Here is a 144,179-nt window from a genome sequence, read left to right on the forward strand (position 1 = left end):
CAAGCTCAAAGCAAGGCTTAATTAAAAAAGGCAATGCAATGGGATGTGCAAGGAGAGGAGGAAAGGGGGTGGTGGTTTCATCAACACATGCAGAAATGTCATTTGGAAGAGAGCCTGATGTTTCTCTTGCTTATCTTGTTGTGTTCGTAAGCTTCATTGCCAGCACGGCACCCCTAGAAGCATTCTGACACAGTAAAACTGCTGACCCCTGGACATTTCGTAAGTCATCTTGGCTTTGTATTAGATTATTCTACTCATTCCCTTCAGTTCTCTTCCTAGTGCAGAGGGATGCTTATTGCTCCTGGAAGATGTAGTGAGAATAACAGACCGATGTTGGTCTGCATGTCACTTCTCTGCCTCGTATTGCTCGGAGGACTCTTCTACTCTGGTGGACTTGTTCAGCTGTAGCTTTGGAAATCTTCTGGTCTACGGGAGTATTCGAAAGCTCAAGTTTGGCAAACTTTAGGCATAGGGTTTAGTGGCTTTAAAGGATTTAGAGTTACTTCCTCTTTAGTCGAACTCAAAACACATTCACATCTCTAAGGAATAGCCAAATGAAATTGTGACTCTCCACTTCTTGAGGCATGTCTGAAGTCAACAAAGCAAAGTACAATATAGGTTGCCCACCAAGTACATGTTCAGAGTGATACTTTAGTGAGGTACATTCATGAGATAAAGATGAACGACAAAGTCCAAGTAGGCTAGGTCTCTACTTGTCTTCTGTTATGATGTGTGGGTCATTCATGAGATAAAGATGTTCCAAAATGTCTTGCTACGGTCTGTAAAATGAGTGTGAGGCATAGAGATGAGATCTGGAGATATTTTATGTAGGCCTAGCTCTTCCTACAAATGTCAACAAGCCACATTCAGAGTAGCACAGTCTACCAATAGATGACGTCGTCGTCGTTGTTGTTGTGCATGGGAGCACTTCGTCTCAGCGTCCATGTGTATTAGAAGATGCCCTAGGCCAGTTGGAGACTAGCTGACCACACCACTGCTGATGTCTCCCTGGGGACTGCTACTGCTGCCTCCCTGTCTCTCCCTCTGTGTCAGCACCATTACTGCCACTAGGTCACCCAAAGGTCATACAGCCTGAGCCCGCTCCAGACCCTGCTCCTGGTTCGTAATCTATGTCCAGAAGTTTGCATAATCAATTCACTCACTCTCCACAGTAATCCCGAGTAACCACTCTTCACTCAATTGCCGTTAGAGTCAAAAGTGGCAGGGCATGACACCACTCCCCCTCCCCCACGTATCACACGGTCTGTTTGGGCTATAAACAGCACTGCAGAATTCAGCACTGTCGGCACAGTTTCTCCTCAGGCCAGAGACTGTGCTTTTCCAGGCTAACTCTGTCCTTCCTCCTGTCTACAAGGTTTTACAGAGATGGATGTTTGACAGAGAGCCTCGTGAAACCTTAACCCCTGACCCCCAACCCTGACCCACCCTTAATAGCCTGGACTCCAAACTGAATATTGCTCTCTTTCAGCATGGATTCCAGCGATATTCAGTGTGAGTTCGTACAGATTCCAGGCTACCTGCCGAAACCATTCTATAACACTCCAGAATTTGGATGCTTCTCAGGACCAGACTGGGACTGGAGGCGGGCGATAGCTACAGATCCTATTCCATCAAGAGCTGAATTAAATACTGGGCTTCCAACCAGAGTGGTGTTATAATGTAATTTGCGTTTAGAGCAGCATAGCTCTCCTGTGCATCTCCTAGCTTGAAGGCTTTTCATTTTGGGCCTCCCTGGCTGACTGTTGCAGTGCTGATGATGAGGTGGAAGGAATGCAGTGTAGACCTTCCTCTTGTTGAGTGATCCGCAGTGGACAGAGGCTCATGGGAGTAATGGGATGTACCGGTGTGGAGGACGACAGAGGCCTCTGTCTCTGTTTCACTGATTTTAACGAGGGCCTAATATGCAGAGAAGCGCGCACACACACACACACACACCTTGGTGCAGACTTACAGTATTTGGGTATGTGGATGAGAGGACCGGAGCTCAGGCCGCTGAACAGGGAATGTGAGTCATCGGGTTATGATTGCCATGTTTGGTACCACAGAGACTCTCACACCTCCTGAGATAAATTACCTCCAAGAGAGGAGGAGAGGATTAGACTAACATCCCAGACAGTAAAACATCCCTCCTTAACCTGGACGAGAGAGGAGGAGAGGATTAGACTAACATCCCAGACAGTAAAACATCCCTCCTTAACCTGGATGAGAGAGGAGGAGAGGAATAGACTAACATCCCAGACAGTAAAACACCCCTCCTTAACCTGGACGAGAGAGGAGGAGAGGATTAGACTAACATCCCAGACAGTAAAACATCCCTCATTAACCTGGACGAGAGAGGAGGAGAGGATTAGACTAACATCCCAGACAGTAAAACATCCCTCCTTAACCTGAACGAGAGAGGAGGAGAGGAATAGACTAACATCCCAGACAGTAAAACACCCCTCCTTAACCTGGACGAGAGAGGAGGAGAGGATTAGACTAACATCCACGACAGTAAAACACCCCTCCTTAACCTGGATGAGAGAGGAGTACATTATACTTATTCAAGAACTTTTACTTGTTAATCGTTCTGTTAACTTTATGTTGGTACTGTAGTGCTCATTATAGAGAACGTTCTAGCAGTGATACTGACAGATCAGATGGTGGGATCTTTTAGGTGCAATTTCCTCACGATCCACTTTGTATACAGGAAATTCTGAATTTACAGCACAGCAAGCGGTCATCTCGTTACATTTGCATTGCGGAATTCTGCCCGTATCCACTTCAGAGGTTGAAATGTGAAACTCCTCTTATCCCAAACAAGCAGACAGATTTATGCTGTGAAGGTTTACTTCCTGACCAGTCTTTGTTATTTTAATCAGAAGCAGATTACTTGTTTGTTTAGCACCTCTGGAGCTGGCTTTATGCTGACTGTGGAATTCCACTCACTCACTCAATTCCACTCATGTGGGAGTTCTCACTGAGATTCATGGCTTCCTTCCATCAATATATGTTTGTACTTTATAGCTGGTGTTGAGTCTAATACAAGTACAGCCCTAACTTGTTTTAGTATACTGTAGATCACAGGAAGTTGGTGGCACCTTAATTGGAGAGAACGGGCTCGTGGTAATGGCTGGAGCGGAATCAGTGGAATGGTATCAAATACATCAAACACATGGTTTCCATGTGTTTGCCATTCCATTAGCTCCATTCCGGACATTATTTTGAGCCGTCCTCCCCTCAGCAGCATCCACTGCTGTAGATCCACATTGGTGGGTAGCACTGAGCATTGATGCTATCAATTATCAGACCAACTGCTCATAAACTGAGTCAATTTGCTAAGTGGATGTTTTTAAGGTCAATTCCTCAATATATAGACTTTTTCACTGACTCTACATATTACCCATATACTGTAAGCAATTTATCATGCTTTGCTTCTGCCTCTTCTCTCTATAAGGTGTCTTTGGAGGTTACAGGGATAAGTTAAGGCCCAATTTATAGTTGACTACAGAAGCATAGGCCTTGAGGTTTGCCGTGTGTATGAGTGCTACATGTTCGAGGGTTGTCAGATTCAGCCCAACCCCAGAGTCCAACCTCACCGTTGCTGTGAAACTTGATCTTTGTCCATCATGGCATTTCTGTCCATACGGCAGAGCATTTTCAACATGATATTAAAAGATTTAGGGATTATGGTCTCAGCGTTGCAGTGGGCCAGATCTAGCTTGTGACCAGGCTGGGAAGTCTGCTGACAGGCTGACTGATAGAACCCACAAGGCAGACTGCTGCTTCTGTTGACCTGTCACTCAGGGGGCCTCAAAGGAGCATTTATCAACTAGGCCGAGAGTCCCAGGGGTGCCTGTCTGTGATGCCAGGGAAAAGACCCAGAAGACCTTCCCACCTATCCATTGTTACAGTGAGAGAAAAAAGTATTTGATCCCCTGCTGATTTTGTATGTTCGCCCACTGACAAAGAAATGATCAGTCTATAATTTTAATGGTAGGTTTATTTGAACAGTGAGAGACAGAATAACAACAAAAAAATCCAGAGAAACGCATGTCAAACATTTTATAAATTGATTTGCATTTTAATGAGGGAAATAAGTATTTGACCCCCTCTCAATCGGAAAGATTTCTGGCTCCCAGGTGTCTTTTATACAGGTAACGAGCTGAGATTTAAAGGGAGTGATCCTAATCTCAGCTTGTTACCTGTATAAAAGACACCTGTCCACAGAAACAATCAATCAATCAGATTCCAAACTCTCCACCATGGCCAAGACCAAAGAGCTCTCCAAGGATGTCAGGGACAAGATTGTAGACCTACACAAGGCTGGAATGGGTTACAAGACCATCGCCAAGCAGCTTGGTGAGAAGGTGACAACAGTTGGTGCGATTATTCGCAAATGGAAGAAACACAAAAGAACTGTCAATCTCCCTCGGCCTGGGGCTCCATGCAAGATCTCACCTCGTGGAGTTGCAATGATCATGAGAATGGTGAGGAATCAGCCCAGAACTACACGGGAGGATCTTGTCAATGATCTCAAGGCAGCTGGGACCATAGTCACCAAGAAAACAATTGGTAACACACTACGCCGTGAAGGACTGAAATCCTGCAGCGCCCGCAAGGTCCCCCTGCTCAAGAAAGCACATATACATGCCCGTCTGAAGTTTGCCAATGAACATCTGAATGATTCAGAGGACAACTGGGTGAAGTGTTGTGGTCAGATGAGACCAAAATGGAGCTCTTTGGCATCAACTCAACTCGCCGTGTTTGGAGGAGGAGGAATGCTGCCTATGACCCCAAGAACACCATCCCCACCGTCAAACATGGGGGTGGAAACATTATGCTTTGGGGTGTTTTTCTGCTAAGGGGACAGGACAACTTCACCGCATCAAAGGGACGATGGACGGGGCCATGTACCGTCAAATCTTGGGTGAGAACCTCCTTCCCTCAGCCAGGGCATTGAAAATGGATCGTGGATGGGTATTCCAGCTTGACAATGACCCAAAACACACGGCCAAGGCAACAAAGGAGTGGCTCAAGAAGAAGGACATTAACCTCTTGGGGCTAGGTGGGACGCTAGCGTGCCACCTGTGGTGCACTCCATCAACAGCAGGTGCATTTCAAGAGCGGCAAATTTGAATCCAAATAAATGTCAAAATTCAAATTTTTCAAAAATACAACTATGTTACACCATTTGAAAGATAAACATCTCCTTAATCTAACCACGTTTTACGATTTCAAAAAGGTTTTACGGCGAAAGCATAAATTTAGAGTATGTTAGGACAGTACATTTACAAGAGTTGTGTGTAATGTTTTGTCAAGTCAAAGACAGGGTCACCAAAACCATAAAACCAGCTAAAATGATACACTAACCTTTTACAATCTCCATCAGATGACACTCCTAGGACATTATGTTAGACAATGCATGCATTTTTAGTTCTATCAAGTTCATATTTATATACAAAAACAGCGTTTTACTATGGCATTGATGTTGAGGAAATCGTTTCCCTCCAATAACCGGCAGTCAAGTCAGCGTCAGAAATTAAATAATTAAAATTAGAAAACATTGTTAAAATATTATATTGTCATTTAAAGAATTATAGATTTACATCTTTTGAACGCAATCAACTTGCCAGATTTAAAAATAACCTTACTGGGAAATCACACTTTGCAATAATCTGAGCACTGTGCCCAGAAAAATACGGCGTTGCGATACAGACTAGACGTCATGTTGGGGAGATCTAAAATCGAAAATACTATGTAAATAATCCATTACCTTTGATTCTCTTCATCAGATGTCACTTCCAGGTATCACAGGTCCATAACGAATGTAGTTTTGTTCAAAAAAGCTCATCATTTATGTCCAAAAATCTCCGTCTCGTTAGCACATGATGTAAGCCAGCCGGACTTCTCGTCATGAACGAGGGGAAAAAAATATTTCCGTTCGTTCAAACATGTCAAACGTTGTATAGCATAAATCATTAGGGCCTTTTTTAACCAGAACATGAATAATATTCAAGGTGGACGAATGCATAGCCTTTTATAACGTATTGGAACGAGGGTACCCAACATGAAGTAGCGCGCCAGGTGTCTAATGGGACATCACCGTTCCATGGCTCTTGTTCGGTCAGATCTCCCTCCAGAAGACTCAAAACACTTTGTAAAGGCTGGTGACATCTAGTGGAAGCAATAGGAAGTGCCAAAATATTCCTAAACCCCTGTGTCTTTCAATGGGATAGCTTTAAAGTCAATACAACACATCAGGTATCCACTTCCTGTCAGAAAATGTCTCAGGGTTTTGCCTGCCAAATGAGTTCTGTTATACTCACAGACACCATTCAAACAGTTTTGGAAACTTTAGAGTGTTTTCTATCCATATATAATAAGTATATGCATATTCTAGTTACTGGGTAGGATTAGTAACCAGATTAAATCGGGTACATTTTTTTTATCCAGACGTGCAAATGCTGCCCCCTAGACCCAACAGGTTAAGTTCCTGGAGTGGCCTAGCCAGTCTCCAGACCTTAATCCCATAGGAAATCTGTGGAGGGAGCTGAAGGTTCGAGTTGCCAAACGTCAGCCTCGAAACCTTAATGACTTGGAGAAGATCTGCAAAGAGGAGTGGGACAAAATCCCTCCTGAGATGTGTGCAAACCTGGTGGCCAACTACAAGAAACGTCTGACCTCTGTGATTGCCAACAAGGGTTTTGCCACCAAGTACTAAGTCATGTTTTGCAGAGGGGTCAAATACTTATTTCCCTCATTAAAATGCAAATCAATTTATAACATTTTTGACATGCGTTTTTCTGGATTTTTTTGTTGTTATTCTGTCTCTCACTGTTCAAATAAACCTACCATTAAAATTATAGACTGATCATTTCTTTGTCAGTGGGCAAACGTACAAAATCAGCAGGGGATCAAATACTTTTTTCCCTCACTGTATATTTGATTAATTTAGCAGACACTCTTATCTAGAACGACTTACAGTTAGTGCATTCTCGTCTTAAGATGGCTGGCTTTCCCGTCATGTAAGTCTTCTATCGATTAGGGCAAATGTAGAGAAGTAATCACTGTTGCGATTTAGTCCCTCATCAGATACATTTGATATGCTTGTTGGGTGCAATGACACAACAGCATGGTGTCTTGAACATCTCTAAGAGATGCTTGTGTTGTAGTTCAGGAGAAAATGTCCCTGTGGTGGATTTACCTCTACATCTCTCACACTAAGATGGTCTCTCAACCCAGTCCCCTCCGCTTTAGACAGACACTAACAGTCTCTGCTGGATTCCCAAGCATACGTACGTCTGAAATGAAAGCAGTGACTGTGTTTGGCCACAGAGATCAGTGCCATAGAGGAACAACCAGGACCAGCCCTCATCACTCAGATCTTTACTGCTCAGAACAAAAAGCTCTTTGGCAGTTAGTTACACAGACCAGACCAGGGCCCATATCCACAAAGAGTCTGAGTGCATATCTAGGTTTGAACCCAAAAAAGTACTGGTTTATATCGTTCCTTTCTGTTCCTTTTTTAACATGTGAAATAACGTTTTTTACATTTATCTCATTACATTACATTACATCGGTCAGACTACTCACAGTATTAAGATAGAGTCTGACTTCAAGCTCATTGTGCGTGTTAGTAATAGCATGCAGACGCACAATTCCATGAGTGTCCTCAGATTCCCCCCAGCTCTCTGCTGTGCATCAGTGAATATTCACAACCACAGACTACAGAAGACTGCACAAGGCTGCTTCTACCAGTTTCAAGGTTATTGTAGCAACGGCTGGTTGCTAACAAATAATACAAGCTTCTCCCCAGCCACCCAGCTTGCTCAGCAGGCCTCTGATTTATGTGCGGATTCAGACACCACTGTGATTCCCTCCATGGGACAATTTCCTCTCCGGCATCTCACAGATGCAACTCCACTTACTGCTGCATTTTTAACAGGTGTTGTAACTTTTTATCTTTTTTTTTAACTGTGAAATCATTTTTTTTTTTTTTACTTTTAGCAAATTAAATTACGCCTCCAATCAGTGCTGATAGAGCAGGTAAGCTAGTTGTTTACGTGCTTGATGGACAAGTGTAGCCTATGGCGCAAGATGCAATTGACGTTTTGCACGTTGGAATAGAGCGAGAGATGTTTGAGGAGGAGGCGTGAAGGCTGGGCATCTTATGACCTGCATCATCTGAATTAGGTCCACAGAATTATACATAGGAGGAGCGGCTTCTTTGGAGGAACTTCGAATGTCCTTTGAGCTAGCTGGCTAACTAGGCCTATAGTATCCTTTACTAGCTCTGAAAAAGTGAATCCATTCTTCTCTAGCTAATAAAATAAATCTCTCCCTATCTTCTGAATTATGCTTGTAGCATCAGTACAGTAGCCTGTGGTTCGGAGGGGGGAGTGGCAGGTAGCGTAAACATGCCCGCGCACACACTGGAATATGTTTCTGAGTGTCAGAGTGAGGGCTTTGCATGGGTGCGTTGTTGCGGGTTTTTTGGGGGGGGGGGGGGGGCACTAGAAAGAAAAGCCTGGAACATAAAATAACGTTATTAACCGGTTCCCATGCTTTTAAAATAAGTAATTTTACAGAACACTAAAGATCACTTTCATTCACGATTCTGTTCCTTGGAAGAAATGTCGTTATTTTCTGGTTTTCGGTTCTGTTCCCTGAACTGGTTCCAACCCCAAATTGTGTGTGTGTATATATATATGTATTTTTTTTCATCCTGGTGATATGCAAGGCCCTGTGCCCTCCCTCCCTCTGCAAGGTTAGGAGACTTAGCCTACAGTGAGCCGTGTTTAGTACCAATCCACCAGACTACTGACCTGGGCTGAACCGGGTCTTCATTCTGTGTTTTTAGCAGAGCAGGATGTTTTTAACCCAGGACAAAAGAAGGACACACACACAATGCATCTGTCTCCCTAATCCTGAAAATCCACTGGCCCATTTCCCTGTGTTGGAATGAAAGAGCCACGTCACCATAGAAACAGGATCAATGGTCCATAAGGATAAAATGTTAACTGGGGAGGGAGAGAGCTCTTTTCTATAAAGAAGTGATTTGATCGCTGTCTTAACACAGTGACTTGTTTATTGTTCGTTTTTTTGTTTCAGTCACAGTTGCCAGTTTCTCCTCCTCTTGTTCTCTTCAGTACACTCTCATTGTGGTGTCATCTTCCCCATGGATACAGGAAAGTCCCAGAGAGCGGGCAAGGGCACTTTGGCTTGGGGGGGAGGGGGTGGTACGGTCGGACTCAAAATCTACCCTAAGATCACTGTCTATGGGCAACTTCATCCTACTCTGGCAAGGATGCCACAATCTCTTCAGCTCCTGAAGTCTGAGGGTCAGCAAATGACATAGTATTAATGAATCCTGTTAGAATAGTTGTGAAGGTTTAGGATGGGGGGGCCAGTGGCCTGCTCTGCTTAGAGTTCAGTGAGTATGGATTCTAATTGGGTGCTGATTTAGGACCCCGGTGTTCCTGTGAACTCCACCTAGCCCTGGCGGTCTGGAACGGGACCTTGTGACCTTTTGATCCTTGACATATTCCACACTAAAGTCTTGACCCACATTTCCTATTTGAATTAGGTTGACTTTTCAGAATTGACAGAATGTTGTTCTCTTCATTACCGAATCATAGTTTGATGGAAAAGACTAGATGTTGTTTTAAAACACCTCAGAATGGAGTCTGATGAATCAATACGATGAGGCAGTGCTTCACACGCTGTATGATAAGACCTATACCATATCTCTCTGTGAAGTCAAGGGTCTATCATTATATCACATGGTTCCATTGATTTAGCTAGAGACTTGGACTGAGTTGGGTGCTACTGTCTTGCCAAACTGATACTCTATGGTGATACAGCTTTACAGACAAATATACATTGGCTTGTCCATCAGTCATATCTAAAATGTCCCCCTTGCTCACCGGACCAACATATCAGAGCGCTGTACTGCGAGTGCTAAAGGGTTGTTGGGCAGGGGGTAGGAATGGGTTTGGAGCCAGGGAGGAGCCCGGAGAGGTGAGAGGTGAGGTGGTGGGGTGCTCGCTCTCAGAAAAGCCCCTGGACAAAACCGTCCCATGACGCCTTTCAGTCAGCATGTTTATTCCTGGGGTAAGGGATTCATTCTGTGGGGGGCTGCCTGAGCGCCCGATTTAGCCCCCGGGAGGAGGGGTCATAGTGGCAGCAGGCCTGTTGGAGCCTCTAGTCTACACAGTCGCCTCACTGTGCTGTCGGGCAGCTCTTTGGACACCTCTCTGGACCTCGCAGGACACAGACGAAGGCAGACCCTCTCAGACAGACAGACATTTCTCAGTTGTTGGTGCTGGATACACCTGTTGCTGCCTCCACCGCCATGACACGTGACTCGTAAGTCCTTGCTGTGGCGATTCTGTCGAGCAGGGGAAGAGTGGGAAGGGAACGTAGTGGGTTTGTAATGTTAGCAAACAGTTTCCTTTGAGTCCTCTTCCTCCATATGTCTCTGTTTTAAGAAGGCTCTAGAGTTGACCCAGTCAGTGACTACTTTATTCCCAGTTTGGATTAGAGCGGAGTCTGTCTGTGCTGATTTCATAGCTGCTGTCTGGTGAGCCTCTCTACTCTCCATCCCAGTACTGATTCATTAATAGAGCCTAGTCTAATAGGGGTTTCTTTCTACCAGCAGAATACCTCATATTAATAGACCATGTCCTCTTAGAATCCATTCAGATATAGTTCATGTCCAGTTACAGGATAGTATTTCTCCTGTGATGAAGTGACTGGAGCATTCAGCTGCTTGCTGCTGTGGGTTTATATTTATTGATGCACACTCAGTACGAGTTCATAAAAAGCCTTTTAGCTAAGTCCTACCCTGGGGTGTGTATGAGTGTTCATGTATGTACTGTAAATATGTATGTACACTACTGTTCAAAAGTTTGGGGTCACTTGTCCTTTAAAATAACATCAGATTGATCAGAAATACAGTGTAGACATTGTTAATGTTGTAAATGACTATTGTAGCTGGAAACGGCTGATTATTAATGGAATATCTATATAGGTGTACAGAGGGCCATTATCAGCAACCATCGCTCCTGTGTTCCAATGGCACGTTGTGTTAGCTAATCCAAGTTTATCATTTTAAAAGGCCAATTGATCATTAGAAAACCCTTTTGAAATTATGTTAGCACAGCTGAAAACTGATGTTCTGATTAAAGAATAATAAAATTGGCCTTTAGGCTAGTTGAGTATAGGGAGCATCAGCATTTGTGGGTTCGATTACAGGCTTAAAATGGCCAGAAACAAAGACCTTTCTTCTGAAACTCGTCAGTCTATTCTTGTTCTGAGAAATGAAGGCTATTCCATGCGAGAAATTTCTAAGAAACTGAAGATCCCGTACAACGCTGTGTACTACTCCCTTCACAGAACAGCGAAAACTGGCTCTAACCAGAATAGAAAGAGGAGTGGGAGGCCCCGGTGCACAACTGAGCAAGAGGACAAGTACATTAGAATGTCTAGTTTGAGAAACAGATGCCTCCCAAGTCCTCAACTGGAAGCTTCATTAAATGGTACCCGCAAAACACCAGTCTCAACGTCAACAGTGGAGAGGCGACTCCGGGATGCTCGGACAAATTCAAGTGTATTTATCCCTGTTTCGTCCCGTTCGCTTCCATTTAAGACATTCTTTTTTCAACAGAATCGCCGGAATGAATACACCCCTGATCACACACAAATACAGTTTACTTTCATAGCAGCCACATACAAACAGTAAGATAATTTTGCTTGTTGTGGAATTCCTTCTCACATGTACACTCTTTCCTCTTCTCACCTTTTCCCTTCACTTGTGGATAGTTGTAGCCAGTTAGGTAACATAGCATCCCTCTCTGTTTGAGCCATATGTTTCAGTAGGCCAAACTAACTAGCTGCATTGGCTAGCTAAGTAAGTGAAAGTGAAGAGGACTGAAGCTAGCTGTCCTCCGGCTACACCATGGTGCTACCCTGCAGAGTTCTATTGAGGCAACTGTAGACCTTCATTGGAAAACAGTGTGTTTTAATACATTATTTGGTGATGTTAGTATACCTAGTACAGTTTTATCTAAAAAGGATAACTTTTTTAAATGTTTCACTATTTATATTTTTATGATACTCTTCCTCTGAGAAGCCTCCACTGATGTATATGTACTGTATGTTCAGCCATGTGTTCTATATGTAGGTGTTTTACATTAGTGTACAGGACAATGGGACGTGGTGTAATGTGTATAGTGTCTTTCGTTGTGTGCTGTTCTACAGAACACGTTTATCAGCTGCTGAAGTGTGGCTGTAGCCTCCCCCGGGATTGTGGAATCAATTTGACTTAATTGCCGTAGCTGTGTGTTTTGTCTCTCTCCCCCCGATGGTCATTTTCCTAACCAGCTGCACTTTAGAGAACCCTCCCCGGCGCCTCTGAGGAGATACAGCTACACGTTGGACACGTTGCCATCTGTTAAAGGCATGAACAGATGGCGTTAGGGTGGTAGTCCGTTTCATCAAGAGTTGGTATATAGATCACCATAGTTTTATGGAACCGGTGTGACAGTCAACTTCTTGTTATTGAGTGACTGGTTGAGCCAGTTTTTCAAGACATGTTTTTATTGGGTGTTTTATTCCTGGTTGAGTTGGTTATGAACTTGTTCGGCATGGTCGTTTTTCTTCTTGCATCTCTATAATTGTTTATCTCTTCATGGCCACACCGTAGTGAGAACTTTGGGTTTTTTCCCCCCACAGGCACTTGTTTCAAAGCAGCCTCTGGCTTATGACAACAGTACCTAGCAACAATGACATCATCGATCAGACTGGAGCTGGCGAGGATTCCAATAGAACAACAACAACAGGAGTTAGATATTGAGCTAAACATTAGCACTGGAGATGTGGGGTAAGGTTGTAGTCCTCTCCACCAGCCAGCTCTCTAGCAATTAGTCTGGGGACAAGGTTATGTAGCCAGGGCATTAAAACTGAGCCTTCTCTTCACATCAGATGAAGTTTCCTCACCACCATCATCATTCTGACAGTTCCCATACACAGGTAGCAGAGCTAGCCCGTTGGCAATAGCGGGTTCTGTTGGGTGACACACCTGTGTACATAGCTGTCACCTTGCATCAATGTTGGCAAGAGACGAGAGTCGAGACGTACCCGTTAGGTTACATCACTCTGGACTGGCCTAGCTCGGAGATGCTCACACCAAAGTCGCTGCGTTAACAAGCTTTGGCTGAAGAAAAATAAAGTTGAATGAATAAACAACGTTTATATAGCACACCACGCCCGCTATTCAACAGATTTGTGCAATTTCTTTGTACTTTTTCCGCATTTGTTGTCATGTAAATTGATCCAGAGAATATTATTTGTCTCAAATGTCCCTGGGGGAAATGTGTGAAAGGACAAATACTGCTTCCTGTTCCTTTAGGTCAAGGGCTGGGACTCAGTCTGCATAATCAACTATATGTGCCCAGGCTATGACAGATGTCCTGTTGTCTGTCTGAATGCTGTCCTAATTTTGTCATTAAAGCAGATTGATGACAGAGTGTAAATGATGTACACCTACAGAACCAGTCAATAGTTTGGACACACCTAATCATTCCAGAGTTTTTCTTTATTTTTACTATTTCCTAAATAGTGAAGACATCAAAACTATAGTGTATCTACCGATTGTCACAGTCCAGTTCTGCTGCTGGTGAATAACCTACCCTTTTTGTGTGCAGTCCCATCTGCATCCTCCATCTTTTTGATTGATATAAGAAAATGTGTTATTGATTTTTGTCTTGTTAGGACTTTTGGTATTTATCCTCATGTTTAGTATCTGTCAGTGTTTGTGGGAGTTGCCCCTCATGCTGATCCAAGTTGAGTTTTACTCATGTCATATCCCTCATGGTGACTTGTTATGATCCTGTCTCTCTACTGAGCTGGATGCCAGAAACATGTCACCTTCTCATTTAGGTGTTTGGACACAGAGCAGCCCACCAAGGAAAGTATTTGCATACTGTAAAACTACGCTATATACCCCCAAAAAACACACCATCTGTGATGAGGATCCTAAACCATTTGATAACACCATAGCTCATCAAAATGCAGCACTTGCAGCTTTCGAATTCCACCAGTCGCCCAAGACGTAGCCACCAGACACATTTTTGGAAAACATACTTCCCACATACCTCTGTTTGACATATAAACGTAAAACCGTTGCAGCACAACTGTCTGCAGAGCTGTTAAAGGCATCTGGTGGAGCAGGGAGTCTTTTCCATGTGTTGGTTATCCATTACCTCTGTCTGGGCCTGTGACAGCCCTAATACTTTGAACGGTGTCGCTAACGCAGCTTGGCGAGCTCCTTTTAAATCCTTGGCAGAACTTCTACCTCAACTCTCTCTCTTACTCTCACCAATAGCACTCTATCTTGATCTATCTTTCTCTTTACCTCTCAACTCCTTCTCTCTTTCACCTTCCCCACCTTGCTCTTTCTGATCACTCTTGACATCATGAATTTTCTCATGCTTACTGTCATCCTTCCTAACTTCTCTCCTTTTTTTTGCTCCTGTCTCCGGACTCTCTCTTCTTCTCTCCCTCCCTTCCTGTCTCACTCTGGTTATGATGTCCTGTAGTGAGGTGACAGTGTAGGCGTCAGGCTCTAGCCTTCATAGTGATTTACTCTGCTGATTCCATTGATGTTGAAGCTCAATATAGTCTCCTCCATATAGTCTCTTCTCAGTGTCCGGGAGGCCTAGGCTTCAGGGGAGCTTCAGGGGGGCCTGGGATCTGATGTTACACTGCAGCAGGGCTACGTTCGCCACCAGCATGCCCACTAACCCAGTAATGTTTAACAGCTGTCTGTACTGTAACACAAGACCCCCTTCTCCTCCTTCCCTTGCCCCCTCCTTCCCTCCATCTTTTCCTCATCTAAATGTATCTTCCTCTTGGTCGTGACTTCTTAAAGTGCAGCGGAGATGTTGATCTGATCTCCTAAGGCCCCTGTACACCTGGCGCATCTCATCTGATATATAATTAATAGTTCCCGGCGCTTTGAAGTCAGTGATGCCATGATGCAGTGCATTGCGTTGCCTGGCGAAGTGGCAAAGTTAAAGGCAAACGACTGGAGAATTGCCTAACACTTTCCTGATTCACTCTTTTTATCACCCTTTTTCTCCACAATCTGTTTTCTTATTCAGGCCGGGGTCCCACAACGCTCGGTAGCACTGCCACACATGACTGTTTTTGCCAGTGTGATCTGAACAGCGACTGACTTGGCTTGTCTGTGCAGAGAAAACACAAGTGAACGAGAAGAGCATTTGGGCAACTGGGTGTCGTCCTTAGTTTAGCAACAAAAGACACATTTATTCAGCACTCTGTAGTTTCCCTGCCTTTCCGTCTCTGTTGTACATTTCCTTGTGAACTGCCTCGGTTGCCTGTCACTGGTCAAACTCAGCCGTGACCCTTTTCCCACCCCGTGGGCAGAAGAGTGCTGACTTACTGCTTGATTACTCATTCTACTCTTAGTTTCTCAGCTTTCATCCAGACATGCTCAGATGCTGGACAGATAGTGGGGAAGACGGAGGGGATACTGGTATATCAGTCCTGATGTATATCCCTTCAGGGGGATAGGGTTGAAGGGCTCCTTTAAAGGGGTATTGAATTCCGGCCATTCAGATATCATGGAGCGCAGCTGGAAAGGGTGGAGGGGATCTAAGCATGGTGTCGGTGGTCCTGTGCAGTTGAGTGATGAATGGCTCCTCGTCAAGCCTCTCCCACAAAGTGGTAACGCTGAAGTAGATCATGTGATCATCTGCCGCCTGCATGGTATTGGTGCTTCTGGGAATAAGAGCCTCCTCAAAGTCCCTTCAGGATTCTTTACTTAAGATCCAGGAAGATCTATGATGTTGTCGTCCTCAGCTGCCTGCGCCATTCATTTTACTGAACAATTGGTTCCTGTCAGTGATGTCGTGCTTGTCTGAATGTGTTTAGCTATGCCTTCCCCCTATCTGTGAGGTACTGGAGCCTAAATGGCTGACATTATTACGAACATGACCAATGGAAAAACACTCATTTGTTTGCGCTTTTAGTAAGGACAACCATCTTCTTCGTGACTCTTGTAATGTCAAGGAAGGAGGAAAATCTTAATAGTCCATCACTGTTTCAGGCCCTGAATCCCAAGGTGAATATGATGTTCAATTTCAGCTCTTCTGACTGTCTGGCATTGTGGCTGAGTCTTAGCTGCAGGCTGTAGAAGTGAAAAACGGAATCATTCATGCCTCCTTGATAGTGGTCTTATCGCTCTCTACACTTTTTTTTGCCTCTCTTTTTTTCACTCTTTCTCTCTCTTCCTTTCTCTTCCTGTTCTCGTTCGCTTCTCTCTCTCTCTCACACCTCTCTCTCACCTCAGTCTCTCGCCTCTTTCTTTATTTCTTTCTTTCGCTCTCTCTCTCTCTCGGTCTGGCATCTTAGCTTCAGGCTGTAGAAGTGAAGAACTGAATCATTCATGCCTCGAGTGGTCATCTCTCTCTACATCTCCCTCCTTTTTTTCCCCCTTTCTCTTACTATCTCTCTCTATTCCTATTCGTCACTATCTCTTCTCTCTCTCGCTCTCTCTTTCTTTCTCGGCTGTAGAGAGATAGATGGCTTTGACTGAGTCACCTGCCAAGCATGCCCCAGCCACCTGTTGTGGCATTAAACTCAAAATACCATCACATACCCAGGAGGTTGGCACAGAGGAGTCTCACACCCCCCTCCCTCGCACCATGTGTGCTCCCGAGAGGCGGTGGGGGAGTGAGGGGAGGCAGGGGTGGGAGAAGGCAGAACTCCTTCTCACATATGGTCGGCCTGGCTTGCCTAGCTTTAGGGGCTTGGCATTACACAGGTGAATACCACTTCCTGCTGTCAGTTTATGGCTGTGGTGGTTGGGGTACCAAACATATGTGTGTTGCGGTTCATTTATGGATCATCTGCGCTCTGTTTTTTTTGGGGGCATTCTGTGACAGTAAAAGTGTCTGTTGTCAGTACATGTTTGGTACTCCTTTGTGAGTGCAGGCCCTAATTGAATCGTACAGCTCTTAATGTGAGACCAGTGTTTTGACAGTTCTTGACTTTGCAGGTTGCTGAACGTGTGACGAATAGCTCTCATGTAAGTGCTTTTATCCATCTTTGAAATGAATTCCCAGGGCAGATGTATTTCTTCTCAGCCAGAGTTTTATACTGTCCCCATGAGGAAACAGAAACCGAGGTGGACATATTGTCACAATTCACTGTCATTTTCTGTTTAGCATGTAAACACACACTGTGCTGCTCAGGGATTTAGTCATCTATAGATCAGTGGTTCTCAACCCTGGTCCCGGGGACCCAAAGGGGTGCGCATTTTCAACTCATCATTAGGCTTTGATCATTTGAATCAGGTGTGTAGTGCTAGGGCAAAAACCAAAACGTGCACCCCTTTGGGTCCCCGGGACCAGGATTGAGAACCGCTGATCTACAGTGAGATGAGTCTCATAGACGAGGTATGGAAATGTTTCTGGAAATGGAAATGCCCAATCAACACCCAGATTAACAGCAGTGTTTATGGGGGCAAGGGTGACTGGGGTCCTGATTAATGACTGTGCATCTGCTGGGACAGCCCTGCTCTGTCCTGTGACCGACTGGGTCCTTATCCTGCAGCTGACTTATCACTCACTCCCGTTCCCATGGTGAACCAACAGCCGCTTCACATGCGGTGAGGTCTGGAATCCCTCCTCTCTCTGCCGCCCACCCTCGCCTCATGCCATGACCAGAATGCATCTGTTCTGTCAGACCTGCTGGGGCCTTATGGACGGGGGAAGTAGAATCTTTGGAGTTGGTAGACGTTGTCTCAAACCACTGACACAGGGCGAGATATTTTTCACCCCTCTAATGCTTAGACTAAGATTAGGGTTATGGGTCTGGTAATCTGATCCTAAATCTGTGGTTAAAGACAACTTTGACCTCAAGCTGTTAAGGTGACGGTGAGCGAGTGGTAGGGTTCTATGGTTTTCTCAGCCAGGGTTAAAAATATCCCCCCTGTTGTAGGGGCTATGACATCTCTCACCGTGCTGACAGACTGCTTATAACAAACATGGAGTAGCCAGTATGTAACCTTTATTTAACTAGGCAAGTCAGTTAAGAACAAATTCTTATTTACAATGATGGCCTACAGGAGGAGACGTGTGTGTGTGTGTGTGTGTGTGTGTGTGTGTGTGTGTGTGTGTGTGTGTGTGTGTGTGTGTGTGTGTCCAGATGAATGTTGTTGGCTAAAAGTTGTGTGTGGGAGAATGTTTGCTCAATGGTGTGTGTTGACGTACAGAGAAAGGCCAGTTTGCCGACCCCAGGAGCAATGCCTTACCCTTAGTGTTGTTTCTGTACTGTAGCCTACATGCAGACATGTTACATAAATTAACACCGATGATTCTGCTCATGTCCATTCATTTTCAGACAACGGCTCCTCCTTAGCTTTGTAGTTTTATAATCACTATCACCTGCAGGAAGGGAGAATTCCTCCTGTCAAACGTGTCAAGACAACGCGTGGCTCATGCTCGTGAAGACGCTACGAAACACAGCTAATTCTGCCTGGTTATTATGATGAGGATATTCTGGAGGGAGACGCAGATGAGAGAGGAAAGACTGGGTTGGGATAGAGAGAGAGAGAGAGAGAGGGGGGAGGAGAAGAAAGCTCTGCTGAACTGCGCCCCAGTGTGTGTGTGTGTGTGTGTGTGTGTGTGTATAGTGATTTCATCTTCTCCAAACGTGATCTTCCCTTAACAACTGGCTGCCTGCGAGGGATGGAGAGGAGAGCGCCTGTTGCCAGGTTACCCCTCTACCACTGTGAAAAGCCGGATTCAGCATCAGCAGCCGTTCACATCAGAACGCTAGGCTAGCATGGAGCAGCATCACTGACTGGCTTGTTGACTGGCTGACTTGCAGCACCCATCCATCGCTTCATCATGACTCACTGATGCCTTTTTAAGAAAAGTGGGCATCAACATGAATCAGAGAGGGTGGTAGAGCGGAAGGTGGACGGAGGGACGGACTGCACCACAGAGCGTCTGGCAGCAGTAACGACCGTTGGGCACTGAGTCTTGGGGAGCGTCGAGGGGGGGTGGAGGGGGGCCTGGGGGAGAACCATGCAGCTCCACACCTCCACACACTGCAAGGCTTCCAGCTTCATCCTCAATGAAAGAGCATGTGTTTTGTCTTCCAAAATGGACATATACCGGTACGTACTGCTGCCTGCCTGCCTGCCTGCCTGCCTGCCTGCCTGCCTGCCTGCCTGGCTGCCTGCCTGGCTGCCTGCCTGCCTGCCTGCCTGCCTGCCTGCCTGCCTGTCAGTCTTGTCTTCCTCATCAAAGCAACTGTTGCATATTCATGCCAAACAGAGCCTCTTGGCTTTTGGTGTCTTGAACACATCTTGATGGGTTAGACAGGAGTGGCTTCACATGAAGCCTTGATGTATGACAGAGATATAGGTGAAGAAAGAGTTTGGGCCGTTAATGTCTGTTGTGGCATTATTCCCCTGGTGTGACGTTAGATATCTTTTTTGACGCGGATGTTGTTACTGTTACAATGAGTGGTTCTCAGATGCTGGTGTTTCTATGTTCATTGGATCATTCTGCTGCATAGCTCCCTAAGGAGCAGTGGACATGTAGTCTACTTCATGTGGCCGACCGGAACATTAAGCAAGCCGTATACATCATGTTAAGCAAAGGAGGATCCTCATCAAATATTTATATCAGTTTATTCACATATCAGTCCAATGTGCACTGACACAAAATCCTCGTTTTTAACTAGGCATATACATTTGGGAATGTCACTTGAGGCATGTTTTCAAGTAACATTTTTCAGGCCTCACCAGTGTTCTCTCCCTTTAATTTGAAAGTTCCACTGTGGATTGATGTATTAGGAAAGAGTCTAGCTTTCTAAATCCCATGTTTAGTAGCAACAACAACAACAAACAACTTGGCCAGTCAACCCTGAGCCTAATGAAAACCAGTAGTTCCCAGCCAGTTTCCATGCAGCCCAACAGGGCCTGCTCTGTTAATATGAATCCCTCTCTGTGACAGGCTGAATGGCAGCTCACAGTGCTCCATAGGACTCATCCAGTAAAAAACTCCAGAAGAGGAACTGGTCCCAGTTAGCACTCACCTGCTACTTTCTCACCGCCCCGCCAGCCACCCTGTAAAGACCTGATGCGGTTGGCGTGATCACAAACGCAGTGCTGCTGCTGTCACTCACACAAGCTAGCGGTGTGCTCACAAGGTCAAAGCTTCCGGAGGGTTGTGGCAGCATGCAAACTAAGTTTCCCCTCAAACGGCCTTCTGTATGACGACATGTTTTAATTTCGGTTGCATTGTCTCTGTCATCGTTTTGTAGTCTCATTCCGTTGATGTGGAACCTGTTTGGGTTGTTTTTTGCTTTGTGATTTGACTTATGATTCCTCCACACCTGGTGAACGCAGGGAGGAGGACAGTTTTGGTATGACAACAATGGATTATGATGTCTCTCCCACGCCTCACCACTAGTCCCTTTCTGGTATTTAGAACCCCAGAACTACACAGTGTTTCCTCCGCCACTCCCCAGGGGGTCTTTCTGTTGCTCGTTAGCATGGTGCTGTCGAAGGTCAGACCAATTACAGCCATCTACCTGTTGATCACACCAGGGAAGGACCCCAGTAATCTAGTGCTCCTCTGGGTCCTATGGTGAATGACTTCATTAGGGTGGAACTGAATCCACAGGGATGTTTTCCCTGTTCTTCACATGATGTTTACTTCCCTGAAAAGGTCCATTTGAATTTGACTAGCTTCCTTGGACCTTACGCAGTTACTTGAATCCAGTGTTACTCTGTGTTGTAAGTGTTGAGGTACCGCTCAACAGGCTTGCTCAGATGAACAAGAGAAGGTACTGACTCTGGTCATCTGGCCAGGAGATTCCATCACATGCACTGAGAATATCACATGTTCAGAACGAGGCTTCACAGAAGAGAGTAAAGTTGAGTCCCACTAATCTCCTGAAAGCAAGCGAAGGCCTCCTGTTTTCCAGCTGAGCTACATTTCACATGTTAATTGTGCCCAAGTACTTTGCGCTCGCCTCTACTGGATGAGCCCTAGTGTGAACAGCCCACAAAGTCATCGTTATAAAGGTGTTAGCGCTCAGTCAGTCGCCTCCCAACTGTCCCTTTTTTAGAGTGTGTTCCTGTCTGTGTGCCAGTCGACTAAGAGCTGCCTCCCCTGGCTCGTCAACACAGCCCATCTACTGGAGCTGTGGCCCCTGTATGCCAGCTAGAAGAGATCACCTAAGGGGCCAGCCCGCCTGTTTTTACAGTGATCATGCCTCACATTGTCCTGCCTAGTGAGCGGCATGAATGAACACTGGCTCTCGCTATCTCTCCCTTTCCATCTTTGTCTATCCTTCTCTTCCCACCAAATCTGCTGGTGTTATGGGTGACTCATGGCAGTGAGTGGTGTGTATTTTTAAGCCGTCAGCTCACTCTGTGCTGTACTGGGTTGGGTAGGGTTGGTGGTGGGGAGGAGTGGGCTGCCTGTGTATGGCTGTCGTGGAGGATAATCAGACTGCAATGTGTAATGACAGAGTCCAGGCTGTGGCCATAAGTCTTACTCACTTCGCGTAGTAACAGTTGTTTTTACATTCTCTCGATTCTTCACTCTCCCTCCCCACCCGTGGACATAGTGACACACACGCACCGTCACACACACAAAGGCAATAGGTCAGTCCCTCCTGTCTGATATTTACCAGGTGTGTGTGTGTGTGTGTGTGTGTGTGTGTGTGTGTGTGTGTGTGTGTGTGTGTGTGTGTGTGTGTGTGTGTGTGTGAGTGAGTGAAATAATGAGAGATTAATGGTTTAGTCCAGGAGTGTCTCACTCTCACAGCTATGCGGAAGCAGCCAGAGATCCACATTAAAAACCCACCCACATACACACATTGTTGCTAAGGCGATGGCTGTAGTTTCTCTCAGCCTATTAAAAGACTGGAGGAAATGTCAATGAAGGATTGTGACTAGTGTAGCAGGGCTGAGGGAGGGGACTCACTACATATTTCTACAACATGCAATTAGACGATGAGGAACTGACATTTATCACGCATAGTCTACCCCCCTCACTCTTCCTCGTTACTGGTTTCACATGGTGAGATTGAGGGGCGTGCAGTGAAAACTCAGAGGGGGATATTATGGGAATGAAAAGGAATTTATTTTCTGCTCTCTCTTTCCACTGGGAATGTTCCCCCTGCACTCTGACATGTTGTGGAGGGGATGGAGAGCAAACACACACACACACACACACACACACACACACACACACACACACACACACACACACACAACCTTGTCTTTTAGGGACCAGTCAAAGTTGTCAGTACAAATTTGAACCATTTTAAGGGAACAGCTTGGACTTAAACTCCAGAATCTATTGTTGAGTAATGCTACTCCTGATGACCAAGGCTTCTCTTTCTATTTCTGTTACATTATTTAGTCAGTTCAAAAAAAAATGTAGTGTATTCATGGTATTTCTTTCTTACACTGGGACCGACAGTGCATACACGGCTAACAAGACCACAAAGTGCTCCAATGCTCCTGCTAGAAACGATCCTGGCTACAGATCGCTATGTTGTCTAGCCAACTCTTATAACGATCTGCCACTGACTGTTGTCATGCCAGACATGCTTGCTAGAGCACATACAGATGGGACCAGACTATCGTGAAACCGTTTCACGAAGCAAATGAATTCCTTATCGATGACATCGTCACTCGGGTGTCTTAGGTTGTGTACACGCCGAAGTGGAGGGAGAGGGCACGATGTTTCCGTGATTAGGGAGAGGGCACGATGTTTCCGTGATTAGCCTTCAGCAGGGGCCATGTGCTGTTGGTCCTACTTCTAGCCGAGTGGAACACCTCCACTTGACTGGGACTTTACTGAGACTTACCCCACACCTGTGTGTCACCACTGGTTTATGTCAATGTGAGCTGTAGTGTTGTTGTGTTTCCATCAGGAGTGGGACTCTAAAGACTGGGGTGAGCAGAAATAACAACCTCTGCATCAAGACTGTTGCTTTGTGAGAAGGTGTTGAAGTTCACAGACATTGTTATGTAAATGCCACTGAAAATCACCAGTGGCCCGGCATTGGCCCAAGTCAGAGCAGGTCCACCCGGAGCCATGGTCCAGTGAGACAGGCGTGCTGGCCCGCGTAGATGGAAAAATACAAGTCTGAGCCTTTTGGGTTAAACACTGGGGTACATCTCAGATAGAAACCTAACATTATGTTAAGGCTCTGAAACCCAACACCTCCACCTACAATGGGCCTCTAACAGTTTGAGGACCAGCAGGCTTCTGGCACCTCAATCATCACTGAGTTTTCAGCAGTGGCATTTCTCACCGCTTCCCTTCTGCTCTTCTACTATAGCTGATAGGAATCTAAAGTATTGTGTGCTCCAGGTTTGTAGCCGTCCTGGGCTTCGGAGAAAGTGGTGAAACGGAGGAGTGTATTAACTACCTCTGTGGATGTTTGCTGAGCAAACAATCACGCCACATTCTGTGATCTGTTGAAGAGCTCTAGAAATGGAACAGTCCACTATCTGCGCACATGATGAATTGTAAGGCTAACATTTTGTCCCATCTCTAGCCAGCAGTACTCTGGTGTCAGGCTAGCCCTGAGCTTCTGCTCCTCCTCACTCCTGTGTGATTGACACTAGCCGGTGGCCACCTGAGAGGGGCTGGTTGTAAGGCAGTGGGGACTAGTACTGTACTGGCATTCTAACTCTGCTGGACTGAATGCCCATGAGGTGTGCTGTGCTGCTGCACACTCCAGCTGCAGTGTGTATGCGTTTGCACTTTCTGGGTTTGAGAAATATCTTTGGCAACCAGCCGTTGGTGGATCAAAGCGTTCTAGGCTAGCCTCAGTGGTGTTTGTCTACTATCTACAGTGCATTGGGAAAGTGTTCAGACTTTTTCCACATTTTGTTACATTACAGCCTTATTCTAAAATGGATTTAAATTAAATTCCCTCATCAATCTACACACAATACTCCCATAATGGCAACGCAAAAACAGGTTTAGATTTTTTTTTCAAATGTATAAAAAAATGGAATAAATTAAATATCACATTTAGATAAGTATTCAGACCCTTTACTCAATACTTTGTTGAAGCACCTTTGGCAGCAATTACTGCCTCGAGTCTTCTTGGGTATGACGCTACAAGCTTGGCACACCTGTATTTGGGGAGTTTCTCCCATTCTTCTCTGCAGATCCTCTCAAGCTATGTCAGGTTGGATGGGAAGCATTGCTGCACAGCTATTTTCAGGTCTTTCCAGAGATGTTCGATTGGCTTCAAGTCCGGGCTCTGGCTGGGCCACTCAAGGACATTCAGAGACTTGTCCGGAAGCCACTCTTGCTTTGTTTTGGCTGTTTGCTTAGGGTTGTTGTCCTGTTGGAAGGTGAACATTTTCCCAAGTCTGAGGTCCTGAGCGCTCTGGAGCAGGTTTTCATTAAGGATCTCTCTGTACTTTTTGTTCCGTTCATCTTTGCCGCAATCCTGACTAGTCTCCCAGTCCCTGCCACTGAAAAACATCCCCACAGCATGATGCTGCCACCACCATGCTTCACTGTAGGGATGGTGTCAGGTTTCCTCAGACCAGAGAATCTTGTTTCTCAGTAAAAGGCTGTCGTGCCTTTTACTGAGGAGTGGCTTCCGTCTGGCCACTCTACCATAAAGGCCGGATTTGGTGGAGTGCTGCAGAGATGGTTGTCCTTCTGGAAAGTTCTCCCATCTCAACAGAGGAAATCTGGAGCTCTGTCAGAGTGACCATTGGGTTCTTGGTCACCTCCCTGACCAAGGCCCTTGTTCCCCGTTTGCAGGACAGCCAGCTCTAGGAAGAGTGTTGGTGGTTCCAAACTTCTTCAATTTTAACATGATCGAGGCCACTGTGTTCTTGGGGACCATCAATGCCGCAGACATTTTTTGGTACCCTTCCCCAGATCTGTGCCTCGACACAATCCTGTCTCGGAGCTCTATGGACAATTCCTTCGAACTCATGACTTGGTTTTTGCTCTGACATGAACTGTCAACTGTGGGACCTTATATAGACAGGTGTGTGCCTTTCCAAATCATGTCCAATCAATTGAATTTACCACAGGTAAAAACATCTCAAGGATGATCAATGGAAACAGGATGCACCTGAGCTCAATTTCGAGTCTCATAGCAAAGGGTCTGAATACTTATGCAAATAAGGTATTTCTGTTTTTATTTGTAATAAATTTGCAAACAATTCTAAAAACGTGTTTTCGCTTTGTCATTACAGTGTGTAGACTGAAGAGGATTTAAAAAATTTTTTTAATCAATTTTAGAATAAGGCTGTAACGTAACAAAACGTGGAAAAAGGGAAGGAGTGTGAATACTTTCAGAATGCACTGTATGCGTTGGTGTGTCCCGTAGGAGTCCTCACTCAGACTACTGGACTTTCTGCGTCCAGTTGAAGTCTTCAGCCCTAACTTTCAACCAGACCCTCAATATGTCTACGACTGCCTGTCGGCCTCCCCTCCATCCTCTTCCCTCCCCTAATGCCTTACAGATGGACTGGCTGGCTGGAAGAAGGCTCTTGTTTACTCCTCACTGACATGTGGTTTACATGTAATCCCGTCAGGCAGAATGCTGAACTGACACATCAATATTGCGTTGGTTCACTGTGGAGATGATAAATCCCCCTGGTGTGTTTCATTAGACCCTCTCCAGGTAAATGAGCCCTCATTAGATGACTGAGGTACTGTGACTACTTATCTGACTGTTTCTAGTTAGTGGCTAGTAGGGTTGAACAGCCTCCCTGTGTTCATGCCTGGAGGCTTCTACGCCCTTGCTATCTCTGTCTGCAGTGGGCAGTAAATCTGCCCCAGTGTTGAGTGTTCTGTGGATTGGTTGGAGCCGGACGTGCCTGTCTCCCATCACTGCTCTATGAACAGCCACCCAGCCCTCAACCCTGGTCCTCTCATCCAGCCACAGGAGCCACATAGATGTGGTCCCCAGCATCCTCTGTGAGTCAGAGCAGACACCATGGAAAATTCCATTCTCTTCTGTCTTAGGGCCTCAGAGCTGAGTCAAAGCCCAAAACAAACATGTTCTATCGAAATCTACTCAGAGCCTCAACATTAGTTGTGGGGAAAAAACACTGTCCTTCGTGTTTCTTTGTTTCTGTCTTACTTTGTTTTGTTTAGATTTTACAGGGTTTGTCCTCTTTTTCAGCTTGGAAACTGGCCTCTGCCCAGACTATGAGTGTAGAGCCTAGTTCAGCCTCTTATTAAAGCCAACAATAGCCATGGCATTAAAACTGCGGACAGATACCTATGCCAACAGTCCTGTTTGTTAAATCCTAACCACTGCATGCAAGTACACAATTTAGAGATCAGGATTTCCTCTGCTCTCTCTGTGGCCATATGGAAAATACACAGCTGTCGACCAAGGCCTCCCTTCGGTGTTGCGCCTACAGGGGACAGAGGAAGCGGTGGAGGGAAGTGATGTCTGTCTGCCCCTGGGAAGACTGACTGACTGAAGAGTCTGTCTGAAGGTAATCCAGAAAAACTCTTCTCTGCAGTTTAATTGTAAGAATTGGACATTCTGACGAACCTCCATGGGGTCTGTTCATTCGACTGTGTTGCAGAAAATAATGATTTGGACCCTTTTACAAACCTAAATATTGGAGTGTTCCTTCAAAAAGGATTTGCCTTCCTGTTCTTAGCAATAACAATCAGAGCGGTGATCCATTTGCCATCTATTCCTTGGTAGGGATATAGAAGGCAGGCGCTGTATTACATAAGCAGGCCTAGCTAGTCCCTGGAGCGCTTCTCACAGCTCTGCTGGCTCTGACGTCAAGAGGCGCTAGCTGCCTGCTCTCTCACAGCCAAGCCCTTTGATGTTATATTTTGATAGAGAGACATTAGCATTAATGAAGGGATAGAAACCCTCTGCTATACCTGTTCCAATTCCACCAGCTCAACGTTACAGCTTCATGTGTATGTTTATACCTGTCTAAATGTGGTGTGTGTGTCTCCTGTACTGCACTGTACTGTACTGTTGTGTGTGTGTATTTACTATGTATAAGGGGATGGTGTTAGTGGTACTCAGAGTGGAGTACTCTTACTACCTTCTCCTTCAGAGAGCTTGAAGAGAGCCCAGAGGCAGCTGTATAGGTGTACTGAGAGGAACTAATGGGGAGAAGAGAGGCTCTGAATGGGATCAGGACTATAATGAGAGAGTCTGGGTCTACTCAACTTAGCATTAAGGCAACACGATACGAGAGAGAGAGAGAGAGAGGCCACTGTCCTTTCGCTTTGTTTTCCTACCCACCTAGCTACACATCTAGGTAGGCAGGACTCCACAACAACCTCCATTGAGAAGCTAGCTTCTTTACTTTACATTTGCTTGGCTTTACATCCATTCTTCTGATTCCCATTAGCTTCACAGTCATGCGAAGAGCCTTTTGGTGTCTCTCAGTCTCTGTGTTATGACAATAGTAAGCCATGGTACACTAACACGCATTACTCAACCCATATGTGTTTGGGAGGGTGGTCAGCCAATGGCAGCCATTGCTTAGATGACTGTGCAGATTTTGGGGTGAAAGAAGTGAAAATTAAGGGGTAATGAGCGACCTCTGATCCGACCGCTGATTTTTATGGGGAAGGGCAGTCCACCACCAATGCCATGTTGCTACCTCAAGCCCAGTCGGAGGGCTGAGAATGCACTAGAAGGCATGTTCCCCTGCCTTGGACACTTGGTTTGGGGTTGGATTCCTCTGGGTTTCAGTTGCCTGTGGTTGGAAAGTGGTGGCGGAACAGAGCCAAAGGCCTTAGTTAGGTTCCAGATTCTCTCTGGTGGTTTAGACAAGAGCACTATAGTTCATTACACTTCTACTACAAGAGTCCCGTGAAACAAGGAAACCGGTGGAAATGTGGAACAAGGAAACTGGTGGAAATGTGGAACAAGGAAACTGGTGGAAATGTGGAACAAGGAAACTGGTGGAAATGTGGAAACAAGGAAACTGGTGGAAATGTGAAACAAGGAAACTGGTGGAAATGTGAAACAAGGAAACTGGTGGAAATGTGGAACAAGGAAACCGGTGGAAATGTGGAACAAGGAAACCGGTGGAAATGTGGAACAAGGAAACCGGTGGAAATGTGAAACAAGGAAACCGGTGGAAATGTGAAACAAGGAAACCGGTGGAAATGTGAAACAAGGAAACCGGTGGAAATGTGGAGCAAGGAAACCGGTGGAAATGTGGAACAAGGAAACCGGTGGAAATGTGGAACAAGGAAACCGGTGGAAATGTGGAACAAGGAAACCGGTGGAAATGTGAAACAAGGAAACCGGTGGAAATGTGAAACAAGGAAACCGGTGGAAATGTGGAGCAAGGAAACCGGTGGAAATGTGGAACAAGGAAACCGGTGGAAATGTGGAACAAGGAAACCGGTGGAAATGTGGAACAAGGAAACCGGTGGAAATGTGAAACAAGGAAACTGGTGGAAATGTGAAACAAGGAAACTGGTGGAAATGTGAAACAAGGAAACCGGTGGAAATGTGGAACAAGGAAACCGGTGGAAATGTGGAACAAGGAAACCGGTGGAAATGTGGAACAAGGAAACCGGTGGAAATGTGGAACAAGGAAACCGGTGGAAATGTGAAACAAGGAAACTGGTGGAAATGTGGAACAAGGAAACCGGTGGAAATGTGAAACAAGGAAACCGGTGGAAATGTGAAGCAAGGAAACCGGTGGAAATGTGGAACAAGGGAATCTTGTAATAAGAGCTTGGTTATCAAATCTATTTGAATACTGAGTAGAGCAGTAGCCCATGAATAAATTAGTGTTTTATTTCCATTGTGCTTCTCCATTCATTTGCATTGTATATTATGCCCTAGTTCATGGTCGACATGAGAAAATAAGTGATTTGGACCATGTCCTTTACTATTCCATGTCTCCATTATGTGTAATTCCCCAGTTCTTTTCTACTGAAGACTGTAGGGTTTCTATTGTTGTCAATTAGGAGCATATTAAGGTGCGCTGCAGTGTCAGGTGTGTTCACACTGGGAAGATGACTGTCTTATGTGTGTGTGTGAGACTAGGAAGCTAGCTGTGTATTGGGATAAGTGGGTTCAGGTCTCTTGGCTGGTTATTAGTGCTCTGTCACTACAGACAGACTACAGCAGGCAGGCAGATATAGAACTGCCTCTGCCTGGCTAAAGCAATTCAGGTCTGAAGATAGTCATACGGTAGCTAATGGAAAGCAAAAATGGAATGATGATTTTCTCGGATGAAAGAGCATAGATCATCTGCTAGCGCCGCCACGAATAAAATGCACTTTAGTTACAATACTGTTTTTTTCGATAAAAATAAAAAATCTGTGAGTGGTCTTAAAGAGTCATTTGTGCTGAGACTCAGGTTCCCTGTTGTTGACAAAGCAATTTGCTTGTTGCAATTACCTTTTTAATGTACAGCCAGTAACCATAGCTGTTATTATGTCTGTGCCTACCCTGCTTTCATGGGTCATCATGTCGTAGATGGAGTAATGCTTGTCTCAGTGAGCAAGAGGTTGCTTTGTGTTTATGGTTGTTTTCCTTTGAAGAGAGAGGCTGGTGACCTTCATGTCTGTTTGGCAGGGCATAGTTAATTTGTTATACTGCTGTATGCTGATGGGTGCTGACAGTGAGGCGTGGGTTGGGTTCTCCCTTGCAGAGGGAGTGAGATGACAAAGGTACTGCTGAGTAAGAGACCCTCCACTGTTCTTCCATTCCAAAGCATCCGCGTTCCACATCAAGGCTGGGAGCTCTGCGCCTCCCTCCAGGCCTAGGGCCTGTTCGTGTTTAGCCAGCTTTGCAATTCCCGGTCTTATTCTCTTGTTTTCTACCTTCGAGAGCAATTCCACAAAAGTCTCAGGTTTCTCTGCCATCCCCGGTCTGACTAGAGATCAATAATCAGGAAACGACCGGCAGATGAAATTGAGTCTGATGTATCAAGCTGTGGAGAGGAGATGCATGTTTCAAGCCTCTTTCATAGAAGAAAGAGGAAAACAGGCTTTCCCCTGCGTGGTTTAATGTTGTTGAACAACACTCCCTTCTCCCCTGCTGACACCTGAGAGAGGTTATGTGGCGGTTCACACACACACACACACACACACACACACACACACACACACACACACACACACACACACACACACACACACACACACACACCTCTCTCTCAATATCCCATGGCTCTCTTTTATTCCCTTCCCCAGGGCCTCTACCCTCTCTCTTTTTCACTCTCTCTTTCTCACAATTTTTCTCCTCCGTCTTTCTTTCTCTTTGCCTCTCTCTCTACACATTCTGCCCCTCTCTCTCCTGTCTTACTCCTCCTGTTGGAGTAGTTGCTATGGAGTGGGAGGGAGGGTGAAGGATGTTGGTGAATAATTTACTGCCTGACAGGGCCTTGGCCTAATTGTTTTGTTCTGCTGGTCGGTAACAGAGTTGGCCAAGTCTCAAACGACACCCACTACTATAGCCTATATAGTGCATTAGTTGTGACCAGAGCCCTTGTGGTGATGCAGGAGTGTGGTGGTGTGTGTAGTTACCAAGACTCTGTTAAATACTAGGCCTAGGCTGAATGGTTTCCCTTCTGCAGGTGAACTGTCCATGTATATTGCACACTCACCCTGATATGCTCTATATATATACAAAAGTATGTGGACACCCCTTCAAATTAGTGGATTCGGCTATTTCAGCCACAGCCGTTGCTGACGGGTGTATAAAATCGAGCACATAGCCATGCAATCTCCATAGACAAACACTGGCAGTAGAATGGTCTTAGAGAAGAGCTCAGGGACTTAAAACGTGGCACCATCATAGGATGTCACCTTTCCAAATTCCTGCTCTGCTAGAGCTTCCCCGGTCAACTGTAAGTGCTGTTGTTATTGTGAAGTGAAAACGTCTAGGAGCAACAGCGGCTCAGGGGAGAAGTGGTAGGCCACACAAGCTCACAGAACGTGACTACTGAAATGCGTAAAAATTGACTGTCCTCGGTTGCAACACTCACTACTAAACTACCTTTGGAAGCAATGTCTGCACAGGAACTGTTTTAAGATCACCATGCGCAATGCCAAGTGTCGACTGCGAGCCAGGCCTAATCGCCCAACATCAGTGCCCGACCTTACTAATGCTCTTGTGGCTGAATGGAAGCAAGTCCCCGAAGGAATGTTCCAACTTCTAGTGGAAAGCCTTCCCAGAAGAGTGGAGGCTGTAATAGCAGCAAAGGGGAGACCAAATCCATATTAATGCCCATGATTTTGGAATGAGATGTTTGACGAGCAGGTGTCCACATACCTTTGGTCATGTAGTGTATGTTAATGGATGGTTGACACCCCCTTAGACCATTCTCCTTTTAATCATGTCAGATCCCATCACGTAAACGACTCCTCCAATACCATTATCCTCTCAGACAGCCACTCTTCCAGTTCCTGACTTTCAGGAGACCACAAATGTTGCTGTACTGGCCAGGCTTGATTAGCTCTGATCAACTGTTTGGGGTAGAAACCAATGTCCCCTTGTGTACTGCTGTTTAACGTGTGTCCCCCTGTTTCTCTCTCCTCTCTGCAGTGAACAGAGTATCTGTCAGGCGCGGGCCGCTGTCATGGTGTATGACGATGCCAATAAGAAATGGGTTCCAGCCGGCGGCTCCACGGGCTTCAGCAGAGTGCACATATACCACCACACGGGCAACAACGCCTTCCGGGTGGTGGGACGCAAAATACAGGACCATCAGGTGAGTCAGAGGGACAGCACGGGACTGGAGGATTTGAGAAGTATGTAGCGCTTGAGAAGACTTTCTGAATGCAATAGAAATACTTTAGAAGTTGTCGTTTGTTTGAAGTGGGACCAGGATTTCACGTGGCTGAACACTGCACTGATCGGATGGCTCTAGAGTTCTTTACGTTATTCCGTCTCTGACGTGTTTTATTTGGAGAGTAGCCTGGCAGCCATCTTGCTTATCTCAGTGTCTCTCAGGAATGATCCAGCTCTGTAATTGGAAACAGATCGGAGAGCTCTGCTGCTCCACTAGTCACCGTCACATCAGGGCCGTGACTGGACTGCTAGAGCCAAGCTCTCAAAAACATAAATCTGTCAGTGTGTTTGTCCAAGAGTAAAGCCCATGGTTAGCTATGGAGTCAACAGACAACAACAACAATATAGATCCATGCCAGAGAGGAAATGTAACAGTCTCCTGTATTCCTCTCCTCTCTCTGACTGGCTTACTGCTTTTACTCTGCACGATATGATCTGGCCAGGCAGCCAGAGATGCACATCTGTATTTAATGAAGGGAACATTTATGTGGAAAATGAGTGGATGGCCTGTTCTTAGGAAAAATAGGATACATATTTAGAGAAACAAGACACCAGGTGCTGCTGAATTGTTCTCCAACGGTACCAGACTACACCTTTCCGATTGGATTAGTGTTGGCGCTGATTGTTGTCTGTTTGGTGTTTGTTTGGTATTTGGTAGCCCTCTGTGTGTGTTTCTAGCATACACAATGCAGCTGACCCTTGCCCATTGCAGCTGACCCTCTCATTACAAACATATGGGTTTCCCTTAGAGTGGTTTCCCTGAAATAGACTTAAAGGAAGCCATGATGGGCTGTTTTCAGCATTGAGGGTGAATAGTTTTTAGTAGAGGTATATTATACTGCCTGGGCTGGGACTGAACAGATGGTTAGCTTGGTCTGATTGATCCTGTGTGTGTCCTATAAGAGTTAACTCTACATGTCTGGGAGTATCTCTCTCTCAGTGCATCAGACTGTTAGGATTTAGTAGATTTCACTGCAATGGTGTTAGTGGATAAACTTGCACACAGAGCACTTCTGCCAGTCCATTAGTTAGGGGAGGATCACTATAGGATCCAGTCTGCTGCATCCCAGAACATCAGTGCTGTCTCTCAGGGCCTCATTGCCATGCAGGAAGAGTGTTTGTGGAGATGGCTGAGTGCAGTACTAGTGTAGTCCACTGAGGCATTGTCTACATCCAGCGGCACTGTGGACCAGGGGCCCTTTCTGCAGTGGCAGATCCTGTTATATACTCCTGTCTCAGGAGAGGCCAATGGAGAGATGGAGCAGCGTAGGACAGGTCAGACGAGTGGAGAATAAAGGCATTGTTGGTTGGCCGGTTAACTCTAAAAGCATATTTCTGTTCTGGGTCTAGTATCTCTGTTTATTGGGATTATTTTACTATCCCAGAAGCATTATGAACTCAGCAAAAAAAGAAACGTCCTCTCACTGTCAACTGTGTTTATTTTCAGCAAACTTAACATGTGTAAATATTTGTATGAACATAACAAGATTCAACAACTGAGACATAAACTGAACAAGTTCCACAGACATGTGACTAAGAGAAATGGAATAATGTGTCCCTGAACAAAGAGGGGGTCAAAATCAAAAGTAACAGTCATTATCTGGTGTGGCCACCAGCTGCATTAAGTACTGCAGTGCATCTCCTCCTCATGGACTGCACCAGATTTGCCAGTTCTTGCTGTCAGATGGTACCCCACTCTTCCACCAAGGCACCTGCAAGTTCCTGGACATTTCTGGGGGGAATGGCCCTAGCCCTCACCCAGGTCCCAGACGTGCTCAATGGGATTGAGATCCAGGCTCTTCGCTGGCCATGGCAGAACACTGACATTCCTGTCTTGCAGGAAATCATGCACAGAATGAGCAGTATGGCTGGTGGCATTGTCATGTCAGGGTCATGTCAGGATGGGCCTGTAGGAAGAGTACCACATTAGGGAGGAGGATGTCTTCCCTGTAACGCACAGCGTTGAGATTGCCTGCAAAGACAACAAGCTCAGTCCGATGATGCTGTGACACACCGCCCCAGACCATGACGGACCCTCCACCTCCAAATCGATCCCGCTCCAGAGTACAGGCCTCGGTGTAACGCTCATTCCTTACGTCGATAAACGCGAATCCGACCATCACCCCTGGTGAGAAAAAACTGCGACTCGTCAGCGAAGAGCACTTTTTGCCAGTCCTGTCTGGTCCAGTGACAGTGGGTTTGTGACCATAGGCGACATTGTTGCCGGTGATGTCTGGTGAGGACCTGCCTTACAACAGGCTTACAAGCCTTCAGTCCCAGCCTCTCTCAGCCTATTGCAGACAGTCTGAGCACTGATGGAGGGATTGTGCGTTCCTGCTGTAACTCGGGCAGTTGTTGCCATCCCGTACCTGTCCCGCAGGTGTGATGTGTGAAGTTATTTGGATTTCTACAAATTATCTTTGAAAGTCAGGGTCCTGAAAAAGGGACGTTTATTTTTTTGCTGAGTTAGATAGTTACTGGACTCAGCCTTTTAGTCCCTCTGTTACGTGTTTCTGGTCTGGACCATGCAGTGATTGAGACAGAGCTGTGGAGCATGGTGGTCAGGCATAAACACGCAGGCCACAGTGGGCCCCTTGGTGTGCAGAACCTCCAACAGGACCTCCATCCTGCGGGACTTGCGGGCCCTGACAGAGATCATTATGGTGCAGTCTGCATTTTTCGTGCTGCGGACGGTCAGACGACTTTAGGATGAAAATAGTTTTTTTGTCCCGCAGATTGTTTGGAAACGGTTTTCTTTCTGCTTAGGCTAGTATGTGTTATCCTAGGAATACCTATTGTATTAAAAGCACCTCTTTTCCATGTTATTCACACACTTAGTAGCCTACCTCCTCTCCTAGTTGGGCGTGATCAACATCAAGTTGATCACGCCCCAATGGTGGAACAAGCTCCCTCACGACGCCAGGACAGCGGAGTCAATCACCACCTTCCGGAGACACCTGAAACCCCACCTCTTTAAGGAATACCTGGGATAGGATAAAGTAATCCTTCTAACGCCCCCTTAAAAGATTTAGATGCACTATTGTAAAGTGGTTGTTCCACTGGATATCATAAGGTGAATGCACCAATTTGTAAGTCGCTCTGGATAAGAGCGTCTGCTAAATGACTTAAATGTAAATGTAAGTGTGCCTATACAGTATTTGTGGTCTCAATGAAATGGAGTAGGCTGCCTATGCATGGGCGGAGAGCCAGGTGGCAGTTGTCTTTCCAAGGAAATTAACTTCCTAAATATGATTTAGGCTAAAGTTTACTAAATTGCCTGGAAATAAATATTGATCACCTATATTTGTCTTCGTCTGAAAATCGCCCCACTCCTAAAAGGTAGGCTACAGTGGGGGGAAAAAGTATTTGATCCCCTGCTGATTTTGTACGTTTGCCCACTTACAAAGAAATGATCAGTCTATAATTTTAATGGTAGGTTTATTTGAACAGTGAGAGACAGAATAACAACAAAATATCCAGAAAAACGCATGTCAAAAATGTTATAAAATGATTTGCATTTTAATGAGGGAAATAAGTATTTGACCCCTCTGCAAAACATGACTTAGTACTTGGTGGCAAAACCCTTGTTGGCAATCACAGAGGTCAGACGTTTGTTGTAGTTGGCCACCAGGTTTGCACACATCTCAGGAGGGATTTTGTCCCACTCCTCTTTGCAGATCTTCTCCAAGTCATTAAGGTTTCGAGGCTGACGTTTGGCAACTCGAACCTTCAGCTCCCTCCACAGATTTCCTATGGGATTAAGGTCTGGAAACTGGCTAGGCCACTCCAGGAACTTAATGTGCTTCTTCTTGAGCCACTCCTTTGTTGCCTTGGCCGTGTGTTTTGGGTCATTGTCATGCTGGAATACCCATCCTCGACCCATTTTCAATGCCCTGGCTGAGGGAAGGAGGTTCTCACCCAAGATTTGACGGTACATGGCCCCGTCCATCGTCCCTTTGATGCGGGGAAGTTGTCCTGTCCTCTTAGCAGAAAAACACCCCCAAAACATTATGTTTCCACCTCCATGTTTGACGGTGGAGATGGTGTTCTTGGGGTCATAGGCAGCATTCCTCCTCCTCCAAATACGGCGAGTTGAGTTGATGTCAAAGAGCTCCATTTTGGGCGCATCTGACCACAACACTTTCACCAGTTGTTGTCTGAGTCATTCAGATGTTCATTGGAAAACTTCAGACGGGCATGTATATGTGCTTTTTTGAGCAGGGGGACCTTGAGGGCGCTGCAGGATTTCAGTCCTTCACGGCGTAGTGTGTTACCAATTGTTTTCTTGGTGACTATGGTCCCAGCTGCCTTGAGATCATTGACAAGATCCTCCCGTGTAGTTCTGGGCTGATTCCTCACCGTTCTCATGATCATTGCAACTCCACGAGGTGAGATCTTGCATGGAGCCCCAGGCCGAGGGAGATTGACAGTTCTTTTGTGTTTCTTCCATTTGCGAATAATCTCACCAAATGTTGTCACCTTCTCACCAAGCTGCTTGGCGATGGTCTTGTAGCCCATTCCAGCCTTGTGTAGGTCTACAATCTTGTCCCTGACATCCTTGGAGAGCTCTTTGGTTTAGGCCATGGTGGAGGTTTTGGAATCTGATTGATTGATTGCTTCTGTGGACAGGTGTCTTTTTTACAGGTAACAAGCTGTGGTTAGGAGCACTCCCTTTAAGAGTGTGCTCCTAATCTCAGCTCGTTACCTGTATAAAAGACACCTGGGAGCCAGAAATCTTTCTGATTGAGAGGGGGTCAAATACTTATTTCCCTCATTAAAATGGAAATCAATTTATAACATTTCTGACATGCGTGTTTCTGGATATTTTTGTTGTTATTCTGTCTCACTGTTCAAATAAACCTACCATTAAAATTATAGACTGATCCTTTCTTTGTCAGTGGGCAAATGTACAAAATCAGCAGGGGATCAAATACTTTTTCCCCCCACTGTATATGCTAAATGTAGCTTGAGAGAAAGTGTCCGCTGTCTCACCCAGTCTGCGCTCTTCAAACTACGCCTATCCTATTGGCTGATGTATCCCAGTAATGCCGATAGCCTAATATAATGGGCCATGTGAGAATTGCTGGTAATTTAACAACTCTTGATATTGCCTATAGGGTTCAAAATTGCTGGGACCATGGCTGGGAAGTGAGCTTCGTTACGTATGCCTAAGATAACATTGTGGGACTGCGGTTGGGTTCGGGACCAGTTCTTCCGGGAGCTGGTGGGAGTCGGACAGAAAGCCAGCGGGAGCGGGCTGGTGCGGTATGAAAAGCTGAGGGATGGGATGAAGAAATCAGTCCCGTGCAGACCACTTCGAGTGGCGCAGCGCTCTAAGGCTCTGCATCTCAGTGCTAGAGGCGTCACTACAGACCTTGGTTCGATTCCAGGCTGTATCACAACCGGCCGTGATTGGGAGTCCCATAGGGTGGCGCACAATTGGCCCAGCATCGTTAGGGTTTGGCAGGAGTAGGCTGTCATTGTAAATAAGAATTTGTTCTTAACTGACTTGCCTAGTTAAATAATTTTTTTAAATTAAGTACTTTCTACCATAATGAGGGCCAGTAAATCCAGGAAGTTTGGAATCCCAGTGCAGCACCTCGCTCCCCTCAGAGAACTTACACCACAGAGGCCAGTTATGGATGACATCAAACCCAGCCCTGATGCAGGGTGTCAAGTAATATTTCACTCTTGATGTTTTTCTTTCTTTGAAGACTTTATTAAAAAACACTCAGTAGTCACTATTTGTTCCCCCTGAAGCAATAAACCCTGACCACTTTTTAAGAATCTAATTTAGAGTTCCTACCCCCCATTAACTTTGAAGGCCTTATTTGTGGAATGCCTGACCCTGTTCTGCCTGTCTATTACTTAATGTAGAGCAGCAAACTGGAGCAGAAGGATTTAACGCAGTGGAAAAACCTCAATGTTATTGGTTTAATTTTACCAATCCAATAAAAAGCTATTGCTGGCCCTCTCCTTCTCTTGGTCTCACACTTGTCCTTACAATTGCTGTAGACCTATACTGTGTGTGAAGGACAATTTGATGTAGATATATAAAAACAGACGTCACTAAGTATTGATCCAATAGTCTCATTCCTGTGATGAGTGAAGTGTCTATAGTGTCTATAGTGTCTATAGTGTCTATAGTGTCTATAGTGCAGTGTCTCCAGAGTAGGAAGGTCTTGCTGTTGTTTCTACAGCCGCTAAGCGTCACAGAATCCATACCCTCAAGGCCCTGCAATGTCTTGTGATGGATGAGTACTGCACGTAGACCCCAGGAGTGTGTGTGTGTGTGTGTGTGTGTGTGTGCGTGTGTGTGTGCGCACAGTCACGGGAGGCTGTTTGTCCGCTGACCCTGTATGACGGCGAGGCGTGACTGAGAATCCATCTAACACACAGCGTTCCTCCTGTAGGAGAGGGCGAGGGAGTGCCCGCCGGTCGGCATGTGCTTCATCAGCAATCCCAGAACCCTCTCTGTCTTCTCCCTGACGTCTCCCATCCCGTGGGAAGAGAGGAGGATAGGTCATTACGAGGCCTTGCTCTCCTGCTGTTGTTATTAGTTTCAACACAATGGGAAAGGTCCTTCACGCCACCCCTATAGACACTCACAGCGACCTCAGCATGTAGGAGGGACTTGACTGTTCTTAGAACTGGGTTCAGATGATCCTTGGACTCCATGGAAAGGTCACGTTGACACCCTGTTGTGGGTTCATAGCAGCAAACTGGTTAGTAGCCCAAGGACCACTAAAGGCTTAACGAACACGGACCTGATGTAGGATTTCTGTTGTCACAGATGTAGTCTTCACTCTCTACTTAGTGAGTCAATAAGCTGATCATGAATGGAGATGTTTTTATATTGCTTCATAACTCTTTTAGTAAGACTTTAATCCGACAGCAATCCTGATGCATGTTAATTAGGCCCTCTGATGGTTTTCTGGTTTCTAATTATTATGAGCAGAGATTTGCAACAGTACACACACTGCAGTGTGTGATTAATATTGATGTGATTATTGACTTATCTAAAATGAGACGGTATGGAGGCAAGACGTGTGAAGATTTGATGCTGCTTATTATTATTCGACTGATACAGCCACCTGTCTGCATCTGTTTAGTGCAGAGAATCGATCACAGGAAGATAGACTATCTATCTGGGGTGTTGAGGCTTTGGCTTGTCGTGGTCATTTCCAACTAATCTATATGAAACACACTTATGATGGCTGAAGTTGAAACTAGTTGGTTTAAAATAATAAATCAAAAAAATCAAAAGATGATGAATAGGCGCAATATACTTTGCACATTTCAGATTCTTCTTCAATTTATGCATCTTTATTAGACTGTAAGGTAGCAATATACTGTGGCATACTTTCCCCTTTGCACTGACTCTTTCATCTGGTGACTGCAGCAGTGAAATCTGTAGCCTAGGCCTTGAATACTGCTCAGAGCCTGACTAGGCTGAAAACTAACGGAGTTCCCGAGTGATTCTTGGCTGGGGTACAGTACTGCTGATTTCTGATAGGGGCCAGATTAACTATATGTGTTATGCGCCGTTCCTCTACTGTTCCTCTGTCTCTAACTGGAGTTGAACCGACAGCCTGTTTGTTTTCTCTGCTCCGTTGGGTGCCTCACTGTGCTCATCAACAAGAAATGAGAGAACAGATTATGTAAATCTCTGGCCTGGCCGCCCAGAGGAAAAATAAAGCTAGTAACCAACACATCTTCACTTTCAAGAGCCAAAGGAATGTTCGATTCAATTCTAGATATTTCAAATAAACGTGGTGCGGATATTCTAGGTATTTTTTCCACAGCTTTCGCCAACCCTAACATTCTAGAATTGAATAACTATCTTGATCCTCAAGCTGGGAATGATTGCTTGGGAGCTAAACGCAGCTCATTTGATTCCCTCCATTTATTTATGAAAGGTGTGCTCATGTTTCTCTAACCTGAAAACTGACACAGCGTTTCTTCTTGGTCATATGCCAAGTGATTAAATAACCACATATTTAACATTTCAAGGTGGCTTGTACTTTACTGTAGTGAGTGTGGCGGTTCTTAAGTGCTTTTAGACGGACTGAGGTGTATTAGCTGTACTGTGACTCACTTTATAGAGTAGACCTATTATGTGCTCTAGAAAGCTGCATTTCCTGTTATCATGATAAACGTGTTCTGAGCAACACAGTTCTTTCTGTGCTTCAGAAAAGTTGTCTCAAAACCATCTCACCTCTCCTTCTCCCTATAAGGGCGATAAACTTGTTTTGAGCAACACAAATAGTCCTTTCAGTACTTCAGAATAAACCATCTCACCTCTCCCCCCCTCTCCTTCTCCAGGTGGTAATAAACTGTGCCATTCCCAAGGGGCTCAAGTACAACCAGGCCACGCAGACCTTCCACCAGTGGCGCGATGCCAGGCAGGTCTACGGCCTCAACTTTGGCAGCAAGGAGGATGCCAACGTATTCGCCAGTGCCATGATGCATGCCCTGGAGGTGCTCAACTCTCAGGACACAGGTGCAGGTAAGCTACACTGACTGACAGGAAGACTGCTGTAAAGACCTGAGAGGTCCATCCAGCTGTCTGTGGGATTTTAACAATGAGAGGTGGTCTTGCCTGTTGCCATCCTGTTGCCTCACTCACTGCAGTGGTTGGAGTGAGAGGTGTCCTGCATGTAAAGTAGGCAGGCATGCAAACCTTATGGCTGATGTAGGAGATGGGTATGGGTTAGGCTAGGAGGGCTTTGCTCAGACACACAGTTGGTTAACCCCTTACGCTTGTGGAAAGTGGCTTATATGGACGGGGCCAAATTGAAATGATTCTAACAGAAGAAGTATAAAAAGCATATGCATGACCATGGTAGCAAATTAAAGAGAACACTTTGGAGTTCATGGGGAAATGATCAGGCCGAAGGTGAGGACAAAACAGTTAATCTGGCACAAGACTGAATCCAAACACTAAACCATTGATTTCATGTGCCTTTTTAAGTTTACTGTAATTTTCACAGCGTTTGTCAATAATGAAATCTGCAAATACTCTGGATACATTCAGTAACATAATTTGAATATTCATTGACGTTTTGGAGTAGGTGCAAGATAAGAAAAAATGATTACAAGGGTTTGAGTGAGAGGTCACCTCTCCCCACCCTCACACAATTGCTGCTTACGCAATCCAAAAATGTTCCATTATAAATCTGGGTCAGGTGGGCTTCATTTGAAAGCTTATTCTATTGCCAACATGGCTAGCTAAGTTATAAAATATTATCTTGCCTTGTTAGGCTTTCGAAAGGCACTTCAGACAAACCGAATGTAATTTTGGTGCACATAGAATGGAGTCATGAGTGCATTCAAGTGCGTGTTGCAGCTAATTTTCTTCACAATACGACAAACACTCATTCTGTTCAGGAAAACCCAGAGTATAACACTTGTCCTTGTAACTGTGGATCAAACATAAATGTTGATAACAAATTACATGAGTTTTCAAATATAGAAATGTGAAGTGCACATTTGGACTCATGGATGTGTGGTTTGCTTGTTTGACATCAAAGCAGTATTAATTATAATACTCAACGTCTTATCTTTCAGAACACATCAACTCCTCTCGATTTACAGCATTTCCCACTCGGTCAACAACTATGTGCAAAAGTAGCCCAATCAGTGGGAGGGATGGGGGCATCTTGTTGCGCGGTGCTCAACTTTATAACGACTGTCGGTTAGAACCCATACAGTGCTGTCAACCGGAGACCCTGGCTGCATTTCAAACACGTAAAAGACACACCCTCCTCCACTTACCCTCGCCTTATGCCCTTGGGGGAATCCCTGTGGCCACCTTTGCCGTCGGTCCAAACAATTAGCCAAGCAAGGGAAGTTGGCAACGTAAGCCCCTCAGCCATCGTTTGTGATAGTGTGCGAGTGTACAATTCTGTTCACTCCAGGGCCTGAAACTCCCCGTAATTAAATTGGCGATGATTCTACATCTGCTAAGAAAAGGCCGCCAGAACTTAAAGCCAACATAAATATGGAGAAGTCAACATACAAGTATAAGTAAAAACGAATGTAAATAAGTTTGAAATTGTGCTACTAATCCACATGACTGCACAAACCCGTCTCGTAAAAGTAATTATGTTTTTGTTTGGTTAGCTTTTGGAAACGTTAGCTAGCTCATACAACTTTCCCTGACGTCACACTTATACATTATAATTTTTTGGATTTACCAGATATCGTCGGATAGCTAGTTTTCGATGTCTGCGGATGCATTTTCTTCTAGCCAAGATATGAAATGCAATCATAATTGACTGTAGCGCATATAAAGCACACAAAACAGCTATTGGTGGTTCCATGATGACTGAAAACACAACCCTGGGACGAACGAGTGACGAATTTCCGGGCATGAGCGGTCCATTTAAAATTCATTCATTCCTCCCTCGCCCTGCAAGTGTCAACTGATCATACGTCATGATATGTGATCAGAGGTGTCCACTTAATTTGAGGGCTGAGGGGAGAGGGTGTGTCTTGCATGTTTGGAATACAGCCCCTGAGCTCTAACCAATGTTCCCTCTAAACTGCGCACGGGCGCTCAGTAGACCCGAGACTGCCTCGCAGCTCCCATTGGACTGCTGTGCAGAATAAATACTGTGTCAGCCCAAGGAGAGAAGCACGAGGTTGAACTTCACTCAACTTTCTTGAGTTTTCCCTGTTAACATGATCAACGTTTCCCTTTACTGTGGCAATTGTGATCGAATCAACGCAATATTGGCCACTTTCAAATCAAATTTATTTATAAAGCCCTTCTTACATCAGCTGATATCTCAAAGTGCTGTACAGAAACCCAGTCTAAAACCCCAAACGGCAAGCAATGCAGGTGTAGAAGCACGGTGGCAAGACAAAACTCCCTAGAATGGCCAGAACCTAGGAAGTAACCTAGAGAGGAACCAGGCTATGAGGGGTGGCCAGTCCTCTTCTGGCTGTGCCGGGTGGAGATTATAACAGAACATGGCCAAGATGTTCAAATTTTCATAGATGACCAGCAGGGTCAAATAATAATAATCACAGTGGTTGTTGAGGGTGCAACAGGTCAGCACCTCAGGAGTAAATGTCAGTTGGCTTTTCATAGCCGATCATTCAGAGTATCTCTACCGCTCCTGCTGTAGAGAGTTGAAAACAGCAGGTCTGGGACAGGTAGCATATCTGGTGAACAGGTCAGGGTTCCATAGCCGCAGGCAGAACAATTGAAACTGGAGCAGCAACACGGCCAGTTGGACTGGGGACAGCAAGGAGTCATCAGGCCAGGTAGTCCTGAGGCATGGTCCTAGGGCTCAGGTCCTCAGAAAGAAAGAAAAAAAGAAAGAATTAGAGAGAGCATACTTAAATTCACACAGGACACCAGATAAGACAGGAGAAATACTCCAGATATAACAGACTGACCTTAGCCCCCCGACACATAAACTACTGCAGCATAAATACTGGAGGCTTAGACATCCGACGATAACCCCAGACAGGGCCAAACAGGCAGGATATAACCCCACCCACTTTGCCAAAGCACAGCCTCCACACCACCAGAGGGATATCTTCAACCACCAACTTACCATCCTGAGACAAGGCCGAGTATAGCCCACAAAGATCTCCATCACGGCACAACCCAAGGGGGGGTGCCAACCCAGACAGGAAGATCACGTCAGTGACTCAACCCACTCAAGTGACGCACCCCTCCTAGGGACGGCATGGAAGAGCACCAGTAAGCCAGTGACTCAGCCCCTGTAATAGAGTTAGAGGCAGAGAATCCCAGTGGAGAGAGGGGAACCGGCCAGGCAGAGACAGCAAGGGCGGTTCGTTTCTCCAGTAGCTTTCCGTTCACCTTCACACTCCTGGGCCAGACTACACTCAATCATAGGACCTACTGAAGAGATGAGTCTTCAATAAAGACTTAAAGGTTGAGACCAAGTCTGTGTCTCTCACATGGGTAGGCAGACCATTCCATAAAAATGGAGCTCTATAGGAGAAAGCCCTGCCTCCAGCTGTTTGCTTAGAATTTCTAGGGACAGTAAGGAGGCCTGCGTCTTGTGACCGTAGCGTACGTGTAGGTATGTACAGCAGGACCAAATCGGAAAGATAGGTAGGAGCAAGCCCATGTAATTTTTTAGGCTAGCAGTAAAACCTTGAAATCAGCCCTTGCCTTAACAGGAAGCCAGTGTAGAGAGGCTAGCACTGGAGTAATATGATCCATTTTTTTTGTTCTAGTCAAGATTCTAGCAGCCGTGTTTAGCACTAACTGAAGTTTATTTAGTGCTTTATCCGGGTAGCTGGAAAGTAGAGCATTGCAGTAGTCTAACCTAGAAGTGACAAAAGCATGGATACATTTTTCTGCATCATTTTTGGACAGAAAGTTTCTGATTTTTGCAATGTCCTTGAAACAGTCTTGATATGTTCGTCAAAAGAGAGATCAGGATCCAGGGTAACGCCGAGGTCCTTCACAGTTTTATTTGAGATGACTGTACAACCATGAAGATTAATTGTCAGATTCAACAGAAGATCTCTTTGTTTCTTGGGACCTAGAACAAGCATCTCTGATTTGTCCGAGTTTAAAAGTAGAACATTTGCAGCCATCCACTTCTTTATGTCTGAAACACAGGCTTCCAGCGAGGGCAATTTTGGGGCTTCACCATGTTTCATCGAAATGTACAGCTGTGTGTCAGCCGCATAGCAGTGAAAGTTAACATTATGTTTCCGAATGACATCACCAAAAGGTAAAATATATAGTGAAAACAATAGTGGTCCTAAAACGGAACCTTGAGGGACACCGATATTTACAGTTAATTTGTCAGAGGACAAACCATCCACAGAGACAAAGTGATATCTTTCCGACAGATAAGATCTAAACCATTCCAGAACTTGACCGTGTAGACCAATTTGGGTTTCCAATCTCTCCAAAAGAATGTGGAGATTTCAATGCAACATGCTGAAGAAAAAAAACATACAAGAGATTTTGTTGTAGAACGCATCAAAGTAAGAATATTTTGCACGCATGACTCAGCCTGTAATCTACACAGACTTGTGCGTTATAACTAATCAGAGCTGCAGTAGGCCTATATGCAAATCGACCATTGCCATATTTGGATCTGTGTCATTTACTTTGATCTGGACTGTGTTTACAGCATGAGCGGTCGTGAGTAGATGTGCTTGTTTTGAAATCAAAGCGAGAGCTGCATATAGCCACGTTTGGACATTTTGTTCATATCCTTTGCTAGTTATTAGCCCAGTTATAGATCATTTGTAGTCAGCAATTGGGGAGGGATTGCTTCCTACAAGAGCACATAATGTGTGCATTTCTAGACATCTATGAAGAGTTTTTTTATTTCTTAATGGGGTAGTGTTGTATTTTGGGGCAGTGTTGTATTTTGAGACAGTCTTGAATAAGCTAAGAAGCCAATAGGCAGAGGGCAGCATAATTTGTGAGAATAATGCATATTTTTTTGTGAAGTGGTTTCTTGCATCAAACACAGCACAATTTTCAGTCACCTCCTTCTCTGAAGGACAAGTGGATAAACAGGTTAATGTCAAGCCCTCATGATTTTGTTGAATTCTTTTCAAAAGTATCATGGAATGTAGGCCTACATTGAACACAACACATTGGCTAATAATGTAGGCTGAATGATAGAACAGCTATTTCCATGTTATAATGTTATGAGATGTATTCTCTCCATTGATTTTTATGGTAGGCCACTCTGATAGACCTACAATATGATCAAATAGCCACAGTAGCCTATTAGCCACTGTTAAAACTGTAACTTAAACAGGTACAGCCTCAGTGTTCACAGTAAACGCGCGTTGGAAGTTGCACAGAATCTTCACAACATTGAAGTTTGCATGCAGCAGACCTGAAATTTGCTCAATGCCGAGAAAAATTTGAGGGAACATTGGCTCTAATGTCATGTATAGCATGTTACTGTACAGCAACTGGGTTCCAATTTAGGTGTTTATCAATGACAATCTGCCATTTTCAACCTGTATATAGTGGAAAGGGTTAACGTGACTAGGTATTTGAGCAGGACCCAAGAGTTAGAGAGATGCCGAAACCCTCTGAGTGTGTTATCAAACACTGTTTATCATTCATATCACACTTGAGCATAACACTAAAACTGCAGTACTTGGCCAGACATTTTCCAAAGGCACTTTAATGTTTGAGCGTTTAAAGTCAACACAGATGACTCATCAAGGTTTTACCTGACTTTGCTGAATTTTTTGCTTCAGTAAGCTGAAAGAATTACATTTGCGTATATTTCTCTTTCAACCACTGTTTATATTGGTTTGGCAGAATAACTCTTTTGTCCTCAGTAGAGTGAGGTCATATGTTTAGTGAGGACCTGCTCCGCTTGCTCTTGTAAAACTTGATGTAATTAGTCGTTCTGATGTGTGTCTTGGCGGGTAGTGGTCAGAGTGTGTGTGATAGGGGAACTCTGGTATGCTTCAAGTTTTGTTATGTGCACAAGTACTAGGGCCGGGACGATACCAATATCACTACTGTGGCAAGGAAACAAGTCACGAAGCAGATTTAACTTCTTTAGGAAAACTGCCCAAATGTTGGAAACAAACATCATTATGTTGTCATCCAGAGTCACATTTATTTTCCAAGCTATAGAACGCAATATTTTACATACAGTAGGTTTTTAAAGTACCAAAGAGTTTAGTTTACTTGGTGTTTTTGGTTTTGCCAAGGAAAAAATATTGCGTCCTGGCTCTGACAAGTAAAGTGAAATGCCTTTCTTGCAAGTTCTTTCCCAACAATGCATTAATCAATATCAGTAGTACTATAAAATAAAGTAGAACAAAAACGCACGAGAAATAAGAATTGGACGAGTAAGTAAGCTATACTATATATACATAAGTATTTGGACACCCCTTCAAATGAGTGGAGTCGGCTATTTCAGCCACAGCCGTTGCTGACAGGTGTATCAAATCAAGCACAAAACCATGCAATCTCCACAGACAAACATTGGCAGTAGAATGGCCTTACTGAAGAGCTCAGTGACTTTTGACGTGACACCGTCATAGGATGCCACCTTTCCAACAAGTCAGTTCTTCATATTTCTGCCCTGCTAGAGCTGCCCCAGATAACTTAAGTGCTGTTATTGTGAAGTGGAAGTGTCTAGGAGCAACAATCTCACAGAACGGGACTGCTGATTCCATATGTTATTTCATAGTTTTGATGTCTTCACTATTATTGTACAATGTAGAAAATAGTAAAAATTAAGAAAAACCCTTGAATGAGTAGGTGTGTCCAAACTTTTGACTGGTACTGTAGATCCTCTCCACGTCACCTGGTAGAAGCGGCCTGCCAGATAGGATGCAATGCAAGAGTGTACAGAGCCTGAGACATCCAACCCTTAGAGGGTGGAGAGGAGGATCTAATGGTTCACGGTGTTTAAAGCGGAGAATAGATCAAGGACAGCCTCTGTGACAGAGGAGAGGAGTCTCAGTTGAGTGACCTGTCTTGAAGCCTGATTGGTTAGAGTTAAGAAGATGGTTCTGAAAGAGATGAGAGAGTTGGTCAGAGAACGCACGCTATAGGGCCTCCCATGCGGCGCAGCGGTCTAAGGCACTGCAGGGCTTGAGGCGTCACTACAGATCCGGGTTCGATCCCGGGCTTTGACGCAGCCGGCCGCAACCGGGAGACACATTTGGCCCAGCATCGTCCGGGTTAGGCGAGGGTTTGGACGGCCGGGATGTCCTTGTCCCATCTAGCGACTCCTGTGACAAGCCGGGTGCATGCATGCTGACGAGGTCGCCAGTTGTACGGGGTCTACTCCGACACATTGGTGCGGCTGGCTTCCAGGTTAAGCGAGCAGTATGTCAAGAAGCAGTGCGGCTTGGTGGGTCGTGTTTCGGAGGACGCATGGCTCTCGACATTAGCCTCCTCGTGTCCGTACAGGAGTTGCAGCGATGGGACAAGACTAGCTACCAATTGGGGAGAAAAAGGGGTAAAAAGTAAAACAAAAAAAGACTGCATGCTCAAGTGTTTTGGAAAGAAAAGAAAGAAGGGATACCGGTCTGTAGTTGACCTCAGAGGGGTCGATTGTTGGTTTTTTGAGGAGGGGAGCAACTCTGGCTATTTTGAAGTCAGAGTGGACGCAGCCAGTAGTCAGGAATGGGAGAAAGTCTCCAGAGATGGTCTGGATAAGGGGATGGGGTTGAGCGGGCAGGTTTGTCGGGCAGCTGGACAAGGTGTCAAGCCCATTGAGGAAGACTCTACCGTTATGGGTTTCATTCGGTCAAATTTAATATGAATAACCAGGCCTTGAATCTTGAGCCATGTTAGTCTATTGCCCTTAACGGGTTGGCTGAGATATAGTGTAACGGGTTGCAGTCTACCACCCATAAAGGGTTATCTGAGGTATTGTGCTTTGGACATGCTTTTATGATCATATGATCAAGGTCCTTGTGAATCAGATGTAAAATGAACTGGAATCAAATGCGAGTTTCACCTAAGGTCCTTGGCTCCCGCTGAGACTTTCACCTCAGCCGCCGTGATCGAAGTTAACAGACGTGAACGTGGCAACCTTGAATTGGGTGTAGTTTCTTCCCTCTAAAGTTTCAACTTAATGGTTTCCACCTCAGCAACTTATCTTACATTTCCATTTCCAGCAGTCTGTGCTGCGCCAAGCCCATAGAGTAACCTCAGACAGAGAGGCCTTAGAACAGACTGAGATTATGCTGCTTGTCTGCACTCCCTTAGATTCATTTGTGGACTATCCTGAGTAATATCCAACCAAGTGGATTTGGTGCTATTTCTCAATGAGGGCTGGCTGTTTTGGACGGAGGAAGGAGTGTTTTTGTTGTAGAGAGGCTTGGTAATATGGTTGCAGAGCAGGCTTGGTAATATGGTTGCAGAGCAGGCTTGGTAATATGGTTGCAGAGCAGGCTTGGTAATATGGTTGCAGAGCAGGCTTGGTAATATGGTTGCAGAGCAGGCTTGGTGATATGGTTGCAGAGCAGGCTTGGTAATATGGTTGCAGAGCAGGCTTGGTAATATGGTTGCAGAGCAGGCTTGGTGATATGTTTGCAGAGCAGGCTTGGTGATATGGTTGCAGAGCAGGCTTGGTGATATGGTTGCAGAGCAGGCTTGGTGATATGGTTGCAGAGCAGGCTTGGTGATATGGTTGCAGAGCAGGCTTGGTAATATGGTTGCAGAGCAGGCTTGGTAATATGGTTGCAGAGCAGGCTTGGTGATATGGTTGCAGAGCAGGCTTGGTGATATGGTTGCAGAGCAGGCTTGGTGATATGGTTGCAGAGCAGGCTTGGTAATATGGTTGCAGAGCAGGCTTGGTGATATGGTTGCAGAGCAGGCTTGGTAATATGGTTGCAGAGCAGGCTTGGTGATATGGTTGCAGAGCAGGCTTGGTAATATGGTTGCAGAGCAGGCTTGGTGATATGGTTGCAGAGCAGGCTTGGTAATATGGTTGCAGAGCAGGCTTGGTGATATGGTTGCAGAGCAGGCTTGGTGATATGGTTGCAGAGCAGGCTTGGTAATATGGTTGCAGAGCAGGCTTGGTAATATGGTTGCAGAGCAGGCTTGGTAATATGGTTGCAGAGCAGGCTTGGTAATATGGTTGCAGAGCAGGCTTGGTGATATGGTTGCAGAGCAGGCTTGGTGATATGGTTGCAGAGCAGGCTTGGTAATATGGTTGCAGAGCAGGCTTGGTGATATGGTTGCAGAGCAGGCTTGGTAATATGGTTGCAGAGCAGGCTTGGTGATATGGTTGCAGAGCAGGCTTGGTAATATGGTTGCAGAGCAGGCTTGGTAATATGGTTGCAGAGCAGGCTTGGTGATATGGTTGCAGAGCAGGCTTGGTAATATGGTTGCAGAGCAGGCTTGGTAATATGGTTGCAGAGCAGGCTTGGATCTTCTGCCATTTGAAAGGTTCCGACGGTGGTTGTGTTTCAAAGTGTGTTTTCAGTTCAGTGTCACTGTCATAAACGCATAGCAGCAGCCACAGCTCTGAGTGCGGTCACTCTATTTCAGTGTCCTTGTCAAGGTGTTTGGAACATGACTGACTGAAGGTCAGAAGATGGTTTGACCAACTGTGTATGAATTAATCCAGGTTTAACACAGTTGATAAGGGAACGCTGAACATTGAATAGCCTAGCTGCTGATAACATTATGTCCCCCTGCCTCTCTACCTGTTCTTCATCTCTTTGTCCCTGACTAGACCATTTCCTGTTTACCACAGTGACTTCTAGCCCCTATCTCTCTCTAAGGCTGGATGCTTGGTTCTCACTGCTCTCTAATAGCCTGTGTTAATAACCTGATAGTGATGTGCTATCACACTGTCAGAGCCTGGTGCAGCCTGCTGCTAACAGGAGGAGACCCTGGGGGCTGCTGGAACTTTGAAGGAGTCTATAAGGATATCCTCAATGTGTGTGAGAGAGTGGGGATGTTTCTGCCTTCTCCATTTCCCCTGTCTGTCTGTTTGCAACACTGTTTGTAATGTGAGCTGTCTTAACCAAGGACTTTTTGCCTCATCAGGCCCCCCCGGGCTAGGCTTTGGGATACAGAGCGTTTTAGCCTGGCCTTAACAAAGCCCTACCAGGCTGACAGAGGGGAGGCGAAGCCCGATTGGACACTTTAATTGGCCCTGCCTCAGTCAAAGTTCCATTGTGTTGAGTAAGCTGTTTACAGCAGCATACTCCAGCACGGGGCTGGGCCTGACTATATGGGGCTACAGCGACCACTGAGGGCTGGAACAGGTTACAGCTGAGGTACAGCAACCCTGTTTGTGAGCAACTTTATTTGAGGACTGTGGTTGAGATATGGATCTGATTCTCTGCTCTTCTCTACCCCCTGTTAGTCGTACATAGAACTGCACCCAGGAGCAGTGACTACTAGAGGGTTTAACACCCCAGTGTTTTCTACAGTATATTCTTATCATCCTAGGTGATGATACTCCTATTCTAATAGGTGTCCCTTTTAGACATGATAAGCGAGAATGTGAGAATGCTATTCATTGACTACAGCTCAGTGTTCAACACCATAGTACCCTCAAAGCTCATCAATAAGCTAAGGACCCTGGGACTAAACACCTCCCTCTGCAACTGGATCCTGGACTTCCTGACGAGCCGCCCCAGGTGGTAAGGGTAGGTAACAACACATCCACCACGCTGATCCTCAACACAGGGGCCCCCCAGGGGTGCGTGCTCTGTCCCCTCCTGTACTCCCTGCTCACTCATGACTACACGGCCAGGCATGACTCCAACACCACCATTAAGTTTGCCTGATCAACGACGAGACAGCCTATAGGGTGGAGGTCAGAGAACTGGCAGTGTTGTGCCAGGGCAACAACCTCTCCCTCAATGTGATCAAGACTAAGGAGATGATTGTGGACTACAGAAAAAGGAGGACTGAGCAAGCCCCCATTCTCATCGACGGAGCTGTAGTGGAGCAGGTTGAGAGCTTCCTTGGTGTCCACATCATCAACAAACTAATGGTCCAATCACACCAAGACAGTCGTGAAGAGGGCACGACAAAACCTATTCCCCCTCAGGAGACTGAAAAGATTTACCTCGACTAACCGGTGCCCCTGCACATTGACTCTGTACCGGTACCCCCTGTATATAGCCTCGTTATTGTTATTTTACTGCTGCTCTTTGATTACTTGTTATGTTACTTTTATTTCTTATTTGTATTTTTTAAACTGCATTGTTGGTTTCACTGTAAGGTCTACACCTGTTGTATTCGGCACATGTGACTAATACAATTTGATTTGATTAATCCTGCCGCTCCATTGTTCCTCCATATGCTTTTAAATAACATACCCATTAGGTCCCTCAGGTTCTCTGGAACTGGCCTTTTAACTCTCCCAAAGCCTAGGACCAGAAGGCATGGACAGGGAGCCTTTAGTGATTATGCTCCCAGCCTATGGAATAGCCTGCCGGAGAACCTGAGGGCCGAAACTGTGGACATATTTAAAACAGATCTTACAACACATATTTTTAGCTTTGCTTTTCCTTAGGGTGCTTTTTAGTAGTTCAGTTTGTGTCATTCTTTGGTTTTCTACCTTAGGTTTGTTGTGTAGTAAATATCTCAGCATTTATTTTCATTGTTTTTTATTTGTTTTTTCCTGTAAAGCACGTTGCGTTGCAATCTGAAATGAGCTGCATAAATAAAGCTTGATTTGATTAGGAACACTGTCACTGCTGCTTGGGAGGGAGGAGAGAAACAGAGGATGATGGTTGTGATATGAGAACTGAGGATAGATCAACAACATTGTAGTTACTCCATAATATTAACCTAAATGACAGAGTGAAAAGAAGGAAGCCTGTACAGAATAAAAATATTCCAAAACATGCATCCTGTTTGCAACAAGGCACTTAAGTAATACTGCAAAAAATGCTTTTTGTCCTGAATAGAAAGCGTTATGTTTGTGGCAAACACAACACATTACTGAGTACCACTCTTCATATTTTAAAGCATAGTGGTGGATGCATCATGTTATGGGTATGCTTGTCATCGGCTAGGATAAAAATAAACAGAATAGAGCTGAGCACAGGAAAAATCCTATAGGAAAACCTGGTTCACTCTGATTTCCAACACACTGGGTGATGTATTCACATTTCAGCAGCACAATAACCTAAAACACAAGGCCAAATCTACACTGGAGTTGCTTACCAAGATGACATGAAATGTTCCTGAGTGGCCTATTTAGTTTTGACTTACGAATCTATGTTAAGTCTTGAAAATGGACGTCTAGCAATGATCAACAATCAACTTGACAGAGCTTCAAGAATTTTTTAAATAGTAATGGGCAAGTAATGTACAATCCAGGTGTGCAAAGCCCTTAGAGACTTACCCAGAAAGACTCAGCTGTAATCACCTCCAAAGGAGCTTCTACAAAGCATTGACTCAGGAGTGTGAATACTAGTGTGAATGAGATATTTCTGTATTTCATTTTCAATACATTTGCTAAAATATCTAAAAACATGTTTTCACTTTGATTACGGGGTATTGTTTGTAGATGGGTGAGAAGAAAAATAATATTGAATCCATTTTTAATTCAGGCTGTGAAATAAGTCAAGAGGTAATGAATACTTCCTGAAGGCTCTGTATATCCTTGGAGTCTCTACGGTCTCTACAGTAGCTTGTCTAATTTTAGCAGAGTGAAATGTGTGCCTTGGAATCACATGGCAGGCAGTCGGCGCTAGGCTGGTTAGTGTGACGCTGACACAGGAGCTGTGTGCTCACCGTGCTGCTACTGTCTGAGACTCAGGCATGTGGGCTTTTCTAAAATGTCTGTTGCCGCCTTCCCTCCCAGTCAGATAACACACTGGACCACTGGGCAGAGAAGGGATGAACTGCTGGAGGTCAGGGTCAGGGAGGTCGGGGGTTAAATGAGATGTTTGCTCTGTATAGGGCCTGTGACAAGGTGGTGTAGCCTGCTGACAGACATGAGTGCATCATCTAACTATGAGCTGTCTGACTGTCTGTGTGGAAATGCTTAAAGACCCACTGCAGTCAAAAACGAGATTCTTCTGTGTATTTATATATATTTCCACACTGAGGTTGGAATAATACTGTGAAATTGTGAAAAGGATAATGCCATTTTAGTTTAAGAGCTGTTTGAAAAGACTGCCTGTAATGTCTGCCTGTTTTGGTTGGATGTAGACTTGGCCTGCCTGGTGAATTAGTTAATAGGTCAATAAGAAAGAGTTCCAAACCTCTCTGCCAATAACAGCTAGTTTTCAGTTTCCCCCTCCCCATTCAAACCACTCCCAGACAGTCCTAGAAAAAAATCTTGCTTGAACAATTGCTCTTTGCTAAGAAGCTATTTTTGTTTCTTTTTTACCATTTTAATTTAAAACTATTGCAGTAAGGTACTTAATTGTTAGCCAGAAATTATTTGATATCAAGTAAAAAATGGCCGTATTGGACATTTTTTAATGTGGGATTTGGTTTACACAGAAACCAGCTAGACCACACCTTGGCAGACCTCACCTATTCTGCTTCTCGAGTCCCAGGTGCTGTCAATTGAACCATTGTCAGAACAGGACAGCAACAGCATTGGTGTGTTTTTTTCTCTTCCTCGTTGCCAGGAAGGAATGTGTGTGTGTGCACCAGGACAAAGGAGCGATTGGTTACCATCGGAGACAAGGCGGTGTTTGTGGTCTGGTGAGGCCATGTGAAGTTTGGTAATACACGTCAGTCAGGTGACTGATGATGGGTTAAGTCTGATGGAGGTCTGTGACCCTCCTCCGGTCACACCAAAGCAACCGTCTTCTCCCCATGTTTAGGTCCAACATTAAACCCTAACCTCAAAGCTGGAATCCTTAGTGTGGGAACCACCATACTACTTCAAACAACATTATTTTCCCCCTCGAACATCACTGAACATCATTGAACATCATTGCACACATGATAGAACAGCAGACTATGTACCCCGATTTTCTTTTTTACCATGAAGCTCATCTCCTCGGTTTAAAAAACAAAACAATAACAAATGCACCTGGGGTAACCAGGGGTGCTGTTTCACCTTATGCAGATCTCAGCTTTAACATGCGTGATCATCCCAATGTATAAAGTCAGAGATGCAGTCTGCTGGTAAATGTTTTGGGCAGTAGCTGACCTTAGTTCTGGGCTGTGACCTGAGGTCACTCTGTGATTGGTCAGTCATGTCCAGTAACCAACCCATAGAAGCCCATACAGACAGACATACAGCCGTCCTCCGTCGGACTCCTCTCTGTTCTCCTAAAATGGGTAAAAGACGACTGGACTGAAGGGATGGTCAGGCCGCTGGATGCCTGTCGGTGTTGTGGTCTGGCTGTAATCCCCTCCTTTTCATCTGGTTGTGGACAGATTGATATATAGAGAGAAGAGAAAGGAGGCAGTGTGTGCGAGAAAGTGCCATGTAGGGCTAGAAAACACAAGTTAGAAGGTGGAGGGACAGTGTTTTTCAGATGTGTTTCAGTCAACTCCACAGCTTCTGTTTGGACCTTCATTTTGACAGACGCCCGTCTGTGCCCTGAGACAAACAGCTGAACACACACTGACTCTACACAGTGGGGTCCCTCTCTTTATGGGTCCCTGGCCCCCCTAAACCACCACCCTGTGCTGCCCCTGTTCTGCCCTCTACAGCCCTAGCAACACAACCCAGCATGGTGTCAGGGATCAGGGGTAGATTTATCGACGTGTATCTTTGGGGTATTAATACCGTGTTGTGATGGCCTGTTGACAGAGAAGAATACAGAGCGAGTATGCCTGTTACCATGACCTCATCAGTGTGTGAGAACAACACAGGAGCAGGGCTCACTGATAGTCTGTCACGTTGGTCCCGGGTCCCTGTTGTCTCCTTTTGTGTCTGGACCTTGGAGTTGTGTTTTCCTTGGACAGGGGCAAAATTTTAAGTTGTTTAGTATTTTGAACCTTTACAGCCCGTCTCGGTGGCATGTACAAGTAGTTGAATATTGGAATGTATTTGAAAATACTCAAATGCACTCAAACTCACATGCATTTAACCCAAGTATTTGAAAATAGTATTTGAAAATACTTTCATGTACAATTTGGTCAAATATTTGTTTTTTACAAATAACCATTCAAATACTCAAATACAAATAAAAGAAGATATAAATATCAAATACTCAAATACACGTATTTATACCCAGGTCTGGGAGTGTGTGTGTGTGTGTGTGTGTGTGTGTGTGTGTGTGTGTGTGTGTGTGTGTGTGTGTGTGTGTGTGTGTGTGTGTGTGTGGGTGTGGCCTACCCTTGCCAGGGACTCTGTCATAGAAACAAGCTGCATTCCTGAGCCAAAAGGAGTTTGTTTTTGCAGCTCCAGGGACTGGCTTTGAGGGTTGCAGACAGACAGAGAAGGGGGGGTGCCGACACCTACCACAGTGTCTCAGGATGTCTGCTGTGTTTGTTTCTTAACTCATACCACCATGTGATCCCCGTTGCATCATTCGGCCAGTAGATTTGGAGGTTGGTGTGACGTGACGCCCAACTGCCTGCCACACTTTTTATTGACGAGCTCATGCTCTTTGGCACCAGACTGCCATAGCCCATGCTGCTGTGAGGTTCTCCGCTAGCAGCCAGCTTGCTTCTACTACTACTACTAGTACTACTACTACTACTACTAAAACGGACAGAACAGCTGCCCAGCACAGCCCAGAGAGAGAAACCCCAGCACTGTGCCTACCAGAGACTACAACACTGTACTTATCAGGGAAGGAGACCAGAGAGGGAGAGACCAGACATCAGGAGCAGTGAGAACCAGAGAGCGAGGGCCCTTGGTGTGACCCAGCCAAGGGTTGCTACTGTGCTGTTTGGTGCTCTACTCCCTAAGACTGCTGCCTCCAGCTCTTCTGTGAGGGGGAGAGACTGCTGCTGCTTGGTGTAGGGCTGTAGAGACAGAGGAGGAGAAGGCCTCCCAGGCATCCACAGACATGCCTGCTCCCAGAGTGAGCCGCTTCCAGCCGCAGCAGAAGATCAGTCGCGCTCAGATCATCCTCAGCAGTGAGTAGAGCTGCACTGGTAGGGTGGTGGGTGAAGGGGTTGCAGATTTGATTGGGTATTGGTGCCATGAGGTGGGGAAGGGTGTTGTATAGTGGGACAGCTGATGGGCGTAATGCGTAGGCCAGTGATGGAGGGGGAGGCTACTAAACTGCCGACAGCATGCTCTAGATCATTGCAGTAGTTGAAGAGTGCCTCTCTTATCAAGTAGTGCTAACACAAGTCTTTATGTAAATTGTATAACATTAATTTGTTATGCTCTATCCGAGGTGTCAGTGAAAACGAGGTGTTAGTTGCCTGTAGTGTAATCTACTCTAAATGCACTGTCCCCATGGGTGATGAACACAGTTCCGCCGGAAGGAACACGAGTCCTCTAATGGTTGGTCACAGATCAGTTGCTCTTTCTCCTGATTGGCTAAGCTGTGTTCCATACTTTGGTGCTCTGTAGCAACAGTAAACCTCTGGCAGAAGGAGAAAGGGCAAGGAGAGAGAGGGCAGCCTTGACCTCTGCTTCTGTGCTTGGCTGATCTTTGAAAGAAAGAAAAATCACATCAAATTTGTCACTGAGTTTCCAAGCTGCAAAGTCAGAAATGGACAGGCTCTGTCGAGTCCACACAACCAGTACAACCCTCCAGTACTGACAGAACAGATACAGATAGGCATAGTTCTGAGTGCTAGAGTGAAATTCACACACCGTTTCAAAGACTGAATCAGCAGATTGACAAACACGGTGCCTGGCTGCTGCATCTTATACTCATCTCCTCAGCACCGGTGTTCAGTTAGCTCCGTTCAGCTAGCTCGGAGTGTTCAGTGCAAGCTGAGTGTTTTCGGTACAAGGCGTGCCCTCTGGAAAGCTTTGTCTCTAAATGCATGGTTACTAATCAAATTGGGAATGTCCTAACAATGCAAAACAGTCCCATGGGTGCTGGATCTTTTGGGCTGGGGTCTAGTGCTCTGTAGGGGCTGTTAGTTTCCGAGGCTAGGGTCTAGTGCTCTGTAGGGGCTGTTAGTTTCCGAGGCTAGGGTCTAGTGCTCTGTAGGGGCTGTTAGTTCCGAGGCTAGGGTCTAGTGCTCTGTAGAGGCTGTTAGTTCCGAGGCTAGGGTCTAGTGCTCTGTAGAGGCTGTTAGTTCCGAGGCTAGGGTCTAGTGCTCTGTAGAGGCTGTTAGTTCCGAGGCTAGGGTCTAGTGCTCTGTAGGGGCTGTTAGTTCCGAGGATGGGGTCTAGTGCTCCGTAGGGGCTGTTAGTTCCGAGGCTAGGGTCTAGTGCTCTGTAGAGGCTGTTTGTTCCGAGGATGGGGTCTAGTGCTCTGTAGCGGCTGTTTGTTCCGAGGCGTTGGCAGAGCTCCATGATGACCTCATCCACAGGTGCCAGCTGGCCTGGCCTGGTCTGGAGCTCTATAGCCCAGGTCGCCTCCCATAGCATTGCGGCTGAGCCAGAAATACAATGTTTACCTTCTCCTATGGAGGAAGGGGACCTGCGCTGCGTCCACTTATGGCCGTAGTGTTTCCAAGCAGAGCGTCTTTTATTAGGTGATGTTACGTCAGACCTGAGCTGAGGCATCCAGCCTGGTGTCGGGTGCTGCGTCTGTGTCAGTGGCCCTCCCTGGAGTAATGGAGATGGCAAGCTCTGCTGCTGACATCCCTGCTAAGGACAGGGGAGGGGGGGGGAGTAGAGGGGAGAGGTCACTGTCCTACCGTCACCTAGACCCCCTGTCTCCCCCTCTGCCCCAGAATAAGACCCCACCTTGGAAAGGTGCCAGGGTTTGTGGGTAGTGTATATTGCCTGTCCCGTCCTTACATTTGTCTACATGTCTGTACTGTGTGTCTGTCTTCCTATGGGAGACGGGAATGGTTGCACTGCAGTCATTAATATTCTATCACAGGCCGCCTGCCGTCGCAGACAGCTAGACTCCTCTAAAGCTGTTTTTGTAACCGTAAAGGAAGATGTTCTGACATGCAGCACCTAGCATCATCCATCACAACTGCTGAACCTGATTGGCACCCCAAACTACAGTGAAACTCTTATAGCCTAGGGATAGTGAGCCTGGGGAGTCAGGGGGGCCAATCATCTGTACCCTGATGACTCTTTGTTTTTCTCCCAGCTCCCACACACCATACATCTGTCACCCTGTTAACAGTAGCAGCACACCATTGCACAAATGGGGAAGCCATTGTTTAGACACTGCATGTTTGTGAGTGTTAAAGCTGCGAGACTCTCCTGACTCCTCTGGGGGGGATTCATTTGCGGGTTGCACGCAGTGTTACAGCAGTAGTGTTGGGGTTGAAGTAATGAGACAGGCAGCTAGAAGGTGTTAATGTCACTCTGGGAAAGTGATGGAACACTTGGGGATGCATTACCTCTCTGTTGTTGACACATATATTTGGCTTACATCTGTAAGGTGAGACTAAGAGAATCAGCTGATGTTTTGGTGGAGATGAAGACTTGTTTTGGTCCTCTTGTTGTTACTTAGATTATTGATTGGTGGAATTAGATTAATTGGAAATGAGCAGAAGCTTCTCAACACATTATACTATAATGACTTACTACTGGTCACTAGAGAAAAGGACTAATGCTTCAACATGTATTTGCCGCTCTGATACCAAAGCACACTGAACAGTAAACAATATTAACAGCCCACATTTCTAGCAGTATATTGGACCAGAAAATGCATGTGGAGTGGAATGATAATTGTTCGTTTTGCCAAGTCATGTGTAATTTCACTCTGAGTGCCTCCTGCCTTGGGCCTGTCAGCAGAATGTAGAGGACTGTGGGTAATTAGACTGGGCCTGTGGTCTCTCAGGTCAGTAGGGAGCCAGCCTCCCATCTCTCAACATGATTGATCAATAACCATTACCCGAGATGGCCTCCCAAAAAGTAATTTTGGCTCACCTTAAGTACATCTGTCATAATTTCCTCTCCAACTTTTTCCTGGTCCTCTTCATCAGTAGTATGTATAGGGCTCTACCTGGTCCTCTTCATTAACACTATGTATAGTGCTCTACCTGGTCCTCTTCATCAACACTATATATAGGGCTCTACCTGGTCCTTTTCATCAGCAGTACGTATGGGCTCTACCTGGTCCTCTTCATCAGCACTAAGAATAGGGCTCTACCTGGTCCTCTTCATCAGCAGTATGTATAGGGCTCTACCTGATCCTCTTCATCAGCACTATGTATGGGCTCTACCTGGTCCTCTTCATCAGCAGTATGTATAGGGCTCTACCTGGTCCTCTTCATCAGCACTAAGAATAGGACTCTACCTGGTCCTCTTCATCAGCACTATGTATAGGGCTCTACCTGATCCTCTTCATCAGCACTATGTATGGGCTCTACCTGGTCCTCTTCATCAGTAGTATGTATAGGGCTCTACCTGGTCCTCTTCATCAGTAGTATGTATAGGGCTCTACCTGGTCCTCTTCATCAGCAGTATGTATAGGGCTCTACCTGGTCCTCTTCATCAGCAGTATGTATAGGGCTCTACCTGGTCCTCTTCATCAGCAGTATGTATAGGGCTTTACCTGGTCCTCTTCATCAGTAGTATGTATAGGGCTCTACCTTGTCCTCTTCATCAGTAGTATGTATAGGGCTCTTCCTGGTCCTCTTCATCAGCACTATGTATCTACCTGGTCCTCTTCATCAGTAGTATGTATAGGGCTCTACCTTGTCCTCTTCATCAGTAGTATGTATAGGGCTCTTCCTGGTCCTCTTCATCAGCAGTATGTATAGGGCTCTACCTGGTCCTCTTCATCAGCAGTATGTATGGGCTCTACCTGGTCCTCTTCATCAGTAGTATGTATAGCGCTCTACCTGGTCCTCTTCATCAGCAGTATGACTGGGTCATGATGACTCATCCCCACAGAGCCCCATCACACAGGTCCCAGGTCAGCAGTCCAGGGAACAGACCGAGGCAGTGATTTACGTCTTCCTGACCCAGGAACAGTGAAGTAGGAATAGAGAGACACTACAGGGGCTGGAACACAACATGGCTGTTTCACAGAAAGAGGACAACCTCCGAGACCACCCTCATCTCCTCCTCTCTTCCTTTCATCTCCTCTGTAGATCTGTGTGATGTAACAGGGAGGACACCAACACATGTCATTAATTAGAAAAGAACACATTAGAAGAGAGCCCATCAGGCTGTTTGTACAATACCTTCATGGTCCGGTGGGGAAATGCACCAATGCAGTGTGATCAAAGGAAAGCTCTGGTTTCTTGTTTGTAGCTGTTTCTCTAGTATACATCACTCTTCTTACTTTGTGTGCCACTTTCTGTGTCTCTGTTTCCATTTCTTTATGTCTTCCCTCTGGGTTTTTGAGTTGGTTTGTGTCTAGAATTGATACACACACGCTGTGATGAGGTGAAGGGCGCAGGGGGGGACAGTTCTCTGCCCTTCGCCCATGAATAATTGATCAAGACCAGGAAGTGCGCCGCGCAGACCAACCGGAGCGTGGGACCACATCCTGTAAATACCTCCCTCTCTCTCTCTCCCCCTCTCTCGCTCTCTCTCTCTCTCTCTCTCTCCCCTGCCTGTCTGCTGTGTGTCTTATTGACCTGAGCATCCACGTAGCCCTGGCTCCAGGCGTGGCGTACTGTTAGTAGCAGCTCGGGGCGCTGTGTGTGTCCAGAAACATGGTGCTCTATCTGAGCTCCCAGGACTCTGCAGATGGGGTGGCTGCCGGCGGAGCCATGATGCCTGTGACTGAGTTTGGGACTGGATCTGGGGTTTTAGTTGGTACTGGGTCTATGGCTATGGTTAAGACTAGGTCCAGGGCTGTGGTCGGAGCACCTAAAGATTGCCTGGATGATGGACTGTGGCACTATATCTGCTGTCAGAAGAGACCTGCAGTCTCCCTGCCATCATGTAGGTGTGATGATGCTCTCTCTGCTCCCTGGCTCAATGGGACTTCTCCTACTGTTACACTGGATTTGTGTGTGTGTGTTTGTGTGCACGTTTGTTTTGTGAGGTATACCTCACTTTTTGTGGTCCTAGGCCTTTTGAAAAAGCGATCTTACCATTTGTAGGTTTCTCAGTCCAGTGACACATTCTCGGGCATTAATCAGAGATTCATGTATGGTCTGTATTTCTGTAACGGGGAAGTCTTGATTAAACATTGGTAATTTAACTGTGGATGCACTGTTGTCGGGCTTTATCCATAGACAATGCTGTTAGAATGGATTGTAAAGCCATGCAGCAGAAGTATTTCAGTCCCAGTATGGGATCTAATGATGTGAGAGGATTTAAAAGAGGAGGAAAACTCAGTGCCTATCTTTATAGAGACTAAGTGTTGTTGGGTGCCGGCCAACCGGGAGTGCTTTTGTCTTACCTGGCTCTGAATACTCTGAATACGGCTACAGAGGCATTTTAGGCACAGATCCACCCATGTCTTGGGGGGGGGGGGTTACATAGAGGGGTAGGAAGGTGGTGAAGCCTGTTGGTTCCATTTTGTGGAGTGAGTTGTTGACTGTAATGTACACAGACACACACACACACACACACACACACACACACACACAGACACCGTGGCTGTGTTGATGGAGGGTGCGGTCATCCTGGACTCATGGGCTGTGTCAACATATAAAAAGAAGCAGGACTGATGGTAATACAGTAATGCTGTGGACAGAGGATGGAGCAAACCTCACCCACACTACCCTGCCTGATGCTATCTGCTCCAGATGGCTAGCTACTAACCTAATACTGCTTGATTTAGTGGTTGGAAAAGGAAACTGCTTTATTATTAGGTTTGGGTGATTTGTTCCACAACATAAATCTAGACATTATAGATGAGAGCTGGAGTTTCTTTACTGTTCAGTGCTGGTGTACAGGAAGAAAACACATTTCCCCATGTAGCTACTTATTGTTTCTCATTACATAACGGGATTATCTGAATGCATTGCTCCTAGTCCCATGTCCAAAATTAATTTAGCTCAATTTCTAACTCTCTGCAAGGGGAGTGGCCCTTTCACAACACTGTTATTGTCCAGACAGACACCCCATCTCAGGCCTGCTGCGAGTCATGCTCTGGGTGACTGGTGTTGTTTACACTGGGATCTATGAGAAACTACTTTATCATCGGCCAGGAGACCGTTTCTCCTGTGTTTACAACTCTGTTTGGTGAGAGTGACCACAGCGCTGAGACTGTCCGTCACACATTTCATTTCCCCTCTCGTTATAACAGGCCTGGGATCAGGTTCTGACCATTTCCCTGCTCACACAGAGCACCACTGGCAGTCATTGTGCTGCAGCCATCATTACCCAGACACTGGAAAAGATTGTTATGGAGTGAGTGGTATCTCTCGCTGTCTTCAATCTCTTCCTCTCAAACCCATTGCCACTGTTTCCTGCTGTTTAGGTTGTGTAGGCGAAGAAAACGGACAGAAAATGTCAGCTCAGCTCAGCTCCGTCACATAATTGTCTATACTCTGTACCTCCATACCTGGTAAACAGGTCCCCTCTGGGCTCCAAGGGCCCCCCCATCACCTGTTGAATGCTGCATTGATCCAGAGGCCCATGCCAAAAGAGGCCAGGCTGGGTCTATATGAGCCTTTTAAAGGATCCATTTTCTTTTTGTATGACCAAATCTCTATTTTTGATGTAAATAGCATGTTATTGAAGGGTCCAGACACCTTTTTTGTGATTTCACTTGTTTTTGATCAACTTACCCCAAAACAGCGAATCACTTCCTCAGTATGGGAGCCCTGAAAAAAACACACCAACAAAGGCTCCACTTTATCCAGAACATTATATTCCATTTTGTAGCAGTTCATAGGTGGTATATGCTTGTTCAGCAGATCGGCTTGTTGCTGAGGAGTGTAGAGGCCTGTAGCTGGTGGTTGTGGTGGACTGTCACTAGCAGGTCTGGTGTAGGGACAGAAGGTTATATATGAGTCACTGCTGCCAAACCTTTCCAGATAAAATCCTTATTCTTCCCTCAGATCTGGAGCCCTCCCTCTACTCCTCGTTGTCCCTCTCTCCGTCTGTCTGGAACAGCATATCAATGTATCACTGCTCGACACAGACACTAGTCAGACAGAATACTGACAGCCTCTGAAGATTCTTCTCTTTTGGGCAGATCCAAGCCCACTTCCATCTATACTCTCTTAGTCTGGCCATCACCGTAGAGGCTTTTCACCTATCAAACGTAGGCTTCAGTGAATCACTTAAAACCCCTTTAGCATGTATACCTTTTGTCAACAACAATATATATTTGGTCCCTGACACGTGGAGCTCTCTCACTGATTGATTGTGTGTGTGTTTGTGTTTTCTTTCGATGGCCTTGTCTCTACAATCCCCAGATAATCAATGGTTTTGTCACTCCATGACCCTTTGGCAGCGGTCCAGTGCCGTCAGTGGATATGATTGGTGATTGGTTGGAGTACCTTTGAGAGAAGGCTGACGGACAGCTCTGGGAGTGGATCAGACATTAGGTCACAACCCAGCCGGCCGACAGTGAATTATGCTTAAAAGGATCGGTCTGGCCTGAAAAGGAGAAGGAAAGAGAGTTTAGGAGGAGGTCATTGAAGTGCGGTTTGGGTTTGATGTATCCTGATTTTGAAAGAAATGAAAGTCTCAAACTTTGAAAGAAATGCTGAGAAACGACTTGGTGGAATAGAAATCAGACTACATTGACGTCAATGTTTAAGAGTTGAGATTTGAGTCAAAAGCGACGAGTCCAGAGGTCGTTTTCTCCCAGCAGATGTATGACCATCTCTGTGTTCTCTCTACAGGCCCCACGTTGCCAAGACAGAGCCCCCAGGTTCAGAATGGACCTTCGCCAGAGGACCTGGAGATGCAGAGAAGGTAAGATCTAGGCCTACAACGCCACTGAACACAAGAACACTAAACAACGCTATTCCTTAGCCCAGTGACGTTACACACACACTTCTGAGTAGAATTCCCTGTTTGAGGTCAGTGTTTCAATCAAATATGAGCCAATCGGACAGTTGCCCTGCTCGACAGTGCCTGCTTGCCTAAATATACTTTAGAGTTGATATGGACGGTTTTGGTCTATTGATCGCAAAGCATGTCATCTCTCCAGCCTCGCCACTCCCTCAGTCCCCTCCCATATTAACCAGGCAGGCGGTGGAGACTTTGGTTGCCTGCAGGCGGTGTTCTCTAACATTTCTATTAAACGTTTTACCTTTTACTTAACTAGGCAAGTCAGTTAAGAACAAATTCTTATTTACAATGACGGCCTACACCGGCCAAACCCGGACGACGCTGGTCCAATTGTGCGCCGCCCTATGGAACTACCAATCACGGCCGGTTGTGATACAGCCTGGATTGTGTAGTGACACCTCTAGCACTGAGATGCAGTGTCTTAGACCGCTGCGCCACTCGGGAGCCCAACATTCTTGTACCGGGAGAGGCTGATGGTTGCCAGTTTGTGTTCAGGCACAGCGGCAGACAACCCTGGAGTAGAGTAAAGCAGGTCTGGGTGGGAGGATGACGAGGGGGGCTGTGACTAGCAGGCTGTAGCAAACAGGCACCACATCAGTGTGTCCGGTGGAATCACAAAACACTTATCCCCTGCTGAGTACAATGGTAAACTTACAGCACAAGGTTAGGAGCTGGCTTAACTCTGTGTGTGTGTGTGTGTGTGTGTGTGTGTGTGTGTGCGTGTGTGCGTGTGTGCGTGTGTGCGTGTGTGCGTGCGTGCGTGCGTGCGTGCGCGCGTGTGAGAGAGCGAGGATCTGAAATGGACTGATACTCAGAGGCCTTCTTAATGAAAAGCTATTCTACAGCGAGCCCCTATCACTCTTAGGAGACCTCGGCTAAGGCTTTCTCTCCACTAAAAACCCATTGCTCTAAATCCTCTGAGCCTCCCTCCTGCTACACGCATGCACACTCCCTGACAGGTAGTATAGGGGGAGAGTGTGTGTGTGTGACGGTTGTAGTGTAAGCGGCTGGTGGTGGTCAAGGTGCTGTACTGTACTGTGTTATGAATGATGAATAGAGTTCTAAATCCTGGTATGGCAGCAGGCAGCAGTATATATTGTCTGCATCTCAGACTGTAAAGGAATTTTGAAGTTAAGATGGAGAGACAAGGTTCTCATTATGGTAACTGGTTCTGTGTGAGTCAGGAACGTTTCAATCCCAGACACCCTGCCCATGGGATTTTTAATTTAACAGTTTTACAGTCAAAAGATAAATCATCCATGACATTTTTTTGTTAATCGGCCTAGATTTGGTTTCTTATGGACAATTAACTGTGAAGATTGTTCAGTGAGTAAGAAAGAATTTGAAGATTCTGTGTGTTTGCGTACGTCTGTTTGCGTGCGTGTGTCAGTCCGGTCGGTGTGCATCTGGCCTTTTTTTTGTCTCTTTGTGGTCCCTTCCTGTCCCCTAATGAAACCTGCCACCATCGTCCAATGATTTATGACTCCTCCAACACATACACTTTTAATGAAATGAATCATCTTGTTTCAGCAGGCTCACTGAGACACCAAGGCATGAGGCTCAAAGTGCTGTAAGGACACTTGGTCATTTAGTTGGCAACAGTTTATTGGTAGCGACTGCCTTGGGAATATGTCATTGTGGTATATTGTATGTTTGAAAAACCTCTCATCATTCATACCCATCCATGTTAGACTCAGATGAGGTGACATAGAGTATATCGATCTCTGGTTCATATCCTGTACTTTATCAGTTTAATGGCCTTGTTCTTAGTGTTACACAGGTGTGCGTGGGTGTGTGCGAGTTTGTACTGGAGAACAAATTCATGAAGTGATTTGTTTATGTTGGAGCCTTGTAAAGTCGACCTGGCCCGCTCTCTGCCATCTGAAAGTCGTGAACTTGTTTCCTGACATGGATTTGATATTAACCCTGTCATTAACAAGCTGGATTATTGCTCCATGCTAACATGGATTTGAAATTAACCCTGTCGTTAACAAGCTGGATTATTGCTCCATGCTAACATGGATTTGATATTAACCCTGTCATTAACAAGCTGGATTATTGCTCCATGCTAACATGGATTTGATATTAACCCTGTCATTAACAAGCTGGATTATTGCTCCATGCTAACATGGATTTGAAATTAACCCTGTCATTAACAAGCTGGATTATTGCTCCATGCTAACATGGATTTGATATTAACCCTGTCATTAACAAGCTGGATTATTGCTCCATGCTAACATGGATTTGATATTAACCCTGTCATTAACAAGCTGGATTATTGCTCCATGCTAACATGGATTTGATATTAACCCTGTCATTAACAAGCTGGATTATTGCTCCATGCTAACATGGATTTGATATTAACCCTGTCATTAACAAGCTGGATTATTGCTCCATGCTAACATGGATTTGATATTAACCCTGTCATTAACAAGCTGGATTATTGCTCCATGCTAACATGGATTTGATATTAACCCTGTCATTAACAAGCTGGATTATTGCTCCATGCTAACATGCGGCGCACACACACAGGGAGGGGGGTTTGAGAGGTGGGTGCCCTGGTCCTAATAGGCTTGTTGTATGATTACCTTGTCTAAAATACTTACAGTATACATTCAGACATATGCCTCAGGGGGAAAACATTTTCACCTTTTTCTCCCTGTAAAGAATGTCCCTGGACCGTTCTGAATGTTCCCTGGCTGGTGCATGACCTCATACAAAGACATACCCGACATAGCAATGTGTCCGTCTGTGCCATAGTGCCCTACTCTAGTGTTAGAGGAAGCATTCCTTTACTGTGAGTAGTAGGACGACTCCTTGTAAGGATATCTGACCTGGTCTTTGTTGCTCTTCCAGAAACACAGAAGGCCTGAATGTGTTCAAAGGAGTTCTTTTAGTGTGTGTAATGGATCTGGCCCTGAGCCTCCCCCTCATTCTGACTCTTCTGTTCTGTTCCGGCCCTCGTCTATATTTAGCTGTTGCAGTCAATGTAACTGGCCTGGGTGCTTAATGACTGATGTCATCCCTGTGACGCAAACTCACTACAATCCTGCCCGACCAACCCTGGAAAGATGGAGTGGAGGGGGATGGAGGGGGATGATTACTACACCCTCGCAGGCTCACACACTCATCCGTACTCTCTCAAAAACACGCACGTGCAGAAACACCTCCACACAAGGATGCAAGCACGCATTGGTGAACACGCGTGAGCACACACACACACACACACACGCAAACACTTACATTTCCATTGAGAGGTCTGTTTACTATCAGGGGACAGACTAGTACTTCCAGCCCGACCCTGAAAGTGTTTTATTTTTACTAACAATTTTGTTGGTCTATAATTCCGCCTTAGATTTATCCTGAAGGTCAGGCATGCCTAACTGTGAGCTCACACTCTAATCTTTAGTGATAGGTGTATTTTAAAGGTCACTGTTGTTTTCTTCCCTTTTATAAATAACCCCAATGATTAAATGACTGTCTGTTCATAGTAGCTTTCCATTACACCCGTCCATCATCGAGCCTTGTCGTGGAATAGCCTAACACCACCAGGGTTAAGAACTGTTCTGTGGTCAGTGCTGGTGACCCTTCAGTAATGCAGAGGTCCAGTTTGGTCGTGTTCCAGAGCTGATCTCTGCTCTGTGGGTCTCTGCTCTGTCTACAGTTGAAACTAGTACTGTCTGCAACACTACACCTGGCTGCTTCCTCTCTGCTTGGAATATCTTAATGAAATACTGATGGCCAAGGGAACAGACGTCAAATTAAAAGGAGGAAAGGAGTGAGAGAAGGATAGCGAGCAGAAGGCCCAGCTGTTGACTCATAGCTCCAGCTGGACAGACTAGTGGCGTGGACTCAGCCAAACGGCTCTCTCACTACTCAGCTATGGCCTCAGGGCAGCACAGGGTATCCCAGTGTGTGTGATTGAGTGTACAAAACATTAGGACCACTTTCCTAATACTAAGCTGCACCCCCTTTTGCCCTCAGAACATTCTCAATTTGTCAGGGCATGGACTCTACAAGATGTCGAAAGCGGTCCACAGGGGTGCTGGCCCATGTTGACTCCAATGTTTCGCACAGTTGTGTTAAGTTGGCTGGATGTCCTTTGGATGGTGGACCATTCTTGGGAAAACTGTTGAGCTTGAAAGCCCAGCAGCGTTACAGTTCATGACACACTCAAACCCTGTTCAAAGGCACTTAAATATTTTGTCTTGCCCGTTCACCCTCTGAATTGCACACATGCCCAATCCATGTCTCAATTGTCTCAAGGCTTAAAAATCCTTATTTAACCGGTCTCCTCCCCTTCATCTACGTCAATAAGGGATCATAGCTTTCACCTGGATTCACCTGGTCAGTCTGTGTCATGGAAAGAGCAAGTGTTCTTAATGTTTTGTACACAGTGTATGTGTGTGAGGGGAAAGAGCAATAATGTTGAAACCCTCGTTTACAGTACGTCCAACAATGACACACAATTCTTGAATGACCACATGAAATCAGCCCTGGTTGTTTGTATATCCATCTCTTCAATCCATTCTGTGCTCTGTCATGCATTGCTATGTCTACTCTGACTATTTCTGTCATTTGTTTTTTACCACACAATAAATAAATATTTAGTTTGCTCTCCTCGGTCAGAATGTCGCTGGTTGTGGTTTCCAGAGGATTACACAGGCAAAGACGTGGATTTTGTTGTTTTTCTCATTACCCCCAATCCTAAATCCTAGTCCCTCTGAAGACACCACAGACACCACAGCCATGGGAAGACTGTCAGACGCCTCTCTAAACGTACCCGAGATTCCCAGTATGAACCTACCGTTAGATAAAAAATACATGAGGTGGAATAATGGGGTATATAAATAACTGGTGTGAAGCAATAGCAGGTTGGCTGCAGCGCTGTAAGTGCTGAGACAAAAGGCTGATATCCTTCATACTGATGCAGGGAGATTGGAAATTGAGGAGCATTTCTTTGCTGCTTGACATTGAGATCACACAGTAATAGTGGTGGAGGGATAGCACCAAACACCTGCAGCGGTGGCAGACTAAACTCTGAGTGTACAAAACATTAGGAACACCGTCCTAATATTGAGTTGCACCCTCCTTTTTTGCCCTCAGAATAGCCTCAATTTGTCGGGGCATGGACTCTACAAGGTGTCAAGCGTTCCACAGGGATGCTGGCCCATGTTGACTCCAATGCTTCCCACAGGTGTGTCAAGTTGGGTGTCCTTTGGGTGGTGGACCATTCTGGATACACACAGGAAACTGTTGAGTGTGAAAAACCCAGTAGCGTTGCAGTTTTTGACAGACTCAAACCGGTGTGCCTGGCACCTACTACCATACGCCGTTCAAAGGCACTTACTGTGCATTCGGAAAGTATTCAGACCCCTTGACTTTTTCCACAATTTACAGCCTTATTCTAAAATGGATTAAATTGTTGTTTCCCGTCATCAATCTACACACAATACCCCATAATGACAAAGTAAAACCTGTTGTTTAAAAATAATGGGCAAATGTATAAAAAAAACATTTACTTAAATATTCAGACCCTTTACTCAGTACTTTGTTGAAGTACCTTTGGCAGCGATTACAGCCTTGAGTCTTCTTGGGTATGACGCTACAAGCTTGGCACACCTGTATTTGGGGAGTTTCGCCCATTCTTCTCTGCAGATCCTCTCAAGCTCTTTCAGGTTGGATGGGGAGCGTCACTGCACAGCTATTTTCAGGTCTCCAGAGATGTTTGATCAGGTTCAAGTCTGATCTCTGGCTGGGCCACTCAAGGACATTCAGAGACTTGTCCCAAAGTCACTCCTGTGTTGTCTTGGCTGTGTGCTTAGGGTTGTTGTCCTGTTGGAAGGTGAACCTTCGCCCCAGTCGGAGGTCCTGAGCACTCTGGAGCAGGTTTTCATTAAGGATCTCTCTGTACTTTGCTCCGTACATCTTTCCCTCGATCCTGACTAGTCTCCCAGTCCCTGCCGCTGAAAAACATCCCCACAGCATGATACTGCCACCAACATGCTTCACCATAGGGATGGTGCCAGGTTTCCTCCAGATGTGATGCTTGGCATTAAGGCCAAATAATCCTAAATTGGTTTCATCAGACCAGAGAATCTTGTTTCTCATGGTCTGAGAGTCCTTTGGGTGCCTTTTGGCAAACTCCAAGTGGGCTGTCATGTGCCTTTTACCGAGAAGTGGCTTCAGTCTGGCCACTCTACCATAAAAGCCTGATTGGTGGAGTGCTGCAGAGATGGTTGTCCTTCTGGAAGGTTCCCCCATCTCCACAGAGGAACTCTGGAGCTCTGTCAGAGTGACTATCGGGTTCTTGGTCAACTCCCTGACCAAGGCCTTTCTCCCTCGATTGCTCTGTTTGGCCAGGCGGCCAGCTCTAGGAAGAGTCTTGGTGGTTCCAAACTTCTTCCATTTATGAATGATGGAGGCCACTGTGTTTTGGGGGACCTTCAATGCTGCAGACATTTGTTTGGTACCCTTCCCCAGATCTCTGCCTCTACACAATCCTGTCCCGAAGCACTACAGAAAATTCCTTCGACCTCATGGCTTGGTTTTTGCTCTTACATGTACTGTCAACTGTGGGATTTTATATTGACAGGTGTGTGCCTTTCCAAATCATGTCCAATTAATTGAATTTACTACAGGTGGACTCCAATCAAGTTGTAGAAACATCTCAAGGATGGTCAATGGAAACAGGATGCACCTGAGCTCAATTTCACATCTCATAACATAGGGTCTGAATATTTATGTAATAAGGTATTTCTTTTTTTTCTTTTTACTACATTTGCAAAAATGTCTAAAAACCTGTTTTCGCTTTGTCATTATGGAGTATTGTGTGTAGATTGATGAGGGGAATTTTAAAAATATATATTTTTAGAATAAAACTGGAACGTAACAAAATGTAAAAGTCAAGGGGTCTGAATACTTTCTGAACGCACTGTAAGTATTTACTCTTGCCCATTCACCCTATGAATGGCACACACACACAATCCATGTCTCAATTGTCTCCAGGCTTAAAAAGCATTCTTTAACCGGTCTCCTCCCCTTCATCTACACTGATTTAAAGTCTATTTAACAAGTGACATCAATAAGGGATCATAGCTTTCACCTAGATTCACCTGGTCAGTCCATGTTCCTAATGTTTTGTACACTCTGTATGTATTTGTGTTCTGTTAGTGTCCAACACACAAATTCCCTTCCTTGACTAGTGTTCTGTTCTGGTCTCCTGCACTTGGCTAGGGGGACACGTGGTAGTGACTGTGAGCTGTAGATTTGGACTGAGTCCTTTATAGAGTAGCTCCATATGGACTAACTGGGCATCAGTCCACACAGACAAAACTGTTCAGGCCTCTGAGCCAATGAGGAAAGCTGCTCTGACTGACTGGACGGTGGGCTTTCCAGGCTTTGTGATTCTGCAGCTTTGCTTTCCTTGGCTGTCGGAATCAAGGATAACAGCATCACACTGTTGCTATACCCAAAACTTGGACTGTTTGCAATTTGTTTGCTTACTCGTCAATGCAGAATTTTCTATATTTTTGAAAAGGATGTTCTGTAACTGTATACCATGTTGCATAACATCTGCTCTGTCTTGCCCCAACCTTGGTTCAAATTTAGTCTTCATTTCTATTCTGGCCTCGTCCTGAGGCATTCATACTGTCAAGTCGTCGTCCCGTCCCCCCCCCCGCACACAGTTCTGACTGGTTTCCTACTGTCTAAATAAGTCATCTGTCAAACACATTCAAGTGATTATTTTTTTCTTGTAAAATAGAGCCCAAGCTTTTCTTTTTTCTTTTTTTTGTTGTCAATAGTAGTAAGTTGTTGGAAAACGTTCGGATTCAGGCCGTGTTCCGCCTACACTCCCTTAGCAACTGTTCCCCAGGCAACGCATGTCAGGAACTGAGACGCCAGTAAATGGATCAGCAAGGTTTTTCACATCTTTGAAGCCTTCATTCCCTTTAGTGGGAGAGAGGCAAAGTCCGAGACAAATCCAGCCCTTTCCCACTCGGCTCGTTGTGTATGTTTGTCTCCTGTGAGAAAGTGAGGGAAATTCTGTGTTTGTGTGTTGACATGCGGTGAGGCATCCTTTGATCATTTCTCATCTGGTTCCATTCTTCAATAGGACCTGCAGGGAGCTGCCTTCTCTCTCAGCAAGACCGAGATGATGATACATTGTATTGTTAATTCTCCATTTTGGCTTACTATGATGATACATTGTATTGTTCAACAGTATGAGAGATATATAGTTGTCATATCCCAAAAGCTTCTATATTGGAATGTAAAGAACTTGGTCGTTCAGCTAATGGGTACAGTATACACTAGTACTCAAACTGACATCCCTGTTTTCTTTATGATCCCTCATCTGAGAAGGCTGATGACCTTACTGCTTCAGAATATCCATGTTTAACTCAAAGAGAACATTGCTCCAACTTATCGCTGTCCCCTAGGCGAATGGCAGTCAGTCCACCTCTCTCAGCTTCTCCGTCTTAACTCCCCTCCGTCTCCCCCTCTCCTTCCCTCTCTCCACGCCATCTCTCCTGACAGACAGGGTGAGACCTGGTGCTTATTTGATTTGATTTAAACTATATCTCAAATGTTCACAATTATGCCCGCACAGGGACGTACTGTACAGTTGAACAGTAATTCATCCTAGGTTATTTCTTTTCTTTCCCAACCCACTTTTAACCCCTTCCCTCACCCTGGTTGTTATTTGAACTGTTCTCCATGCGTGTTGTGTAGGAATGTTATGATCTCGTATTCCAGGGAATGCAGTACGTGTCAGATAGCATTGCACATAAAAATAAATACAAATACGCTGTAGGGAATTAGTCTGATCCATTTCTGTGGACAGATGGAATGTCATGTCACTATAACCCAAGTTAATCAAATGTCTATGTTTGTAAAACCTAGTCCCTTTATGGTGAAGCAAGTCTTGTTTTATATAGAGTGTGTAGCATTAAAATGTACCATACACTATCTCCTGGTACTAGGCTATTCCTATACAGTTGACCTCTGTTTTGTATGGTTAACTACTCCCCATGTATGATGGGTCATTGGGACAGCACGTCAGTGGCATTATCCCCCACTGACCTTCTCCAACCCTGTCTGTCTTTCTAGTGGTGTTGCGTAATAACCCCTTCCTGCTGCTGTCAACACTATCCTGCCAAATGTAACCTCCGACATTCTTATATTAGATATCACTGTTGCCCCCTCGTATATTTTTTTGAATCGGGGTGTTTAGAGGCTTGTGCAGTGGTCTCCAGTAGCCTGTCAGCACTCCTGTCACAGTTTGATGATCCTCTAGTTGGTGGAGCTACCGCCCCTGGGTGGAGTACATGCTAATCTCTAGAGCGCCCCTTATCTTAGCACTGATATACACTACATTATACAGTAGACTTTCTGCTGTACTCTCTACTGTAACTATATCACTGTGGTGATCAGGGGATGTTATCCTATAGAGAAACTCCTGGGAATGGTCCTCTGAGCCTCATACTCTGCCTCCAGCCCTCTAGTGGCCCAGCGCCTAATGAATGGTAGGACACTCCTCACTCCTGCTCTTTTTAATGAACTCAGTGAGGGAGAGGGAGGAGGTGAGTGAGGAGGGTGTTGAGGTTAAGGGAGGGAGGGGAGAGGGAGATGAGGACTAAACTGGAACAGTAGTCCTCTGCGCTCAATACTCCCTGTCTTACGGTTAACGAGGCTGTCATTATGAAGTGCTCCAGGAGTGAGGAGTTGGGCCTTCCTCTGGGAGCCTGCTGGGTACAGCTACGGTTCGGTAACAGTGCAGTGTGATATGGGGACACCTTGTAGAGTGAGACTGGCGAATATGTAGAATGGGGTCAGTGGTAGGACTGAGGGAAGCCTTGCTGAGGCGACAGCGAGTGAAAGCCTTCTCAGCCTCCTCCACACTGGTCCTGGGAGAGAGAGGATCTCTGCCAGCTGACTCTGACTTCCTCTTTTCCTCTGGCTAATCCAGCCTACAGAATGGATTGGAGCCGTGGCCTGTAATACTGTCCCTGTAATACTAGCTAAAGCTTTAGTCTTAATAAGTAACATTCAAATCATTCTCATGTGGTTCTTAAACTATGTATGTTAATGATGGATTATATGTCACTGGTGATATTAGTCAAGGGTCATCATTTCATTCAATGTAAGGCTTTTCAAGGCTTTTTAGAGCTCCATCAGGAAAAGAGGAGAGATTTGCCTTCCATGAAATCCCCTGCCTTAGGTCACTGGAGTCCATTAAGTCATTCTGGATTGATTGATCCTGCAGTTCCCTGAGTTGGCACATTGAGGGTTTATTGATGTCCATCCTCCACTCTGACTGGTCTCACTGCTTCTCTCAGCACATAGTGTAGAATAGATTCAGCTACAGATGAGTCCTATTCGACTGGGTTTTACTGGGTGGAAAATGTGCTGCATGAGTAGTTCAGGGGCAGGTAGACACACACACACACACACACACACACACACACACACACACACACACACACACACACACACACACACACACACACACACACACTGCACTTATGGGAAAAGGAAGTGCTTTTTTTCATAAACAGGTGTATCGTAGGTTGTTTACACCCAGGTGATCTGACATCATTCTCCTCCAGGCCTATTTTGGACATGGAAGCAATTGGTTTCCATCATGTTCCTCTCTGAAGGGCGTGTGGAGACTTGATGTTGCCTTACCAGGGGATGCAGAGCCAGAGATGTAGGAGGGGTTCAATGACAAGCTGGCTGGTAACAAGTGGTGACAGGTGGGATAGAGTATTCAAGGGGCGTACCTGGAGGGAGGGGGCGGGGCGGGTGTCTGTTTGTGACATCATCATTGAGGAACAAGTGTATGTGTGTGTAGCTAGGTCCAGGCCAGATGGAGAGAGGGGGAGATGTGACGTCACACCAGATAGGACTGACGTTGAGTTGATGATTCAACTGGAACTGGGTTTGGTTTACAGCAAGAAGGAAGAATTGTCTGAGGGAAAAGCGCATGCGTACCGTTCGTTTAAGCAATAAGGCCCGAGGAGGTGTGGTATATGGCCAATATACCACGGCTAAGGTCTGTTCATCCACTTTATAAATAGTAATAAAGCACCACAGATTATTTTGTCATGCCAGTGGAGTTCTTTCCTTGACATTTGGTCAAGACAGGTAAGGGTATCAGGTTGGCACATACTGTACACTGAGTGTACAAAACACCTGCTCTTTTTAAGCCTTGAGACAATTGAGACATGGATTGTGTATGTGTGCCATTCAGAGGGTGAATGGGCAAGATAAAAGATTTAAGTGCCATTGAACGGGTTATGGTAGTAGGTGCCAGGTGCACCTGTTTGTGTCAAGAACTGCGTCGCTGCTGGGTTTTTCACGCTCAACAGTTTCCAGTGTGTTTAAAGAATGGTCCACCACCCAAAGGACATCCAGCTAAAAGTGGGAAGCATTGATGTCAACATGAGCCAGGATCTCTGTGGAACGCTTTCGACACCTTGTAGAGTCCATGCTCCGACGTGTTGAGGCTGTTCTGAGGGCAAAAACCGGTGTAACTCAATATTAGGAAGGTGTTCCTGAGGTTTTATACACTCAGTGTATGATCCAAATTGTGACCAAATGCAAGATGTTTCAAACTCACAGCCCTCCCAACCCCCACATCATCGACATTACACACACTCCCTGATATCTGCGTCATCCGTCTGTCCTCTCCACACCTCAACACTGAGCTGTAGCGGTCTGTATGTACAGGAGATGGATAGGGTTTTCCAGTATCATTATGACATTCTGGGTAATGTTGGACAGAGGCCTGGCTGAGGCAGATGAAGCCCCACAGAATGGCCAGGTACATCAGTCACAGCCTCCATGGCAGAGAGATGGGGAGAGAGAGAACAGTCTGTGAAATGGTTTGGAGCCTGACTCTACTACAACACGTTTAGCTACAGTAGACTATGCCAGGACGTAGCCTGCCTCACCTTTTATTGGAGAATGCTGCCCTCTAGTGGTGAGATACAGTGAGCTCCAAAAGTATTGGGACAGTGACACATTTGTTGTTGTTTTGGCTCTGTACTCCAGCACTTTGGATATGAAATGATACAATGATGATGAGGTTAAATTGCAGCTTTAATTTGAGGGTATTGCCATATCGGGTGAACCGTTTAGAAATTACAACACCTGTTTCAATACGCAGAGGCAATATGATCTTACCTTCAATCGAGAGGCAATATCCCGGATCGTACCTGTTTCAATACGCAGAGGCAATATCCCTGATCTTACCTGTTTCAATACGCAGAGGCAATATCCCGGATCTTACCTGTTTCAATACGCAGAGGCAATATCCCTGATCTTACCTGTTTCAATACGCAGAGGCAATATCCCTGATCTGACCTGTTTCAATACGCAGAGGCAATATCCCTGATCTGACCTGTTTCAATACGCAGAGACAATATCCCTGATCTGACCTGTTTCAATATGCAGAGGCAATATCCCTGATCTTACCTGTTTCAATACGCAGAGGCAATATCCCTGATCTGACCTGTGCACATAGCGACTCTACAAACTTGTTGGATGCATTTGCTGTTTGTTTTGGTTGTGTTTCAGATTATTTTGTGGCCAGTAGAAATGATTGGTAAATAATCTATTGTGTCATTTTGGATTTACTTTTATTGTAAATAAGAATAGAATATGTTTCTAAACACTTCTACATTAATGTGGATGGTCCTGAATGAGTCGTGAATAATGATGAGTGAGAAAGTTAGACGCACAAACATCATACCCCCAAGACATGCTAACCCCTCACCATTATAATAACAGGGGAGGTTAGCATTTTATATCATACCCCCAAGACATGCTAACCTCTCACCATTATAATAACAGGGGAGGTTAGCATTTTATATAATACCCCCAAGACATGCTAACCTCTCACCATTATAATAACAGGGGAGGTTAGCATTTTTTGAGGTGGTTTGATATTTATGCGTCTAACTTTCTCACGCAACATTATTCACGATTCATTCAGGATTTTCTGTAGTCATGGTAGCATCCACATTAATGTAGAAGTCTTTAGAAACATTTCTATTTGTACTTACAATAAAAGTGACTCAAAATAAACTTACCATTCATTTCTATTGGGCACAGAATAATCAGAAACACAACCAAAACAAAGAGAATGCATCCAACAGGTTTGTAGAGTCGCATGCTTGATGTAGTCATTGTGTGCTAGGAATATGGATCCAAATACTACACTTTTGACTACTTTAACAATCATATAAGTGAATTTGTCCCAATACTTTTGGTCTCCTAACATGGGGGGACTATCCACAAAAAGTGCTGTAATTTTTAAACAATTCACCTGATATGAATGTCAATATCCTCAAATTATAGCTGACATTCTGCACTTACTTCATAGTCATTGTATCATTTCGAAAGTGTGTCACTGTCTCAATACTTTTGGAGTTCACTGTTTGTACCTGTAGAAATGCATTATTCCCAATCCTGAGTTCATATCAGAACTCTGCAGCAATGTGTTTTGTTGGACTGAACAAGCTGATATTGGATGTGTTTACATACAGTGTTCTTGGTAATTGTTATGCAGACAATAAGTACAAGCTGGATACAGATGACTTTTTTTATTATTATTTTATACAGATTCTCTCCTTATCAGTACAGAAAGAGAAGCTATAGCCAGAAGCAGACTGGCTACGTTGTTGTGTTCAACAACAGAAACGTGCAGAGCTAGCTGTGATTGCGTAACGGCTTGTCTTGTACAGTAATTACATAATGACAACAAGCTTATATAATGATAACAAGAAGGCCTGTCCAAGTGACAGCACTGCCTGTGGGTCTGCATGGTGCATTAGGCCAGCGTGGAAAACGAGGTCAAAGTCTCGTCGGCTCATCTTCTCCACTCTGTTCTTTCTCCTCTTTGGTCTCTCTGTTCTTATTCTCCTCCCTTTGCTCATCTCTCCCTCTTTCCTAAACTATATGGTTTCCTTTCCCATCTCTCCTCATCAAACCCTTTCTCTTCCTCCCTCTCTTATCTCCTCTTTCCCCACCCCTCTGGTGTCTTCTCTCTCCTCCTCACCTCCTCTTCTCTCCTCTCTTCCCGTGGCAGGCAGCTGCTGGAGCTGCAGCGGCTGAAGGAGGTGGAGCGGGAGCGACTGGAGCGGGAACGTCAGGAGAGGGAACGGCTGGAGCGTGAGATGCAGGAGAGGGAGCGCGAACGTGAACGCCAAGACCGGGAGCGCCAGGAGCGAGAGCGGGAGCGCTCCGAGAGGGAGCGCACTGAACGGGATCGCCTGGAGCGCGAGCGTCAGGAGAAGGAGAGAGAGCAGCTGGAGAGAGAGAGGGCGGAGAGAGAGAGGGAGCTGATGGAGAGAGAGAAGCAGGAGAGGGAGAGGATGGAGAACGAGACGCAGCAGGAGCAGCAGTTGGACAGTGAGCAGATGGACTGGGAGAGAGGGAGACGCATCTCCAACGCCGGTGAGCAGCCAATGCTTTTTACTTACCACTTACACACACCTTAAACACACTCACACACATGCATGCACATACTTACACATTTACACACACCAACACACATCTGATGTCCAGGACAGAGCAGGGTAGTACAATAGACACTGAAGTCACAGGACCGAACAAGATGACAGATCAGAATAGTCACCAACAGGTGAGTGGGTTTAGCGCTCACTTCCTATAGCAGTAGTTCTTCCAAAGAGCCGTCTTGGGTGTAAAATCCCAGCGTGGCATTGAGCAGGAGTCTGAAGCGGACGTTGACTCTACTCAGCCATCCCTGGCCTCTCGTTACTTAAAGTGACTTATAGCCAGGCTCCTCTCCCATCTCTCTCTGCCCATATGGCTGTGTGTTGGACGGGCACGGGGAACAGCTTGAGTGGCCCTAGGGCATGGGGGGAGTGTTTGTGTTCTCTCAGCGAGCAGGCAAACACGCGCGTACACACACACTCCCCCGTCTCTTCCTACTTCTGTTTGACCAGGGATGGCTATGTCTACTGTATGTGTTGGTGGATGGTAGGGTACCCTAGCCAGCCTGCCCAGCAAAGCATAGGCAGGTGAGGGACTCAGCTTCTAAGGGTTGGTTGGGGGAGGATCAAGGATGAGAGATGGGCATTGCTGCTATATATTAAGCCAGAGGGGGGGCCAGTGTTGGCACGGTTGGCATGGTTCACTGCCACACTCATCACATTAGCTGGGCTAGATTCTCCATGTTAGTCAGAGGCTAAAAATACATCAACAACATGCTGCCTGCCCAGGGGGAGGGGCCATCCTATTGACATTACCATAAACATGTCTAAGGCATTATGGTATCGAGTAGATTTTATTTTTCCTCGGGCATTTTGTATAATAAATGTGTGCACGACACAATTTCCACAGTACATGACAAGACAAACACCATCATTAATGTTGCACTGCATGTTAACATTTGGGGTGCTTTTGAAGCGTGCGAATGCACTTTTCATATGCTTCTAGTTATACATGTGTGCTATTGGCCTACTGTACATAGCCTCGCAAAAACTTTGGGTTGGATTTCCATGTTTAGTATCCCACTGGATGTCTGTGGAAGTCATGTTGTGTGTTAATAACCATGGTTGACCTCTAACTGAACACTTAAACCAACCCGGGGTCGTGGAGGAAGAGGTCTGCTCGTAGGGCATCTACGGATGGGCTTCTTGATGTGTCTGTAACTCTGTGGAGTCTGTCTCACGTTAGCTATAGGCCTTATTACATTAGAAACAACAAGGAGTTCCTTGTGTGTCGACCTCGTTAATCTAGCCATTCCTAACGGTCCTCTGATGGAAATCCATGATAAAAGGGGTGGTTTTAAGCCCGTCCCTCACTCCACTGGTCTCTCTCTTCTTTAGGACACTCTAGTTAGTGTGTATGTCCATTTTGGGCTTTTGTGTGTGTGTGTGTGTGTGTGTGTGTGTGTGTGTGTGTGTGTGTGTGTGTGTGTGTGTGTGTGTGTGTGTGTGTGTGTGTGTGTGTGTGTGTGTGTGTGTGTGTGTGTGTGTGTGTGTGTGTGTGTGTGTGTGTGTGTGTGTGTGTGTCTTTATGGGTTACGACTCTGGGATCACAGAGCAAAGCTGGGGCCTTTCTGTGGCCACTAACCACCCAGAGAGGGGGAGGAAAAGGGGAACAAGAGGGAAGGGGGTAGTGGAGAAATGAGAAGAGGGAGAGAGGCAGAGAGAGTGGGGGGGAGGGGAAAATTGGGAGAAGAGTTAGTCTTCTGTTTGGAGGAACAGAAGGAGGAAAGGTGTGATAGAGAGATGGGGTGGGAGAATCATACATGAACAATGTTTCCAGTTAGTGGAGATGTATCAGAAACACAGTGAGCATTCAGAACAACTCAACAACAGCCAATCAGGACATGGTCTGTTCGAAAGTAACATGACATAGAGTGAAGTGGTTCGGAATGTAGGGCAAGAATGTTGGTGTGTTCATGTGTCTGTGATGTGGTGTGACGTGGGGTGTGGGGGTGTGTGTGTGTGTGTGTGTGTGTGTGTGTTCACCACATGAGTATATGTGAACGAGTGTGTCTACATGCTGTTGTGTGTGGAGGTGTGCCTAGTGCAGCACTCAGCGAGAGCCCAGGCTTCCCATACGGCGGAGGTGTGTGTGTGCTTGTGCGTGCGGTGCGTGTGCGCTCAGTCTACCACTGAGAGGTCAGTGGAGCAGAATGAGGCCGGCACAAAGGATTAGCATCATTAGCCCTCAGTAAACATATGGCGGGAGCGGCCTCAGCTCTAGGCTAACTCTAGGCTAAATCTAGGGCTAACTCTAGGGCTAACTCTAGGGCTAACTCTAGGGCTAACTCTAGGGCTAACTCTACTCTAGGCTAACTCTAGGCTAACTCTAGGCTAACTCTAGGCTAACTCTAGGCTAACTCTAGGGCTACGCTGGCTGGGGCCCCACAACAAAACAGAGCATGGATCATTTGGAGCATGCAGTCAAACTCTGGCAACGTGACCACCCAGCGATACTACCCCCACCTCTCCTCACTGGTTATGTACATGAGAGATGAGGGGATACTACTGATGGGGGTATTGACTAAAAAGCACCATGAGGAATTTTATTATGGGATTTTTTTCTGTGTGGTTCAGTAAGACTTTATGCAAACTCCTTGTCAATTCAAAATAGTTTCTTTAGTAAAGGTTTCTGGCTTGAAATCATTTATATATATATATATATCTATAGTAGCATTATTTTGGTCATTTAGCAGACGCTCTTTTCCAGAGCGACCTTTCGGTTACTGGCCCAATGCTCTTAACCACTAGGCTACCTGTCATTCTGATAGAAAGCTAGGTAATGGGGAATTGCAAGTGATCGAAGCTGTATAGTCACCCAAATATTGAAGCATTTTGTTATCTTGGGATAAGTTTCTACCAGAGTCTGTGCAATCAGTCAGTTACTGAAACCAAACATGTCCAAATTGGTTAAGTCTCTCAATTGTGGTGCCTTGACTTCCAAATGTATAGAATACAACTGTTCTGCTTGCCCAGTCCTGGTATGGATAGGATCGTTTTGGATGAGATATGGAGAGTGCGTAACTGTATCTGGTGTGTGCTGTTCCACCAGAGACTGACTAGATCAGCCTACCTTCACCGAGGGGCTCAAGCCAAATGCTCCCTCCTGAAAGATAGACGATTTATGGTTTTCTGCTGCTTCTCTATCCATGTGTACACATTATGACACATTGTTTCTAGAGTCTGCCTCTGGTTTGGTCTAACCTCGTGTACTAATAGTAGCATCTTTTCTGTCAGAGAAAGAATAAAGAAATCAAGAAAAAGGAGATTTAGGTCTGCTAGTTACCTGCTTCATTTGCCCCTTCTCTATTCTTTCTGTTTCCCCCTTTCTCTCTCTCCTGTTCTGTGTTCTTTCCCTCTTGTGTGGCTGCACTGTGGCTGCTTCTCCCCTCCTGTCCTGTCCTGTCCATCTGATGTGTGTAGCATTTGAAAGTACCCTCCACACCCCTCCACCTCCAGAGTACTCCTCCAAGACCTCCTCTACGTCTGTGTCTCCCACCACCCCCAACTACCCTCCACCCACCCCGTCACCCTCCTCTGCAACACCCCCCACCCCGCCTCTACGACACTCTGCCTCCCGATTCGCCACCTCACTAGGCTCCGCCTTCCATCCGGTCCTGCCCCACTACGCCACAGTCCCCAGGCGACAGCCTGTCCCTCCCCAGGCCCCTGCCCCTGCCCCATCCCCGGCAACCCCCTCCAAGTCAGTGGTGTGGTCAGCAACCAACTTCAGCCCCCTGCCTCCCTCGCCCCCCGTCATGATCAGTAGCCCGCCGGGCAAGGCCACTGGCCCTCGCCCCGTCATCGCCATCCCGGCCCCCAGCCCCCTGTCACAGAAACACTCCTCTCCCTCCCCCAACGGGCCCCCCATGTTCCCCGCTCCTTCACCTGTCACCATCGGCAACAGCAGCAACCCCACCCCACCACCTCCTCCTCCGACCCCACCTCCCCCTCCACCGCTGCCCCCTCTCTCCCTGTCCCTGTCGTCGTCCTGCCAGCAGTCGCCCGTCGTCTTCCACATCGCTCCCCTTGTGTCCTCTCCCTCATCCCAGCCTGCTATTGTCCCTTCTCCTTCCACAGCTCCCCCTGCATCTGCTGACCTCTCTGTAAACCTCTCTGTGCTGGGAGACTCCTGCTCCGTGGCTCCAGAGGCCTCTCAGCCTGCAGACCCTCTGGCCCAGCAGGGTAAGGCCTCACCTCTCTCAGCCTCTCTACCTTTACCTCCACCTCCGCTCACCCACTAATGGGGTGCCAGGGAGCAGGGGGCCTGCCCTAACCAACTGGGCGCCAATGCTGGCAGCAGCTGTGACTAGCATGGCTAATGTGGTTTTGGCCGGGTTCTATGTGGCTGTTGAGAATGTTCTGTAGGTGCTTGTCAATCTATGTTGGTCATGTGTGTCTGTTTGACTCACCTTGGCCAGAATGCTCATACCATGCATGTCCATGCTGTTGCTTTCATGGTCTTGAGTTGTCTGGTGATCTGTCGTAGGTTTGAATGGAGTCTGGTTGTTGGGCATGGCGTGTATGTTTGTTTGCCCTCTTACAGACGGGGTTCTGATCCATCTAGCGATCACTCCAGTCTGGAAGGATCATTGTCTCATTGTTTCTCTTTTGCTTGTTTATTTTCTCACCTCAAATGATTATTTTTCAGCAATTTGTGATGACCTTATTTTACCATGACTTTTCAACCTCACTTGTCATGTCAGTGTTAATCAAGCCTACTGGGTCTGGTGACAGTAGGATTGTATACGTGTTACGAACAGTAAGGGACTGACGGGTGGAGAGTTGACTCGTCTGAACAGCGCTTTTATTTCTGCTCCATCCTTGTTCACTTGATTAGGTTTGTTGTGATGATGCTACTGTACGTTTCAGGGGATGGGGAGGGTCGCTAATGCTGAGAAATGAACAGAAATGTTGGTTATATTTCGATGATGAAATGACTTAATTGGCCAAACTCAGTGGCAGTCTTTACAGTCACAAGTTATCCAGGGTACGAGTAGTGGCTGGAATCAATAATATATAAATGATCATTTCTCCCTCTGCTGAATAGAATTATTATCAGATAAATCACATCTGCATTTGATATCATTCATTTATTATCCAAGCCACCACTGTCTGTGTATACTGATAGAGCGTTCCTCTATTTACCAATTTGCATGTGAAATGAGGACAAGCTATTTATTATTCTCCCTAAACCTGCCCTCACATTGATCTGATTACCTTACCAACTTTATTGGAAATAACATTTCATTCAATAGTAGTTATTCTAAATCTTTCTGAAAACCTTTGCAGTTTAAAATTTTCCGATTCACATAATTCTAATACTGCGTTAGCATTAATGATACAATATATTTTTTGGTTGATAAAGTGGCATATTTTTATGTATTAAAACTCACCCTTGAGTAACTCTTTAGTAGCGTTTATATGTAGATTCAGTCTGACTATTTCCCCCACTTGGACTGAACCTCATTGACAGGAGCTCAATATGGGCACATTCCATTATGGCTTATTGATCCAATCATCTGTCTGTGTTGAGGAATCATAATGATTTTCTACAAGCTAATTATTAGAGTTAATACTTCTCTATGTGGTTCAGTGGTTTAGGGCTACTCTTATGCAGATATTGTCCTAACTTAGACCGCTAGAGGTCCTGTGTCCAATGCATTTTCACTGTGCGTCTGTGTTTGTGTGTACATTTTCTGCCTTGTTTGTGTGGGATGTCTCCATTTGCTTCCATCAAATGGATACATTTAGGCCATAACTCACTAATGTGCATGTTGTATGACAAACAACACGTGGATGTAGCATGTTCATACCGTGTATGAAGTTTACCAATAAATGGTCAAGCCTGATAATGTGAGTATAGTATGGGTACTTTAGGAAGCCTGAGTTTTGTGTGTGAGGAGAACACTAAACAGGAGAGAACTCCTGACTCTGCTCTTTCTGTGAGTCCCAAAGTTTGATAATGACCATTTACTCTTCTCCCCCCCACACCCAAACAGACACAGCGTTGACTCTGGTGCCGCCCACCCCTCCTCCCCCTCCCCCCCTCCCTCCCGGCTCCACTGTGATCCCCACGGCCGCTGCCCCCCAGCCCCACCAGGCCCTCCCCCCCTCCCCCTTACCCCCCACACTCACTCCTACCAGCGGCGGGCCTCCTTCCCCACCCGGACCGCCACCTCCCCCGGTGGCCAGGCCCACCCTCCCCCTCCCCCAGCCCCTCCCCTGCCACCTGGCCTCTTCTCCCCGTCCGAGGACCGCCCCCTGTCCGGGCTGGCTGCGGCCCTCGCTGGAGCCAAGCTGCGTAAAGTGCCAAGGGTGAGAGGCTAACACACACAGAAACACAAACATCTCTACACTTGCACAGACACAAACTGTTTGTCACATCCCATATCCTCATCCCAGGATAGAGGGCTTATCCAACACCAGTCACAGTAATCATGTAGCCAAACTATGCTTCACTCCTCCATATACTGTACTCCACCATACCTGACCTCCAGTTATGTGCCTCTGTAACATGGCCTGCCACTACAACACTGTCATGTCCTTCTCTCTGTCCCCTCAGAGTGATAGCGGTGGTGATGCCGCAGCTGCTCTGGCTGCAGCCATGGCTGGGGGTTTGGCTGGCTCTGCAGGGGCCAAACCCGGAGGGAACGGCCCTCTGGGAGGTGCACCTGGAGGAGGGGGCCTGATGGAGGAGATGAGCGCCCTACTGGCCAGGAGGTGACTACATTACATCCCCATCTACAACATGAGAGGACAATATTGAGGATGGGGGAGGAAATGTCACAATAAATCTGTGAATTCCATGAGTGCCATATCATTGCAGACCATGTAGCTGTCGGGTTAGATTATTATAGAAGTTAGATTATTATTGCTTAGGCATACAGTATAACCTGTTATGAGGTTGGGAATATATCTAATATTCTGTATTGTTTTTCAGGAGAAGAATTGCAGAGAAGGGATCATCGCCTGAGCCAGAGCAGCGAGCTGTGAGTATGACTGACTGACATGTTAAACACTATTAATGCACACACAGTTAATCCATGCAACGTATTATGTGACTTGTAATTTACCCATCTATAATTCAGTACCCTGGTGTTTGTTTTCCCTCTTCGGGATGTCTTTGGGGCTTCATATGGTTCTCTTTGATGGTCATTAGTGACATTAAAGAGGATCAATGGCTCTCCTTCAGTGGATTATTTACTTAAAAACAGGTCATATATTCGCACCTGTTTATCTGAAGCTGCCTGACCTAGAAATTCTGACCTTTGAATGCCCTGTGCTTCTCTCCAATAGGATGAGAGCAGCGAGGGCAACACAACTCCCAAAGTGTCAGCTTGTAGTACACCTGGTGAGTATAGTATACTAGTATACAATACAGGACTGTAGTGGTCAGAGATATATGAAGGACCAGAACAGCAACATGCACCTTCCACAATCAGATCACCAAGATCCTAGTTAGTATTAGCCAGCAGTTAATGTAGTTGGACAGATCTATTTGTGTCTGTAGGTTTGCTAATATTTTTCAGTCTGTGGTTTGTTTGTATTTTTTTTTGTCTCCTGATAGTGGTTCAGTTCTATCAGTGTAATATATCCAATGTTTTTTTGTTTTCTCCTCAGACATGCCCAGAAAACCTTGGGAGAGGACTAACACTATGAATGGTAGCAAATCCCCGGTCATTGGAAGGTAAATACCAGCATTCCATCCCATAAATGGGCGTAGCTTTCAATCCTGTGCTTTCATGTGCAAATGTCTATATTACATAGTCGCTGAGTCTAAATCCATTACTGGGTCAAACACGACTAGGTAAATATCCACTACCTATCTGAATCACTGAGTGCCTCAGCATTGCCGCTCATCATCACGTGACTAAAAAAGGAGCACAGAGCATAGCATGTCACACTGCTGGGGTCCGACCCCTGGGCTTGCTGGTTTATGACTGGTTATTAACATGACTAAGGCATGGGGCTGCTGCTTACCGCTAGGCTACCGCTAGCTAGGCTGTCCGTAGCAGTGAGTGTTCCTGTGTCGTGTCTTTGGGGTACCATTAAACTGAAGACATGTTTATCAATTAACTCCCTGTAATTATTATCACGCGATCAAACTGATTCATCGTTTAATTGTAATTAACTAGGAGATCGGGGCACCAAGGAAAATATTCAGATTACAAAGTTATAATTTTCCTAATATAACTTTCCTATATTATAACATTATATATTATATTCTATTATAGTATAGGCCGATTATCTTCTGGTTTAAATGGTGTATTTTACCTCGCGTCCAGTCTCATTCCAAACGTCGTAAATTGTTGTATCTGCACGAACCCAGTCTTTACTAAGAGTCATCCATACATCAATTGTCTTAAAATCATTTATTTATTAAACTAATTAATTCACAGAAAGTATACAAACAGTAATTATCATCACAAAGAATTGGTAGAGTAATGTGCCCTAGTGGGCTAAAACAGGCATGGCTGGTCTGTTAGACAATGGGTCATAAAATGTTCAGCTGAGGAGGTACACAGAGTTCATTAATATTAACAATTGACAATTGAACGCTCACTCATTCGGGAACAATTGCAATCAATATATATTTACGCTCAGTGTGTCGTCGGGATCCTTGTTGGAGCGTCGTTCTGTTGGAGAGTTTTGTCCGCGTTCTCTCTCTCTCTCTCTCTCTCTCTCGGTTAGAATGGATCTTTCAAAGCGACATTCATTAATGTCGTTATAGAATGGTTGTTTTGTTGGTCGTCGCGTTCAATGATATAATTTACTTAGCTGCAGACTAATAATTAATATCAAAGACTTGTTCTTATTCTGTCGGTATCGATAGTCTAAAAGTTAACCACGTGGTATAGTTCACTTTCAGTAGAGTACTTGGATGGTCAAACCTATTGGCCAACTCGCAATGGAGTGGAGGCCGGGTCTGAAGAAAGTAGATCAGAGTATAGTTTTATAGTGAACATGTCACATGACGCCTGGTCCTGTCTGTGTCCCTGGGGGCGTGCCGATGACTGAGTTAAGCTTGGTACAGAAATATAATTCTATCACATTAACATCAGTACATAGCATCTCAATGTATTACAAATAGCTTTATCCTTATTAATACATTTTATACAACCATGTGGATGCAAGTCCCATCGCTGAGGCTATTATATAAACAGTTTTATGGTAATATGGCTATATTGTCTCTTCTGAGTATCACAAAATTGTACCAAGCGGACCAGTTCGTAGCTGGATTCTTCACCAATCTTCCATACCTTCTCCAGAACACAAATGTCGCTTGGCTCCCCAATTCTGTGAGTTGGAAGAATTTCCTGTGTCTCTCTATGGGCCATGTGGCCAGAGACTCTCCTGGAATTTTACCACTCCTTCACACAGGGACTGGGTGGGGGAAGGTAGGTTGGGGGATGGTGCAAAGGGGGGGAGGGGGTCAACTGTCCTCCCTGTACTCAAAGAGGCCAACGTCATGACTCCTGGGATGTGTCAATCAAAGCCTACAATTCCAGGTTTAATTGCAGGGATTTAAATGAGGGTTTGTTGACGAGAAAGTGTTCTGGAAATACACTTCCAGTATGTGCAAAACAGAATGCAGGCTGCCCTCCCCAGAAGTCCTTTTTTGTATTCATCCTCTGAGAATGTATGATATTTTTTTAGATGTTATTTAGAACTTCCTTATTAAAGAGGCCGGTGTTGCATATTAGCAGGAAAAGACAATTACCGGATCCTTAGAAAATTCTAATGCTTTATCAATGTAAAGTTAACTGAAAACAAATCAATGTATCATCAATAGCTGTTGTTTTTCCAGATTCCCTGCTAGCTATAGCTAAACCTGTATTTCCCATATATTCATTTTGCCAACAAAGTTATCACCTGATTGCTAATGAACACTAGGTATAAAAATGGTTTATTGTTTATACATGAAAAACCAATCTAAGTATCTATGAATTCATGTAACCTCTTCCAGTTGCTTTGCTTTAGTATACACACATACTCAACACTGACTCTGTGGCTGTGTGCTACTGTATAGTGAGCAAGATAGAGGAGACCCCTCCCAGTGCTGAGAATATTCACATCTGTGCCAACTGTCTCAGAAGAACCCCATAGATAAGGCCACACAGCCCTGCATTTGCAGATGGGCGTAGATAATTCCTCCTCCATAAACTGGTATTCATATCTGACCTATAGAGGAGGCCAGAGGACCAGACCACTACAACAGACACAAACACATACACTACAGAAAGACAGCTGTTGGGAATCGTAACAAGCTAACATTCTTGTAACCTAATGTTACACCTTTCCTACTCTCTTGGCTTCTACTTTCTCCCTGGCAAGCTGTTGGCTGTTCACAGAATTAATTTCCTCATCGGTTTCACACTCAGAAAGTGTGTCATTTTCTTTAATAATTTCAGTTGTAGCCCATGGTGATTTTCTTGTTGGCAATGGTTTCCTGTCACAGCTGATCCAGTAACGGAGATGCATGGCTGTGTGTGGCTGCTGCATTGTTTGTGCATGCTCTAACTATAGCTGCCTTTTTCTGAACTCTGACACACAAAGTCAACTTGATTGTGTTTGAATTGGGCTGAACTACCCAATGTTAGCTGTGTGAACTCATATGGCTGGTGTGTGTGTAACATGTTTGCTTTGGGCTGGCTTTACCTAAGGCATTAAGCTATTCTACTAGTGATTCCAGTTATAGGACCGTTTTCCAGTTCATTTACTGGTTCACTTTGCCTAAATCTACACTGAACAAAAACATAAAGGCAATGTAAAGTGTTGTTCCCATGTTTCATGAGCTGAAATAAAATTAAAAAAGCATATTTCTCTCAAATTTTGCGCACACATTTTTGGCATCCCTGTTAGGGAGGATTTTATACTTTGTAAAAGGCCATTCTAAAATGTGAGGTTTTATCACACAACACAATGCCACATACAGTTGAAGTCGGAAGTTTACATGCACTGTAACGGGCGTCGTATAAAGGGGACCAATGCGCAGCGTGTTGAGTGCTCATCTTTACTTTTAATGAACTCTTAAACAAAGAAAACAAAACGACAGTCAACAGTTCTGTCAGGTATATGAACAAAACAGAATACAACTACCCACGAAAACAGAGGGAAAAACAGGCTGCCTAAGTATGGCTTCCAATCAGAGACAACGATAGACAGCTGCCTCTGATTGGAAACCATACGGCCAAAACATAGAAAACAAAACATAGAATGCCCACCCACCTATCACACCCTGACCTAACTAAACAGAGAAAACACAGCTCTCCTAGGTCAGAGCGTGACATACACGTAGGTTGGAGTCATTAAAACCTGTTTCTCAACCACTCCACAAATTTCTTGTTAACAAACTATAGTTTTGGCAAGTTGGTTAGGACATCTACTTTGTGCATGACACAAGTAATTTTTACAACAATTGTTTAGACAGATAATTTCACTTATAATTCACTGTATCACAATTCCAGTGGGTCAGAAGTTTACATACACTAAGTTGACTGTGCCTTTAAACAGCTTGGAAAATTCCAGAAAATGATGTCATGGCTTTAGAAGCTTCTGACAGGCTAATTGACATAATTTGAGTCAATTGGAGGTGTACCTGTGGATGTATTTCAAGGCCTGCCTTCAATCTCAGTGCCTCTTTGCTTGACATCATGGGAAAATGAAAAGAAATCAGCCAAGACCTCAGAAGAAAATGGTAGACCTCCACAATTCTGGTTCATCCTTGGGAGCAATTTCCAAACGCCTGAAGGTACCACGTTCATCTATACAAACAATAGTAAACAAGTATAAACACCATGGGACCATGCAGCCATCATACCGTTCAGGAAGGAGACGAGTTCTGTCTCCTAGAGATGAATGTACTTTGGTGCGAAAAGTGCAAATCAATCCCAGAACAACAGCAAAGAACCGTGTGAAGATGCTGGAGGAAACAGGCACAAAAGTATCTATATCCACAGTAAAACGAGTCCTATATCGACAAAACCTGAAAAGCCGCTCAGCAAAGAAGAAGCCGCTGCTCCAAAACCGCCATTAAAAAAGCCAGACTACGGTTTGCAACTGCACATGGGGACAAAGATAGACCAGAGGACATTTCTCCAAAAAGTACTGATGAAACAAAAATAGAACTGTTTGGCCATAATGATCATCGTTTTGTTTGGAGGAAAAGGGGGAGGCTTCTGTGTGTCCGGAGGAACCAGACCGTGGATCATCACCGCCGCTGAAGACTCCGGGCTGCGGACCGCCGCTGAAGACTCCGGGCTGCGGACCGCCGCTGAAGACTCCGGGCTGCGGACCGCCGCTGAAGACTCCGGGCTGCGGACCGCCGCTGAAGACTCCGGGCTGCGGACCGCCGCTGAAGACTCCGGGCTGGGGACCGCCGCTGGAGGCTCCGGACTGGGGACCGCCGCTGGAGGCTCCGGACTGGGGACCGCCGCTGGAGGCTCCGGACTGGGGACCGCCGCTGGAGGCTCCGGACTGGGGACCGCCGCTGGAGGCTCCGGACTGGGGAGCGTCGCTGGAGGCTCCGGACTGGGGAGCGTCGCTGGAGGCTCCGGACTGGGGAGCGTCGCTGGAGGCTCCGGACTGGGGAGCGTCGCTGGAGGCTCCGGACTGGGGAGCGTCGCTGGAGGCTCCGGACTGAGGAGCGTCGCTGGAGGCTCCGGACTGAGGAGCGTCGCTGCAGGCTCCGTGCCATGGATCATCGATGCAGGTTCCGTGCCATGGATCATCACTGGAGGCTTCGTGCCATGGATTATCCCTACAGGCTTCTTGCCATGGATTATCCCTACAGGCTCCGGACCATGAATAATCCCTCCAGGTTTCTTGCCATGGATTATCCCTACAGGCTCCGGGCCATGGATTACCTCTGGAGGCTTTGTGCCATGGAACATCCCTACAGGCTCCGGGCCATGGATCATCACTAAAGGCTCCGTGCCATGGATCATCTCTACAGGCTTCGGACTATAGATTATCACTGGAGGCTTTACTCGTGGAGCTGGAACAGGTCTCACTGGACTGGAGAGACGCACTGAGGACCGGGTGCTCAGAGCAGGCACCGGCCGTACTGGGCTATGGAGGCGCACTGGAGGGAGAGTGCGAGGAGCAGGCACAGGACGTACTGGGCTATGGAGGCGCACTGGAGGGAGAGTGCGAGGAGCAGGCACAGGACGTACTGGGCTATGGAGGCGCACTGGAGGGCAGGAATGCTGAGCAGGCATAGTCCTTGCTGGCTGAGTGCCAACCTTAGCACGACAACGGTGAGGAGCTTGCACCGAGCGCATCGGGCTGTGACTGCGCATTAAACCTACCATTAAAATAATTTCTTTGTCAGTGGGCAAACGTACAAAATCAGCAGGGGATCAAATACTTTTTTCCCTCACTGTAGATGGCATCATGAGGAAGCAAAATTATGTGGATATATTGAAGCAACATCTGAAGACATCAGTCAGGAAGTTAAAGCTTGGTCGCAAATGGGTCTTCCAAATGGACAATGACCCCAAGCATACATCCAAAGTTGAGGCAAAATGGCTTAAGGACAACAAAGTCAAGGTATTGGAGTGGCCATCACAAAGCCCTGACCTCAATCCTATAGAAAATGTGTGGGCAGAACTGAAAAAGTATGTGCGAGCAAGGAGGCCTACAAACCTGACTCAGTTACACCAGCTCTTGTCAGGAGGATTGGGCCAAAATTCACCCAACTTATTGTGGGAAGCTTGTGGAAGGCTACCCAAAACGTTTGACCCAAGTTAAACAATTTAAAGGCAATGCTACTAAATACTAATTGATTGTATGTAAACTTCTGACCCACTGGAAATGTGATGAAAGAAATAAAAGCTTAAATAAATCATTCTCTCTACTATTATTCTGACATTTCACATTCTTAAAATAAAGTGGGGATCCTAACGGACCTAAGACAGGGATTTTTACTAGGATTAAACGTCAGGAATGCTGAAAAACTGAGTTTAAATGTATTTGGCTAAGGTGTATGTAAACTTTTGACTTCAACTATGTTTCAAGTTTTGAGAATTTTACAATACGTCCAGCCGGCCTCACAACCGCAGACCACGTGTATGGCGTTGTGTGGGCGAGCGGTTGCACTCTGTTCAATGTTGTGAACAGAGTGCCCCGTGGTGGTAGGGTTATGGTATGGGCAAGCATAAGCTACGGATAACAAACACAATTGCATTTCATCAGCTGCAATTTGAATGCACAGAGATACCGTGATGAGATCCTGAGGCCCATTGTCGTGCCATTCATCCGCCGCCATCACCTCATGTTTCAGCATGATAATGCATGGCCCCATGTCACAAGGATCTGTACACAATTCCTAGATGCTGAAAATGTCCCAGTTCTTCCATGACCTGCATACTCACCAGACATGTCACCCATTGAGCATGTTTGGGATGCTCTGGATCGACGTGTAAGACAGCGTGTTCCACGTCCTGCCAATATCCAGCAACTTCACACAGCCAGGAGTGGGACAACATTCCACATGCCACAATCAACAGCCTGATTAAATCTATACAAAGGAGTTGTCACGCTGCATGAGGCAAATGGTGGTCACAGCAGATACTGAGTAGTTTTTTAAGGTATCTGTGACCAACAGATGTGTATCTGTATTCCTAGTCATGTGAAATCCATAGATTAGGCCTAATGAATCAATTTCAATTGACTGATTTCCTTATATGAACTGTAACTCAGTAAAATCTTTGAAATTGTTGCATGTTGCGTAATTTACAGTGCATTCGGAAAGTATTCAGACCCCTTGACTTTCCACATTTTGTTACGTTACAGCCTTATTCTAAAATCGATTACATTTGGGGGGTTTTCCTCATCAATCTACACACAATACCCCATAATGTATAAATAAAAAAATTAAATATCACATTTACATAAGTATTCAGACCCTTTAATCAGTACTTTGTCGAAGCACCTTTGGCAGCAATTACAGCCTACAAGCTTGGCACACCTGTATTTGAGGGAGTTTCTCCCATTCTTCTCTGCAGATCCTCTCAAGCTCTGTCAGGTTGAATGAGGAGAGTCGCTGCACGGCTATTTTAAGGTCTCTCCAGAGATGTTCGATCGGTTTCACTCATGGATATTCAGAGACTTGTCCCGAAGCCACTCCTGCATTGTCTTGGCTGTGTGCTTAGGGTCGTTGTCCTGTTGGAAGGTGAACCTTCGCCCCAGTCGGAGGTCCTAAGCACTCTGGAGCAGGTTTTCATCAAGGATCTCTTTGCTCCGTTCGTCTTTCCCTCGATCCTGACTAGTCTCCCAGTCCCTGCCACTGAAAAACATCCCCACAGCATGATGCTGCCACCACGCGTCACCATAGGGATGGTGCCAGGTTTCCTCCAGACGTGACGATTGGCATTCAGGCCAAAGAGTTCAATCTCGGTTTCATCAGACCAGAGGATCTTTTGTTCAGTATAGATTCAGTTTGCTCAGAGCATAATGATACTCAAACTAACAAATCAAGTTCATGAAAGGGCTTTATACTGATTGTGGGCAGCCAAAGGGTTAGGTACCCTGTCAAATACGCTCAGCTGTTTTCAACTAGTGTAGTTATCAATTTTGACACATGGATATGAAAATCATTATTGTACATTATTCTCTACCTTGCCAGATTTGTAGATCAATTTCCCAATACTGAATTTAAAAGAATGAATGTTGGGGTATGATGACAATTTTCTCTGTGTTAAATATTTTAACTTCCTATGTTTCTTGCTGTGTTTTCAAATCAAACTGTCAATTTGAATGAATTTGCACTTTCTTTCAAGTTGTTTACGTTGTAGTTGCAAAAAAATGCTAATGTAACTGTTTTTTAAAGTGATTGAAGTGTGATGAGTAAATGCAGAATGTAGAATGACCCAGCCACAGTAGATACTTTTCTGTCTGGTTTTCCTCCAATAGTGACTTCTGGACTCCCCCTCGACAACAGCCCCAATTTAGGTATACCACTGTAACTTTTTCTGTTTATCTCGTCTACAGACCGAAGTCCACACCCACACCGACTGGATCCCTAAGTGCCAACGGGGTGCCAACAGAAGGTCTCGACTACGACAGATTGAAACAGGTATTCAGAGGACACAAGTAAAAAATGACAGACTTGCTGTTTGCTGGCAGAACAGTGGAGCTGTAGTATTTTACACAGCATACTACAGAGCCCTGAGAGGGTGTGCCCAATGACTGTGTCCCAAGCTGGGGCAATCCCTCCCTCCTCCCCTATGAATGAGCCTGTTAGATAAGTGTAGATTCTCCTTATACCCTCCCTATCTGTGCCCACAGCAGCAGCCTCAGTCAGAGACAGAAGAGTAATACAGTGGTAACACTATGGGCTGACTAACACTCATTCAGTTCTCTGGGGCAGTATCTCTCACTGATGCTAAATTCACTGTTCCGTCCCTCTGCTTTGGTGAAAGTTTCAATCCATTTCACATGTCCAAAGTGCCTGTTTGAAACAAATTCTTTGTTTTTCCACTGTGTTTTGTCTCTAATTGTCTTTCCAACCTTATTTTCAGGACATTCTGGACGAGATGAGGAAGGAGTTGTCGAAGCTGAAAGAGGAACTTATTGATGGTAACTGACTGCTTGAGCAACCTGATGCACATACAGAGGGTGCTTTATATTTCTCCTGTTTCACTGCATGTACAAGTGGGTAACCTGTACAAGTGTGAGGTGTGAATTGGAAACGTGTTTTCTGCATATCCCAACTCCCCATATGACGCCCTCGGAGAGTGGGGTCACGGCCAGGGCTTCTGCCGTGTAATAGGTGACACGGCGTGAAATAAGTTCCTCTAAGCACAGGAACATCTTGCGTTCAGTTGAGGCCTACTGTACCTTTGTCATCAGAGAATTATCATTGCACCATTCACGCCACTGCATATCACACCAAAGACAACACAAAATACCATATAACTGACATGTTGTTTGTCTGTCCACAGCCATCAGGGAGGAGCTGGGAAAGTCGAACACGGCGTAGAAGGATCTCACCTGCCTGTGCATTACATCCATTACCGGACACCTGCGACAGGTCAACTTCAGATAGGACAATATTATAAAGAACCGAAAAAGGAAAACAAAAAAAGTCTAAAAAGGTGGCGATGATAACAATAATAACCGTATTAATACAGAAGACAGCATTTTGTCGGCAGAACAGCGTCACACACAGCTGGGGACGAGGGAGAGCGGGAGGCGTGTAGCATGGAAGCACTGCTGGTATCCATCTTGTGAAGCCTGGCCGTTCCTGCCATTTTCCCACAGCCTCACCTGGAGGACAGGACACAGTCTTAAAAGAGCAGTGACTGTCATTATGCAAAGATTTCTCTCTTTGTCGATAACAAAAGAAAACAAGGAAAATCAACAAATAAAAAACTAACTATATTGAACTGTATACTGTATTAACCATTGAAGTGTGAGAAATCAAACAGACAGCATTTACACTAAGAATTGGAACAGTTAGCGTGCACATGTGATTTCATAGTGAAAAGGCACATTTAGTGGGTGAGTGTGAAGTTTGGAGGCAGGAGGGTAAGGGAAGTAGGACTCAGTTCCCCATAGGGCCATAGGAGGGAGCCTCTGGGTGTGAATGAAGGACTGACTGATGGACTTGGTATTGTCTACTGCTGCAGGACTCTGTAAAGCTAGTCTTCCTCAAATACTATTTTAACCTGAGTATGTACAAAAGAAGAAAAAACTATATCTACAAGTCTTTCAATCATGTCTGTTTTAATGTAAACTATGGCCATATCAAGTAGCTTAATCAACTCTTTACATGATGGTCTGTCTCTCGGTCTGTTTGGCTTAGTATCCGAATATCATTATCTTCTTTTTTTCTATAGAAACGATTGCTCTAACGAGCTACTGTTTTGCATTTCTGTGTGTTGCAGGCTGATGAGACAGTCACAAAGGGTATGCCTTTCTAAACGTCAATCATTGCAGCTCTTTACCAAACAACCTCTGTCAATTAGTGATGGTTAATAATGCTAAAATCACCAGGACCAGATCTGGAGATGGAGCTATTTGAAATCTCTGTACTGTTATTATGAGCTGAACTTTTTTTCCTCTCCCTCGCAATTTCTGGACGATTTTTGGTGCATGTAAGGTTTTGTACGGTGGGCGTCGTGAGGCTGCCACGAAATTGAATGATTGTCAATTGGTTTATAAGCAATAAGTGTAGCATCTGGGTTGAATTTCCCCCACATTATTCCTTTTAAATGTTTGTGTTCTTTTAACTCCATTCTGAACACCTGTTAAGGATGTGACTGTGTGACAGTATCTCCTCCATAGATTCTAACTGTGTGAAACAGATGGGTAGAGAAGAGATGGATGAACAGACCCTCCCTGTTTATAGCCATTTATGTACTTAATTTACTGAGGCATGCCATTATTTTTTCAATTCGTGGTATTTTGTTTTGGGATTCAAGGCTACTGTGTCTTTTTATTGATATTGCAGCTAAATTCCATATTCTAATTTGTTTTGCTACATTTGAAAGAAATAGTAAAGAAGAAGGACATGAGGGACACCCCAGAAATAAGTTTGTCTGCATGATGTATCCGTGGACATGCTTGTGCCATTAAGTGTTTCACTTGCGCTTAATGATTATTGTTATTTTTTTTAAATGCCTTTATTTCCTCCCCTATAATTTTAAGTCCTGATAATGGCCCACCTTGTTTGACTCATTTGGTCATAGGAATGGCAGCAACTTTTTATTGAAAATCTTTCCTTTTCAAAACAAAACATTTTGTGTACAGTGCCGAGTTCATGTTCCTAATAATCTCGATGTACAATCAACTGAGAGAAACCAAGTCAACCTGAGACTGGTGTGAAAGAAAGAACTGTCTTCAATGTAAAACTCTATTGCTTCTATTCTCTTGACTTTCTGGTAAGGGGATCGACTTTGATCAGGGTTATGTCATGGCAACAGCTGAGGTGTGGTGGTCAGCATTATTCACAACACTCCCCTTGTGTGTATTTTGCTCAAACACAACTTATTTTATTCTCTCTGGATCAAAGCATAGGAAGGTTTGCACACGAGTGTTTACAGCATCGATTGCACTTTATAAACCCATCAATTCATGATACTATGATGAACCTGCTTACAAGATGCAGCCATCGCCAATAGTGTGACTATCGCACCAAAGGTTTCAGCTACAATCTCCTCCTACACACGTCACGCTCTACTGAGTCGCCTTTTGTTTTATCATTGTCAAGAGAAGGATACATATCTATATATCGATTTCTTTGGATTGAGTAGTGAAATGTTCTGATCAAGGATCATTCGTATCTACGGATAATTCTGTTTGTAATCTTCATGGTTTGTGCCTTGTTCTGAATTTGCATTTAATATGTAAAAGATTTAAAGACCAGTAATAACACTAGGAACTGTCAAAATCTTTATTTTTTTTTGCATCTTGGTATAGTTATTTTAAAGGGAGAATAATATCTGTTTCAAAGTACAGACATGGTGTATTTTCCTCATGCCATTTGTATGTTGCAGAGCGGTTTAGGTTCTTGGCGCTTGGAAATCTGAAAATAAATATATCCTCTAAATTGAAATCAGTTAATATCAAATTGTTGATTTTTGTCCTCAAACTCAGATTTTGCCGTCTACTGAGGGAACTGAAGCTGGTGGACATAATAAAAAATATGCGGGAGAAATTAAACTAAATGTCTCTGAAATGAATTTATCAGTTTCCTTTATTTTTTATTTTATTCAAATTGTACCATACCATTCTCATGTTAATTACAATTTTCTTACATGCTAACATTGTTTTGTTTGAGCGAGTAAAATAAAAAATTGCAATACATGATCAAAAAGTACATTTCAATTGTGTGGTGTTAAATTAACATTGTTTCAATAACTAATTCCTACAATTTTTTCATCTGGATATTTCTCTCCTGTGGGACAGAATAGGATGCACAGGATCTCTGAGACTGATCTAAAGACTTGTGCTGCATCAGCAGTTTCTCTCAGAGTTCTTCACGGACTTTGAAAATAACCTGTTTAGATCTGCACCAACGAGAATGTGTGGGAGAGCATACCTGTTTTATATGCAGGGCATTCATCAAATATTAAAAAGCTTGATAACGATGATTCAGCAGAAATACTGAATTTGAGCTTCAGTGAGCACCTTGGACTCGTCTTGTCACATGGTTATTATAAGCCTTGTTTTACTCTTCGTTTCAGTGCTGAATACTTTGCAGATGTTGGTATAAAGAGGTCATTACTGTATAGGGATTGTCATAAGACTGAACCAGCGTTACAATTCAGTCCGACGTGTTAGTCACTCCCTTGCCACTTATTCCTTGAGTAGGTCTAGGGAATTTCCAGCAGGCCTTACATCACCACCTATTTCACACCCCATTAGCAGTGAATGTTTCTGCACCTCAGGTTTCGCAGTCTTCTACTGCCACAGGTCAGCTAACAGGAAGAGGCAGGACTAACTGAAGCCGAAGTAGAGAAATATCTCAAAAGACTTGCCTGTGCTATTTTTACCCCCCCCCCCACACACACACACACAGTTGCTGTCTGAGCCCGAGCCCATCACAATTGCTGAGCGCAACCAGTCATCTGCATCTGGTCTTGCGGCTTCTTTTCACAGGGGTGACAAGATCTCACAGTGGGAGTCTACTACTGTGTGCAGTTGTTTGCAACATAATGAACAGCATAAAGACACTTCCTGGAGGAGGGCTGAGATGTCTCATTTGAGGTTTAGGTGTAGCAGCCGGAGTAGAGCGAATGCTCTGCGAGGGCGGAAACTGCTGTAAGACAGGAAGTCCCTAAGCAGCTGCTTGGCTTCATGAACTCAGAGGGAGAGAGAGGGCTGAGAACGCTGTAATTGGGTAGTAGAGTTGATTTAATTTTTTTCTAAATCTTGTTTATTTCCATACATAGTCATGAACTGTGAATGATTTGACACCTCTGCTCAGTTGTTTTCACTCTCCATGCAATCATTACTTTTGATGCACAAGATAATGTTTCATGCAGTGGTGGGAAAAGTCCCCAATTGTCATACTTGAGTAAAAGTAAAGATACCTTAATAGAAAATGACTCAAGTAAAAGTGAAAGTCACCCAGTAAAATACTACATGAGTAAAAGTCTAAAAATATTTGGTTTTAAATATACTTAAGTATCAAAAGTAGAGGGCCTCCCGAGTGGCACAGCGGTGTAAGGCACTGCATTGCAGTGCTAGAGGCGTCACTAAAGACCTGGGCTGTGTCACAACCGGATGTGATCAGGTGTCCCATAGGGCGGCGCACAATTGGCCCAGCGTCGTCTGGGTTAGGGGAGGGTTTGGCTGGGGTGGCTTTTCTCAGCTCATCGCGTTCTAGCGACTCCTTGTCGCGGCCCGGGCGCTTGCAGGCTGACTTTGGTCATCAGTTGAACGGCGTTTCTTCCAACACATTGATGTGGTTAGTATTTGGGTTGAGCAGGCGGGTGTTAAGAAGCGCGGCTTGGCGGGTCATGTTTTGGAGGACGCATGACTAGACTTTAATAAGCTTTACGTATCAGCCTCATGGCCTTCATCAGAACTTTTGTGATTTTTTTTTTTAGGAATGTAGTGAAGTAAAAGTAGTCAAAAATATAAATAGTAAAGCAAAGTACAGATACCCAAAAAACTATTTAAGTAGTACTTTAAAGTATTTTTTACTTAAGTACTTTACAACACTGGTTTCATGATAATCATCCTTCATAATCAGCATGTTTCAACATTGTCTTGCAATGTCTGATTCCTTGAATGTGGTTTTGAAATCATTCTAAGCCTATAAAGCGACATCCTAAATTAAAATCACAGTTGTACAGTCAGTCAGGGCAATGTGTTGACATTGAAGATTAATCAGAGCTTCATATTGTGATGACAACACCAGCTGGTTTGTAATGTTGAAAGCAACTCCTGCAAAAATATGTGAATGTGAACTTGATCTCATATAGACTTTATTTGGTTGATAGAGGTGTATCGCACTGTTTCTTCTAATTTAGTTTCAGCTAGATGAAATAACAAGCACTATATACCCTGGGCTTTAATTAGATTAAACATCTGCTCTGGTCTAGAATGCATGAGTACAATAGAAAGTTGGGAAAATATGTGTTGGTGACCTTTATGATTTAATGTGTGGGAGATATAATAATTTCCTCCATTTTGTCCGGCGCTGGTAGACATCTGACACAATAAACAAAGAAAACCATAGGGACACGCCGGTTACTACCAATCAGCACTCTGTTAAAATCCTCTGACAACCAATCAGAAAATGTCATAATTTAAAAAGAACAGCGTTGTAGCCAATCAGCGGGCTTCGCGCCATCCTATACACTGGTGGGCTTCGCGGATGGAGGGAGGGAGAATGCATTCAAGCTGCAGTTTTTAAACGTACGTTAGCTTGCGATTCACTTTCGTTCCAGGTTTTAAAGAGATACCTATGTTATTTTCGTAATTGGAGTTGTGCTTGTTATTTAAGGGTAAGGGCGTTAATTAATAATTGATTGTGCATGAATGTGGTCACTTTTTAAATGTCTTTGCTGAGAACTTGGTCGCTTAACGTTATTCTTGACTGTGTTTTGGGCTGCGTGGCCGTGGGATCAGCTACGGTAACCACTGCGCTGCTGCTGAGCAATTTACTAACCTAACTGCTTATAATGAATAGGCTACCTAACTACCTATTTATTGTCTGCACATGTTAAGGCGTCGGTGCAATGTTTACAGTTGCAAAAATGTAAACATGCCCTGAAACGTTAGCTAGCTAACGTTATCTAACATACCCGACTTACCACTAAGTAGCCTGCTAGCTTACGTTACGTAGCTAGCCAACATTAGCGAGGATTTGAATGTATGACGTTTTCCCTCCACCCGCTGTCACTTGAAGCAATTACAATTCACGTTAAATGAGTAGAGACAGCTAGCTAGCAAACATTAACACGAATCTAGCGAACGTTAGCTAGCTAGCCGTCTTGCGAACGGTTATTTTTTGTAAATTGCCTCATATTTTGGAATACCGTTAGTTGCAGTACCGGTAGTTAGCTAGCTACAACCTGTAGCTACGGTTTTGACTGCTCTTCCAACTCAATCCAACCGTGTTGCTAGGTAACGCTTGTTTTTGGTTACTCAAAGCACGTTCTGGTTTGCTGGTTAATGTTATATAGCTAAATATATATCCAACTGTCTGCATGTTTTAATTAAATTTCCACACTTTGGTATCGAAACGTTACAATTTAGGCTAAATCTCCGGAATATGTTCACAACTGACTTGCGGGCGCTTTCACAAATCCCCTTACGATCCGTATCCTGTAGTGTTTGGTACCCTGATGTCCCGCTATAAATAAAGCGTGTGTGAAACGCAAACAAATCCTGGACCTGCGCGGGTCCAAGATCCAGGCCCACCGCCTACGAGGTTATTGTGACACGGCAGCGCGAGTCGCGTGGAACTTTTTTTGCCCGTTGTACACAAGCTAGCTCGCTAACGTCATGTAGAAGGTGCGTTTTGCTAATCGCACCCTAAACGGTTGTTTTCAGGTCTTGTGAAAGCAAAACGTATTCTGTCGAATTCTCCCAAACGCTTCAGGAAACCGAACCAGGGTACCGAATTTCATATGTGAAAACGCCCTTAGTCGCAAAACTGTTAGCTAACATTAAGATGGATGGCAAAAAAAACCTCATTGGACGGTTGAACCACACATAGACAAGTCTTTGGTTAAACTTCTCTAATGAACACCTGGCGGTGGTTTGGTGAACCTTCTAGAAAACCAATTACAAACTCCCATTACATTATTGTAAACGATTAGCTAGGACTGTTTAAATTCTTCATCATAAAGTGATTGAATCGACTTTCATTTGAAATGTATTTAAAGGGCTGTGTCTAAGGTATGGCACAAAACAAAAGACGAGGGGCTGACTTTCGAAGCTTCCCCCACATCATACCTTGCATCTTTCCTGGCGTAGGGGACCCTGTCCGCATCGTTTAGCTAGCTATACCTTTAACCATATGGAGGAATTCAACAGGGACAGCGTGGTGTGTCGGGTTTTGCATTCATTCATGGAGATGTTATGGAATGTGCTTTACGATTACTGACAACAATGACAGATGGATTAGTTGTGTGGGCCATTATGAGAAGGATAAGTTAAATTGTATATATTTCAGCAGCTGTGATATAACGTACCATTTTGACTTTTATTTGATGAAAAATGACACATGCCAGTGAATAGGTGCTTGTGGTCATTGCAAGGACTGAGTTGTCCAAGTATGTCAGGCACTTCACGTCTACAGTTCCCCCCTTCTATTTAAGATTTATATTCACGAGGACTATGTTTTCATAGTGTGTATGTGTTTTAAATAGTCCGTGGCAAGAACAGTTGTACAACCAGAGTAGGCTTTCACTTGTTGATTTGACATGGGAGCACAACCTGTTAAACTTCTAAAATGCCGTTTCAGATGTTACCTGAACATTACTGGTATTCTGTGTACTAAGGCTATTGAGAGAGTGATAAGAGGCTGGAGTGGCAATGACTAGTTTTAAAACTACAGAGTTAACCCTAGTGGGGACGGGAACGTCAGCAATTCTGTGAGCTCCGCATCCCCTTCCATACCGCTGACCTCACTGCTCCATTGTGTCAAGTCTTGTGCTCATCTGTCCCCCATTTGCTTGTTCTTAATGCACACTGTAAATGTCTCATCTAGCCTAATCTGCCTAAATCTAGTGTGATTGGGGAAATGTTTCGGAAGAAAAGTTGTCCCCGTCGTAGACCGTTTTGATATGCACACCCAATTCATCTGAAAAAGTGGATCATTGTAATTAGGGATGTTAACGGTTAGCTGCCGAAAATACATTTGACCACGGTTGCTTATCAGTCTATAGGGTAATTTGCATAATTTGGTGGAATTAAATTGGCTCCTGTATTTTCCTTAGTTGTCATGTATCTTATTTATCACACGAGCACAGCATACAGAGCCTCGTTTGAGGAGTGGAAGAGCCTATCACCTGTCAGACAGCATGAGAGCAGCTCCTCAGAAAGCTGCTACTGGAGTGAAACTTACTTTTATAAGCCCAGTCATGAAAACGGAAGTTTGAGTGAGACAACAGTTTCAAAACCCTCTTGTATTTCAAAGGGAGAGAGAAACACCCCCTGTTTTGAACCCATGCTGGCAGCGCTACATTATACATGTGCGGCAGTGGCTTAGACCACCCCATGATACTCCCCTGGTTTTTAACATGTGTGCTCTATCTCTCTCCGTCAGGTAAATGAGGATGCCGGGTATTAGGTTTCAGAGTGGGGACATGGTGATGGGCCGCTGGCCTGGTAGCAGCCTATTCTACGAAGTCAAGGTGCTGAGCTACGATGCCAAGATTCAGCTCTACACGGTCATCTACAAGGATGGCACTGAGCTGGAGCTCAGAGAGGCTGACATGAAGGTAGGAGCACTATCTCCATGGCAACCAGGTCACTGACGACATGACCCAGATGGCTGGAATTTCTCTATCTTGACAAGGTTCAGGAATTTTGATCTTATTTTATGCTAGTGCATACTCAAATATTATCTTCTTATGGTATGTTGATTGCGCCAATGGTGCTGGCCTTTTAAAATTCAGCTATGTAATAACACGTTTGTAACCTTGCTAAATGCGTCAACTTATGTTCCAGAATCCAACTGGCTTTAAACCAAGCCGTCGTTCTCGCTCCCGCTCTCCGTCGCGGCGGCGCAGTCGTTCCCGTTCTCCAGCCAGGACCACCCGGCGCTCCTCGTCACGCACCACCAGTGGCACCTTCGCCACAGAGACGCCCGCTGCACGCAAGGAGCCCAAAATGAAAGAAGTGCTGGAGATCAGACTCAGCCCTGTGGTGAGGAACACATGTCACACACGCTGCTGGGATTTAGAATGGCTTTTTGTTTTTGAGTGTTGCTCTGCTGCATGTGTGTGTTGTATTCAGAATGCACAGTAAAATGCATGACCTCAGAGATGGCATTATTTGATAGTAGATCAAGGGTTGGCTAATAACAGTGTAATAAACCAAAGATTTTTACAAACTTTGTGTGTGACCAGTGTGTCCATCTTTACATAGTGACACTGCGCCTCTTTTTCTGTATTGTTTGTCATCACGTTCCTTTTTCCTCATGTTGACGTTTTGCTTCCCTCACTCCATTTACCACAGGCTAGGCCAGTTGAGAACAATGGCCACAATAAGCATGAAAACAAAGAGAATGATACTGCTGACAAAGTCAATGAGGTGAGACTTTAGATACTGTATGTCCTTTATCTATTTTTTTTACGTTTGTGTCTATCCATAATGATGTCAATGCTCCTAGAACAAAAGGAATATGTTTGTTGGGCTGTAAGCAAGTTTGGCATTAGACTTGTAACTAGGGACACACGATATATGGGTCGATATATCGGTCAACATATCGGTATCAGCCGATGTCTAGTTTAACACCGATGTGCAAAACCGATGTCAAAGCTGACGTGCATACCTATATAATCTAGGTACATGGCGTAATGATGCCGTGTAAAATGTTGCGCTATACGTGCAACACAGCATTCATAAACTAGCCCACCATGTCTGCTGTGTGGATCGAGCAGTCAACAAGTCAAGCAGTCATTTGAAAGAGTAACAAAATTTCAGCGAGACAACTCAAAGGCGAAACCCATTAAAGCCAAGATAATGGAATTTATTGCCCTTGACAGTCAACCGTTCTCTGTCGTGGGTGGTGTTGGCTTTCGCCGACTGGTTGAGTACTGGTTAACACTACCAAGTGCGCTATTTTTCCAACGTTGCCCTACCGGAGTTACACAGTAATGGCGTCACTGCTATTAGCTTCATGACATACATACTGTGGCGTGCCGTTTGGGTCTTTGCGTGTCAAAAAAAATACAGTAGCACTCAAAGCGGTACAAAAAAAGTCTGCAAACACCGGTCACGAACGATGTCTTTACAATTCCGCGTTGGTAATAAAGCATAATTAGTTTGACCTCAACTTCTGGGGTAGCTAGCTTTAGCTTGGTACCTAGCTAGCACCAATACAACCAGCCTGAAAACAATGACCAGTAAACTGCTGTCATTTTCATTATTCTTAGCAATGATTTAGGAATCCTTGTAAGTATTGTTGTTAGCCTATTGAAATTGAACTTCAGTTCATGAAAATAAATAGCTAGCCAGCTACTTAACCCTGTTGCCCAAAGCTAACGTTATAAGCAGCCAGCTAGCTTCATCTGGCTAGCGATGCTTGACCTGACTGGGTTGTTGTGAAGCTAGCCACAATAAGGATGAGACAATAGTGGAATTTGCGGTTTGCCTTCAAAATAAAAGTTTGTCATTGACAGTGATGCAAATAGTAGAATTATGCTATACTTTTATTTTGAAGGCTAACCGCAAAGTCCACTATTGTGGCTAATCCTTATTGTAGCTAGCGTCACATAGATGGGTCCGACCATTCATTTTTACATTTCAGTCATTTAGCAGACGCTCTTAATCAGAGCGACTTACTGTAGTGAATGCATACATTTCATAAATTTTTTCCCCCTGTACTGGTCCCCCGTGGGAATCGAACCCACAACCCTGGCGTTGCAAACACCATGCTCTACCAACTGAGCCACAAATAAGAACTGTCTTATAAATTAGCATTATTTTAGATGACAGCTAGCTAACTATATAGCTAGTTAACTATAGCTACTGAAACAGATTGTTCTTCCCCAAAAACAAAGCAAAACGACATTGTTTGCATCCATGAGCTAGCTAGCTTTTACATTTTTTTACCAGCACTGTAGATGCATCCTAGCATACGTATCGATGAATCGTTGTGACATATGAGTGAGTGTGTAATAACTACGTAAAAAAATGTATGAATGTGTTCAATTATTATGTGACGTGCAGTCATATTCAGGTCCTGATTGGTCAACAAGCTTATTTGGCACGTCAAATAGTGTTAAATAATATATTCTTTGACACGCAAAGACCCAAATGGCGTTCCATAGAAATCCTGGTTGAGAATGGAACAAATTAACAATGGAACAGCACAGCAAGTAAGTGAAAGAAATGGGTTTTGATTATGTTTTACTGGTATATGTAAATGCCAAAAAAATAACTTTTTGGTGTGTGTGTAACCTTTATTTAACTAGGCAAGTCAGTTAAGAACAAATTCTTATTTATAATAACTGCCTACCCCGGACGACGCTGGGCTAATTGTGCGCCGCCCTATGGGACTCCCAATCACGGCCGGATGTGATACAGCCTGGATTTGAACCCGGGACTGTAGTGACGCCTCTTGCACTGAGATGCAGTGCCTTAGACCGCTGCGTCCGTGTGTGTGTGTATGTTAACTATTTAGCTGTACTGGAATGCTTAAAAGGCAGCTAAAATGTTTAATATTGGTATCGGTTTTCTTTGGCAAGGAAATATCGGTGTATCACTACTTGTAACGGAACTGTCCCTAGCTTTATTGCTTGTTTGTGAATGGGCTTTTATGTGTAGGGATGTCATGATTCATGTTGTACCTCCTGTGTGTTGGGAGGACTCTGCATGGGAGACTCAGACTGTACCAAGCCCCAGCTGACTGAGCCACACGCACCACTTAGGGTCCTGCTAATGTTCCATCAGTCAGTCACATGCTGTTTGAACATGTGCTACCTCTTTTCTCTGCTCTACTCAGAGGCTCTGAGAACTTCTCATTGCAGCTTATGAAGACTTTGCTCATAGTTTATGTTAAACAAATACTTAGAATGCCCATATAACGCTGTCAACATTGTAGTAAAACCAAATAATGGTTTATGGTGCTATTTCCTGCTATAACAAGTGTTCACTTTTCCTTTTTAAGAGATGCAAATCTACAGATAATTTGTGTGGCAAATAGAATGGATGTGCATTATGTTCCCTATGAGCTTAAGTCACTGTGGGTTAGCCATGTCTGTGTAAATGAGTACCACCACTCAGCCTGACCGTGTGTGTCTAACCATGCCTACTTCCAGAAACCTGCAGAGGAGGAGCAAGAGAAGAAGGTATTAGAGAGCCGCTACAACCTCAGACGCAGAAAGGATGACGGTGACGCCAAGCCAGCCGAGCAGACAGAGGACAAGGAAGCTGAGCAGAAGCCTGCAGCAGCCACAGCCCCCATCACCACTGAGCTGGAGTTTGGAGGGAGGCTAGGTGAGAGGAGGAACAGAGAAATGTGGCTGCTGAGCCTCTCCCAGCTTGTCATGTGCTGGATAGAGAGTGTGGGGTGGGGGAGAATGGTGCTGGTCTGCAAACTGTTATGCCAATCAAATTGCACTAGGATGCTAGTCTGCACATTGTTTGACAAGAATGCATTTCGGGAGGGACAGTAACTGGTTAAAAAAGAAGACCGACTTCCTTTGGCTCCAGTCACTCAGTGTCTTTCCCCCCTGTGTTTGCAGGAGTGTCCTGCATGATGCTGTTCCTGCCTGTGGCCGTGTTGGGACTGATGGTGGTTTGCAGTCAGGAGGATGCTAGCCTGATGAGCTCCCCCTCTCTGCCTGCCCTGGACTCCCTGCTGGATCCACATGTGTTTGGCATGGTGGTCCTCTGGTTCCTCTTCCAGGCCCTGCTCTACGTGCTGCCTGTCGGAAAGGTAACGTGATCACCAATACCCTCACTGCTCTTCTGGCACACATGTAGGATCAGCTCACTCTGTTCTAGTCATTGTGGAGAAAACACAGAACTGAACCATAGATGATTGTCTAGTGGGCCAGCCACATTCTCAGAATTCTACTCCCACCATTGTTGAGGACTGTACACACACTGGCAAACACACACACCAACCCCCTCCTAGATTACAGGCCATACACATGATACCCATCCATGACCTGGACAGAGCACATGACTGGCGCTCATGCCTCGTTTCTGCTCATTAGCCAGGGCAGAAATGAGAGGAATCAGCAGTAGTAGGCTACGGTCCACGCTGGAACACTACAGGGAAGAATGGGAGGTTTTGTTCAGTTTCCTCTCCTGCTCATCTGCCTTCTGAATACAGTTGAAGCACACGCGCCTTTTTGAGAATGTAGGAAACTTTAGGAAACTTTCATCATATGGCTCCCATGAAATCATGTTCTCAAGGTCTGGGGAGTGTTTACATTAGTGAAAGGGGATAATGTAAGCTTTTAACATGTACAAAAAGTCCCCTATCCTACCTACATTATCCCTCTCATAATGTATTTCCTGTAAGGTTGAATGATGGTCCAACCTGTGTTTCTGTCCCCAGGTTGTAGAAGGAATCCCCCTGAAGAATGGAGAGTGGCTGAAGTACAGAATGAACAGTGAGGCATTCTTCTGTGTTTCATGTCTTCTGGTTTGTCATTTTTGAAGGAATTAACTGGTCAGTTACCCCCAGCACGTTGAGCTCTGTAGTAAAGCACTATGCCAATGTATTTCATTAACATACAAGTCATGTAAGGAAAGACCCTTTGGTTGAAGAACTTCCTGTGTGTTAATCCTGTATGTCTCCTCCACCACCACCAGCCCTCCATGCCTTTGTGCTGACGGTGGCTGCCCTGGGGGCTGCAGTGCATCAGGGGGTGGACCTCAGCTACATCCACAGCCACTTCCTCCAGCTGGCTGTGTCTTCCCTGCTCTTCTCTGTCCTGCTCAGTGTCTATCTGTACGTCCGCTCTCGCTGGGCACCCCAGGACCAGCTCGCCCCCGGAGGAAACTCTGGTGAGTGGGTGTGTTTGTGTAGTTATCGCTGGTAGAGAAACGCTTCTACAATCTAGGCCTGATTGATTCCATGATATCGGTATATTATGGCATGGGCCAGCATGAAGTTAAGGGCAAAGATTGCTGTACTGCCTATTGGCATGATGCCTCACAAATGGATAACGCAATATGATTCATCTGTTCTTCTCACCTCAGGGAGTGTGATTTATGACTTCTGCATGGGAAGTGAACTCAACCCCCGGATCAAGGGCTTTGATCTCAAATACTTCTGTGAGCTGCGCCCAGGATTGATGGGTTGGGTAAGTTTAGTGTACTGAAACATGTTCCCATTTAAAGTACTTTTCAGCTGTATATTAGCCATTTAGTGTAGATGAAGCTGTTTTCTTTCCTCACACAACTGCAAAATAAAAAAATCAGTGTTCAGTTTCCCATTATGTGTGTTCATTAATGTGTTAAATGTGAACTACATAGAATAAATCCTAAAATGATACTACAGTACATTTGAGTTAGTTTGTCTGTTTGAGGTACACTATATATACAAAAGTATGTGGACACCCCTTAAATTAGTGGATTCGGCTATTTCAGCCACTCCCTTTGCTGACAGGTACAGTACCAGTTAAAAGTTTGGACACACCTACTCATTCAAGGGTTTATCTTTATTTTTTACTATTTACTACATTGTATTATAATAATAGTGAAATAATCAAAACTATGAAATAACACTTATGAAACCATGTAGTAATCAAAAAAGTGTTAAACAAATCAAAATATATTATATTTGAGATTCTTCAAAGTAGCCACCTTGATGATAGCTTTGCACACTTGGCATTCTCTCAACCAGCTTCATGAGGTAGTCACCTGGAATGTAAAAACAAAGAAAAACCCTTGAATGAGTTGGTGTGTCCAAACTTTTGACTGGTACTGTTTATAAAATCGAGCACACAGCCATGCAATCTACATGACAGACAAACATTGGCAGTAGAATGGCCTTACTGAAGAGCTCAGTAACTTAACATGGCAGCGTCATAGGATGCCACCTTTCCAACAAGTCAGTTCGTCAAATGTCTGCCCTGCTAAAGCTGCCCCGGTCAACTGTAAGTGCTGTTATTGTTAAGTGGAAATGTCTAGGAGCAACAACGGCATAGTGCCAACTGTAAAGTTTGGTGTAGGAGGAATAATGATCTGGGGATGTGTTTTATGGTTTGGGCTTGGCCCGTTAGATCCAGTGAAGGGAAATCTTAACGCTACAACATACAATGACATTCTAGACGATTCTGTGCTTCCAACTTTGTGGCAACAGTTTGGGGAAGGCCCTTTCTTGTTTCAGCATCTCAATGACCCGTGCACAAAGCGAGGTCCATACAGAAATGGTTTGTTGAGATTGGTGTGGAAGAACTTGACTGGTCTGCACAGAGCCCTGACCTCAACCCCATGTAACACCTTTGGGATGAATTGGAACGCCGACTGCGAGCCAGGCCTAATCGCCCAACACCAGTGCCTGACCTCACTAATGCTCTTGTGGCTGAATGGAAGCAAGTCCCCTCAGCAATGTTCCATCTAGTGGACAGCCTTCCCAGAAGAGCTGTTACAGCAGCAAAGGGGACCAACTTATTAATGCCGATGATTTTGGAATGCGATGTTCGACGAGCAGGTGTCCACATACCTTTGGTAATATAGTGTATGGATTGTTTTGTCTGATCAATGACTGTGTTTAATCAGACTTGTGATGTCTGTGTTCTGTCCAGCTGGTGATAAACGCTGCCATGGCTCTGGCTGAGATGAAACTCCATAACCTGGACTACCCTTCACCAGCCATGATCCTGGTCAACTGCTTCCACCTGTTCTATGTGCTTGATGCCTACTGGCATGAGGTACAGATAAACCTGTGTTTGCTGCCTAATGTTTCTTTTGGTCTCACGATGTAATCCAATGGTTGACTGTTATTCTTCAGGAGGCTGTCCTCGGCCTTATGGATACAACCCATGCTGGATTTGGCTTCATGCTGGTGTTTGGAGACTTGATGTGGGTTCCCTTCACCTTCAGTCTCCAGACCTACTACCTGGTTCACCACCCCAACCACCTCTCTCTGCCCTGGATCGTAGGCATTGTTACTCTCAATGGTTAGTCAGTACCGGGACTTTTTTAGTATTGGCATATGGCATACGTTCATATAAATCCTACATTTAATCTGTGATATACTTTTTGTTGTATGAATAACAGTATGACATTGTCTTCACGTGTTACAGTCATTGGATTTAGCGTCTTCCGTAAAGCAAACTCGCAGAAAAACGCCTTCAGAAGAAATCCTTCAGACCCTACATTATCCCGTAAGTCCTCAATCCCAGTTCGTCTTATTCCCGTATAAACATTAGCAGGCCACCTGCCTTGATGAAGGGATGGACTTATTGTCTGTCATGTTGTTGAAGGACTCGCGGTAACGCTGTGTTTTCCAGATCTGAAGACCATCCCTACTGCCACGGGGAAGAGTCTCCTGGTGTCTGGTCTGTGGGGGCTTGTCCGTCACCCCAACTACCTGGGGGACCTCATCATGGCTCTGGCATGGTCACTACCCTGTGGTGAGTGATGGCTACTTAGTCATAGCTGGTTAGTTACCAGGTGCTGGTTAATTTGTTTGAAATATTTTTCTGAGCTGTGCTGACAATGCACCAGAAACAGCCCAGTAAATCTACACGTCGTGATATATGTGTGTAGTGATATGAGGAGACGCTGAAGTGTGTGTTGTCTGTGGTCGTCCTGTAGGGTTCACCCACATCCTGCCGTACTTCTATGTGATCTACCTAACCACCCTGCTGGTCCACCGGGAGGCCCGGGATGAGGCCCAGTGCAGGAGGAAGTACGGCTCGGCGTGGGACGACTACTGCCGAGAGGTCCGTTACCGCATCATCCCCAGAGTCTACTGAAACCTTCGCCACACCGCCCTCCAACCAACTCCACGGCCTCCAACTCCGCAAGCTCACAACTCAGCGCATGGCTACATGAGTTTGTAGAAACAACAAGTTGTTTGGAAATTTGAATTTAAAGACATTGGGAAACTTGAATTTCGAAAAGGGGGAAGCTTGATTCTTGGAAGTTCCGCAGGAGCAGCTTTCTTTGAAGTTTGATGGTTTTATGAAGGTACACACTAATTAGCTGACTGAATTTGATTAATGCCTTTTAAGAGAAAAAGGTTTCAAAATTGAAGAAAAAAGAAGCCTCAGTCTGTGGAAGGGATGTATATATTTTTGTACAGACTTTTTTTATTTTTTTCCCAAGATACCTGTTAACATAACATTGCATATTTGATCAGTTTAAGTTTTCACTCCCATATCCATTTACAATATTTGCTTGGCTTTAATTTTGAAGTATTTTGTAATGATACCTTTGGTATACATTGCTTTTTGTGTATATTGTCAATGATGGGATTTAAATGCTCTTTTATCTGTACAGTTAAAATGGGATTAACGATCTTCCTCAGGACCACAACATTCACAAAATAGCATTTAGGCATATTTTTTTGTATATTTTTATATAGAGATGTAGCCTAGTGTTAACCGAGTAAAAAAAATAAATACATGTATTTGGTTGTTTTTAAATGCACTATGAAAGATTGTATTTTACTCCGGTTCACTGTCAAATTCCTCCCCAGTCGTCTGGACAGTAGTATTGCTTAGTTACGCTCCTGTTATAGTCACAGTCCCCTTTCCAGAGGGAAGACAACCTGTCTGTTGATCAAATCCACAGTATCTTATTTAAAACCATTACCATCTGCAAGGGCACTTAGACAGTATCCATGTTAAGCACCTTAAGTTAAAGAACTTACTTTTCAAAAAAGGCATCACAACCACTTTTTTTTTTTTTTTCATTTAGTGTTCAATTTAGAGTTAGTATGACTGTTTTCACCAAGTTTATACTGTGACATTCTGTACGTGCAATGCTGTGTCGTGTGGTAACCACCTGGCAACGGTGTTTTATCCTGTGCAAGTATTTTCTGACCCAGCTGTAGATGAGCAGTATAGCAGCAATACAATAACTAGAATAGGTGGCATTTTGTGACTGAATGCAATATTCAATTTTTTTGTTGTGTTTTTAACTACAAAATATACAAGTGATGCTAGATCTTATGTTTTTACAAGTAGATATTTAAAGTTGCATTTGATGTCAACTGTTAAGTTAATTGCCTGAATTACCACTAGCCATTTTTGTTTACAGCTAGATCTGCCGTTCTCTAAACAATATTACCATGTCATCTTAGAACGTTACTTGTGATTTGTCTATTTGTCATTGACCCATTCTGTACTCAACCTTTTTTGACTGATGGGACTGGCAACAATTTCCTGTTTGGGTCAGCTGGCTGTTTGTTGAAGCTAAAACAAGTTGGATGTAACTAGGACAGTGGAAGAAGACCCAATGTTCATGATTTGTTCAATGTCTGTCTCCAATGGAAAACGTGACAATGGCTGGAAAGCTCGCATTGTACAAACATTTTGGCAAAAAATAAAGGTTTACACTTACCGTATCATTCATGTTATTCAGACATGTCTAATGATTCAACACATAATGCACTAAGAATAGACTCCTAGAAAAAGAAGACAAGTGAAACAATGGAAGGTCAAGCAAGCAATTCAACACTTCTGCGATGCAGGCAGAGGTCAATCGGAGAGGATGGGGCTGACTGCTGCTGCAGATCTGAACAGGACCAGAGATCATCCCCAGTCCCCTGCTGCAGACACTGGGAATCAATTTGAGACGCTCTAATTCATGTGACCCTTCACACTGACTGCAGTGTGAAGAGTAGATCCCCAAAATAATAATGTAGTGTCCGTTTTGCTCTCAGCACGTCACCAGAGAAATGGAAACGTAATCTCTGCAGGTGTTTGCCTGGTCTAACGTCTCTTTTTACTCTTGCCAACTCCGTTGCTCATTGTCAAGCCAAACAGCACAAGGAGTTTGCATGATAGTAATCAGGATGGCACTCGGGCTAGGTTGTTTGGTTATACTGTACCTTATTTCTATTCTAGCTAGCAGATAAAGTATTGCTGCAGTACTTCTACATAATACAATCTCCAACTGCTTTCAGTTTTTCCAATTTCCAAGTTTGAATATTGTCTGACAATACTCTAGTTACAGGTTTTGGAGCAGCATATTGAATCAGAGAGATGAAAAGGTTTTCATTGAGACTATTATAATCCTGCCTGTGAGCATAGTCCTCCTCACCTTGCTCCCCAGCAGGGCTGAATCATCCCTGGGGTGGAGGGTACAAGCCAGCTAAGGAAGTAGGCAGCATTTGAGCTCTTGCAGTAAAGCAACGGAATAGGAAGCAGTGGTGGTCTCAGAGGACTAAAGTTTAGCAGATCAGCTCCCCTACCCAGTAGTCTACCCTGCAGTCAGCCTCTGTCTCTACTCTGGGCTCTCTTCCACCCCTCACAGTTCTGCCTCTGCCACAGACACCATCCCAACATCTAGCTGAGGTCAAGAAACAAACAAGGTCACTGACATGGGGTAGCAAAGAGTTCAGGAAGTAACCGGAGAGAGAAACATTTTGTACTTAGTTAATTTACCTAATGCACCTGATTTACTTTTTGCTAGGTTTAATACTGTTGTCTGCAATCTCTCCTTTGTAGTTAGTGGTATATTTCTGTACTAGATCCTAGGATTGTAGAGCGATCATTATGGTATGTTAATGAGCCTATAAATAATTTAGACAATTCTATTTGAATAATTGCATGAACGTAGAGAATGTGATGGCAATGGAATCACATAAACAACACTGGTAAGCACCTGTAAAATACTATCCCCTTTTTAAACCTACCTTGCATTATGGTAAAGGTTATGTAGAGTCTTGTCATAAGGCCAATGCATGAGGAAGATGTGTGTATTGTCCTTGCAGACATCCTTCAAGTCCAAGTTGACCTGACCTGTACTCTTAGACATGTAATTCTATTGCCGAAGCTAATTCCTATGGAATCCCATTCCCGCCCTCAATTTTATTTTATGTCAATACTATCTCAAAATGTTGAGATATGTAAGTCAAAAGATCATATAGGTTATGTTTCTTCATTTGTAGCATCGTGTGGCGATTTCCAAATATCCACTTTGCAGAGATCAATCAGCACAGCAGGGCCGCTGGAAAATGTGTGGCGAGCTGGCATTTTCCCCAGCGCTTTCATACAAAATACTGACACAAAAGCATGGAAAAGAGGGACAATACTGTTGTTATTTTTATTGGTATTTACACGTTACAGTGTAAACACTGGTTGAAATAGTATATTGCATGTCGTTTTATACTTAAGGCACGAGGGGGTGTGGTATATGGCCAATATACCACGGTTAAGGGCTGTTCTTATGCACACGCATTACGGAGTACCTGGTCACAGCCCTTAGCCATAGTATATTGGCCACATATCACAATCCCCCGAGGTTCCTTATTGCTATTATGAGCTGGTTACCAATGTAATTAGAGCAGTAAAAAAACATGTTTTGTCATACCTGTGGTATACCACGGCTGTCAGCCAATCAGCATCCAGTTTATAAATGAAAATATAACATGGGAACATGTTTTTTAGAAGTAGGATTGTATATACCCATACACAAATATTAAATAATAACTTAATTGATCTACTTTTGTGAGTGTTTCATATTAGCCTGACTTATTATAATTGTTCTATTCATTTAGAAGACTAGCTGTGTTTTTAATGTATGTTTTGTTATGAAATACAGAACTAGTACAGGCAGTTTACCGTGGAGTAGGTAGAAATTGCAGTGTCTCTACGTAGGTAAAACTCTGTCCGAAGAACCCCGTAGGGTATATTTTATCTTCTCTAATTTACTAAAAGTGTAAAACATCTTTAATCCTCATAAAATGAGGAGGAGAGGGCATTTTCCACCTTAGTAAAATCAACCTTCTTGCCAACAAACTCAAAAAGGCTATAAAGTCAGATTTATAATTTGCCAGTATCAAAGTATCAGGTATTACCCCAAATAATGTTATGGCAGTAGGAGCAAAAAGCGCCTGTGATACTTTAGATATGGTATCAAATATGGCAGATCAATAGTTATGTAGAGGAGGGCAAGACCAAAACATATGTATCAATGAAGCAGGAACTAAGATAGATCTTAGAGAGTCTGAGTTTAGTCCAATGAGTGCGGTGGAGGATTTTGCATTGGATTAAACCATGTTTGGCACAAATAGAAGAGGAGTGGACACGGTACAGAATATCTTCCCATGTGTCATCAGTAAACTCATCACCTAGACCTTGTTCCCATAACATTTTAATAGCTGTGAATGAAGGATTGTGAAGAGAGTACATTTGATCATAGCTATAAGAGATCATACCTTTTACAGTTGGGGATGGTGTCAAAAAGACATCAGTGGAAGGGCCCACGGGAAGGGTGGGGAATTGAAAGGTCATGTCACAGACAAAGCTGCGCACTTGTAAATATGTAAAGAAATTACTATTCAAAAGGTGGAATTTAACTGAGAGTAAATGGGATAAGGCTCCATCTACTAAGGAAGAGCTTTTCAAAGTGATGTCTAGACTGGTTCCAGATCTCGAGAGTGTTTTTTACCAAAATATTTTTGGTATAACCTGAAGTAGAAGAGTTAATAGGAGTGTGCCAAAGCAGCCAGTGAGGATGGCATACAGGAGGAAACCATGCTGGAATGATAGTTTCTTCAGAAAGTATTTACACCCCTTGACTTGTGCCATGATTTGTTGTGATACAGCCTGGATTTAAAATTGATTAAATTTAGATTTTTGGCACTGGCCTACACCCAATACCCCATAATGTCAAAGTGGAAATATGTTTTTATAATTTTTTGCAAATTCATATATTTTTTTAAGGTGAAATGTCTTCAGTCAACAAGTATTCAACCCCTTCGTTATGGCAAGCTTAAATACATTCAGGAGTAAATATTTGCTTAACAAGTTACATAAATCGCATTAACATGATTGTTTTTATGACTAACTCCTCTCTGTACCCCACACATGCAATTATCTGTAAGGTCCCCCAGTCAAGCAGTGAATTTCAAACACAGATTCAACCACAAAGACCAGGGAGGTTTTCCAATGCCTTCCAAAGAAGGGCACCTATTGGTAAATGGATATAAAAAAAAAACAGACAGACATTAAATATCACTTTGAGCATGGTGAAGTTATTAAAATACACTTTGGATGGTGTATCAACACACCCAGTCACTACAAAAATACAGGCATCATTCCTAACTCAGTTGCCGGACAGGAAGTAAACCCCTCAGGGATTTCACCATGAGGCCAATGGTTAGGCCTACTTGAAAATCTATGGCAAGACTTAAAAATGGTTGTCTAGCAATGATCAACAACCAATTTGAGATAGCTTGGAGAATTTTGGAAATAATATCGGGCAAAGATTGCACAATTTAGCTCTGGAAAGCTATTAGAGACTTACCCAGAAAGACTCACAGCTTCTACAAAGTATTGACTCAGTTGTGTGAATATTTATGTCAATTATATATTTCTGTGTTTCAGATTCAATACATTTGCAAAAATTCCTAAAAACATGTTTTCACTTTGTCATTATTGGGCATTGTATGTAGATGGGTGAGAAAATTGTTTTTTTAATCAATTTTGAATTCAGGCTGTGACAGAAGAAAATGTGGAGTAAATCAAGGGGTAAGAATACTTTCTGAAGGCACTGTATGTGGGGTATCTGCACGGATCCAGTACTGAGTTACATGGAAGTTGGCAGCCCAATAATAGAACTGGAAATTAGGTAGGATCATGTCCCCTAAGGTTTTAGGCCCTTAGGAGGCATTATCTCAGACTTCCAAATAAAGTCTGAGATAATCCCATCAAATCAATCAAATCAAAGTTTATTTGTCACGTGCGCCAAATACAACAGTGAAATGCTTACTTACAGGCTCTAACCAATAATGCAAAAAAGGTGTTAGGTGAACAATAGGTAAGTAAAGAAACAAAACAACTATATGTTGTGATAATTGTGTTGTTTGCTCTATAACCTGTTAGTTCATATGCCTTGCCACAGTGATATATAGGCCTAAGACAGAGACAATAAGAAGACACAGTAGCAGAATAAATCCAACCATTTCTTTGTTCCATCAGAAAACCGGAGAGCAACATCTGTCTGGTGAAGTTCACAAAGCATTCTGCATGTAGATAACAGTTACATGACCTACAGCATGGTCAAGCAAGTTAATGTTTCCCACATTTTCGGACTACTAAACAACCATTGATTTAGAACCACTGAGAGTTACCGCAAGTCAAACAGAAAACAGAAGCTGCCTCCACTATTCCAGCACCATTTCCATGGTACTGATTTGTGTGTGTACTGTATGCGCACGCATAAATGCAAGTAGAAAAAACATGTTGACTCACCCTACTTGTAGAGAAACGCCAATGCCATCCTCCTCTCTTTCATGTTGCCGAAACGGTCTATGACTCTGTCATACAGTACACACTTTTAGTTTTTATTGTCCCAGGCTACCTGGCTAAAATACCAGCTCACTAGCCTAACTTCCTTTCATGGGCAATGATGGGCCAGGCCAGCTAGTCTACTACATCTAGTTACATATTGAACTTCCATCCTCTCAGGCCAGGGTCACAACAATGTATACATTTATGGTTGGATCAGAATCGCCTTTATAATCATTGTCCAGTACGGAGAATTAAGTAAAACCACAAGTCAAAATCCCTATCTCCATCCATGGCTAATTTAGGAAAGGGATGATTTTAGCTAGCTAGCTAGCTAGCCACCGGAGGACAACAAGATACAAAAAATGTTTTTCTTCTGTAAATGACGTTCTGCTTTTGATGTGATGTGATTGGTGTGAATCCAAATCCAAAGTTGCTTCCTTGAGACTTTTCTTTGGTGCGCCAGGACCATTTACAGTTGAGCTCACTCAGTTTGGCTCAACACTGATTCGCTATTATTTTATTTAACAAATGTATCAAGGGAGGCCAAATGCTCACTGGCTTTCCTTGCATTCAATGCTACGGGCGGTAACAGTGTCATACTCTTTTTGACCAGACAGCATCAGACAGATGGGCTACATATGTTGAGAAAGAGGGGAGCTGTTTCGCTCGCTTGGATGCTTTCTCGAAGTACAGAGAACCGAAAGATACATTATTATTTTTTAATTTTTTTAATGATCGGTACATTTTTTTGTGAAGTCTGTCTTACCTTGGCATCCATCAGTACACACCACCGGCCATCAGTGAAACACCAGTAGTGAGGGAATGGGAGGCCCATAGTAAACTGTCAATTTGTTCCTAAGACGACACGTTTCCTGTGCATATATGGTCCCCAGACAAATCTAAAGTGTGCCGCATAGCATCAGAGATTTACTCACTTTTTTAAATGACATATATTCAGTAAAAGGTCAGCCTCATTATGTTGCCCAATAGTATTTTATAACATCAAAGTAAAGCAGCACTGCTTTGCATTCAGCGGTGTTTACTCAGAATCACAACATGGAGGTCAAGGTTTGTGGAATACAGCAGGGAGAAACTTCCACTAGAACACAGAAAGACTGTTATTTTGACAAGGCTAATTGATTCTAAGAACACTTTGAAGTGAGAAATAATGAATCATAGAACGCTCAGTGATTTTTTTCTCCTTCACTGTTTGTTCTTCCCTTACATAAAATACATTTTTTTCCCTTTCCTGGCTGCTGCCAATTTTCAGCAGAGCCAGAGCCTTCACTAGTGATGATAAAGAGAAAAACATGATTTTATGAAAAGGACTGGAGTTGCTGTAATGTTTGTGGAATATATTCGAAAACTCTCTTGGGGAAAAACTATTGGTTGAAAAATATCACCTTTATAATAAAGTATTTGCAGGCTAAGAATAAAATACAATTCCTAATGTGATGAGTAGCCTAAGCATAGGATAAGATTCAGTAACAGTAGTCACTGCATCCTAAAGTAAATTGAAATAAATGTGCCTAAATTTTATAATTACTCCTGTCTATACAGAAATAATCAAATCATTCAAAATACTTCACCAGAGAGCATGGCTTAGCCACAGAGAATCATTAGCTTATTTTAAAGCTCTGGATTGTTTAAAATCACAAGTGTGTAGACCTATAAGCCTATAGTTTGGCAATAAGCTTAGCTGATTATTCAGATGCAGCTGTCAGTGAAAAACAATGCATCTAAAATATGTGTGAACATAACGCATCTTCAGTATAATTGAAAATATTGAAACAAGAAAAAGGGGAGGGGGGCGAAGATATTGACATATCTCTCTCCAGAATGTTCTGAGCAGCCTGTCTCCCGCCAATTCTTGCACATTCACTGTTTATTGTGTTAATTGTTTGCCCTTTTATTTGTTTATATATTTTTTTGCAATTCCTTATTACATGTCACCAGTAGTAAATGTACCGTTTGTCCCCTTCATTTGGTTACATTCATTTCTGTTAATGCATGGGTTAATTAGGCCTACAGTGAAGTTTACTGTGAAGCTGGGGTGGAGCAGCAAAAGGGGGACCAACTCCATATTAATGCCCATGATTTTGGAATGAGATATTCGGAGCAGGTGTCCACATACTTTTGGTCATGTAAGTGTACATGTTTGACATGGCCAGGAGCAGGCCTTCGAGTCGAGGGCGTGAGAATGCCATGTTCCTTATTTGATATTTTTCCCATTCCCAAGTTTTGAATTGTAAACTAATAGAAAATATAAGTGAAGTAATTGCGAGCACTGCTCCACATCACTTGATATCCACCACAAGTGGTAGAAAAGGGAAAGAGAGGGGAGAGGGACAGAGAGGGAGAGAGACCCAACTTAACCAAACAAAACTCTCTATTGTACAGCAGAGCGTGTACGACTCCAAACCCCCACAGCTGAATAGATAAGAACTGAATAGATAAGAGCACACTGCTTACAAAACAGAGCTGAGAGCTCTCCATGCAGAATGGGCTCCATATATAAATATCCCATGTTTTTTTCTCTCTCCTACCCCTACACCAATCCCATTATCATTTATATAAAAAAATGCTAAAGAAAAAGTGTTTTACAGTTTGTTATTGCAACAACACAAATTCTTACAGTTTTACCATCTCACCAGAAGGGGGTACTGCAGGACCTTAAGCACCCGTACTTCCAGCGGCTATGACCTGTGGTGTGATATGTGGCGCTATCGTCCCCCCCAAAAAACTAATAGAATATTAATGATAGATTAAAATGTTGAAATAATGAATATTTCAGGCTTTAGTGGCGAATGTCTCTTTGTAGTCTGTTTGTTTCAAGTCACCCAAATCCGCTTTCAATTAATCTAGACCACCTTCCTGTTGAAGTAATTGACAACGGAGTGTTCAATTACTCCTGACCTAGTTTAATGTTTGGAAGTGGCCAGTTTTAAGCCATTCTTATAAAAGCATAGATTGTGTTAGAATAGGCTCAGATGATGACGAGAGAAAAAAAGAAAGAGAGAGAGATGGAGAGAGAGCAAAAGAAAGAAGGCAGTTTATGAATCCAGTTAAAATCCCTTTCTATTCGACCACAAGCTGTGAGTCCTTCAAATTCACTCCAAACGCCAAACAGACTTCTGCTACTGAGCAGGGTCAGAAATACTTAAACAACCAGCTATGTATCTATTAACAGCAGGAAACGTAATCCAAACAAGGTCAAGAATACAGTTCTCAAGGAGGGAATTATAGGTAGGGCCAGGCGATTTAAAAAAAGTATTTTATATATATATATATATATATACCCTGCATTTTGATTATCCGACCTCAAGAGGCCGATATATAGCACCTTCTCACACCACATGTGAATTGTCACTCGTGCATACCATGACCATCTAACATAATAATCTAATTAGTCCAAAATAAATTCCCAACCATGTGGATTGACGTCAAATGAAATATTTATCTTAAGGACATTATCAACACAAATATTTTACTTTTTGTCTGTTATCAACATTATATGGGAATAATAGGCATTTTATCTAAGAAAATGTAGTCTATTTATCAACAAAGTATACATTTTCATTCGCTATAGAAATACATGTAAAAACGTAAATGCTGAGGATATGGCTTTTGCAAGCGCCAACAACACCTCTCGAAAAAATTGACAAATCCCAAAATGCGCGCATTCCTTCAAACACGTCCAAAATAATTGAGGCAGTCTGGTTAAAGAAAATGCTTATGAAAGTATCCATAATAACGGACGAATCCAGTGACACACAAGACCAATAGGCTATTATTCATCTTTGTAGGAGAGCTGGGTGAAGACGTTCAAAGTTGTTCTGGTTGATACAGTGCATTTACAGGCGTTGAATTATTCAAGTCTCAGATTATCATTCCAAGTACCTGCGCTTTTACGCGCGTTTTGTGGAGGCGGAGAAACGCATCTCTCCAAATACTGCGGTTTTAACAGAGTTGAAGAAGTTGTTGGGTTGGTTTTTCTATAGAAAATGAAAATAGGCATTTATGTTCTGAAAATACTCTTTTTTCAAGCCATAGCCTATTTAGATTTGGAATTGTTTATATTTTCTAGTTGGATTCATAGTCTCTCCCCTTTAACGGTCCTTATTGCCCCATTTTTATAACCTCCAATGATAAGGAATTGAGTCTGTTGAGCCTTGTTCACACTGCAGGTCTTAATGCTCAAATCAGTTTTGTTCTTCAAATCCTTTGGAATAGGGCTACTGACTGTCCAAACAAAACGTTACAAGTGACCAAATCGGATTTGTGTGTGTTCAGCCAGCAGTCATTTGCTGACATGGCTATGCTAATTGTAATAGTAATGATGGGTGTGTGCACAATGGTGTAGGCCAGGGTTTCCCAAACTCAGTCCTGGGCCCCACATTTTGTTTTTTGCCCTAGTACTTCACAGTTGATTCAAATAATCAAAACTTGATGATGGTTATTTGAATCAGCTGTGTAGTGCTAGGGCAAAAAACAAAACGTGCACCTGGGGTGCCCAAGACAGAGTTTGGGAAACCCTGGTGTAGGATGATTGGTGGTGGTGCTCCCTATCACTCAGAAGTTATGTAGCAAGCTAAAGTGACAACAATGTCTGCCATGAATGTTTCCTAGTTGCTTTGAATGTTCAAAACCGGTGTAAGAACACTTCTAAAGCCTCAAAGGTGATCCAACTTTCAAAACAAATCCTTTTTTTGGCTAGCCAAGGCAGTCAACTAGCTAGCCAAGGCAGTCAACTAGCTAGCCAAGGCAGCCAACTAGCTAGCCAAGGCAGTCAACTAGCTAGCCAAGGCAGTCAACTAGCTAGCCAAGGCAGTCAACTAGCTAGCCAAGGCAGTCAACTAGCTAGCCAAGGCAGTCAACTAACTAGCCAAAGCAGTCAACTAGCTAGCCAAGGCAGTCAACTAGCTAACCAAGGCAGTCAACTAGCTAGCTGTTTAGCCTTCTAGCACATTCACTAATTTGTTTGTAAACAATTAACAAGCTAATTAGCTACCACATGTTCTTGTCAAACTGTCAACAGAGTAGCTAGCACAAGATATGCCGAATAACAGTCTAAAAAAACACCTGAGGGCAGATTTAACCATTTAGTCACATGGTTAGGAATCAGATTTGTATCTGACTTGAAATATCCAATTACATGTGCTTTTTGGCTGTTCAGACTGCAGGAAAAGAACAGATTTAAAACAGAATTGCCAAAAAATTGGATTTGAGTCACTGCCAATGTTGAGCAAAGTGAGGTGCAGAATCCCTGATTTACAAATAGTATTCCCAAATGCCAAATAATAGGCTTTGTGCGATTAATATTCATATGCTATGCCTCCCCTGGTTTAGGCGATCCACCCACCAAGCACTCACCCACTGCCAGGCATTGAATGATTGATTGGAGACAGCTTGTGCCAATTAAAGAGCCTTTCCTACTATTTTCTGCCTGCAGCAAACCCAGTGGATAATACTGGAAACACCGGTCAACCCCAAACCCCCCACCTGGCCCTAATAACAATATATACTGTAGGGTATAGGACGGTTCTGAGTGACTGGGTTAATATAATGCTATAGTGATAATACACTTAACCACCAGATGATGCAAGTGAGCCACCATCACTCCTGAGCTGCAGATGCTTATATTGCCATGGTAATTGTATTCAATAGGGGTCCTATGTCAGATCCAGGGGACTCAAACTGTAGAGCGAAAGACAATCTGAACTTGAGTGTGAGAGTAGTAAGGAGGATAATGAGGAAGATCCATTAGTGATAGCAGCGCTTGATTTCTCTGTTAAGTAGACAATGGTTGACTCTCTCAGCCATCGAAATGTCGTACTATAGGGAATAAGGGCTGCCACGCTTACGTGAGTATCATTAGACACAACAGCTGTCTACTGAGAGCCTAAAGAGCTGCCGTTAGGAAAGTTATCGCATGTCTTTTAATAGGAGAACCAGAGCTTTTGTCTTTCAAGCATCTACAGGAAGACTATAACAATAAAGAACTCAGATGTATCACACCTCACTTTTAGCACAATGCATATTTCATGCAAATACTGAGAATAGTCCAATGGTCTCTTAGACTCCTACTTCTCCTACTGCTATGTCAGGTGAAATAAAGTGAAGTGTTTGACAGTGAAGAGTGGTTTGGAGCATGTTGCTGAGACAATGTTCTTTATTATGGATTGAGTTTTGTGACAAACCACTTTTCACTGTAGTTTGTAAGAGAGCAGAGCTCTCTCACAGATAGTGTGAAGGATGGCGTTACCTTAGAGACACAAAAGGGTTTAGGGCAATCTATAATAAAACCATGAACAAACAATGATTTATTTTACAAAGTAAAGCTTGAACAGAACCTTTAGGGCACTGCGGCAAAGTCATGAGCAAGATGACAAAGAAGAATGTTTTAAGAATTGTTATTGCTATTGTGAAATCTGGTTGGTTAAACCCTCAAGCTGAAACCAGCAGTGAAAACAATCATTTTCTGAGATGTTTGAAGTGTGGCTGTATCCAAACAGAAGGCATTATTATGTGTGCATTAGAGCCTACAGGTGTGCAGTGGAGAAGAAATATAGTCAGAGTACTTGATACTTTATATGGAGGTGACTACTAGAGCAACATAGAAATGGGAGAGAAATCAATGCCACTCCATTAATTGGATGTAAAGACAGCTAGCTTTCTGTTCAATAGAGACTTCTCACATCTACGCCTTTACAAGATCTTACACATGGCTGTTAACATCTTCCTCCTATCAGTATGCACTAGAAACAGAGGCGGACCACTTGATAGAAACAGCATTTGATCACAATTGGCTGTGATTGGGATACTTCAGGCGTTGATTTCAGTCATACCAAGTGATTGCCCAGCCCACCACATTGAGTTGAGTAGAGTTTGTGAATGACATCATATTGCAGTAAAAGTTATTGTGTGTTCCGCAAAACTCAGTGTGTTAGCTGGGCTTCTCTCTCTCCTCCAGTGAAGAAGAGCTGAGTGGTGTGACTGCTTATCTGAGCCTTCAGTCAGAACAAAATAATTATGCTGCTGCAGATGGCTTGTGTTGTTGTTGGCCAGGCTTGAAAAGAGCTTCATCCTTATCATAAAATAAAATCGTCTCAGTCAGCAGACATGTCAATCTGAAGCTTTTCTTAACATGTGCTCTATTGCTGCTCCCCCCCTCCCTCAGCACTGGGCCCTGTGTATCAGTGAGTGACATGGGTGATGGCTCCTCTCCTCTCTCCCCTCATAAGGAATTACAGTTGAGAGAGTGACTTATTTTCTGTTTGTGTGATGCTGCTGGGCTACTCACGAGTCACATAACCTCAGTATAATCTCCATGACGTTGGCTGTCAGGGTGGCAGGGAGCCATGCCTTCTGCGGTACCCACCATCCTCTCTCTATGTCTTTGGCACCCCAGAAGCTCCATGACATCACTCTGTGCGTATTTGGTATATCACCCCTCTTGGCTCCCAGGCCAAGTCAAACACACTTTACGCTAGGCCCATGACTCTTCTCAAACACACACACCCACGCACAAATGCAAACATGCACACAAATACAAACGCACTGGCTCACACACTCACTGGCACATAGTGACTGGGATGTATGTTTTCTCACACGCCCCCATGCACTCCTCTGGGGCATGGAGGAGTTCACTTGGCGGAGACTTCTCCATTTGTGTGAGGTGGCTCACATCCATAATCTGTGAATGCCATTTTTCTCCAGGGACTGTGACATTGCAGATGTGCTGAGCTGGTAGTTTTACAGTCTGGCTGCTGTGGCTGCTGGGAGACGTCTGGGCTAATTCACTCTGACTAGCAGGTAGTTACACGACAGCAGAACAGGCAGTTTAAGAAAATCTGACACTCACTTTGAGAGGCAAAACAAAGTAGACGTCTTAAAGAAGAGGTTTATACTCCAACAAGTTGCACCAACTGTTCAGGTATGTGCTGATGAGAAAATATTGATCGTGTCTTCTAGCTAACATAAACTGTAGGCGTGTAGCCGTTCACTCTGCATTTGGATATTTTTTAGAGCGTGTCTGCAAGATGTTAATTCTTAAAACTCTCATCTAATTTCAATGGGATTATCTTAAATTGAATTTCTAATCATCCTTCCAACACAAACTAAATCTTCAAACTTAATCACTCTGCAAGTGCTGAATACTTTCTTTTCCCTGTGGGGGTAGTAGGAATGCAGCTGGTAGCCTGCTTAGCGGTGCTGGTGCTCTGGGTGGCAGAGGCTGTAGAGAATTGTCCCGATGTATGTAAATGCACCAAGCAAACCAGCCCTGAAAGGTCAGAGGTCAACTGCCACAAGAAGGGGATGAGGAAGTTCCCCTCCAAACTGCCCCCGGATTCCTGGATTCTTAAAATGGGTGAGTCCATTGTTTGCAATCGTGGGAAAACCCCCTTCCTGCAATCTTTGTTGAAAATAGCCTAAAGGATTGAAACTGAATCTCTCATTGAAATGTAGAACTTTGTGATCAATATGCCCCCTGATGGTGTTTTGCCAATATCCTGAAACTAAATCTAAATTTTATATATAAATACTTTTTAAAGTATGTGCCAGCTGTTTGTCTCGGAATCGATAGGCTCTTTTATTGACATAACCACAAGAAATAGGCTGGTCTTACCATTTTCTGTTGTGATTTCTTTCTCATACTATTTCTGTGGTCGATGTCCCAGGCGAGAACAGAATAGTAGACCTCCCGCCAAACATTCTGAAACCCATCCCCAAGATCGAAAGCATTAACTTGGAACGCAACGTCATCAAATCAATACACCCCCAGGCCTTCTCTGGAGCCCGGAGGCTGATGCTGCTCAACCTGTTTGGGAATCAGATCAGCAAACTCCCCCTGAAGGGCTTCCAGGACCTGCTCAACCTCCGCTTCCTCATGCTGGGCCAGAACCAGATTTCCAGTGTCAAACCAGACATGTTCACAGGCATGAGGAACCTCTCAGACCTGGACCTGCCTCTCAACTCTCTGACTACCCTCCCTTCCAATGCCTTCAAGCCCTTGATCGCCCTCAAGGTCCTGGACCTGGCCCTCAACCGCATCCAGAGAATCTCCACCAAGGGCTTTGTGGGCTTGACGGAGTTGCTGTTCCTCAACCTAGACAACAACAGCCTAAAGAGCATCCCGGCTGGGGCCTTCAAGCCTCTTGCCTCCCTGGAGATGCTGGTGCTGGATAACAACCTGCTGTCCACGCTGACCTCAGCCACTCTGGAGGGCCTGTCCAACCTGCAGGAGCTCTACCTCAGGAACAATGAGCTGGAGAGGCTGCCCCAGGACCTATTCAGACACACACCCAAGCTTTCCCAGCTGGCCCTCAGTGGGAACAGGCTGAAGACTGTGGATGGAAACATGTTCACCCAGCTGTCTGGTAAGAGACTGACTGTTCACCAAACTATTCTATGCCTTTTTTAAATTATATTTGTGAAATAAATATAATTTGTCATATGTGTTCTTCATGTGTACCATAGATAGACAAAGGTCCAATGCAGCCATTTTTATCTCAATATCAAACCATTTCTGGGTAACAATAAAGTACCTTACTGTGATTGTTTTCAATTAAAAGGGTCAAAAAGAAACAAAAATAGCTTCTCAAGCAAGAATGTTGCTAAGAGTGGACTGAGTCGGGAGGGGAAAACTGAAACATTTGCTGTTATTAGCAGAGAGGTTTGGAACTCTCTTTCTTATTTGTCTGTTAACTCATTTAGCGCACTGTGATGACACCATGGAAGACCAAATCTCCACCCCACCAAAACAGGCTGAAACAGCTCTTACAATAAAAGGGCATTATGATAATTTTCACAATTTCACAGTATTATTCCAACCTCATAGTGTGGAAATATACAGGCAACTGCCAAAATAAAGGAAACACCAACATAAAGTGTCTTAATAGGGTGTTGAGTCAGAACAGCTTCAATGCACCTTGGCATTGATTGTACAAGTGTCTTGAACTCTATTGGAGGGATGCAACACCATTTTTTCATGAGAAATTCCATCATTTGGTGTTTTGTTGATGGTGGTGGAAAATGCAGTCTCAGGCGCTGTTCCACAATCTCCCAAGTGTTCAATTGGGTTGAGATCTGGTGACTGAGACGGCCATGGCATATGATTTACATCGTTTTCATGCTCATCAAACCATTTAGTTACCACTCGTACCCTGTGGATCGGGGAATTGTCATCCTATGGGGGCATAGTATGGTAGCCAAAATAATGGCCAAAATAATGGCTTGCCCAGCATTTTTATACATAACCCTAAGCATGATGGGATGTTAATTTCTTAATTAACTCAGGAACCACACCTGTGTGGAAGCACCTTCTTTCAATATACTTTGTATCCTTCACTTACTCAAGTGTGTCCATAATTTTGTTTCCGGTATATAAAACGCAGAAAAATTTAGTTTCTGACTGCACTGGGCCTTTAAGTTACATTTGGTAATGCAAAGTCATATCCATTTGGATTATGCAGAAGTGAAAGATGTCACAATAAGCATCTAATCTGACTGTGATTCTGCTCTGCCTCCTACCAGGCCTGAAAGAGGTGTATCTCCATGACAACCCCTGGACGTGTGACTGCAACATCAACAACCTGGTGCGCTGGATGTCCCAGACCAAGGCCAACCTCTCCCCTTTGGAGTCCCTGAGGTGTGTTGCCCCAGCAGGTTACCGTGACAAAGCCCTCAATAGCCTCAAAGACCAGAATCTGCGCTGCCGGGCCTAGACTGAAGCCACGCCAACCCTTACAATGTGCTGCCAAGACTGGAGCCAAACCAACCTTTACTCTACACCAGCATCCTGCATTAGCCACGGTCCTGCTACAGAGTTACCTGTTATACAACACTTACTACTCAGTTATGGTCGAACAACAGCACAGTTACCCATTTCTGTATAACACCTACACTCTTAGAAAAAAGGGTTCCAAAAGGGTTCTTTGTGAAGACACGGGTTCTTTGTGAGGCAAAGGGTTCTACCTAGAACCTTTAACAGCATAAGAACTGTTTTTGGAAGAAAGGGTTCTTTGATGATTCTTTGGAAGGCAAGAAGGGTTCTACATAGAATCATATATCATATATCCCACCATGCTCTATTGCAGGGTGATTTTCAGTATTGTTTGTTTTAATATCTGTGTTTTTGCATGTACATTGATTGATTGATATATTTGATGCTACACAAAGATGAATAGTATACATTTTTTCTAAACAAATCCAATCTGTTCATAGTTGGATTTATTTCACCTGTTACTGAGATGGTTGTTCCAGTTTAGATGATTGAGGTAGTCTCAGTATTCTATCTTCCCTACCCTGGCAGTCACTTTAAATGCAGGTTGAGGGTGATAACAAATTCCACTTGTTGAATATCCTAACTCTGGCTGGATTCCAACAGGAATTAAACATCACTTTGCAAGCCAGCATAATGTGACTTGCAGGCCTGATGTTGCCTGTAAGCCAGGAGTTTCCTAACACCATTGTGTTAGAGTATAACTCTCAAAGAAAGGCTATATGATATTTGTAATGTATTGTCATACATAATACCTTTTTGAAGGCTAATAAGGCTGGTGGAACCATTTGTAGAGGGTTCTAGGAAGAACCCTCCAAAGATAAAAGGATTCTCAGTAGAACCCTTCAAAGAGGGTTCTAGGAAGAACCTTTAGATGATAAAGTGGTTATTGGTGGAACCATTCATAAAGGGTTGTAGGCAGAACCTTTCATAGAGGGTTCAAGGTAAAACCAAACAGGGGGTTCTATGAAGAACCCTACATAAAGGGTTACAGGGAGAACCCTCTGCAAAAATAGTTCCCTTATGGGGACAAACAGAAGAACCCTACATGGTTCTACTTAGCACCTTTGTTTCTAAGAGTGTACTGCAGCCATCGTCCAACAACACTTTTACCTATTACTGTGCAACACCCACACTAGCCATGGTCCAGCCACAGAATGACCTGTCATTGTGCAACACCCACACTAGTGATGGTCCAGCCACAGAATGACCTGTCATTGTGCAACACCCACACTAGTGATGGTCCAGCCACAGAATGACCTGTCATTGTGAAACACCCACACTAGCGATGGTCAAGCCACAGAATGACCTGTCATTGTGCAACACCCACACTAGCCATGACCTGAGAACTGTATAGTTAGCTATTACATTCCAACCATAAGCCAAAGATATTATAACAGTATAACAGAAAGAGAAAGAAGAGCAAAAAGGGATATTTAATAGCTTGCCCTGAGCTTTCTGTAATTGTGGTGTTCTACTTTCCATCAACCCCAAACATATAATTGACATCTTCTTTAACTTGCTATTATTGAGGCGCCCTGAGAAACATGCTTCTGTAATATCCTCTGTAATAGCTCATTCATCTGCGCTCCTGTTTTAGTTTATTTATCTTGTGTATTTTATATTGTCTGAAGTAAATTCATTTCTAGCTTTTCTTTTCAGTAATATCCTATGCTGATAAACCTATCATCATAACATAAGCTTATTTTCATGACTCAATATGTATATAAGGCAATTATAGTATTCCACAGATATGCAATCATTTTATGCTTATTAGTTTGATATCTTTGACGATTTGCCTATGTTTCTGAGCTTGTCACTGTAGATTGTAGTCAGTTGATCTCCTAATCTAAATATACAATATCTCATTGTTTCCATTGAGTGAAACATATGCTATTGCACTAGTACAATCCTAAAACAACATTAACTCAGTCTGTAGTCTAATTGATTTCATACTGTACATTCATTTTGAAATAAAGGCAATTGTGCAATGAACAGCATGTCATCACTCACAGTGACTGTACTGCAGTGGTTCTTGTTTATACACGTCATTTCATCACATCATGAGTTATTCAAGCCTTTATACCAATTGCAACATTTTTCAGAAGTTCTGAAAAAGCCGCTATTTTCTGCTCCATCCATTTTTATGGAGAGCAGTGCTGCTTCAAAGTGGGAAAGTAGGTTAAAACGTCCTAGTTGCAACTCCCATCATCACCTGAGAAGGAATTCCTCATTGGATTGTTACAGCTGAATAAGCTTCCATAGAAATCGTCGTTCCACCTCCACATTCCAGAGTCAGATAGGCTGCTGAGGCAGCACAGACCTGAGCGTCCAGGCAGACCCTCCACCATGGCACAGTTCTGTTTCAAACTGAGCTAAACGGCTTTACCTTTAAATGGCTGCCTTTCTATATTAGCAGCAACAACATAAGGTAGTGGTACAGCAGGCCTATAGTACATTGTGAAAATAGGCTATTATGTAACTGGCATTCTACAGCTCAGAATTATACTGTTCATTAAAGTATTTTTGTATCACCTGCATTAGAATAGAAAATGACAACCAAAAACAAACAAATTATGAACAGTGATGCATAAGAAATGATAAATAATGTCATTTACTAGCTTCAAATGTATCTATGGTTGAATCCTGGTTGTTCATCATCTCACAGTGCTGATAGAGTAAACCAGCAGATGGTGTTGGAAGGAACAGTTGGAAAACCCTGCTAGCCAGGAGCCAACAGGTAAGCTGTCTATTGATGCATACTCACCTGACCAATCCAAACCACATGCTCCATATTTTGGCATAGGATAGAATCGGTAACATAATCAAGAGCAGAAATACAGTGCCTTGCAAAAGTATTGATCCCCCTTTGCATTTTTCCTATTTTGTTGCATTACATCCTAAAATTTTAATGGATTTTTATTTGGATTTCAAGTAATGGACATACACAAAATAGTCCAAATTGGTGAAGTGAAATGAAAAAAAATTACTTGTTTAAAAAAAATCTTAAATACATTTTTTTTTAAAGTGGTGTGTGCATATGTGTTCACCCCCTTTGCTATGAAGCCCCTAAATTTGATCTGGTGCAACCAATTATCTTCAGAAGTCACATAATTAGTTAATTAGTTAAATAAAGTCCACCTGTGTGCAATCTAAGTGTTACATGATCTGTCACATGATCTCAGTATATATACACCTGTTCTGAAAGGCCCCAGAGTCTGCAACACCACTAAACAAGGAGCTCTCCAAACAGGTCAGGGAAAAGGTTGTGGAGAAGTACAGGTCAGGGTTGGGTTATAAAAAAATATCAGAAACTTTGAACATCCCACGGAGCACCGTTAAATCCATTATAAACAAATGGAATGAATATGGTACCACCAAAACTCAGGGACCAGGCAATTAGAGAGGCAACAAAGAGACCAAAGATAGCCCTGAAGGAGCTGCAAAGCTCGACAGCGGAGATTGGAGTATATGTCCACACTCAACAGAGCTGGGCTTTACAGAAGAGTGGCCAGAAAAAAGCCATTGCTTTAAGAAAGAAATAAGCAAACACGTTTGGTGTTCGTCAAAAGGCATGTGGGAGACTCTCCAAACATATGGAAGAAGGTGCTCTTGTCAGATGAGACAAAAATGTAGCTTTTTGGCTATCAAGGAAAACGCTATGTCTGGCGCAAACCCAACACCTCTCATCACCCCGAGAACACCACCCCACAGTGAAGCATAGTGGTGGCAGCATCATGCTGTGGGGATGTTTTTTATCTTGGGAAACTGGTCAGAATTGAAGGAATGATGCGCTAAATACAGGGAAATTCTTGAGGGAAACCTGTTTCAGTCTTCCAGAGATTTGTGACTGGGACGGAGTTTCACCAGCAGGACAATGACCCTAAGCATACTGCTAAAGCAACACTCGAGTGGTTTAAGGGGAAACATTTAAATGTCTTGGAATGGCCTGGTCAAAGCCCAGACCTCAATCCAATTGAGAATCTGTGGTATTACTTAAAGATTGCTGTACACCAGCGGAACCCATCCAACTTGAAGGAGCTGGAGCAGTTTTGCCTTGAAGAATGGTCAAAAATCCCAGTGGCTAGATGTGCCAAGCTTATAGAGACATACCCCAAGGGACTTGCAGCTGTAATTGCTGCAAAAGGTGGCTCAACAATGTATTGGCTTTGGGGGGTGAATAGCTATGCATCTGAAGTTTTCAGTTTTTTTTGTGTTATTTCTTGTTTGTTTCACAATAAAAAATATTTAGCATCTTCAAAGTGGTAGGCATGTTATGTAAATCAAATGATACAACCCCCCCCCCCCAATTTAAATTCCAGGTTGTAAGGCAACAAAATTGGAAAAATGTGAAGGGGGGTGAATACTTTCACAAGCCACTGTACCCTGTAGAATATAGGGAATAACAGTGTAGGCTATAATTAAACAATAAGGCACAAGGGGGTGTGGTATATGGCCAATATACCAAGTAGAGGTTGACTGATTAATCGGAATGGACGAATAGTTAGGGCCGATTTCAAGTTTTCATAACAATTGGTAATCGGCATTTTTGGACACCTGGCAGGCTGGTAGGCTGACTACCTGTTATGCGAGTGCAGCAAGGAGCCAAGGTAAGGTGCTAGCTAGCATTAAACTTATTTTATAAAAAACAATCAATCTTAACATAATCACTAGTTAACTACACATGGTTGATGATATTACTAGTTTATCTAGCTTGTCCTGCGTTGCACATAATCGATGTGGTGCCTGTTAATTTGTCATTGAATCACAGCCTACTTCGCCAAACGGGTGATGATTTAACAAGCGCATTCGCGAAAAAAGCACTGTCGTTGCACCAATGTGTACCTAACCATAAACATCAACGCCTTTCTTAAAATTAATACACAAGTATATATTTTTAAACCTGCATATTTAGTTAATATTGCCTGCTAACATACATTTCTTTTAACTAGGGAAACTGTGTCACTTCTCTTGCGTTCTGTGCAACAGAGTCAGGGTATATGCAGCATTTTGGGCCGCCTGGCTCATTGCGAACTGTGTGAAGGTCATTTCTTCCTAACAAAGACAGCCAACTTCGCCAAACGGGGATGATTTAACAAAAGCGCATTTGCAAAAAAAGCACAATCGTTGCACGACTGTACCTAACCATAAACATCAATGCCTTTCTTAAAATCAATACACAGAAGTATTTGTTTTTAAACCTGCATATTTAGTTAAAAGAAATTCATGTTAGCAGGCAATATTAACTAGGCAAATTGTGTCACTTATCTTGCGTTCAGTACACGCAGAGTCAGGGTATAATGCAACAGTTAGGGCCGCCTGGCTCGTTGCGAACTCATTTGCCAGAATTTTACATAATTATGATGTAACATTCAAGGTTGTGCAATGTAACAGCAATATTTAGACTTATGGATGCCACCCGTTAGATAAAATACGGAATGGTTCCGTATTTCACTGAAAGAATAAATGTTTTGTTTTCGAAATGATAGTTTCCGGATTTGACCATATTAATGACCTAAGGCTCGTATTTCTGTGTGTTATCATAATATAATTAAGTCCATGATTTGGCAGGGGTAGGCAGCAGCAGGCTCGTAAGCATTCATTCAAACAGCACTTTCGTGCGTTTGCCAGCAGCTCTTCGCTGTGCTTCAAGCATTGCGCTGTTTATAACTTCAAGCCTATCAACTCCCGAGATTAGGCTGGCAATACTAAAGTACCTATTAGAACATCCACTAGTCAAAGGTATATGAAATACAAATGGTATAGAGAGAAATAGTCCTATAATAACTACAACCTAAAACTTCTTACCTGGGAATATTGAAGACTCATGTTAAAAGGAACCACCAGCTTTCATATGTTCTCATGTTCTGAGCAAGGAGCTTAAACGTTAGCTTTTTTTACATGGCACATATTGCACTTTTACTTTCTTCTCCAACACTTTGTTTTTGCATTATTTAAACCAAATTGAACATGTTTCATTATTTATTTGAGACTAAATTGATTTTATTGATGTTTTATATTAAGTTAAAATAAAATTGTTCATTGTTCATTCAGTATTGTTGTAATTGTCATTATTACAAATGTATATATAAAAATCGTCTGATTAATCGGTATCGGCTTTTTTTGGTCCTCTGATAATTGGTATCAGTATCGGCGTTGAAAAATCATAATCGTTCAACCTCTAATACCAAGGCTAAGGGATGTTCTTACGTTCGACGCAACGCGGAGTGCCTGGATACAGCCCTTAGCCGTGGTATATTGACCATATACCGCAACCCCCCGAGGTGCCTTATTGCTATTATAAACTGGTTACCAACATAATTAGAGCAGTAAAAATAAATGTTTTGTCATACCTGTGGTATACGGTCTGATATATCACAGCTGTCAGCCAATCAGCATTCAGGGCTCGAACCCCCCAGTTTATAATGACCAATATATGGTGCAGTAGTAGAGTAAATATTTCATACATATAGATGGCTATGGACACTGGTTATATAAGTGTTTTGAAAAAAATACAAAGGGTGTTGATCAGAAGTCAGACAAACGATCCATTATTTTTTACTTACAGCTTGTTTAATGTGGATCTGACAGCGTTTTAACTACTTTGCAGATATGAAAGAAACAGACAATCATAATATCAGTAAAACATACAAAATTCCCAGTTTATGCTTCAAAACCAACTTTATAGGAGGTTTGTTTTAGAAATAGGTTCTATTTGACTAAACGTTCCATGACGTACATGTCACGGTTGTCGTAGGATGAAGGAGCGGACCAAAGCGCAGCGTGTGTATCGTTCCACATTTTCTTTATTAAACTGTGAATACATACAAATAAACAGAATGAACAAAAACAACAAACCGTGACGAAGCGTTACAACATACACTTACTCAAAATCAATCTCCCACAAACCCAGGTGGGAAAAACACCTACTTAAGTATGATCTCCAATTAGAGACAACGATGACCAGCTGCCTCTAATTGGAGATCATCCCAAACAAAGCCCAACATAGAAATACAAAACTAGAACATAACATAGAAAATCTAAACTAGAAAAAAAAACCTGTCACGCCCTGACCTACTCTACCATAGAAAATAACAGCTTTCTATGGTCAGGACGTGACAGTACAGTAGCACATTGCTGACAGCATAGATGGATGCAGTTCAATGTATGATTAATATAATTGACCAATACACTTCTTGGTAGTTCAAAAAATATTGCTATCATGTTGTAAATCACAGCTGGCCTGGTACATTGTTTGCTGCCTCCACCCATTCGGGTGACTCAATATTGACTCAAAAATGGATGACTGTAACTAAGACTGGGAATGTCAATACAATCAAACTAGCAAGGGCAATAAGTCAGTCATAATGTGACTAGTAGGCTAGCGCACATGTGCCAAACACAAGGCCCGTGGGCCGAATAGGTTACACAAGCGAGTATAAATAAGTCAACAGTTGAGTCATCTACCTTATGAAATTACAGCCTGATGTTTTTCCATCGATGAATTCAACTTCAGCTGCGCTGCATTCTTCAATTGCACTGCTTTTGTGTGTCTTGTGTACACATGCCACAGCTCTAGCTACACTACTAAAATGTTGCAACCCGGCTTCGGTTTTTAAATATTGACAATGAATAACCAAAAAACATCTACTTCGTATGACACAAGTAATTTTTCCAACAATTGTTTACAGACAGATTATTTCACTTATAACTCACTGTATCACAATTCCAGTAGGTCAGAAGTTTACATACACTAAGTTGACTGTGCCTTTAAACAGCTTGGAAAATTCCAGAAAATTATGTCATGGTTTTAGAAGCTTCTGATAGGCTAATTGACATAATGTGAGTCAATTGGAGGTGTACCTGTGGATGTATTTCAAGGCCTCCCTTCAAACTCAGTGCCTTTTTGCTTGACATCATGGGAAAATCTAAATAAATCAGTCAAGACCTCAGAAAAAAATTGTAGACCTCCACAAGTCTGGTTCATCCTTGGGAGCAATTTCCAAACACCTGAAGGTACCATGTTCATCTGTACAAACAATAGTAGGCAAGTATAAACACCATGGGACCACGCAGCCGTCATACCACTGAGGAAGGAGATGCGTTCTGTCTCCTAGAGATGAACGTACTTTGGTGCGAAAGGTGCAAATCAATTCCAGAACAACAGCAAAGGACCTTGTGAAGATGCTGGAGGAAACAGGTACAAAAGTATCTATATCCACAGTAAAATGAGTCCTATATCGACATAACCTGAAAGGCCGCTCAGCAAGGAAGAAGCCACTGCTCCAAAACCGCCATAAAAAAGCCAGACTATGGTTTGCAACTGCACATGGGGACAAAGATCGCACTTTTTGGAGAAATGTCCTCTGGTCTGATGAAACAAAAATAGAACTGTTTGGCCATAATGACCATCATTATGTTTGGAGGAAAAAGGGGGAAGCTTGCAAGCCGAAGAATACCATCCCAACCGTGAAGGACGGGGGTGGCAGCATCATGTTGTGGGGGTACTTTGCTGCAGGAGGGACTGGTGCACTTCACAAAATAGATGGCATCATGAGGAAGCAAAATGATGTGGATATATTGAAGCAACATCTCAAGACATCAGTCAGGAAGTTAACGCTTGGTCGCAAATGGGTCTTCCAAATGGACAATGACCCCAAGTATACTTCCAAAGTTGTGGCAAAATGGCTTAAGGACAACAAAGTCAAGTTATTGGAGTGGCCAACACAAAGCCCTGACCTCGATCCTATAGAAAATGTGTGGGCAGAACTGAAAAAGTGTGTGCGAGCAAGGAGGCCTACAAACCTGACTCAGTTACACCAGCTCTGTCAGGAGGAATGGGACAAAATTCAACCAACTTATTGTGGGAAGCTTGTGGAAGGCTACCTGAAACGTTTGACCCAAGTTAAACAATTTAAAGGCAATGCTACCAAATACTAATTGAGTGTATGTAAACTTCTGACCCACTGGGAATGTGATGAAAGAAATAAAAGCTTAAATAAATCATTCTCTCTACTATTATTCTGACATTTCACATTTTTAAAATACAGTGGTGATCCTAACTGACCTAAGACAGCGATTTCTTTACTAGGTTTAAATGTCAGGAATGGTGAAAAACTGAGTTTAAATGTATTTGCCTAAGGTGTATGTAAACTTCTGACTTCAACTGTATATGTTACAACAACCTATAGCTACGTTTTTCTTATTTGGAGTTATTAAATACCTTAGGGTCACAGCATATTATGCAAATCTGCAAGCAAAGCAGCAAATATTATTTATCTCTTCTTTCGTTTTAATATGTTAAAATACTGCATACAGCATCCTATGTACATCAGTGGACATTAGAAAGGGTCATATTTTTTCTAACAGAACAATGGCCAGTTTGGGTCGCAGTTGCACGTAAAAAATATATATATGTCTGTCCTGCGAATTCGTTGTGTTTTTTCAATATGGCCCACGCGCTGATTGATTTTGACACCCCTGGGCTAGCATATCTATTTTTGTTGCTAGCTATTTATTTGTCAGAATTTTCACAAATTGCTTACTATACGTCATTCCCAAACATTCCATGAATTTATGAAAATGTGAAAATGACCATATCTAAGTGCTCGCTTGTCAGAAAATGTAAAGTTTCATATTCTTCCTGGGGATGCATATGAACAGATTTAAATAAGATTTCATGTTGCTAAAAAGCTGTCAGTTCCACTTTAAATCCAAAAGAGCCACTGCTCCAAATCACTGTGACACATTGAATCTAGAACATAAAGCTTTATGAGGTGGTTTACTCTCAACCCCATAACAAACTAGAGGTGTCAAACAGAATTTGGTGTTGTCACATTGTAGCCAAAGGCGCACTGCATTCAAAGCTGTACATTTCTTCACCCAAGAACACAAGAGACACATCACACTGTGCTGCAAATCCTTCTGTACAAGATGCTTCTGTAACATCCCATTTTCCACATTGTTACCATGGAAACCCTTACGTATGGTTGCGACTCCAATGGTTGCGTTGCTTTTTTATGCTTCTCCTGCATAGCTGGCTGTCAGTTGTTTAACCTTCCTTCAACTACCTATAATAAATCTATACATGCATTGGAAAATCTTTATAGGACAAACACGGTTGATTAAAATATTGTACAGAGGTCCCCTCTATACTCTTAGAAAAAAGGGATCCAAAAGGGTTATTCGGCTGTCCCTATAAGAGAACCCTTTTTGGTTCCAGGTAGAACCCTTTTGGATTCCATGTAGAACCCTCTGGACAGTGTTCTACATGGAACTCAAAAGGGTTCTACCTGGAACCAAAAAGGGTTCTTCAAAGTGTTCTCCTATGGAGACAGCTGAAGAATCCTTTTAGGTTCTCGATAGCACGTTTTTAAGAGTGTACTATAAGTAGAATTGGGCTGCGGAAAACAGCCCATGGTCCATGTTGTAATATCTGTTGCATGATATGCTTCACAACCCACTCTCACATTCCCATCATGTGATGGGAAACATTAAAAACCCACTCTCACATTCCCATCATGTGATGGGAAACATTAAAAACGTTGAACATTAAAAACGCTTCATTTAACGAGCTTGATTATTAAATCTTGACTGGTGAGTACAGACAGTGTGTTTAACTACCAGCAAACTCTCTGATAGTTCAAGGGTATACCAGGACACTTCCCTCTTTGTACATTTTGTCTATTTAAGCTAGAATGAACTCCTATGGAGGGGTGTTCTGGCTCATACTTCAATGCTTTCATGAATTTAAAACATGCTGATAGCCCCCGTTGTGGGATTCTGAATTAATTAATTGTAGACTTTTCTAAATAGTCGAAAGTTGATAGTTGAATGTTACCACATACCGTTCAGCAGTAAGTACCTGTACGTCAGTAGGTTTTTCTGCTGCAGTGTAAGAGGCTAAAAATGCTACTTTTTAGTAATTAAATTAGGCCTTTAAATTTGAGAGACATGAGTTTAAGGAAAGGATGTTGAGGGTTGCTTAAGTTCTTCTTGTGCAAAAACCTCAACCCAAACGTACAGGAGAAGACATCAAGCTTGTCATATTGATTTGAAACACACATTAATCTGACATGCTTATTACTGATTTAACACGACTACATAATGCAGGAGAACACAACACAACACTTCAACTGGGGATGCTCAGGACTGGGAAGCACAGTATTTAGGAAGTCTTCATGGCCACACAAAGTATTAAGCTACTAATAACGCAATGGTGTCTTGAAAATATGTATTATTAAATGAATTTGTCCTTCCACAATAAATCACTTTTAGCATGATTATTTTTGGGGTGTGATCTCACTTGACTTTATTGCGTGATAAAAGGGTTTAGAAAACACAATAAAAGTCGACAAATTGCGGAGATATCGCCCCTTGATGCCAGATTACGTTAAAGTAATATCTACATCTCACTGTGAGATGAATTATGAAACATTTCAGTCCCACACAAAATTATTGAATATCAAATGAACATTAAAGAATGGGATTGCAAGGGTTGGCACACCCACAACAGGGACACACTTATGACCAGGGCATCTAACCATGAGGTACGAGATTGTAGAAAAGTAGAGACAAAACAACAAGAAATGCTAAAGTGGAAAAAGGTGTCTACCGCTACATCCTATGGTCTAGGTCTAGGAAGTCTAGAGTTATCATAGGAAACAGGTCATGTGTAGCTTAATTTCAGTTCTCTCCAAGCAAAAGTCTCAGTCTGGCACCAAGGATACACCAAGGCCAGTTTCGGTTTGAAGTTTGTTCAACCCCTGAATGTTTGTCCAATTACTTTCATTTCTCTCAGACTTTCCCATGGATAGTGTGGCTCCTCTCCAATGGCCATTAGGTCAGGGAATCTAGATCACTGCATCTCAGACGATTAGATCTGGCCTTAGATGTAGTTTAACCAATTCTCCAGTTAATACATTGAGCTCCAGTACTGAAGCCAAGTTGTTTCTGGGTGGAGTACTGATAAAGAGGGTCTCTGTTGTCTCTAAAGTATGAGAATTGCACTTTTTGAACACAAACTACTCGAAAAGTCAATGTTTTTAGTAAATTAGTCATGCTCCTAATATATTTATAGATGTGTTTGTGCATTCAACAATGATTGACATGGATTAAATTAATTTAGAGTGATTAGATAGTTCGATAACCTCTGCAGATTTATTCCTTAAAATTCTATGAAAAATGAATTAATGATGATGAAAGAATTGCATTTATGCCAATCATAACTGTCACCGTAAATGATTAATAACAGCATTGTTACTCCCAAGATACATTTTGTATGATGATGGTGATGCCTATTACCTGCTAAGTGATTAATATTCATACACAGATTAATAATATCTGCTTTGCCCCACCTATAACAACATCACACATATTACCCTTGTATTGCCTGTATCATGAGCTGATATTTAATTGAGGAAATGATTTCATCAAACCGTGCTTTCTGAGAAAACTGGAGCATAATAATAATGAACTGGGACCCTTTTGGTTTCTTCGCTAACTATTAACCATATCTGCACGTATCAGCAATTTATTAGAATCTCCTTTTGCTATGCTGACGCTCACACTAAAGTAATGAATGGAATCAGGAGGCGATCAAGGGAAGAAATCCACAGACGAAAGGACTGAGCCAAAACACAGGGAGGAGGAAGTCAATCGGGAAGTTGGTTAGTGACTTCTACAACAGTCATTCCTGTCCATTAGGCTAGTCCACTTCAACATACTTAACTTCTTATTCTTATGATTTAGTGTAGGGCTCATTTCAGTTCATGGTGAGATCTCCTCAATACTCAGAATGGGATGGAGAGATTGGAGAAGATTGATTGATGGAGAAGGCTGTAAACACTGTTTGTCTTCAGCACTAGAAGGCAATTCTTGTCTGCTCTGGTAGCACTTTTTAGCTTGAAATCACAAAAGAATCACTTTGTGCTGTGAGGGATTAAAACCATGTTAATGGCCTGTTCTCCTTTCATTGCTGGGTTTTAGCTACATTGCGAGCTGGCAGTCACACCAGTGGGATTTCTCACATTGAAAAGCCATTGCAAAAAGATGTCAGTCAGCTTTTTTCCCCCAGCAGGTGCAGCAGATAATATATCCAGGAAGAGAATGGGAGTTGATGTAGCAGCAGAAGAAAGAGAGGCTGTCTCAGAACGGTTTCCCATAATGAATCCAGTGGGTGGTGATTACAGAGCAGAAAATAAAACCCTGGTACGTTTCCTATGCACTGCCTCTCCTCTCCTTCCCAACTGTTTGCTACTGCTACTGGAAGATCTGTCTCTAATAACATGGTTTGCCTTATAGGCGTGGGGAGTGATATGCTGGAGACGTGTGATATTGGCATGCTGACCTGGAGTTCACAGTCAAGTGAAGATAATGCCATTTGAGTGGTATTTGGCGGTCAGGGTAGACTCATTTTGTACAATGATGCCAGAGCCTCATTAAATGAATGGTTGTTTTTCAACACCCACACGGAATATGCACAGTCATTCATACAGAGCATGGCATGTGTGAAAATAAGGGGCTTGTTTTTGTGTGCGATATTCCCAAGCTTGACATCTTGACAACCATTTCTATTTTTGTGAATTCTTATGAATATGCTTACAGAAGCATCAACAGAAGTCTTACTGAGCATGACAATAGTGATAAGACAGGGAGAAATCAAGAGAGAGGAGGAGAATGAGAGAGAGGGAGAGGGAGGAGAGAGGGAGTGAGAGAGAGAGAAAGAGAGAGAGGGAAGCAAATCAGGGGGACAGAGAGATGGAGAGAGAGAGAAATCAGGAGAGAGAGAGAGAGAAAATCAGGGGAGAGGGGAAGAGAGAAAGAGAAAGAGAGAGGGGAGAGAAAAAGAGAGAGAGGAGCGAGAGAGGAGAGAGAGCTTGCTCCATCTGAGCCATTTTATTAAATGGGGGGGGGGGTATTGTAGAATCTATGACAGATGGCTGGATGACTTAAACCTTACTCTGGTATTACATAAGCCGTTATCTCCTTAAGAGGACCTGACAGCTTTAACTCAGTGGTTTTCATTTCATCTCATTCTGGCAGCATGGCCAGTGTCACATAAAAGTGGATATCAAATCAGTTATCAGGGAACGGGGTCTGGAGATGCACTAACGCATTGCCAATGTGCACCCCCTAATTCATTGACATGGTTATCACACAGTGCCCCTCTCTCCAGGTGTTCCACAGACAGTACAGTAATCCTGATTGGGTAATGGTTGATGGCTGGCTGTCTGGCTGGTTGTCTGGCTGGTTGTCTGTCTGTCTGGTTGTCTGACTTGCTGGTTGTCTGGCTGGTTGTCTGGCTGGCTGGCTGGTTGTCTGGCTGACTGGTTGTCTGGCGGCTGGATGCAAAGCTCCCACAGTCTGAACGCAGGCAGGCAGCTCCTCTGAGATGAGGCGCGAATGTGTGGATAAGCCAACAGAATCACACATCGCTGAGGTTACTCTAGAACCATGCTGTACTGTAAGGCTGTACTGTAAGGCTGTACTGTAAGGCTGTACTGTATAAACAAACACGTGGACATCTGGGGTTCATTTTTAAATATAATGTACCTCTGTTGTCTAG

The 144,179-nt window shown here is 44.0% G+C and overlaps 3 protein-coding genes across 6 annotated transcripts; all 3 read left to right on the plus strand.

Annotated features, from left to right (window-relative positions):
* Nucleotides 1–19,076: 19,076 nt before the first annotated feature.
* Nucleotides 19,077–98,590, plus strand: LOC106607863 (ENAH actin regulator). Its single transcript, XM_045720888.1, is given in 15 exon segments — nt 19,077–19,213; nt 31,618–31,783; nt 40,189–40,372; nt 64,067–64,139; nt 78,334–78,701; nt 82,184–82,945; nt 84,763–84,945; nt 84,948–85,078; nt 85,326–85,483; nt 85,704–85,752; nt 86,060–86,114; nt 86,384–86,450; nt 94,757–94,841; nt 95,287–95,344; nt 95,710–98,590. Coding segments are annotated over 15 exon segments (2,469 nt in total). The 5' UTR covers nt 19,077–19,121; the 3' UTR covers nt 95,748–98,590.
* Nucleotides 98,591–99,592: 1,002 nt separating this feature from the next.
* LOC106607865 (delta(14)-sterol reductase LBR) lies at nt 99,593–113,936 on the plus strand. Of its 3 annotated transcripts, none has more exons than XM_045720889.1 (14): nt 99,593–99,611; nt 103,998–104,172; nt 104,402–104,599; nt 104,912–104,986; nt 107,719–107,896; nt 108,145–108,338; nt 108,969–109,023; nt 109,226–109,420; nt 109,616–109,719; nt 111,166–111,291; nt 111,372–111,540; nt 111,667–111,747; nt 111,874–111,996; nt 112,181–113,936. In XM_045720889.1, the coding sequence occupies exons 2-14, from the start codon at nt 104,002–104,004 to the stop codon at nt 112,339–112,341; spliced, it is 1,830 nt and encodes a 609-aa protein (XP_045576845.1). In that variant the 5' UTR covers nt 99,593–99,611; nt 103,998–104,001; the 3' UTR covers nt 112,342–113,936. The 3 variants fall into 3 exon arrangements, with proteins under 3 accessions (XP_045576845.1, XP_014060786.2, XP_014060787.2); XM_014205311.2 differs by lacking the exon at nt 99,593–99,611 and adding an exon at nt 101,070–101,226; XM_014205312.2 differs by lacking the exon at nt 99,593–99,611 and adding an exon at nt 101,094–101,137.
* Nucleotides 113,937–126,519: 12,583 nt separating this feature from the next.
* LOC106607866 (leucine-rich repeat-containing protein 15) lies at nt 126,520–131,608 on the plus strand. Of its 2 annotated transcripts, none has more exons than XM_014205313.2 (4): nt 126,520–126,766; nt 127,013–127,201; nt 127,512–128,210; nt 129,367–131,608. In XM_014205313.2, exons 2-4 carry the CDS (start codon nt 127,018–127,020, stop codon nt 129,555–129,557), a joined length of 1,074 nt encoding a protein of 357 aa, XP_014060788.1. In that variant the 5' UTR covers nt 126,520–126,766; nt 127,013–127,017; the 3' UTR covers nt 129,558–131,608. The 2 variants fall into 2 exon arrangements, with proteins under 2 accessions (XP_014060788.1, XP_014060789.1); XM_014205314.2 differs by having other exon boundaries at nt 127,016–127,201.
* The last annotated feature ends 12,571 nt before the right edge of the window (nt 131,609–144,179 follow it).

Source organism: Salmo salar, chromosome ssa06, assembly GCF_905237065.1.
Source record: "Salmo salar chromosome ssa06, Ssal_v3.1, whole genome shotgun sequence".
Taxonomy (NCBI): domain Eukaryota; kingdom Metazoa; phylum Chordata; class Actinopteri; order Salmoniformes; family Salmonidae; genus Salmo; species Salmo salar.

Bases quoted from the DNA above. Each gene is read 5' to 3' on its own strand.
- LOC106607866 (XM_014205313.2), top strand. From the start codon at position 127,018: ATGCAGCTGGTAGCCTGCTTAGCGGTGCTGGTGCTCTGGGTGGCAGAG. The intron at 127,202-127,511 runs GTGAGTCCATTG...TCGATGTCCCAG, and splicing joins TTCCTGGATTCTTAAAATGG to GCGAGAACAGAATAGTAGAC. The intron at 128,211-129,366 runs GTAAGAGACTGA...GCCTCCTACCAG, and splicing joins CATGTTCACCCAGCTGTCTG to GCCTGAAAGAGGTGTATCTC.
- LOC106607865 (XM_045720889.1), top strand. From the start codon at position 104,002: ATGAGGATGCCGGGTATTAGGTTTCAGAGTGGGGACATGGTGATGGGC. The intron at 111,541-111,666 runs GTTAGTCAGTAC...CACGTGTTACAG, and splicing joins AGGCATTGTTACTCTCAATG to TCATTGGATTTAGCGTCTTC. The intron at 111,748-111,873 runs GTAAGTCCTCAA...TGTGTTTTCCAG, and splicing joins TTCAGACCCTACATTATCCC to ATCTGAAGACCATCCCTACT.